The 101,776-nt window shown below is 44.0% G+C and overlaps 1 protein-coding gene across 6 annotated transcripts; it reads right to left on the bottom strand.

The window, feature by feature from the left end:
- Window positions 1-36,174: 36,174 nt before the first annotated feature.
- On the bottom strand, window positions 36,175-100,592 carry eya1 (EYA transcriptional coactivator and phosphatase 1). 6 transcript variants are annotated; one of them, XM_063874002.1, is made up of 20 exons: window positions 100,484-100,592; window positions 95,769-95,838; window positions 77,109-77,364; window positions 70,102-70,229; window positions 69,278-69,343; window positions 68,144-68,221; window positions 65,973-66,039; window positions 65,520-65,665; window positions 64,700-64,822; window positions 59,926-60,008; window positions 59,391-59,577; window positions 58,647-58,789; window positions 57,505-57,588; window positions 52,783-52,872; window positions 41,790-41,848; window positions 41,545-41,705; window positions 41,091-41,205; window positions 40,789-40,910; window positions 39,742-39,842; window positions 36,175-37,765 (listed from the first exon to the last, which is right to left on the bottom strand). In XM_063874002.1, the coding sequence occupies exons 4-20, from the start codon at window positions 70,223-70,225 to the stop codon at window positions 37,685-37,687; spliced, it is 1,830 nt and encodes a 609-aa protein (XP_063730072.1). In that variant the 5' UTR covers window positions 70,226-70,229; window positions 77,109-77,364; window positions 95,769-95,838; window positions 100,484-100,592; the 3' UTR covers window positions 36,175-37,684. The 6 variants fall into 6 exon arrangements, with proteins under 6 accessions (XP_063730072.1, XP_063730073.1, XP_063730075.1 ...); XM_063874003.1 differs by having other exon boundaries at window positions 58,647-58,786; XM_063874005.1 differs by lacking the exon at window positions 69,278-69,343.
- Between the last annotated feature and the right edge of the window lie 1,184 nt (window positions 100,593-101,776).

Below are 101,776 nucleotides of genomic sequence, written 5' to 3'. Positions count from 1 at the left end.
CCACACACACACACACTGGTCCTCAGAGTTAACCATTACTGGTGCTCAGCTCTTTCAGTGCCACAGGGGCCCCCCGTCTGGCAGAGGGCCAGCGCCCCTCTGAGGACGGATGCTGGGACCCTGTCTGCCCACTGGACGGCTTTGTGTGGAGCCGGCTGACAGTGAGTAGAGGGCAACAGCTGAAGGGGGGTGATGGTGGGGTGGGGGGGGGGGGCAGACTGAGTCCAGAAATCCCCCAAAAGTGGAAACAGTACGACACAATGTAGACGTGTCGAGCAGAGGTCAAACGTTTGGTTTAAAGTGGATCAAATCTGAGAAAAACCGCCAGTTTAAATGAAAGTCATGCAGTAAAATGTTCAATACTTAAATGCATGTTTTATTATTTTACTCAGGCCTCTTTATATAATGCAGAGAAGACATGATAAATCCCAATCTTAAACTGTAGATTTAGTGAAGTGGAAGTTCAGAAATGGAAATACTTAAGTGAAAGGTCTTAGTACAAATGTTATATTCATTCTAATCTTTACTGCATTGCAGCTAAAATATAGCTAATAATGGACTTTCTTTCACACCAAGGTGGCCTTTAATGCATGTATTAATACCAAGAGATTATTCATCTTGCAATTGTCTATTAATGCTGGACATCATTTATTAAATGAATCATAAATCTCATTACCAGCAGCTAGTACTTTAGTACAGATGATAACATCCTGTTCCTTATTCTTGATTAACAGTCTAATGATCAGATAAGGTTAATTTAAATGCATCTACAAATATGATTGTACAATTTTATCAAAGAAAATATACATTTCTGGATGATTTCAAACATTCCTTTACTTTTTCCCTAAAATCCTACTTTTTAAATGCTTTTTATTACGTCTGTTATTATACATTAACCTACTAGTGTTTCTGTCTCTAATGCTGTGTCTGGTCTGTTTATTCTCTTCCAATATGGTAATACATCTTTAAACACACTTCAAATCTTAATCATTTTCCTGAGTTTAGGGGAAAGTTCTGGAAAATGATTCAGATTTGAAGTGTGTTTAAAGGTGTACTGTATTACCAGATAAATATTTTCAAAATAAGAGCATCATTTTAAATGTATTTAACAACATTTTGTCACACACACCTTTCCCTTTGTGTCCTCTCTCCCTCTCTCCCCCTCTCTCTCATTCTCTCCCTCTCTACAGTACAGGGTTCTTCCCCCCCGGCCCCTCCCATGTCCCACAGCCCATTATAGCCTCTCATCCCTCCCCCTCCCTCCGTCACATACCCCTGCCTTGTCACCCCCCTGCTCTGATGGATGGTCGGTGTCAGTGGTTCAGCTGTGGAGTTCAAACCTTTGGGCTGCATGGACCCCCCCTCCCCCCCACCTCCACCTCCACCTCTTTACAGCTCCTTCTCCTCGCTGTCAGATGAAAACAATGTCGCTCAGCTGAGAAAACTCATAACTCCCCCCCCCCTCCACCATCCCCTCCCTCACTGTTAACACTTTCATTCCCCGCTGCAGGCCCTCGAACAGAGTGGGGGCCAAATAAATCACCTGGGGGGGATCGAGGGGGCTCACCTCATGTCCAATGGGCAGCTTCAGGTCACTCACTGTCAGAGCACGCTGAGATATCTCTCCATAATGACGCCGTCTGTGAATGTGTGACACACACACACACACACACACACACACACACACACACACACACACACACACACACACACACACACACACACACACACACACACAGTGTTTCAGCTAAGTACAAAATCTATAAGTACTTCTACTTTTATTCAAAGGTATGTGTACTTCTACTCTTACTCAAATATCTATGTACTTCTTCTTGTACTCAAGATCTGAGTACTTCTACTCTTACTCAAAGGTATGTGTACTTCTACTCTTACTCAAAGGTCTGTGTACTTCTACTTTTACTCAAATATCTATGTACTTTTTCTTGCACTCAAAGATCTGAGTACTTCTACTTTTACTCAAAGACCTATATACTTCTACTTTTAGTCTAGATCTGAGTACTCGTGTGTGCAGCTCCGTCCTCTGACGCTGCATCTGGAGAGCCTCACCTCCCAGACCTGAATCTACTCTGACACACACTGTGCTCTTATGCTAATCACACATGTGTAGGAACCACCGAAGGGGGGGGGGGGGGGGGGCGAATTCCAGTAGTTTTGAAACATGGCAATTATCAGCATTAGCCTGAGACCCCGACCCAACCCGCCAAAGTGAGCGGAAATGGCAGCAATCAGACCCGATTTCCCTCGGAGTCGCTGGATGTGCTGGACACACACACACACACACACACACACACACACACACACACACACACACACACACACACACACACACACACACACACACACACACACACACACACACACATCCCAGAGTCACGAGCAGGGCCGGCAGCAATGCTGACAAAATTGCTGTTGGATTGACTAACAATTAAGATATCAGAAGAGATCAGGGCGGCTCAGTGACAGCTGCTCCAATTGTTTGCACCTGCTCCTCTGCTGCGCTGCACATGTCTGGCTCGGATTAGCCCGACTCGTGCTGGCCACATTTCACCTTTCCACAAGTGATTTACTCCAGAACCATCCTCACCAGCTTGTTGAACACACCCTGTGGCTGCTCTCCCATTAGGAGGAGGGGGGGGGCAGCATGGCATCGTTATCATTGTCAGAGAGAGCTGCAGGCACGGTCACATGACTGCACATCACGGCCGCTAACATAAAGGCGGCTAATGTTGGGCTATAAAGGAACTACAGCACGGTCACATGATTTCACGTCACCACCGCTAAGCTAAAGGCGGCTAATGTTGGGCTATAGAGGAACTACAGCACAGTCACATGACTCCACGTCACCACCGCTAAGCTAAAGGCGGCTAATGTTGGGCTATAGAGGAACTACAGCACAGTCACATGACTCCACGTCACCACCCCTCAGCTAAAGGCGGCTAATGTTGGGCTATAGAGGAACTACAGTGCGGTCACATGACTCCACGTCACTACCCCTCAGCTAAAGGCGGCTAATGTTGGGCTATAAAGGAACTACAGCGCGGTCACATGACTCCACGTCACCACCGCTAAGCTAAAGGCAGCTAATGTTGGGCTATAGAGGAACTACAGCACGGTCACATGACTCCACGTCACCACCGCTAAGCTAAAGGCGGCTAATGTTGGGCTATAAAGGAACTACAGCACGGTCACATGACTCCACGTCACCACCGCAAAGCTAAAGGCGGCTAATGTTGGGCTATAGAGGAACTACAGCACGGTCACATGACTTCAAGTCTCCACCGCTAAGCTAAAGGCGGCTAATGTTGGGCTATGAAGAACTACAGCACGGTCACATGACTTCAAGTCCCCCCCCTCGTGTAATTTATGCACACTCGGTGAAATCCCAGGAGTGTTTCTTTACATTGCATCAGAGTCCTTCGAGCACACTTTGCAGAGGATCTTGATAAGCCCGTGAAAACTGAACTGAAGCCGTAGCGTGATAAAGAAAGGCTTTGTGTGGAGCTGCCTGTCTCACTGGGTCAGAGACAGACAGACAGATGGACTGATGGTTGAAGGTAAAACTATGCTGATCCGGTTTATCTCTCTGGACCTGTTCTGTTGTTCCCTGCAGGAGAACAGAGCCTTCCAACATAATGTCAGATCAGTTATCATGCCCCGAAATAAACAAAAACTCCTATTTAAACATCATACAGACTCGACTAATTAGCAGATACACATATATTAGTGACTTAATTTGACCCTAAACTCAATAATAACTACATACTGTATGTGCGTGTGTGTGTGTGTGTGTGTGTGTGTGTGTGTGTGTGTGTGTGTGTGTGTGTGTGTGTGTGTGTGTGTCTGTGTGTGTGTGTGTGTGTGTGTGTGTGTGTGTGTGTGTGTGTGTGTGTGTGTGTGTGTGTGTGTGTGTGTGTGTGTGTGTGTGTGTGTGTGTCTGTGTGTGTGTGTGTGTGTGTGTGTGTGTAGCAACGTTATTGTTTATAGAGCTGCAGACAAGCCAATTACAAAAGTATGTCCCTAAAAAAAAGAAAAGAAACAAGAACAGGAAGGAAGGATGTTGAGGTGGCACAAACACACACACACACACACACACACAGGAGGATCCGAGGCCAGCTGTACCCAGTGCCAACCCCTTTGGAACCAGGCCCGCTGGACCCTCTGGATCGAGTTTGCTGTGTGTGTGTGTGTGTGTGTGTGTGTGTGTGTGTGTGTGTGTGTGTGTGTGTGTGTGTGTGTGTGTGTGTGTGTGTGTGTGTTCGGGGGGGTCCCGATGTGTAACTCTAGCCCGGCCCCTGACACAGTACAGGTATGTCCCCTGTGGCCCAGATTACCAGGGGACTGTGTAAACAGCCCTGCTAATCTGAGGAAGTATCCTGTTGGCATATCTGCGGAGCCGGCCTCAGCGACAGGTTTGGATTTTCATTCAGAGAGTCCCACAGCGCCGGGAAATCCAACTGATGGCATTTATTTAATTCTGATTAGCATCACTTCTTGCTCCTTCACGATACGGGAAACAATGTTGGACAAATATCATTTTTCCTAGAAGTATTTAATTGAATATCGGAATTAGAAATGCTAAATTGATCCCCAGGTGTTTAATTGGTTTACGTTATAGTTGCTCTCAATCTATATAACCATAATATCAAACGCTGTCCTCCAATAAGGAAATTCAGAGCCAATGTGCAACATTTTTTTGTCAATAAATTGCCTTAAGGGACAGATATGTACCTTTAAAGAAGAATCATGCAGAAACTTTTGTTTACAGGAGATATACTGAGAAGTTTATTGAAAATAATGCAAAAAAGTTATCAAATTTCTCAGAGTTGATCTTTCCCAGTCAGGAACTAGTTTACAATTATTTAGTTCTTGCATGAGTGCAGTTTTATGTAGTTCTGGCATCTATCTGTTAAACAATTTCTCTCCAAAATGCAATGGCTTCTTCCTTTACACTTCCAACAAGTTTTATAAAATTCGAGCCAGGATATTTTCTGTAATCCTGCTGACAAACGGAGCTCAAACACATCACCTCCATGGCAGAAGTTAATCTGGATATCATAGATGTTAATTGATGCAACCAATCCCCAATGTGTCCTTGACTGTAGACTCTAATGTAATGAGGGAAGGCAGACAGCCCTTCAAACGACCTTACTTTAAAAATCACCTCCCCTCCCTTTTGTCCCGCAGAGTTCGGGTCCCTGCATCTTTAAGAGGCTTTAATCTGCTAACAGCTTGGGCCCCGGCCACTCGGCCATTTCTTTGGCCGTCTTTCCATTGTGCTTTATGTCATCTCCAGGCAGACACTGTTTAGATATTAATGGCTGCGTGATGAGATGGCCTCCTTACAAGGCGGCCGTCCTGGATAATTCATTGTGTGAGTGACGGACAGGGTGAGGTTCAGGTTCAGGTCTAGCTGCTGCTCCGAGGATGCCAAACTCCCTTTAAGGAAACAACAATGTCTATAATCTCTGATAGAAACAAAGGAGGAACATCTCATCCATTCAGCCTATAGAGGAGAGACTAACCAGCCATGGATTGACAGAAGTAACTGGAAAATCCTGCGGTACATAAATCACACATTAAATAATAATTCTACAGAAAACATCTCCGGGCGGCTTCTCTTTCCAACTAATCCCCGAGCCAAATGAGAGAAGTAATGAGCATGCTTTTCTGACATGAGAGTGTTTATAGCAGCGCAGCTCTAGCATGTAAAGAGAGACGCATGGAAGCACTTCTCTTCCCTGAAATAAAGTAATTAAGGATCTCTCGTTCATTTCTGTCTCTAAACTCCCGCTCCGAGCCAAAGAGCAAAGCTTTCCACGCGTCGGTCGATCATCGCCGCAGCTTGACATCCTGACCCGGACGTTTCATTTATTGATCTTCTTTTTATTCCGATGTGAGGACCCCTTTGCTCTTTTAAATTAATCCAGGTTAATTTGGCCGGGCCCCCAATCCCACCCAGCATGAATGGCCCCTCTGTTGGGCCCCGGCCACCCAGTTTTATGGGAATCTGCACTGAATTAGAAAATCTGTCAATGCACGGCGCGGATATGCCGTGTCACTCCACCTGTAAAAGAACTGCTCTTTGTCCATTATCTCCCGGGCTTACCTGAGGAGAGTTAACCTCCAGGTCAATAACATCTCCACGGTGTTTCATGACTGGCTGGGCCCGGGCCGGGGGTCTGAGGGGAGCCATTGTTAACACGCAGCCTGCAGACCCACACTTCCTGGCTCTGCCCGTCAAATACCTCTGGGAAACAGATCTGTAAAGAGCCGTAAAGATGTGATCACTTTCACAGAGACAGCCACTGTACCCCCGGTCTGCACACTGCCTAACAGAGGAGTTTTACTCCAGTACACACCTGAAGTACTTCTCTTATCCTACCTCCTTATACTTCTACTCCACTACTATCCAGAGGGACATATTGTAGTTTGACAGCTTTATTAGTGACAAAGACCTTTGAAATGTGATGTTTTTAGAAATGAATCTACTTAATACTTGATACACATTTGAGGTGCTTTGACTACAATTTGTCTCTTCTTTTCACACCAATTTTTACTTCAAGTCTTCTACAATTCAGAGGGAAATATTCTACCTTTTCCTGCACAACAAGCTTCTTTCAGTAACACAGATCCCTTTAAAAAGGAGGTTTTGTTATAAATTAAACAACCCAACAGTTTATACTTAAATTATAAGAACAGCCTGACTGATACGTGTATTATTCCATTGACAAGAGAATTAATTGGCAACCAATTAAGACATTTTCATGCTAAAATGACAAAATGTGTCTCAGCTTTTAGGATTGGTTCAAGCTCTGGATAGTTCTTCCACCACCAAACACACTCTGCTTATTTCTTTAAATAAAGTGCCAACATCAGGGTATTTCTCTCTTGCCATGCTGCAGAACTTTTACCTTAAAACTCTTTTAAATGAAGTCCTATAATAACCTATAATATATAACCTTTACCCTGCATCCCGGGCCGCTCTGCACTCTGAACCGGGCCGTGGAGCTCTTGGCTGATCCTCTCTTTTCCCCTCTTTATGATCCATGCTCCTCTCCAGCTCTGCCTTTGTAGTTAAGCGTGCTGGTATTCAAATCTAAGCATCCCAGATTGGACTATAATTTGCCTGTGCATATCTATTGCTCACCCCCACCCCCGCTAATCATCCACATGGTAGAAATAATTGTAAGATTGTTGGAAAGTTTTCGGTGCCAGGCAAATAAATAACAAGTATTTTGTCGCAGCATTACTTCTGAGGAACACGATGTTATGTTTAGGGTTGCCAGGGATGGATTTAAGGAATAAACGGCCTTGTAGAATAATTAAAAACAACATATGTAAGGCTCTATTATGACAGTGTAAACAACCAGAGGAGATTTTCTGCAGCATTAATTTGATTATTTCCATTTCTGCGTCTGCGGAGACCTTATACAAACTCGTGCATAAACAGCTCGATGTTTGGAAACGCTCCTCTGTTTGGACGCAGCCATTTGAATAGGATTTGACCTGCATGTAAAGTGTGTGCAGGGAGTTTACACTGAGAGCAGCAGCAGGTGCAGCGTCCAGGTGTGTCCACGGGGACAAAGACACAGGTCCTCTGTTTGTGCTGTTTGTCTTACAGCTGCAGACCTGGGTCCCTTTATTCTTCTTGAGTCTAACTTGTTAAATTAAATGTCATTTACCTCGCAGAGATTTTCCCGTGCTAGTACACGAGGAACAAAGGATTTGCCTAATTTGAGTGGATATGTTCCCGTCAGTGGAGCATTTGTCAACAAAAGCCAACAAAGCGAGACGGACAGCTCGGCGCTATGCAAGCTGACAGCAAATTAAACAGCGCTAGACTGATTACTGCTCGCTGTCCAACAGGGATTTGATTTACCAAACAAAAGCAGAGACAAATGTCTTGCAGTGAGCATGGGAACAAGTCTCCTTTCCATGTTAAACACAAGCCTGCGTGCCACGGCTGTGCAGCTCATCAGGTATTGATCTGGGCTGCAGGGCCCTCTCTGCCGCCGCTGCTTTTCTTGGACAAGTATTTTGTCATTGCATTCACTAACAGCCCCAAGGGGGGGTGTGGATGCAGAGGAACGTGTCGGGCCAAGCACATCACCTGTTCCTCAAACCAAAATAGGACACGACTTGAGATTCAATTTTAGCAGCCAGCGGGGCAAACCAAAGCAGCGGCAGGGGCGTCTGCTGGTGAGTGAGGAGCACAGACTCTTTACCTGCCTCTTACTGCTGTCGGTCATCAACCAGGGACACTATTAATAACCCGGGGTATTTGGTTGCCTTATTTGAGATGATCCACAAAACTGCTGTTTCTGTTGTATTCCCTTTGAGTCCGAGAGGTTTGTGCTTTCATATCTGAGATCATCTAACCAGGGAAATTAGACCAGAGCTCAGAGGACAAACTAAGTCGAGCAAATCCTTTAAGAAAGTGAAAAAAATCTCCTATTTCCTGCAAAATCTGCACCATAACGTGAGATTAAAAGTCAAATAATCAGACCGGGCAGCAATCAAAATCACAAATCTTCCTCAGAGGAAGAGACGGATCCTTTGCTTTGATTCCAGCAGCTGCGTCTTACTTTTCTCTGCCTTTAATTTGCGTCTTGTCTCGCAGCCATATTAAAATACAATAAACCACAAAACAAATATTTGTTTTTTCCTTTCTGCCTGGAAGTAGAGCGCTTTGAAATCCAAACCCGCCGCCTCGTAGCTCACATTGGTGCTGTGAAATCTAAAGTGACAAAGCATTTTTCTCCCTCGCTCCGAGCTAAAGAGCAGGCTTTTTTTAACCTGCTAAGAGCCGCACATGTTTCACTTCTTCATCATTTGGAAAAAGTATACCTGCCCTTTTTCTGCTATTGTATATTTAATCCTTTGTGAAGGCTTGTGGTTATTTGCGGTTGTAATTAGGCTGTTTCCATTAAGGAATATTACTGCTAAATGGATCCATTACTCCAGACCTTACTCCGTCATTGGAAAATGCCCGACCACCGCAGTGATTGGACGGAGGCCCAGGCTGGATCTGCAAACAGAAAGGACTCACACCTGAGAGAGACAGAGGAGAACTGGAGTTCAGTTTTGATCATTTTCTGCAGATATATAGGTCCAATTCAAAGTAAAAACCCTCACCGTCCTGCAGCTCTACCTCCGTTAAGAAGCTATTAATGATCCAATTGATTTGTACAAACTCTCCTCTGGTTTTTGCACCGGGCTCTTCTCCAAGTTTGTGCATATCTCTGCAGAGAGGCACCCTGTTTGGATGCTTGAACCATCTCAAGGAGGCACAAAGTGGTCTCCAGTTTGGAAGTTTTGGAAGCATTAATGTTGCTCTCTTGCTTTAATCTGTGTGGAGTAGTTTGTCAGTGCTTTATCTGCAGCTGTATTCCCAACATCTCCTATGAAATATGTAATATAACCTCGATAAACAATGCATTCAATGTTAAAAAGAGATGCAACCACCAAGGAAACCATTTGTGTTGAGGCAACAAACTTCTTGGTCAGTTTTCTTCTGCTCTTTGGTGATTGTGCCAATTAAAAAGATCCATGAACCTCACTTCCATCCCCACCAGAGAAGCATTCAGCTGTACAATAAGTGGATCCTTACACAAGACACATTGTCCTTTAAAGGTGTGTGCTGAAACTCCGTCCCTCCCTGAATCACTGACAGAGCCTGCAGCGCTTCAGTCACTGATACCCCCGCCACACTGACACCAACATGTCACCTGGACTTTGTTTCTCTGCGTGCCTCCACCTCCCCACCCTTGATCCCTGGGGGGATTCCCAGCCTTAGCTCCTTCCACTCCTCCCTTGCGCATTGAGAGACTAAACAATGCATCCAAAGCCTCAGGGCTACTTTCACACCTCCGAGCTTTGTTGGCAAAGAAACACACGGCTGATCGATTGCATGAATTATTTTAGGAACTTTGTAATAAGTGCATGGGGGCCACAGAGCTGTCCCACAAAGACAGGGCCTCGCTGTTGTTGTGTGACATTATGGTGGCAGCCATAGCGTGACAGCTCTGTGACAGCAGCTCCTCCAGGTCCGTAATCACAAACAGGTCCTCCATGCGGCTCGCGTTAGAGTCCTGCAGTCGGCATTCAGTGCACGGAAACACAATTATAAATATCATTCCACAGGGTTTAAAAAATGAAGTATGACTGTCCGTTTAAACCAGAACAAGCTTGTTTTTATAGCTATGGTGGGGGCGGTTTTGAAATCAATTTCCTTAAAACAACACACAACTGTGTCCCAGTCTAAATACAATCCTTCCTTTTATTCTCTGGTGGATTTAATAAATGCTCCACAGTTTATTTCTTATTTGTCCAGGACTGGTTTTGGCGCTGGTTCTCCGCTGCATTCTGCCCGGTAACTGAAGCACGTCGTGGATCTGGTTCTTCATTGTTATTAAGTGCCTCCAATCCTTCCCCTGGTCTTAACCGTGATGACAATGCTCTCCAAATCCCAATCATTTAGAGTCCTGTAAACAGACCAGCGCTTTCATGTGCGCACAAACTACACAGTGGATACCCTCTAATAGCGCATATCAATGGCTATTAGGACCGGGGGGGAAAAAAGAAGAGGGGGTCCGATTATCCCTGAGTCTCTAACAGGCCAAATAAACAGAACCATGTGAGTGATTCGGCCCAGATGGACACGCGAGTCCAGGGGAGTTAGGAGTCGTCCAAAAACCATCAGTGGGGGGAGTCAGTGTACCTGCCTTACCTCAGCATCCCCTTGTCATTAAAGGCTTAGGGTCCCAAATGGGTTTTCCAGTCGCTGCTCCGGTACACACGCCCCCATGGAGGCCGTCCAGTGAAACCAAGGACAGTATTACATCACTTTTGTCTGAAAGTTTTTACAAAAACAGTCTTCTATCTCGTCTGATTTTGGTGCATCATGTCAGGTAGATGGTTGTGGTTTGTGTGTCCAGTTATGACCTAAATGTGCACCATATGCCATGAAGAGGACATTATCTGCAGTATCTGAAAGGGGAACCTAAGGAAACTTCTCATGATGCATTAAAACAGCAGCTCAGGTTGGGACCCGCTACACATATTAACACACCAAACCCGAGGGAGTATATAAACACACTTATTCATACCAACATTTAATTTACACTACCTCAACCTATACATTTCTGGCCAAAAAATAACCAAAAGCTTTAAAAAACTTAAAGGCAAATACCTAAACTAAACTGAGACACAGAGCTGCAAAAACTGGACTAACAGAACCTCCATACTCAAATAAAATGCTGCGGTTTGTGGCAGCAGAAAGCCAGCTCCTTCTTCTGCAGACCTCCTTTTATACTCTCGATTAGAGGAGATCAGGAACACCTGAGCAGAGGTGGAGCCAGGAGCAGATCATGTGCACCTGAGCAGAGACAACAAAATGGGGGAGGGGTAAAGTAGTTTTGCAGATATTTGGGAGTAAAGCCAATAAAAATGAGACAAATAAACAAAGAAGTGTCCACTAAATGTCAGGGAAATCCATCCAAAGTGTCAAAATCAAGTAAAAAAACCTACATCATCAAGTCATTAGGATTCATCCAATAACAATAGTCTTTGGATTATACAGGGTAACAGAAATGACATTTTTCATGTATACTTCTCAACTTTTCAGATGCAAATTTGACTAAAAGCTAGTTCCATTCACCCCTGTTGCACTGCATATGAGGCAGAAATGGCACAAATCATTTACAGAAAGGACACATCTGCAGGATATGCATTTTAAATTTGAGTAAACAGTCTTGTTTATAGTTCAGAATCCTGGCACTCTTCCCATCAGGGCTTCGTCTGGCTCATTTGAGTGTGTAAATAAGGCAGAGCCAATGGAAATGAGCTGCAGTGTGTCAACTATAAAGGCGGTTTGGATCAACTGTCAGCCTCTCTCCTCAGATTGATGTTTTTATTTCTGCGTCTGCTTGGAAACATCTCTCTGAGAGACAGTAGGGAGCATCTGTCTACCTGTCAGCTGCGGTGACCTGCTGACACCGGCGTCTGTTACTCGATATCTCCGAGAGAAAACGTAGTGACCCGGTGTCGCTGCCCGGCCTCCAGAGAGAGAGAGAGCGGAGGAACGGTCCCGCTTCAGAGGCATGAGCTGCATGTCTAAATGCAGCAGACCCTGTTTGTGCCTGTCTTTTATCAGTCCCCATTAGAGGGGACAGGGTGTGAGCGCTCGCCAGTGCTTGCATCTCTTTGTGTGTCACATTAATCTCCATGAGTGAGCACTAGCAGGTGTTAACCTATGTCACTCCTATTCGCCATGGCAACAGAGTCGTGGCACCTGTGTAAGGTTTTGACCCTCACACACACACACACACACACACACACACACACACACACACACACACACACACACACACACACACACACACACACACACAGTATATGCATTACAACATAAAGATGCAAAAAAGTTCAAAAGTAGTCGAAACTTTGAGAAGATTTCATATGTTTTGCAACATGAGGTTGAAGCCAAGCGCTAGTTAGCTTAGCATAAAGAGCCCTAGCAAGGCTCTGTCCGAAGTTTAAAGTAATAAATGAAACGTAGAGATAGAGGTAAAGGACTAAAGATTATTGATATTTCAACTGGACACTCAAAAGAAACATAAACACTTTTTATACAAATAGTCGACATTTTGGCAGATGCACTAATTTCCCTTGTTCTCGAGCTAGCAGCGTGTTAGCTTAGCATAAAGACTCTAAACTGCTACCCAGGCTCCGTCTTAAGGTTACAAAACCACCCATCTGTGGCTACTTTAATTGCATTACATATTTTAAAGGTGGAGTAGGCGTTACCACAGAAAGATTCTTGGTGTTTGAATGCAAAACTAGTGAGCATGTGGCTGATTTGACACCCCTCTCGATCCAAAAGTGTAGTTTTTAAGTAAGTATTGGAAAAGATTATGGATTGGGTTGAAATAGGTGCAACATACCTCAAAAGTAGGCTACCATTATTTTGCACTCACAGTCTTTATAATACATCCACAGACTCACTGAGCAGCTAATGGACAGCTAGCAGAGGATATATTGCATCAGAATCACTGAAAGCCCAGAGTAAAGGTGCAGAAGTCAAACGTCTCAGTCGTCTTCTCTTATAATAAGCTCGAGCAGCATCACTTTCTCCATGGACTCATCCCGGGAAGGCTCTTAAGCACCAGATGAGACTATCTTCGGGGATCAGCTGCAGAATATCTTCCTACGGTGTAATCATCTCGACCGAGGTCAGGTCCTGATGGTTTTCTGGAGAGCTCTCTTAATGCAGCCCTAAGTCCTCTGGCTCTGTGCTCGTCTGGCAGACAGGCGTAAGCGATGGCTTGTGGAGAGGAAATGCTCGGGGAGGATTTTTGGGCAGGAATGCGGCGCGCCGAGCTCCCAGAAGGCCGAGCTGCAGGGGCCCCTGGTGCGGCTGCCACACGCCGTGATGGCCAGGGGTCAACGCCGCCGAGCCCTTCACCTGAGAGCTCTCTACGCATGGGGCTCACATGTCAGAGGGATTTTTAAAGGAGTGAAATGACCTGGAAGTACCCAAAGAAAGCCATGATAGGAGCTGATTGAATCCTCTATAGGAAAGGAGCTTCAATGCTTCCTTTGCTCCCTCCTTTAGGAAAGTTACCAAAGGGAAGGAGATAAATCTGTCCCACAATTCCTCATCAGCATCAGACATCTCAGTGCACTCTCTTTTCCGAAGTCCTGATCAACTCTACCTCACATCTTCCCTTAACCACATTAGGAAAAGTCCCAGGCCCGGATTGGTCTGACTTTCTGACTGCAACCCGAGTGAGATCAGTCAGATCAGAGATAGAGGAAGAAGGATCAGGAATGCGATGCGGACTGACGGCAGCGTGTTGTTTTCCCGCAGATGGAGGTGACGGTGGAGCCGAGCGTGGGCAGCTAATGCCGGGTGGCAGCTCTCCGAGGCCGGGCCCCCGGGGGCCTCAGCAGCCTGGCCCCGCTGTCATCCTCCTAATGATTTCTTTATTTTGCAGGAAGAGCTTGTCGCCAGGGGAAACGCGCCACTTCCGGCTCGGGGGGAAACCCGACGCTGGGCCGGGCCGACGCCGGGTACCCGGGCGTCTGCAGCCACGTCACCAGGGACCGGCGCTGCCTTTCATCCCCCCAGCCTCCTCCACCATCCACACACTCATCAGGATCAGCCGCCCCTCGTCCTCGGGGGTTTCGCTTTACCTCTCAGCAGTAACAGTTTTCTTTTGACTTGGGAATGATTATTTTGAATGATTATTTCGCTGATATCTGCCGGAGATCTGACCTCAGGTCTCGGGTAACATCTATTTATTCTTTAGCCAGTATAGCCGTCTGTGTTTTACTTTACATTGACTTTATATTACACCTAGTATTATTTAGAATTGTTTAAAGTTTTACAGTTGTCGTAATATTTTTTAACGTATTATTATGTGTTTACTTTTGATTCATTTATTCATTTTTGACATATTCATGCATGCTGTATTTCACAGATCCCCCTGAATCACTCATCAATGGATCTGCTGTTAAATATAACAATTATTATGACTGTTGGTGTGTTTTTAACGTCTCTCTTTGGCTTTTTTCCCCAATTCCGTGTTGTTTTTGCGCCAAATAACACTTTTTAAATTGAATTTACGGTACATTTCTGTATTTTGCAACCTTTTATTAACCATGACTAAATAGTTTTCCGCTCTCTTTCGAAATGGATGATGCGATTCCTATCAATGACTCTTTTATTCTGACCACACTTGAACCTTGCGATAGATTTGGTATCTGAGATGTATTATTGATCCTGGGGTCAGAGGTTACACTCTCTGCATGCTGGAGCTCCTCGCAGATCCCCAGAGCCACAAACCTTGAGAGGGCCTTGAAGGAAAGAAAAGAAACCCCCCACCCCCCTTCGTCCAGCATAATCAGGCCCAGCCTCTCAATCATGAAACCCAAGTTGAGCGCGACTTACAGCGGTGCTTCTCTGCAGGCCCCCGCTGCTGATTGTTCCAGAAACAACAGATGGAAACTGTGAGGGTAAACATGTAAATACTGCAGGAGTCATGGCTGAGGAGCAGGGGTCCCGCCGCCATCACAGGCGAGCTATTACAGCACGAGACGGAGCAGAGCCGGCACAAAACAACCACTTTGTGTCAGAAGTCGTAGCTGTCAGGATCACACACACAGGAGCACGAACACACGTGTGTGTGTGTGTGTGTTTGTGTGTGTGTGTGTGTGTGTGTGTGTGTGTAGGGTTAAAAGCTGAATCTCTTTCTGGTGGATTTAATCTGACGAGCAAACAAAGAGGCCGATGACTTTATTTCCAATTGAGGAATATCAGATGAAGTACTTCAGACAAACATAAACCAGTTGTTGTCAGAGAGACTTAGAATAATGTAGATTTGTTGGGGTGTGTGTGTGTGTGTGTGTGTGTGTGTGTGTGTGCTATAAAATAGAAGAGCTTGCTTTTAAAAATGTGCGTTTGTTCTCATTTTTATAGATATAGATTTCTGGCATAACTGTAGTTCACGCTGTAGACATCTTTATGATTAGAGAATAAAAAGAGCTTGCTAGCAAACATGCATGACTGTGTGTGTGTGTGTGTGTGTGTGTGTGTGTGTGTGTGTGTGTGTGTTGCTCTCATTTGAATAGCTCTTAATTGTGGTCTATGGAGGGGCACCTGAGAGTCAGGCAGCGCAGTGTAAACATTTTGGGAGACTGATTGGTATCCAGACCGCAGGACCGTTACCTGTCAAGTCCCGGCAGCTCTCACAAACCTGATGTGTGTGTGTGTGTGTGTGTGTGTGTGTGTGTGTGTGTGTGTGTGTGTGTGTGTGTGTGTGTGTGTGTGCATGCATGCATGATTATATGATTGAAGCAGAGGTCTGCTGGAGACACTACAAAAAGCTCTGGTTAGAATCAGAGCTGCTGCAGCGCTGCACCCTGACAACGCCATGTTGTAATCCACATTCTCAGAGAGCTGATTTCTGACAACGCAAAGAAATGAATCAGCTGAGAAAGTGAGCTCTGATGAGCCAGGAAATGTTTTTCTTAAAGACTGCATGATGGACAAATGAAGACATTTGAAGCTGTAAACATATCCTGCACAGACATGTTGGTGAAGCTCTTCTAAATAAAATGGATAATCTGTAAATCTAATCTTTTACACAACACATCTAACGGAACTTTTTGAGTGCAATTGTTAAGTTTGGACTTTTTTCTGCATACAACAAAACAATATACACGTTTTGCATGTTATTATAAGATGCATAAAAAACTGAATCTAGAAATGCATCAGTATCAGCATCCAGCTCTCCTTAAAACACATAACATCTTACTTTCTGAGGAACTATGAAGCCAACGGTAGAAATCTGCTGTATTTTATTGAAGTATTAAAGACTGAAAACCTTTATTGACAATTACAAAGCAATGAAGGTCTATTTTAAAGTGGGATCATTGTTATTCCTGCAGGTCTTCAGCTGTGACTTTCTGTTTGCATTGTGTTGTCTGTCTGCTCCAGTAAACCCAGTGATTGACAACTCTGTGCCCGGAGACTCTGCTGGGGGGGGGGGGTCCACACTGCAGGGGGTGGGCATTGATATCCGTTGTATAATTTTCTATTGGCAGGTGTGTGATGGCTGTGATTAAATCTGGAGCTTCAGCCTCTGCCATCAGCGTTATTGTGCCGGGATTCCCAGAGTCCCCGCTCCGAGGATCCTCTGTCACATTCTGTCAGGCCAGCTTTGGGCGTTGCCAGCTGGCCCCCGGGGCACCGCGTAACTCACAGGGGCCCCCGCATCCACACACAGACATACACCCCCCCCCACACACACACACACAGGGTCCCCCGCATCCACACACACTCACAATTAGATTAGATTCAACTTTATTGCATAGCACAACGAAATGTTTTTGCATGTGTCCCTCAAACCCTGCAGATCAGCTGGGTGCAGCCTCAATGGTAGGAGGGGGGATCACACTGCGTTTACAATGTAATTTGCATGTGTGTGTGTGTGTGTGTGTGTGTGGGGGGGGGGGGGTGGTGTTAGTGATTAGGGCACTCTGTGCAGGTCTGAGGTCAGCCGTGCTCAAACAGAGACGCTTCCTCCGGGTGTGTGAGGAGTGTTTGTCTAGCGGACGCTCTCATTGGCCCAGGCTGTGGACACTTTGCCTCATAATTACCCAGGATTCAGTCTGAGTTTGGATCATCTCTGAAGTCATAATTACGCCCCCCCCCGCCCTCCAAATGCTGACAAGTGATTGTGAGCTAACCCGAACTCAAGGGCAAATGTCCAGCCACTTACAGAGACATGGAATAATAATTTTAAATCAGGATAGAAAAATAACGTTCAGGGCGGTTCTGTGCTCTCTGAGTGACTGTTTACATGCTATTATCTGCTAAGTGTGGCCCTTTAAAAATCAACATGGTTTACATGACAGGAATTATTTTCTTTGCATATGATCAGGAGCTTAATGCCTGAACTGCAGGGGGAAAAGACCCTGGAAAAACAAGGTGTGTGTCAGCTAGAAAAGCATGTTTGACCACCTTGTGTGATTTATATTTAGCTTTTTAAAAACTGTTTCAGCATCAATTATTTCTGATTTACTCAAAAAGTCATGCATGAACAGAAAGCCCATGGGAAATGATATATTATTAAATACACACATGCAGATAAACAGACGCTTCGATGCATGTTTAAAAATGCACCCAAAATATATTTCTAAAGTATTAAATAATAATGTAAATATATATTTTAACTTTTGCTTCAAAAAGCTCATAAATATAGAAATAAGATCATGAAGTTTATTTGTTTTGGTCCTTAAAATAAGTAAACATGTCTTTTATTAACTATGTATTCTTTATTTGTTTTAATTTGCATATATTGTCAAAACAGCGGCAAAGAAAGTAAAACATGCGCTGATTTCTTCACTTTTCCATGTTTGTTGTGCTAAATAACTGCATGTCTAAATAAAGATATTTACTTTAATTGCTTTCTATCAACTTGCAGCCCCTCCCCTTTCTAATCATGTTTAAATATCCCATGACTATGCACAGTATAGATGTTATACAGCATGTCTCACATCAGAAGATTACGTTTCCACGGGGCTCAGCTTTCCGTCGTGTCGTCTGGTGACGGCGGCTTCAGAATGAGCCCGAGCCGCATCAGGTGCGTACAGTATCTCTCCTGCTGTGAACGTGTCAATGTTATGAAGCGCTGTCATCCGATCTAACAGTGGACAAGCTGTGACCCCCCCTCACACACACACACACACACACACACACACACACACACACACACACACACACAACATTTTCTCGGCTATTGTTTTAACAAAATGGTTTACCCATGTGCAATTTGTCCCACGCTGTATTTGTGAGTGGAGCTGTATCTGATTTCATTTCACGTAATTCTGTGGCTCGCTAAGGCGTTGCAGCTCTGTTGACAGGAGCGTTTTGCTTCATATTTTGCAGACTCTGTGCCAGCGTTATGATTTTGTCAGCTCCAGATCAGGGCCAGGAGGTGAAAGGTCGTGCTCCGTCTGACTTCAGAAAGCCGATTGGACAGCCCAGGATAAATAAGCAAACAGGGCACAGGGTTACAATGCTGCAATCAAGTGAACATTTGCTACGAAGTATTAATTGAAATAAAAAGAGTTTGGGCATCCAAAGACGGGCTTTATGTCTCCCTCTCCTTAACTATCCGTAGATTTTACCAAGCTGTCACTCTGGTAAAGACTGGCTCATAGGGACATGTTATACGTCCAAAAACATCATCTATACCCCTTAATACTGGCCTGAAATCTGTGTGTCCACACGCTTCAAAAATGGCGAAGGTTTTCAGTTCCATATTGATTTTGCTATAAAAGATGATTCTAAAGAAAAATACTTTGAACACTTCAATCAAAATGCATGAACGGAAATCACACACTTTTGTTAACAACTCGGGACATTTTGGGGTTTCTAAGAGGGGTGTTTTGGACTTTAAAATGACCTCTCTAACTAACAGTAGATATTACCAAGCTGTCCCTCCGATAACGATTGGCACAATGAGATTGAGCTCAACAGCAAACCAAACTTCTGTTTTAGCTAAATAAAACTGGATACCAAATGCATTTTTAGGATCGCAGGGTCATTGGTTAATTTATTAAATGTATTCTGCTTGATTGCATGCAAAAGTAACCCCATAATTCTGGTGTTGAATCTGTATTTGTGTGTGTGTCTACGCCCTACTCGTCAGCATGCTTTTTTGTTTTCATTTCTGCGAGCAAAAAGCAACAAATGCCAAACCTCACAGAGCGTCTGCCTTCAACGCTGCAGACGTGGAGAAGTAGAAACTCGTCATAACTATTACCACTTGTTTTTTATTCCGTCTGCCTCAGAGTATCTGCCGCTGATGTCGCCGATTTTCTTTACTGTTTATCTTTAGTATCTATATCTGTTTACCTTGGGTGTGGGGGGATTCCTCCGGGAGCTTGAAATGATTTCTGCAGATGACCTCATCGAGTCTACGCACTTGACAACTGGGGAATTCATACAGAACATTTCCCCCCCTTTTTTTTTTTGCATGCAAGTGGATGTAAATGATATATTTTCTCACATAGCTGGAGAGTCTGGGAGTCGGAGAGGGCTGCTGGCAGCGGATCATCACAGACGGTAAGGCTGTCAGGTTCAAGGGTTTCTGCCACAGGAGGAAACCGAGGCTGTGATGCTGTCCTCACCCAGAGTCTCTCAATGGGTCTGCATGCAATCGATTGTATATCTTATGAAAGTTAATCCTCCTTGATCATGCATCCTCCTACAAATGTCCAGCAACTCAAGTGCATTCCTACTTGTGTCATGCCTTTGGAAAGCCCAACCCTAACCCGTCTCCAAAGAAAAGGGTACCATTTGTCCCAAAAAATTAAAATAATTATTGTTAATAATTATCAACATGCCCTTCTGTTGCAAAAAGAGTGTGTGTTTTTGTGTAAATCAACAGGCTTTTGTACCTTTGGCAACTCTCAACTTGTCCAAATTCAATGCTTTATAAGATATCTTACACAAAGTTATCCCTCATTGAACGCCTGTTTTACTACACCCAGCAAAACGTGTCAATTTCTGCTTGTCACATGTCAGGGAAAGTGATCATTTGTCACAGAAAAGACCTTTATTTAAGGTGAAATTAGGGTACGGCAAACCAGAGCAGATCCTCCTGACACAAACCAGGATCCAACAAGACTGACCAGTAAGCAGGACTTAAATACAAGCAGGACTACTCACACAGATAAGACCCAGCTGGATAGTATCAGGGCGGGGCAACCAATCACTAAAAGGCGGGAAAACACACAGACAGGAAGTTAAGAGAGGCATAACATAAGGAGTGGCTTTTTCAAAAATAAAACAGGAAACAGAAAATGTAAAAACTTGATTCTAACACTTGTTTTTTTTAAAGTAGAGCTTGTATTTTTTGAGCAACAGGCTCTAGTGTTTAATCACTTGGTTAGGTCGAGGAAAAGCAGGTTTGTCGGGTAAAAAAAACATGTAGAAGCAGTATTGAGTTCAGACTTCATCACCTTTACAAATGAGTGAATTTCTCGGCCTTACTTCCCCCAGATAAAGCTACCGACAGCCTCTCCAATCAGACTCCTGCTGAATGTGTGAGGTGAGGCCTCTCCACTAAGCCTGGCTCGTCCCAGCAGCTGCAGCCACATTAAAGGTGAGTGTTGTTATTCTGCCTGCAGTCCTGCTAGACTCATCAGTTATCCTCCATGGCCTCCAGGATGTCTGCCATCCCTCGCTCCCTCCTGTTTGTTTTGAGACAAATCTGAGCGTGGGCGTACGGAGTGGGTGCGTCTGTCTGACACAAAAGTAAAAACACATCTTTCATGTCTAAATAAATCTGACAAAGCAATGCTTTATGAGCTGCCACCTGAAGGCAGGCCGAGAAAGCCGCGGTGAGCAAAGTGGCCGTAACGTTTAATCCAATTGGCTTCCTAACCGTCTTAGCAGATGCTGGGCTGCAATATGAAAGTTCTTCACCCACTCTGTGTCTGTTATATCCCCGTGTCCTGTTATTCTTTATGGCTTCCATAGGCACTAAAGAGGAGAGAAGTTATTTTCTTTTCATTACTTCTCTCTCCTGGGGGACTCGGAGACTTGTTCCAGCTCTTCCCCTTCAGTGCAGAAATTCTTTTCAATTAAAGGCCTATCCTAGCAGATGGTGGAGACATCAGGCCCGTCAATGTGCCGCCCCTGCAGCCCGATGGACAGCCATTTCATTTACCAGGCAGTAAATCTCAAGCCACCCAATGCCCCGCTGCACAGCCCCTCGATCACCCGCGTATTGTCTTTGCCACAGATCAATTAAAAGGATGAGGGCTAAAAAAAGGGCTCCATTTGTGGAGTGGACGTCCTCTAAGAACAGAGAGCACTGGAAGCGTGAATAATTTATCCCGAAACCCTATCACGGTGTTTGTATCAGTTTCCATCATAAAGCTCGGGGAGTGGGGGGAGGGGGGGATACATCAGGAGGGGTGACAGGCTCTGCAGGGAGGGTACAGCACAGGGTCTGCCCGGCAACTCATACACATAAATCCACTTACTGTCGCCGGCTGACAGGGAATGGCACGATGAGAGTGAGGCAGAAAGACTTTGGTGATATCTCCGTGTGTTGGAGGGCCATCATTTATCCCTGTAGTCTATGCAGTTTTAAGAAGCATGTGAAATTTTGTGGCAGAAAGACTTAAAAAAACTCTTTTACAAGGCTTTTTTTTAGCTCTACACTGCAAAAAATAAAGGATATTTGTCTAATTTCTAGTCAAAACAAAAAATGATACTTGATATAAGACATAATAACTTAAGACGTAACTTTCAGTGAGATATAGTGTCTTGTTTTTAGACAATTCAACCTAAATATCTTAATTAGTTGAAGGATTTCCACTTTTATATAACTTGAAATGCGCTAAGAATTAAGATTTTTTTAGAGTAAAACACTATGTTTGAGCATTTCTGCTCAAATATAGTTCAAAATGAGCTAATTTCAAAATCTGATTCATCTAAATATTGCATCTTATATCAAGAAATCTTACAGAGTACATTTTCAGTCCAGTTTAAAAGCCTTTGGTGATATATTTATGTGCTATAGCGCCATAAACCCCCTTAAAGTGTAAAAAGAATCATAAAAAAGCATGTAAATCATCAAACTTTAGGGTTTCTCCTGCAGGTTTATGAAGCATGTCTAGAATGGCCAGGTGATGCAGATGTTTTCCTGTAATATCTCCTACAGCTGCTGCACAAACACACAATGGAATCACATTGGCTTTCTCCCCTGACTTAATCTAGTCTGTGTTTATTACAATGGCCGTCTAAATAGACACTCAGTTTGGGGAACTGGGATGAACTCCCCTGCAGAGCTCCATGTAAGGGCTCCGTTCCCTTTGTCTTTCCACCGACACGTCGAAGGGATCAGTTTGCATTTGGGAGAGAATCAGCTCTGAAGCAACGTCTGATTCCATAACACCAGACACTGATTGCTTATCAAAGGAAATCGCCCGGCATGTTGAGTTTTGCATGTGTCCTTCTGCAGCGCTTTAGGAAATATGAGCGTCTGATGAGAAGCAGAAATACTTCGGTTGAAAGCATGCAAGCAAACACCCTTTCTTTGCATCACCTGCAGAACAAGAAGGATTAAAATGAGAGGAAAGTCCCTGAAGGAGAGGGGGATCTAAAATGTAAATGCATTCAGTTTCCTGTGGCCTGCACAGATGGTTTTATGGTAATCCCGTGAAGTTACTTGTGTAAATACTGTCTCTTTGTTCTTAAACATTAATGCAGATATGATATTCGATAGCTGAGCAATAGGCCGGCTGTGTTACGTGTTTATTTACATTTCTGCTTCTAATAAAAGCACCTAAAGATTGTAATACACCCTAGAAACACCTGGGAAAAAAACGATTTCAGAGTGTTTTGGTAAGGGACATCATGGCCGATTTGCTTCCCTGATAAAAACCCTGATCCTTGTCCATGAGAGCAGAGTCTGAGCTCACCTCACCTCCCACTGTTCCCAGCTCTAAGAAGGGAAGAGGATCTTGGGACCGACCAGCTGCTACTGCTAGCAGCCCGACCGCGACCTGCCGTCTGAAGCTCGCGCCAGACCTCGCCTGTGCCAGAGGAAAGTGCCATTTTCTGCAAGAGCGAGTCAAAGTCTGGCTTCCTGCGGAGAGCTCGGCTGCCTTTACCCAGTCCTCGGTCAGCGGCAGCGCTGGGATGTTGGAGGAAATCCCACCGAGCTGGAGCGAGACTCAGTCAAAACAAAGGCTCCTGTCAGGGCCCGCGCCCACAATCCTTTTCACACATTGTTCTACCTGGGAAAGGTGTTTGCAGCCACTTTTCTTATTACATGCATGGCTGCAGGGGGGGGGGAAGTATTCTACATGATGTGCTTTACATCTAAAGAGAGAATTCCAGTTTATTACAGTAGTTTTGGATGATGGATAACACACACTTGAGAGTGTGCTGTAATCTCGTGTGGGACTACAGCCAGGAAATGAGTAGCTTAGCATAGCACAGCATGAAGCTTGGAAGCAGGGGGACAAAGCTAACCCAGCCCTATCCAACATTTTGTACTGGAATTGGAAGGAAACACGCATTTTTCTATTGCAGATTCTCTCAAAAGATGGTTATAATTGTGATGCATTTGCAAGGAAACTTGTCTTTTGTCTTTAGATGTGAGAGAGTGCAGATTCTAAAAGTCTTTGAGTGCTACGCTATGCAGCATATTGTTCCTTTATCCTGTGCACAGAAGTTGTGGTTTTATTGAGAGTTGGACTCTGTGCTGGAACCTTTTCTAGGCCGGGTTCAGGGGCTTTCTTGCTATCACCCTGAAGATGAAGGGAAGAGACTCCAGGAAGTCATCGGACCGGGAAATAGTTTGGACAGAGACGGCTATCTGTGTCCTTTCGCTTCCAGTCTTTAAGCTGAAAAATGCACAATGATCTCCTGACTGCAGCTTCAAAATCAACAGGAAAACATGAGAGAGTTAATGATCTCCTCGCCTAGAAAGAAAGTAGATATATCCCAAACTAAACTGAGCTCCTTGTCATTGTTCTGAATGAAATCTGAAGGGTTCTCCAGTGTTTGTCCACCCTGTAACACATGACAATAGTTTCAGTATTTTCCTCTCGGAGACAGCGCTCTGAGGGCCAAGTGTCATTTTACCCAGCATCCATAAATAGACGGTGCGCGGCGTATCCCCCGTGGAGGTGAGCGCATATCGTGTTAGCGGGGGCTGAGGAGGTGCTAACCTGCTGCTGGCGTCCTCCGCACCAAACAATACTTGTTACACAGAAACACAGACACCGGATCAGTGTTGTGAGGAAAGTGAACTGATGTTATGTGGAGGAAAACACGGGAAAGTGTAACGCAAGCTGACGCTCGTTGTTGTCGAGGTTCCCCCGGCGGAGGTACATGCCGAGGGGAGGTGTTTAGATATAAAGCTGATAGGATATTCTGCATGTTTCATTTCCATCTCTACTGGAGAGTTACCAAGACACACAGTGAGGCTACATTTCAGAGAGGTGTGAAAAACACGACGCACCCTGTAAATTAGGCACCATTTGAGTCCTGGTCACAGATGTGCAGTAAAGCGTGTTGTTATTGGCCATGATGTTACTCCATAGTGACAGTTACCCTTAAAGTTACTAAAGGAGGTTTTAACTGGGGTTAGAAATGTAATAATGATCTCTATAAATAAGTCCTTTTGAATGCAGGGAATCAGACCCAAAATCAACAAACTAAATTACAGCATGCAGATCGGAACATTTTTACATGCAAAGTTTTGCAAATGCTAAGCTAGTATTAACTTGATTCTGCCTGTGCTTTCAGCCGTCATGCTGCAGAAGCATTTGGCTAATCATACGTTTTGCAATCAGCAAACTGGATCAGAGCTTCTACAGCTAGATGAACATTATATTTGAGTTATTCAACAAGCCAGTACCAGTGGTCGTACGAGGCAGCAAAACCTCTCGGTTTATTGACTTAAGTAAGAGTTTGTTTTACTTAGATCTCAGCTTTTTAATTTTAAGAGAAAGAACGTGTCATTTGTTCCGCCACATGTAACGCAGTCTAACTTTAAAGCTGGAGGTTTGTTTTAAGAAATTACGGGGTGAATGTCTCCCTGATTCTATCTTTAGGATTTTATTTAAGTGTTGCCAAGATTCAATCTGTAACAAATTATCTGATCATGTCTGTTTTTGCAGGTTTAATCATCCCTAACCCTTAAACACAGAGCTTGTGGTTAGCACAAGTAACACAGTGTAGAAGTGACACGCATTAGAGAGTGTCAGTTACACAAACCTCAACGCCGCTATCACGCCACGGCTCTGACACCGTCCCCGCCCTGATATTTACCTGAGCTAATGTTCACTAACTTTAAAAATAATACCCCGGGGCGTCGAACAAGCTGCCTGAGAAACCACCAACGAGTCTGCTTCCTTCCCCGAGTGAAAGTCGGCGAGGCACGCCAGCGAACATGGAGACGTGATAACTAATATCGCCTTGGCTCGCCCGCCGCGCCCCGCAGCCACAGGCCTTTTGTTGTCGTGCTCTTTTGAAGCCTGGGAAAAATATCAAAGTGTTGGAGGCTGACAGAACAATTAGAGGCTGGCTCGGTGACAGGAGAGCCTCAGACAACAGCAGAGAGACACATTCTGGCTCTCCCAGTCTCTCTGATATTACTGTCCTGCAGCATGACAGCTCGACATCTGAAGCAGCGAGGCCTGGCACCGCTGCAGGAGGACAAGCAGGACAGACACAGGGAGGAATGTGCGTGAGTCTGAAGCAGCGTTAGGAGCTGGACGAGGCATCAGAGGGGATGCCAAACACCTCCATTAATCTCATTTCCAAACAGCAATGAGCCTGTCATGCTCTACCTGACAGACAGGGCGGCGGAGGAGGAGGAGGAAGAGGTGCACAGGAAGAGACCGAGAACAGGAGATCGGCTGCTCTGCACCGCTCCCCCTGTTCCCAGCCAACCCAGGAAATGAAGAAATCGGATCACATCAAAATATGCAAGCCCTATCATCCTGAGCACACCTTTCCACAGGCTGCAGGCGAGCCGGCGCAGGCTTTAGGAGATTAACCTCCAGCCAGATGAAACAATCCTACGGAGCTTATTAAGAAATGTGTTTTAACGATGAGCAGAAAATGTAAACTGAAAGTCCGTCGGCTAGACTTCGCCAAGCAACACAAAACGTCTCTAAGAAGAGATTAGGAAGTGGTTATTAAATAACCAAACTGAAGAAGAACAAACATACATCTCCTTATTGAATGGTCATAAAGTCTGCAGGTTTCATCATTAGGAAGGCTGGGTATCAATACTGTATCTTCAAAATAATCCAGTACCAAGTAGCAGAACTTCTCCAGCAAACAACACCTACATTTTCAAATTCTTGGTTCCCAGATCTAGAAAAATAATGAGCCAACACCTACAGGACTCCACCAGGAGACCAGTGTTTATGTCCCGCGTGTCCTATGTTTGCAGCAGTTTATTTTTGGATGAACATGGATCTTTTGCCCGAACCTGACCCATCGTTCTTCAACATTATGTGTGTGGTATCGTGCATTTCTGCAACCAAGCGTTATTATTCAACTTATAAAGGGTTTTGCAGAAACGTACAATAAGTCTTGCAAGATACACACGTCTTCACAGATATAATAAATACCTTTATCAACATCAGACGATAGCTGATGGTTTCAAAAACAATATTTTGGTTCATGCATTTCCACAGGTTTTTTCTCCGTACACACTGTTCACCTGCATGCAACCAAAGCATGCTCCAACACTACAAGGACTTAAACCAGAACACTTCCAAAACTACCAAAACTCCGGCGCAGTGTTTCCTCACAAACGCATTAAATTCACAGTAATCCACAGGTAATAATAGTCCCCAGAAATGCTAATTCACTCCTGTTTCAATCAAACTTTATTTAAATCAAGCAAGTCATGACTTCACAATGCAACTACAAGTGATGAACATAAGAAAACATAGTGATAAAACATGCTTAAAAAACTAATCCTCAACAATCCTAACATCACATTACTCTCAGTGTAAAAATTGTGATCTCTTATTCTAGGGTTTATATCTCCAGTAGGAACAAGTGGGTTTGACCATTGACTGTAAAAATAATGGACAAACCCTCAGTGACGTCACCCATAGGTTTCTGAAGAGCTCAAATGAAGCTCAAATGGGCGCCATCTTGTCAGCGCCATCTTGTCAGTGCCTGACTCCGCCTGCTCCCGGATAATCCATAAATGGTTAAAGGGTTGGGTTGTGAGTGAAACTGGGGCGGGGCGAATGAAGCCTGGCTGCTGGAACATGCCCACCTACCTCGAGGTTACCAAGCTAGCTAGAAGTTAGGCTACCGGTATATGCTAACCTGAACTGTAACTCGCAGCACTCACCAGACGTTGACATTTTCCTCCGGCTTAATACGTTTCTTGGGGTAAGTTAACCTGACACTATACAACAACACTTGAAACATGTATTTATTTATATGTTATGATATGTTAAAGTTAATCTACCCTACAGCATAAGGAGGTGACCTAAGGCACTCTTAAAATCGATACCTGCTAATGGTGCTAACATATATAATACACTTCAATAACACATTTCACTCACCGAAAAAAACGAACCACAGAATCCTTGGATGGTCTGTTAGCACAATTAACTGCATAGCAAGACATGTTATCCCTCAGAATTTCGTATTAAAATACTCAGAAAAGCCTAACACGACCGATAGGTCAAGTTCAACGATTTAGAGAGCTAAGTGGATGAGGTGACAGCTATCCCATGCGGCTAACCTTAATATAACAACCCCAGCTGTCACTCAAATCGGCCACGCCCCTAATTATGCAGAACTTTATGGCTTAATATCTTTTGAACTGGATTTTTTAATAAAAATTCACCCCCCTCACAGTTGTCATGAACGCGGAAACTAGCTATACAGAGAAAACCGTTTTTTGAACCAGGCTGTAAACATGTTTATTTCTGCTCCAAAGTTAGACATTTTAACATGGGGTTCTATGGGGATTTGCTCTGTTTTGCAGCCAGGCCACGCGGCCATTCGAGGAACTGCAGGTTTTTGGCACTTCCTTATGGGCTTCATTTTGGAGACTCGGAAGAGAGTGACAGATAGTTGCATGATCATATAACCCGAGCGTTGGTTTTGCAGCAGGGGGGAGTGGGGGGGGGGGCACTTCCTCCTGTGGGGGAGATCACTGCTGGCTGAGCTCCACCCTGCCTGCAGCTAGCTAAACATTATCTATGGCTCCATAAATTCCCTTTCATTTGATTTTGTTTCTCCAGGTTCAGAGTTCCTCCGGTTCCGTGACAGCAGCAAACACACACACACACACACACACACACACACACACACACACACACACACACACACACACACACACACACACACACACACACACACACACACACCCAGGACTGGGTGTGTGTGATGCTCTGTGATGGAAAGTACATTAAAGCAGTGTAAAAATACGTGTGACGCTGTAGATCATCCGTGTTATAATCAGGGGAGCAGAGCAGGCCCCTGATTCATTTACTGCTCGTTAACACACACACACACACACACACACACACACACACACACACACACACACACACACACACACACACACACACACAAACTGGCTGAACATTATCAGTGTGTGTGTGTCACATGCAGAACATCTTTGGTGTGTTATAAACCGCCTCTCTGTGACAGGGATGATCCTGAATCCTGAATGACTCTCTTTTTATGGCAGGTTTGAGGATGTTTACGAGGCACACACTCAAACAGTAAAAACACACACGGGTATCAGCTGGGCTTCATTTGGGGAGCTCATAAAGAGTCGACAGAGAGGATGGGGGGGTGATGTAATTTGCTCTCAGCTGTGATTTAGCAGCGTGCTGAAGACATGACAGAGACTAATTGCTTTCATTAATCACGTTTTGCCGGGCCCATTTGGAGGTAAACTAATTGAAATCCTCTTACCTGTCAGGGCGCCAACCATTGTGGAGTCACGCAGGGAGGAGGGGGGCAGGAAATGAAGCTTTAACTACAAATAAACCGCGTCTTTGTCTAGACAAATCTCTTTTCAAGCCGTAATGCTCTCTGAAAATGTGTTAATGTCATGTGAAGTCTTTCTGCACGGCCGGGAGAAGCCAAGTGTGGCTTGGGAAGAAAGGCTCTTTCCCCCAGAAAAATACCCAATCTAATTATTCCCCCGGCCCAGCTGCCGGTGGTGTCCAGAGAGGCTTTAGAGGCCTTAATACCTCCGTGTGACAGGGGCCATTACCGAGGGAGGTGGGGTGAAAGAGAGAGACATTAGCACAGACAGATAGAGGTGAGAGGATCCTGACTGATTCCTGCAGGGCAAAGACGAGAGCCAGGTAAATATACTTTGCATCAGGATGGAAGTGGATTTTTCAGGTGAAAGGACGGCAGCGTTCACCTGTATTCAGCTGCCTAACGGACCTTAAGATGGGAGGGATCGACTCTTTATAACACAGAGTTTTGGTTCATCCATCGCCCTGTCTCAGGAGTCAAGTTGATTTTAAACTGAATGAGTTATTATTTTACATGTTTTACTCACGTTGGGTGAGAGATGTTGTATTTCTCACTTTAGTAGGATTTATATTGTTGTATTTCAAGGCTAGTGTTGGTTTTATGGAGTCAGAATATCTGTTGTTTCTGCTAAAGAATTGGAAAGTATAATTTGATTGGCACTGAAGTTGATTCAAAAGTAAATCAAGATGGTTTCTTGACATAAATCCCATAATGTCGTGTCTTCTTTACCTTCATTTCTGGCTTTTGTCTCAGAGAATTTCAGATTTTTTTGCATAAATATGACTTTATAATCTCAGAATATTTGAGTCTTTGTCTCTGGGTTTTTAAACACACAATGACCCTACTTTGCTTGAATTTCCATTAAAAGTTGATCGTCCTTTCCTTTCAGAACATCCAAAGCTAACTAATCATGTGACCCGAATAATCCACTCATACCTGTCCACCTCGCTGCCAATGAGACTTAAAGAAAAGGTCACACCTGCACGCCACGCACGCACACACACACACACACACACACACACACACACACACACACCTTTTGGCAGTGGTATTCAGGAGCAGCATAGAGGACAAATGCAGGAGTGATTGCCGTGTGAAAGGCCCTCCTCCTGCTCCGAGTGCGGCTCCGGTTACGAGGTCACAGACAATTAGAGAGAGAGGATCAGAATCTGTTGTCATGGTGCTACACACACACACACACACACACACACACACACACACACACACACATACACACACACACACACACACACACACACACACACACACACACACACACACACACACACACACACACACACACACACACACACATCCATACAGTACATGAACCATTGTCATTTATAACTCCTCACATGTGTTTTGATCACACCTTCTCTTCCTCCTCAGACAGACACCGCCTCCGGCGTGGAGAACAGACGTTTCTCCACGAGGTGAAAATGTAATCTGAGGTTCAGGAATGACTTTATTTGCCAGAAAAATATAATCTAGATCTGCAGGGAGCTTCCTGAACACCTCTTGTCACTGTGCTGCAGCAGGAGGAGGAGGAGGAGGAGGAGGAGGGCCTGCAGGGACACGGCCGACTCCAGATCTTATCGCTGCTACCATCCCGTGTTCGGTTACATCCATTTTTTAATTTGGCATGCTGGGAGACAAGTCAACATTCACAATGAAGCCTTTATGATCCGTGTCGACTCGGTTCCAAGGATGAGTATTCCTCTTCATCGCTCCACGTAAAACAACACACAACTCCTGCAGCTTCCATTAGTCCGGATGTTACAGGACGGAGGAAAAAGGAGCTATTTTTCAAAGTCTGTCACGTAAAATTGTATTTAAAATCCATCGCTTCAGCTTTGTGGTGATTTAAAAGACTGTAGCTTGTGATTATGGACACAAAATATAAGTTAGTATAAGAAAGTAGGTTTTAGTGTGAGCAGCTGTGGATGTTGACCCCAACTCAGTACACCCAGTCAGAGAGGGATGGTTTAATCTCTCTTTGGTCAATGTTATAGATCAACAATTTACCAGATTAGCATCATCAAAAACCTCTATTTCATTCCCTTCAGGCTATAATTGCTCAAAACTCCAGGAGAGGCTTTCTTCTGAACATAAATGGCAAGTATTCTACAAAAAAGTTCTTAATTTTGGACTTTTTCTGGACTTCCGTAGATCAGTTTTGACCGTCTATCTATAATTAGCTAGTTAGCAAAGCATGGTAACCTTTGCATGCACATGTGAGTAAATCCCTGACACCTTTGTTGTGTTTTTGATGCAAAAGGCAGAGCAGAGGTAGATAAGACCCTCCAAACTCAATAGTTGTGCAGAGCCTGCTGCAGCTTCATGCATTCTGACATATCATGTGGAGAAATCCTATTCCTGACAGACCCGCTGTGCAGAGGAACAGATGCTACACCGTGATTAGACAATGGCTAACCTTTACATTGCAGCAGTAATAGGCCTAGCAGCTTTTTGTCAGGAATAATATCCCTCTGGTAGAAATGCTCATGCACTAACGGAATCAATTAACATGGTCAACTCTGTCAGAGGTTCAGAGGAGAATCATGAATTATGGATTGTGGTTTAGACTCCTGTTTGATTCGACCTGCAGGCTTCCAGATTATGCAGAGGGTCTCCTCCTTTCTGAGGACTTACTGTACAACACAGAGCAGGGTGGAGTATGATCAATGGCGTACAAGAGAGGGCATAGCAGGGGGTTGGGGTTGGGGAGGGGGGGGGGGGGGAAGGGGTGAGGTGTGTGTGGGGGGGGGAAGCCTTGGTTTCCTGTTGCCCAGATCCCCAGCTCCTGTCTGTGAGCAGGTACACAAAGCCTCCCTTGAAGGTTTGTGGAGCGGCGGCAGGATGAAACGCAGCCTCTGATGGTTAACAGACCCCCCCCATTTGTTTACACTCTTCGACCCTTTTTAGCATTTTCTGGCCGGGCCGGATCCTTGGCACGGCTCCACGCTGCTGATTGCCATATTCCCAGAGCAGAAATGTCACTTAGCACTTTGCTCAAGCTTCATCCGCCAGTGAAAGCCTCTGTAATCCCCCAGAAGAGCGCAGTCACCCCGGATATCCAACATCTCCGCAGTCCCCGTGGCTCCTGGCCCCTGAGCTGTATCCCCTGCTCAGACAGAGAGACCATTAGCATTCATACTGGGCCGGGGCGGAGGGTCAAGCTCAATACAATATTAAACTCCTTTCCTCCTCAGACTGCATCCTGTTCCTTCATTACATCTTACACTGTATATGTGGCTTCTTACGGTATTCAGGACATAAAGCAGCAGCGTGACTAAGAGTAAAACAACACAGAGCCTCCCGATGAACGGGGTTCACCTCTCCTCCATTTCTACTTACAGAAAAAATAACATCAGCGTGACTTATCGAGCAAAAACACGCCACGGTTTTATTAACCGGCCGACGCAGAGTTTATTAAACTGACTGAGAGGGAGAGCCTGGCCCGGGTCTGAACGCCAGCCCAATTAACAGCCACACACACACACACACACACACACACACACACACACACACACACACACACACACAGTTTGTGAGCATGCATAAACACACTGTGTATGCTGTCACACACACACACACACACACACACACACACACACACAGCACACAGGGAGGTCTGCAGCTAAATAAACCCTCGGGGAGCTGGTAGCTCATAGCTCAGAGTTAGCTCAGAAGTCAAGCACGTGCACATTTAAAGACCAACACACACACACACACACTTGAAGGGTGGCCTGAGCTGCCCATATACATTTCTGCCACTCACCTTCAAGTGGAGTGGTGCGGTGGGCCCAGTAAATATGAGCGAATGTGTGTGTGTGTGTGTGTGTGTGTTTGACTGCAGATGCAGGTTTAGCTCTGGTGCAGTTGGGCAGCGGGCGATCGTAGCCCCTGGCAACGCAACACTACGACCTCACGGTGGTTACGAGCCGTGCTCTGAGGTGATGTGAAAGTGTGTTCAGTAAACTTCAGCAGCTGTTGTACAAATAGTCTTTATTTGCAGGAGGGAGTCACTGCTTAGCTTCCAAATAAAACTGCTTGGAAATAAGATAAGATACTTCAGAATCAGAGGAGAAAAAAGGCTAAAACTGCTGATTAATTTTGCTGCCGTGCCACATTTCCTCCTCTTGTTGGGCCCTAAATGTGTGTCTCTCTGCAGGTCCATTAAGACCCAACCTTTTTTAGACTAATCAGACTCAACATGTGTGTGTAGCTTTGTCTTGGTGGTCTTTGTGGAACACCCCCTCCATCAGCAGCTGTCCCTGTCACATCCCGGTAACTGAGAGACAAACACAAAGTGGCTGGATTAGCACCAGCGAGCACGGCAGCATGACAACAGGTCTGTCACCGAGGCTGGCTTTCAGAGAGAGGAGGAAGCATTTTTAGATCTGAGAGAAGGTGTATCTCAGACTGCCTGGAGATAAGAAACACAGACTGAAACAGGCTGAAAGTTTTAGTTAGATTGGGCAGAAACTCGGCTAATGAGGCAGGATTTGTGCCCCTCTGAAATGGGCCATTACACATGATAAGAACTTTTACTTTTGGTACTTCAGTTTGAGGCTGAGATTTCTGCACCAGTAAGATCTTGAATGCATGACTCTTACTTGCAACTTTTACATTTTTAAGATGAAGTAAAAGCAATTCTTCCGTCTGTTTTTTTCTCAGTCTGAGGACATCTGCTCACTGCAGACCCAAATTCCCCCAACTCCAGCCACACTGTTCACAGAACTCAGGACTATTAATAGGCTTCCTGCTCATAAAAGAGATGTGGCAGATCAGGTTATTTGGGGGGAGTTTGATATGCATGTAATACAATATTAGTTCAATTGTGATGCACCGTCAGAGGCCCCCTCCGAGGAAATCTGCATGAAATCACTGTCTGGGCGAGGCCGTAAATCACCCATGGCGTTGTTTATTATTGCAGTACAGTTTTATGGAGGGCGGGCACTTTGGTGGGACGTCCCGGAGAGGAATGCCCAACAGAGGACCTGCGAGGTAAAGCCCCCCCCCCCGTTTACCTCTTTATTTTATTTCCACGAGGGGGTTGGAGGGAGTTCAGAGAGGAGCAGGCCTCTGGAGGACTACACAGTGACTGTACGGCCTGATTAAAGTTCAGGAACACCTTCATCATGACATGTTCTCTGGAACTGAATCCCGAGAACCTCTTCATCAAAGAGCTGCAGTAAAACTGAGTCCGCTACCTCAGAGAGGCCCGGTTCTGCTTTCTGGGGTTTCCTTTTTCTGTAGGTTCTTGTGCAGGGAAATGGTCTGCAAAGCACCAAACACTTGCGCTCCTATTGGCTAGCACTTCCAACACATTGTACGTGACAGGCTAAGGGGAGGGAGATCTCGAACCGGTTGACTAATCACAACAGAGCAGACTGGGTTCTGGTTTGAGACAGAGGGTGAAAGGAGGGCAGTATGAGAAAAATATAGAGCTTTTTGAACATTAGAGCATGGAGACATGTCACAAGTCAGAGTAAAGATCTCCAGTAAGAATGAGGACAAGGTCTTAGTAACAAAACAGAGAAAATAATACACAAAGGTGGTGCTCTCTGTGGCTTAAACGTTGGGAACAATCAAGGGAACAAAGTTTTTTACAACTGTTATTATGCAGATTTAAAACTGGATGATGAATCCCAAAGAAAAGCAAAGTCCTGCTGGAGGATTGTCAGCCAAACAGACACAAGCCAGCTCTTCTTTTGTGTTCCCTCCTGTGGCCACCCACACCCACTCTTTCGTTCTTTAATGTCTGGTTGTGTCTGAGAGTGTCTGCCAGGTCTGTGAGCATCAGGAAAACTTATCAGAGAGAACAGAGCTCCATTCTGCTGCCGAGAGGAGAGTCAGGACCTCAGACGCTGCTCGCTCCTTCAGCTGTTCGGAAGTGGAAAAGCACATTAGGGCTCATTGTGCCGGCACATTCCCGCCGCGGTAGCTGCTCGGCGAGCTCCGTCCAGCCTGGCAGACACACACACACACACACACACACACACACACACACACACACACACACACACACACACACACACACACACACACACACACACACACACACACACACACACACACACACACACACACACACACACACACACACACACACACACACACACACACACACACACACACTCCATCTGAGAACATAATTTATCTGGATATTAAACGGGGGCCGTGCGGCTCCAAATAAAATTCCACGCATGTTTAATTCTCCAACGTGGTTTCGGAGGCTGAACAGTTTCTTCCCCGTCCGGGATACGGTTACGACCGCCTTGTGAAATCAGAAATAATAACTCGGCTCTCTTCGGCCTGGAGTGGTTTGATATGTTGATTACACACGGAGGAGAAGGACGATTAGAAACGTCAGGAGCCTCAAACGTGTGACGCATGTTCGAGGCTCCCAAGAAAAACCAGCACGAAAAATAACCTGAGAAGAATGCATCAAAAGCATATAAGCTGGATATTTCAAAATAAAGTCTGTATTGTTCACACCAAAGCTTGTTTTAAAGGTGTTGTATTTTTATCTGGGGTGGTTGTGCTGTTTTGTCTAGACTCGGAGCAGCTCCAGTTTCTCTTTGCTTCCTGCTGGGATTAGTGGCTGGGGCCTGTGACATCAGTGGGGGATAGTAAAGTTATTCCACTATTAATAACACACTATGGGAAAGGCTTGAGTAAAAATATGGCCTACAAAGGGAACGTGTTTTAATGTCAAATTGCATTTCCTCTACGGGACATATCCTGTGATACTTTCAGCGTTAGACGTTCATTTTGAGGGCAGAATATTGACCCTTTAAGTACCCCAATTATGCAAAGGTAGCAACTCCAGTATCAAAGACTTATTTGTATAGTCAACTCAGCTGAAATGTGATTAGAGGCAGTTCATAGGCTGTGGATGGAGTCAGGAGGCTGGTGCATGAAGATGAGCCTGAATGTGATGTTTGTAGGAACCAAAGATACACATATCTGCAGCTCTGAAAAGTGAGTTATTCCAAGACATTTCCCCTTTAAATGAAGTATTACATAGTAGATTTAAACAAAACAAACCAGAGGGCTTCCTGTAACAGTTCACAAATCAGTTTTATTAATTTAAACACAATCAAATAATAATGTCAAAAACATCTGTACACATATTTTGCAGACACAACAATCTTTTGCGTTTCACAACGACGCCCATGAAGAGTTTCCAGTTTGCATTATGATTGCAACATAATAAAAAAAAGCGTGCGGTATGAATCTAAAAAACTGTTCCTCTAGTTTACCTACCATTACCTTGATCTAGCAGCAATATGTAGATGTGTGGAGAAGACAGGGGGGTGAGGGGGGTCCAGAGTGAAATGTAAAGGCCAACAGTGATCATGTGCAAAGGAGGAAAGGTCAGAAACACAGCGAGTGTGTTCCCCTTTAAGAAATTCACAGTCGACAGCACATGTCCTGTTTGTTCACACGCCTCCCAGGGTTAGTGGATTTTCTCTCGACACCACAGAAGAAGAAGAAGAAGAAGAAGAAGAAAGAAGAAGAAGAAGAAGAAGAAGAAGAAGAAGAAGCATCGTGAGGGACACAGAATGTAAAATAAAAACACTGCATCATACAAAATGACGCTCGCTGTACAAGAGTTGTTATAGCGCTTGTATAAAATATAATAAAACCTATTCAAGCCTGCTTTTTCAAATCTCAAATGTGTTGTTGAGTGGCTCCCAGGAGGCAGGACATTTACCATGAACGGGGGGGGGGGGGCTGCAAGCTGCTGAAATGACTTTGCTGAAATGACTAAATGAAATGTCTCGACAGCCATGCGTTTGGTCGTGACAGAACGGTTCATCACAAATACACATCTTTTACGGAGCAACATGTGAACACATCAACACTCGCAGGCTCCGCCTCCTCCCCCGGATGCCTTTTTATTTTAATATTTTTTAAACGTCAATGAAAAAGCATCGCCACCTTTCATACCTAAATGAATATAGGAAGGAATAGTCCAGTGATTACAAACTTACACACACAAAGAGAGTTCCTCTATACACGATTGTCTCAGCATTGTAAATAAAGTTTTCTTAAATTATTAGAAAACCCCCTTTTAGATTTTCCTTCCTCGCTGTGGGTACTTTGCAAAAAGTCTTTCGAGGTACCTTCCCTCACAAAGTGTCCCCCCATAAATAACCAGCTCGGGACTCGTCGAGGAGAGACAGAACGAGATGGCGGCGAGGAGCCGGAAGACGGAGGGACGGGGGGGGGGGACGCCTCCAGCAGTAGTCTTTGCTGTACTTTAGTGTGGAGGCCGTCAGTAGCCCTCCTCACAGGTGTGAACCCTGACAGAGTCCCGGCACAAACAGGGGGCCGTAAAACACTGGGACAGCTTCAGAGAGCGACCCGTTCACAGTAACCGGGGCGAGCAGCTGCAGCGCTGTAAATCCACCTCGCCTCCAGAGGAACAACGAAAAAAACACAAGAGTTCAGGGTTAAGACAAAGTGTGACCACGTGTCAGCACATCCACCATCACCTCGTCTCCTCTCCAGATGTACGGGGGGGGGGCTGCAAGGATGGTGGTGGTGGAGAGAGGGTCCGCAGTGCTACAAGTACTCCAGGTCCAGAGCGTGGTGCAGGGCCATGAGGTCTGAGTGGCTGGAGATCCTCCAGAAGGGCATGTTGTGCTGGGGAGGGAGGGGGAGAGGACTGGATTAAAACACTGGAAATGGTTTAGGTTCAGAGACAATGATACTGGGTCCATGTGCTTCCAGTCCTGGGACTTCATGTTCTGTGCTTCCTTACATAGTTGGTACTCGAGTACAGAAGGTCAAATAAGTTGGTAAATGCCATCCAAATTCTGAGACGTGGTTTGGTAATTATTCTAAAATCAACTTAATTTTGGAGGTTATTAGCTTTTAATTGGCAACAGAGTTTTGTTATGTTGAGAACACAATTTATTTGGAGACCAGGCCCTACTGTAGCCCGTCTTAGCACGCGCAAAACATGAAGTCAGTAAGTCAGTTTCTCCAGAGAGAGCAATCAGATGGAGTGTGTGCAGGAAATGCTGTTTTCCAACTTAAACTCAGTGTGTTCAGTCTCCTCATGACATGCCAACTTAATTATTTGCAGACAAACAAATCAAAACCTTCCACAGCTCCTCTCTGCACCTCTTACACTCTGCTCCCTCCCCCCTTTATGCTCGTTCTCTGGGTCAATCGGCTCATCTGCTTCACCTGGACATCAACCTGACCCTGCTCACTGTGGGGTTTGTAGTCTTTGACTGGACGCCATGATGGTCTGTAGTCCTTGTTACACACACACACACACACACACACACACACACACACACACACACGCTCCTTTCCTCACATGTGTAGCTCTGCAGCCACATGGTACAGCTACAGAACTGTTTTCTTATAAACTGTATTTTGTTTGAAAAAAAGTTTAATTTTATTTGTTTTTTTGTCTTTTCTCTTTTACTTTAGCCATACCTCTACTTTGTATTTTCTCCTAAATAAATGCTTGAAAAAAGCCAATACATTGTGAGAAATTCCCTTTTGTTGCACCTATCAGTGTCCCCCCCCCCCCCCCCCCCCAGGCTCCTTTCCTGTGTGTTTGGGACGGTGCGAAAGAGCTGTTGTTGCCGGGCAGAGGACGGGGGGAAACCTGAGTCTCGGAGCATGAAAGGAGCTTGTCAGGTAGAGTCTCAGCTCCTCAGTGTGTTCAGCCCATTACCCCCCAGCCCTCCCCCTGTCCTCCCCCCTTATCAAAGGTATGGCCTCCCAGGCATATGTTCTGCTCAGGAGCGCCTGCACTGACCCCTGAAGAGCTCTCTGCTTTTTGTTTTGTAAATTGTCTTTGCTTTTAAGTTTAAGAGCTGCAGATGCTATCTGTGCCGGGTGACGGTAACAACTGAAGGCACGATTGTTTCAGCGCTTTCTTTTTTCTGTCAGAGGAATGAGGGTTGAGAGAAGTCTGAGCTTTTGTAGTTGCTCACACTGTCAGGGCTGACGTGAGGCTCCTGACGGCTGAAATCGTGCTGTTATTCCACGTCCTCTGTGATGTTGACACAGGAACCTTTTACCGCATGGCGTGTCGTGGGACTCGCTGCTCTCAGACGCCTTATCCTCCCATCACTGTCACACTCCAACAACTGCACGCTGAAAGAAAAATATTTGCATCCCCCCCCCCCCCCAATCATCCTGATTCCCAGGGTGTGTTGGGCTCTCAGAGCTTTGCACCGATCCGGGGAAGAGGTAGCGTCCTAATCGCTCCTCATCTGCTCGGTGTTTACGGAGAAACAATGAGGAGCTGGAGGCGTTACAAACCCTGTGGCTGTCTGATTAATCTACGAATGAATGTTTGGTTTGCGTCCAAACTTTGTGGAAACAAAACGAGAACACCGTCAGATCGCTCGGTGCATTTGATCCGTCTGCTGACAGGCCACAGGAACTCTTCTGATTCCATCCACAATGATTTACGCCTCCTTTATTCACGATGAGGGCACACACAGCAGGAATATATAATTATACCAGCCCCCCCTCGCTCTGTGAACCTGAGAGGATCAGAGGTTTCTCTCTTATGTTTTGTACTCTGAACTCCTGACCTTAAGAGGAGTAATCAACATGTATTTTTGTGTGTTTCTGCTTTATTCCCCTACCTTTTTCGAGCCTTGCTCCTCTTCCACACCATCTCCGACGACAATGTAAACAACTTTCCTCCCGAACCGCTGGATGACTCTCTCGAAGCAGCTCTCCTTCCCTGTTGGGAGGGGGGGAGCGGGATGTAAGTGGATGCAAACACATCGAGTGGATTCAAAGGCACAAGGGTGACAAGAGCCCCCTTTAAAAACACCACACATACAGAAGAGTGCAGAGTAAACACTCCAAGGAGCCGGGATGAGATCAGAGAGCAGATAGAGGGTCTGAGAGGCATTAACTCTGTTGTCCTGCTCCTCAAACTCTGGGACAAATGGACCTAAATCAGCTGGAATCAGTGGTGCATGCTGCAGGGTCTGCAGAGGAGGACCATCTGCACCCCCCAAAGAAACCATTTGCAAATCTGTTATCCACCCTTCCAACAGGAGACCCTTCTGACATGCCTAATAGTGAAATGAAAGTCCAAAAAGGATGAAATGTGTACTATTAAAACACTATCGGCAAATAACAGGACTTGAGTCGGGTTGGAAAGGTTTAAAAAGTATGTTTTTTTGACAAATAAAGCCTCAAACATGTCCTATCATTGAGGCTTTTCTACGTCTTTTTCTCCACTAATCCAAAGCTATACAGAGTGGGAAATTATGAACAAAAGAGAAACTGGGGGTGAATTATTCCTCAAACTCTACAAGGAGCTCCTCTCTCCTCTGGGGGTGAAGCTCGATGTTTATTTTGCATTTGAAACAGTGAAGAAGGGGAGGACGGGAGGAAGAGGGGGGAGATTTTGAGCAGAAGAAGAGGGGGGTCTTGTTGCTGTGGAATGACATAAATGTGCAGAAGTGGTTTCATATGCAGAGGCTGAACAGGAGAGGCCTGGGGAGGCCCCGCTGCAGGAAAATAATCCCAGGCTGATTAGGCCGATTCCTTCAGAGAGGAACATCAACCGTCTCCGGTGACGGTGTCTCCCGAGCCGTCCACGCCTCCGTCCCAGCACAGAGGTGTGTCTCTGCTCGTTACACTCACAGGCACTCAGGGATTCATCAAATCGTTACCTATTTTGGTTGCACTATAAATATTCTCGATGGGGAAGACGATCCCCAGGCCGTAGAGCAGGACCTTGGCGAGCGCCGGGATGAGCTGCGTGGTGGTGACCAGGATGTTCACACAGTTTGACCTGCAGGGAGACAGCTTTATGAATCACAGTGCGGGAGGACAGAGTCTCAAAATAAGAAATCAGAGCTCCGGCATTTCCTCCAACAGCTCGGGAATATAGAGCTGAAATTATTTACACCACATGTGAGTTTATAGACGTGCGGTGTGGGACTGGGTACAATTTTCCTCCGTGGAGTCCTACCTTGAGTGGATTAATGTTAGTGCTTTCAGTGCCAGTGTTAACCAGGAGTCCGTCAAGGCTTCAATTTCTGCTCGCAATTGCAACCAGGCTTCCCTTTTGGCCGGGCCCAGCAGACCTGAAACGCAGGGGAACATTGTTTGGGTTGGACCGGCACTCCAAATACTGCTGAAATTTACAAAATTCACCCTGACCAAGTGTTGCGGCATGTGTGCTTTTAGAACACACACATAACACACACACACACACACACACACACACACACACACACACACACACACACACACACACACACACACACACACACACACACACACACACACACACACACACACACACACACACACACACACACACACACACACACACACACACACACACACACACACACACACACACACACACACACACACACACACACACTTTCTCCTCCACAGGTCTGCTTGTTGGGGATTACCTCCGACATTATTTTTGTAGGTGGTGTAGATTTCTTTTACTCTTCTGTAGCGGAAGGCCAGTTTTCTCATCCAGTCCACGCCCCCCCGCACGCCCGTGGCCAGACATAGATTGGCGCTGGTGGCTGCTGCATGGAAACCATCAGCGCCAAAGTTATACGTACTGGGAGGATGAGAAAGGAAGGGATCAGCACAGAACACACAGGGCTCGGTTTATTCAGAATATATTAAGATCAAAGTGCTGTACCTCAGATCCTGGCCGTTATCGTCGGAGGACACGTCGTCGATATGTACCTGGTCACACTCCTGTAACACACACAATTAAAGCTTTAGAGTAACGTAGGATGCACACACCTTTAAAGAGGGGTTTCTTTATCAGAAAAGGACACTCCCAACACTTAACAGGCTAATTTCCCCTGGAATTCAGATATTTATTCAGGAATATGTGCATGTTTCTGGACAGCTCAGCCTCAAAAGCTAAATAATAACAACAAAAAAAGACCAAGTTTGTTGGCCTTGTGACATAAGCTGGCAAAAGTGGTGTTACCCACTGGTAAATCCTGCAAAAGCAGGTTGACGTTAAAAAAGCTCACGTTAGCTCAGTTTGTTTCTCTCATAACTCCAGATCCAAACGTCTCAGCTTAAAACTGAATAACAAGTCAGTTTAGGACAGCTTCTGGTAGCTTATGTATGCTAAAATGAGACACAACGCCATTACTGGAGACCAGAGGAAGCTTTTCCTTCATAAAGCGACTCTTTTTAGGACATTTTAAAGTGGAAATGTTGTCGTTTTATACCGTCAATCCTCTCCGCCTTACTTTCTCTGTGTGCAACACACACTGAGCTCATCTTCCTCATCAGAGAGCTGCCACTAGAGGGGTCTAAAGATATGCACACCACAGACACAACCAATTAAGTCTCAATCCAGAGACTCTAAACACTCCCCGGGTTGGCATGTGAGCAGCTATGTATGCACACACTGATATATATACATACAGTAGAGGGATGCATGAAGAGCCTTGGCATTAATGGTGTGTGTGTGTGTGTGTGTGTGTGTGTGTGTGTGTGTGTGTGTGTGTGTGTGTGTGTGTGTGTGTGTGTGTGTGAGTGTGTGTGCATCTCTAAACATGCGTTCCCCTGTGGGGGTGCAGCGTCTTAGAAAGGTGGAGGCGTCGTGCGGCTCCGCACTGATTCCTCCGGTACACAGTAACACAATCCAGACGTTCTGGTAAATGTAACCTACGAGAAGAATTGAACCTGATGCTAACCGCCAATGAAATTATGACCTCTGATTGCTGCTGCGCCACACACCAACACGGCCCCGGGGCCATCCAGCCAGCCAGAGTGCAGCAGAAAGCAGACGAAAAATCTGTTATTAGTTTTCCATTTATAGGGGAGCGAGTGCCTCCCCCCCCCTCTTCTTCCTCCCCTCTCACAGCGTCCTGCCTTGGCATTCAGATCAACACATCTCACTCTGAGCTGCTCTACCTTGTAGAATAAATGTGGCGTCCTGATCTGGAGTTTAAAAGGGCAGATGAAGCTCCTTCTCACCTGCTTAAAGTTACGTGTGAAATAATAATTTCTCCTGGAAATTGGAGCTTTAGGACCAGAATTCCTCCCCATTTTTTAAGCTTTTTAATTAAGTTTCATCCGGCTGTTAAGACAGGAAAACCCAGAGAGGACTTCCTTGTTTTCAGTCAGCCAAACGCTGACGTTATTGCATTCCTCTGTAATGCCGGAGCAGGGTAAGGGTAAGGGCTTTGGACTGTAAACCTTTTTTATTTTACTGGTTCCCCTCGGAACAAATTTTTCATCTCCCTGGATTTGTGGGAGGGGAGGAGAGGGAGGGAGGGAGGGAGGGGAGAGGAGCAACGTGAGGAGAAACTCGAACCAGCTGTTCTTTAACAGAATTAAAATCTTGACCCCGGACCCTCGCTCTAATGCAGCCATTCTCTCGCCAAGCCTCTCCCAGCAAGCCCTGAGATCCAAAGAGGAAAAGACTTTGACCCCCCGACCCCTCTCCCCTCCTCTCCGGCACCCCCGATAAAAAGGAGGGGGAAGGAGTCCAACGTGACCTCACATGGAGCCCCTCAATAATCTGCTTCCAGACACTCACCAGCCGAGCCTTAATAGACGAAGAAAGCAGCAATTTGTCCCGGCTGGAAGACAAATTTAAGGATCATTTATGTCTGCAAATGATCCTCCGATGCAACCCCAGCCCGCGGTATCGCTGCGTCTGAACCTTTAAGAGTGGAGGAACAAAAACTGCACCAAGCCTCTCCTTTATCCACTAATTGGTATCATTGGCTAATTGCACACTGTCCCCTTGTTGGATGACAATAGATCCCCCCCCCCTGTAATGTGTTTCTCAGTCTGACAGCATTGCTAAGTTATGATCCAGAACTCCAACATGACCCGAAACCACATAAATATGTCTCCATAATTACCCCTCACTGCCGCTATTGTAATTGCCGCCTGATTAGGAATGATTTTTCACCGACTTTTTCCAAATCCACAGAGCTAATAAACACACGGGACCTCAGCCAGTGAGTTCATAAATCCAAACAGCGCAGAAAAACACTCTTCAATGGCCTCGTTTCTGCGTGTTTACATAGTTCTCTAATTATCAGGAGTCATAACGCTTAATTAACAGCTGAGACCTCCATGTCTGTCTGTGGGGGGGGTTCTCCCACAGTTACTGCCCCCAGCTGCTTCCTGGTGGAGGAGCAGACTACCAGTACAGGCAGCCTCACACACACTCATTAGGAGGCACTTCTGAAGGCCTCGTAAACACCACCGAGTCACGGACGGTGCAGGTTCAACTCAGTTAAGCACCGTCGTGGATTCGGGAGGGGGGGGCTTTTCAACGGCACGGGTTTTAAAATGTAAAATAAATAGAACCGATCTGAATCATGCATTTAAGAAGGAGCCAAGAACACATGTATCAGTCAGAGAGCAGCTTAAAAAATGTGTGTTTTTTGCTGAAACGTAGAGAAACAAATACTGGGAGCATTAATTCATTTATTTAGGGATATCTGTACCACAAATGACTCCGCTCAAGATGGAGTAACCTTTCAGGGGAAAGGCCGGTGCCGCTGAGCATTGCAGGGACAAGAACATTAAGAGTTATGTGTGTCTGACAAAAGACCCCTGAACCAATCACAAGATCCACTGGTGATGCATTGGAATATGCAACTTCTTTTAAATATGCAACAAGATCATATGCACCCTGCAAAAACTGCTCCTCATGGCTCTGATCCTGGAAATAATAAGAGACGTCTTCTGCCTCACAGAGTTAGAAACTTGTGCACAATGAAACATACGAGTCGTCCGCCGTATTGTGAATGCAGAATCGACTGCAACACCTCATCATGCATTTAGAAATGTTTTAAACCTGAGAAACTGAGCATGCATTGGCATAACGGCAACATGCATCAGCGGCCAAATGTACATGTATATCTCTGCCCTATATTCTTCTTTTGCTGTTCAGTTTTATGGCTGTTTGCATCAATAACAGTTGCATTACTAGCTTCTGTTGGACTGTCCCAGAGCCCATTTATTATATGTGCATGCTGTGTGCAAAGGTGCAGGACAGAAGCGTTCCTGAATAAAGTGCATGTGTGAAATCAGATGCTACTGCATTGTGTTCTTGTGATGCAGTAGATCATTCCCAATCACTTCACTGTCACTGAATCATTTTACAGATCACAAGAGAGAAAGCCTTTGTTTAGTCAGTGAAACACCAACCACAGAGGGTCAGGGCCTGGAGATGGTGGCAGTTTGAGACTTTCTGAGAACCTTTTGAACATGTCTTTTCCATCGAATCCCCCCGATCTCCCCTCACCAAGCAAACAGTGGTCTGTCTAAAACCTACAATCACTGCTAACTGGCTCCAGATGCTCCTACTGTACTCAGGAGTGAAGACCCTCCACCAGAAGCCGTCGCAATTACTCCTTATGCAAACACTGCTAAATTCATCAGCCGCATTCCCGGCTTTTATCATCCCAGCAGCCTTTATCTGCGCAGGAGGAAAAAATGCTCAACAATTGAAGACAGGATGCCTCCATCTCGACATCATTCACTCTCCCTTCCTCTCCCCGGCTGCCTGTCTGTCCGCCGGTCTGCTGAGAGGTCCTCGCTGCAGAGGAAGCTATCAGAGCCCTCTTTGTTCCCAGGGCATCTGTCATTAAGCAATCAGCGCTGAGTCTTCCTGCAGAGAGCGCCGAGTGCTGACTGCTATCAGGCCGAGGAGGAGGGAGGAGATGCATGCTACCAAAACACACAGAGGACCGTCTTTCTGAACTCTTCTTTATATCCCATGAAGCTCAGGGTCACTGCTGTAGTATGTAGGATAAGAGCATTGGGGCATCATGAGTCTTTGTGTAGTTCTTTAGTCTCTTTGCTGGTGTTTTACAAGTTTTTGTAGCTGCTTTGTGTCTATCTATAGTTGTTTTGCATCATTGTGAGTGTCTTTGTGGCTGTTTTGCATGTCTTTGCAGTCTTGTTGTGTCTCTTTGCAGCTGAGCCATTATGAGGTGTGTCTCTTTGCAGGTCATTTGAGTGTCTTTGAGGTGGTTTTGCTTCTCCTAATAGTCGTTGTAAGTGTCTTTGTGTCTTTGTAATCATTCAGTGTTTCTGTGCAGTTATTTTGACTCACTTCCTTGTTTGAACATGTCTTTCTGAGTGATATATTGCAGGTGAAGGCCATAGGGGCCCTAACACTTTAGGCCACTGGGCCCTTTTATTGCTGTGGTTGCTTTTTGTTTTCAAAACGTTGTGTCTTTGCATGTTTTTGTAGTTGCTTTGTGTCTCTTGTGGTGCTTTTGCCTCTTTTTATAGTCTTTATGAGTCACTTGCTGCACTTGTTTACCTCCTTTAGTTGTCTTTTTATGTCTCTTTGTTCGTTGTTGTTTCCCTGCAGTCTTTTAGAGTCTCTTCCTGGTTTGTAGCATATCTTTGAGTGACATATTGCAGGTTAAGGCCAGAGGGGCCCTGACTCTATGGGCCCCGTCAGTTCTCCATTGATGGATACAAGCTGCCCCCCCTCCCTCTCTCTCAGGTGAGCTGCCGGGGTGGGGGTGGGTGGTCAGACCTCAGTGTGAGCGATAACAGCCGTCATCACAGCATTCCTCCTGACCTACAGGCTAATGCCATGTGAAAAAGACTCATCCATGGTTCGCAGGTTCTCAATACCGCCACTCCACCGGCAGCGGCTGTCATCCCCCCCCCGCGGTCCGTGACCCCCAGCAACTTCCTCCTCCGTTCCCACCACAGGCAGAGGAGGAGGAGGAGGGGGCTGTGATTACCTGGGGGTCAAACACAGGATGTGGGTAACAAAGGGAGAGTTCTTCGAAAACCCACTTCATTCCTATCCACAGTCTGTGCCTGAACAGACACGGAATTCAAACACAGCGACAAACAAAGCACAGGTACAGAGAGCGGGGGGGGGGGGGGGCGTTCACACGATCGGGAGGGGTTCCCTGTGCTCAGAGGGAAGTGCGGTCTGATGGAGACAGAGACACCCCACAGATAGGCAGAGACACAGTTATGCATGATTGATGAGCTGCAAGTCCAAACCACACCTCAAGGAGAGCTAAATGGAATATCAAATCTCCGTCCTTCAGCTTTTTCCTTCGTAACAAACGTCTGCACACAGCAACACTTCAATCCTCAGAGTGGACTTCAGCTCAGACAAATCTGCGTAAACGTTTCCCCATCTCTTCCCTGTCTAAACTCAACAAATCTACCCCTAAAAATCATCCTTTCTCATGGTATATTTGGTGCATGCAGCAGCTGTGCTAGCATGCAGTAGCGGGCGGGGGTGTTGGCTTTGGAAACCTCCACTTTCTCTCTGTAGTCGCTCCAAAACACACGAGTGGGATGTGAGGGAGTCATGTCGCTCGGCAGGACAGGAGTGCTGCATCAGAGGCCAGATGCATGATGGAACACACATCTGAGAAAATATACTGAGCCCTCACTGCAATAATAATAGAATATACAGCATTTATTCTCCTGTACTTTACTTTCTTTAGCTTATATGCATTGATGTGTGTAATTCCTGCAACTTTCTTGCACATTTCTAGTATTTACTTCATTTACTCATTTTCTGTGACGTATATTCTGTGTAAAGGTGCCCTTGCTGCCTGAACTGAACTATTGTGCACATAAAAAACACAATAAGGAGCTGAAATCCCGTGTTTTATAGATATTCTCTGGTGCAAATCAGGGTGGGTTTAAGTGTTATGATAGCGTTATTGTAATATAAAATCAGTTTGGTGCCACAGAGCCTCAGTGTTAATTCCTGAGCGATCCCCTGCATGACTCACAGTTAGCACTATGTTCCTCCTGACCGGGAATACAACCTTAAATATATACTATCAAGGAAAACACCGTAAAGCCCCCCCCCCCCCCGGTCCAGCACAGGATCCGACTCTCTGCAGAGGGACGTAAAACCAACAGCACTAAGAGGCTCCTGAGGGCCGTTTCAGCCACGAGGAAAAAGGTAACCATGCGTTTCACAGCATCTCTCATTAACAGGCGGCCCCCGGTGAGAGTGACAGGGGAGGGTGAGGGGCTGTAAAAGGCTATGTGTATGTGTGTGTGTGTGTGTGTGTGTGTGTATGTGTGTGTGCAACATGTTTAGAGTGCATGTGTGTGTGAGGCATCAGAGGACTAATTTAAAATGTCCCCCCCTCTCGCTCGCTGTGAGTGGTTTGCCCCCGTGCCCTTTATCCTGCAGACAGGGAGGGTTGTTTTCTCACCTAGGCGAGGGGCCGACTGCAGCCCCCGCACCCCACTGAGAGGGGAGCACAGGGGGCCCGGTCCGAGAGAGAGGCCCCCGGTTCCCACATACCGCTGGGCGTTAGGGCCACAGCGCCGCAGCGTCAGTAAACTCTCACCCCGAGCCGTCAGGGGATCCTCGGTGGGCTTCATTATACACACTGCTGCAGACCATCAATTAACTCACATGCACCACCAGGGCAGGGAGGGGGTTAAAATGGGAAGGAAAGTTACGATAACGAAGCAACTCATGATCGTTTTATTACCGGTTCTTTTCTAGAGTCATTAATGGTCAATAAAATGTCAGAAAATAGTGAAAAATGTCAAACAAGTTCCTGTTTGGTCAAAAAAATACAACTCTCCATATTTAAGAGGCTGCAAAAACAACACTTTCTGACATTTCTGCATGAAATCAACTCATCAATTAGCCAAATAGTTGCTGCTGAGTTTTATGTAGATCAATTAATTAATAAAGTCCACAAATAAATGCATCTATAATTCAAAATATATGACAGGATATAATTTAATATGATATCAGAGAAAAGCAGCTAATTGAAATATTTGAGGCAGAAAAACAAATGAAAATGATTTTTTAAAACGATCAATTAGTTGACAAATGGTTGGAGCTCTAATAAATAATATGTAATAATAACGACAAATGAACATTATGTAATTGACTTTTAGGAATGTATTATTCACTTTAATTAACGAACACAAAATATAAATAATACAGTTATAAGAAAGTCATTATTGATTTTGTATAATTGTTTTTAAATATGTTTGTCTATAAAGCTTTTAAAATACAACTTATTTTAAAGGCTAATTAATAGTGTGTGTGTGTGTGTGTGTGTGTGTGTGTGTGTGTGTGTTGGGGCCCCTTCACTTCTATCTACCGGTGGACGCTAAAGAAGCGAGCGCTGATCCGGAGAGGTTAGAGAGGAAGAGGGAGACGTCAGGGAGAAACTGATCCCTGTTGACCCCTCCGGCATGCCCTCTTTCTCTTTATGACTTTCCTCTGAATCGTCACTCAGCAGCTCTATCAACGGCGTCCAGCCTCCATTCACACACACACACACACACACACACACACACACACACACACACACACACACACACACACACACACACACACACACACACACACACACACACACACACACACACACACACACACACACACACACACACACACACACACAGTCCAATATTATGCTTCATAGAGTGAAGAAACTCTGAAATGAGTCAGCACTTTTACACTTCCTGTTCCCTCGTCTCGAAGAAATTGCCTTTTTTTTAATGTTTTTTTTTTATGTACGAGGCCTAAAATAAGGTCTATGGTTAACACAAACTTAAGATATTTTAACATTTTGTTCTATGACTTTAAATTAAATACAGTAAATATCCCACTTACTAATTTTGAAGCGTGTCTAAAGTACGTTAGCCACCTTTAGCTTAGCAGTAGGGTTGACACAATGTGACTTTTGTTAGTGTCCTAATTTAATAAACAACCAAATAATGAAATTGCTGTTTATTGGTGAATATAATCCTGCTGAAGGAAATGTGTAAACTGTGTGAAAAAATGTGGATTTAGGAACTGTTCTTCCTGCATGAATCCAAAATCCACCCAAAAATCCCATTGGCTTTTTTGCCAGACTTTGACTTTAATGGGAAATTTCTAATGTCATATTTCCTACATCTTATACATTTCTAAGATAGTTGGAGGATCAATTTGAGACGTCTTAGTACCCTAATTTTAGTTCCTTATTTTTAGTTTATTAATTATTAAATTCCCTTTAAGACTTTCTAGGATGTGTGGGAACCTTCGAGTACATGGAAGATAATCTGATCCTGCTCGTATAGGGAAGTTGTAAAGAGTCCATATTTAACGGGCAGGACAACAGTGTGAACACTCCGATTGGACACACACACACACACACACACACACACACACACACACACACACACACACACACACACACACACACACACACACACACACACACACACACACACACACACACACACACACACACACACACACACACACACACACACACACACACACACACACACACACACACACAGGCCACTAACTCTGCACCTGTGTTTCTGCAGCCTCTGGGGTCTCCCTTTATGGCTTAGACTAAATTAGAAGGACCATATGCATTTCTGCACATGCTTAAATACATAACTGCTGCTGGCTGCGGTATTTATAGTGGGACTGCATTTAGCCCTATCTGAGATGCAGGACTGTAAATCAGCGGGGAGGAAACACAACTGGTTAGAACTGGCACTTAACACTCGGCCCGGCCCGGCTCAGTTTAAGAGCAGGAGATCAATATGTCCGTGGAGAATGTCCTCCTGTGTGACGGCTAACGACGATCGCCGCAGCGTCTCTGCATCGGACGCTGCGGAGCACACGCTGCCGCAGTCATAACACTCAGACATCTAAAAGCTTTAAAGTGTCAAAACAAAATCTAATAATTTCCACGCTGAGATAGAGCAGAGCTAGACTTTGCAATAATTTTATAAGCAGTCCTGCCAATGTGGTTTCATCACACATGAAAAGAAATCAAAACACGGGACAGATGTGGAGCAGAAACCACATTTAAGCGTTGTCACAAACTGCCATTCTCCAGACGATTGGGGCACATCTATTAAAGAAAGTGCAGCTACATGGGGCCGGGCATCAGGGAATATTTAGGCAGCCAATTGCAGCCAATTAACTTTGATCGCGATGCCTGCGTGTGGACTCAGTCACTCCTCGTCCGTCTGGGAGAACATTTCCCTCCTCCTCCTCCTCCTCTTCCTCCTCTTCTTCTACAGATTTTTCCCTCCTCTGTCTTTGCTCCATGTAGCGCAGCCGAAACACGGCGCTGAGTAACGAGACTTGGCAGAGAGGACGCCGATCTCTTCACACTTAAGTATCAAACAAAACATTTCCTCTCTGTGAGGTCAGCGGGACGGAGGAGCTGGGATCAGATTCAGAGAGGAGGAGGAGGGATGAAATCACAGCAGACAGAGACGTGTTGAGAGACATGGCTTTGTTTAGGGCTAAACGTGATGAGTGCTAACAGTTAGCTGTGATTAAACATGATATTTATATAATATTATTGGTGTTAAGATAATGTAAATGATCCTGCAACCTTCTCCATTTAAATAGTTAAGTATACAGGTAGTGTTATTGTTCTTTTTGTGCATGAACACATGAACAAAGTCAGACATTTTCACCAGATATGATGAAAAAAGCTCCTGTTTTTGATCCGTTTTCTTCCCCTGCTAACAAATAGTTGGGCCTTCCTCTCTGGATGTTTGATGAGTTATCTGTGAATATCAAGTCACAAACTTGTAACCAGCTCTTCGTGTAGATGCTTCTTGGATGGTGTTTTCTTTTGTATGATGCACAAAGAGTTGTAGCATGGCGTATTTTAGTTATTGTTTCCTTTTTTGACGTGACTTTTTCACATGCTTTCATTGCAGCAGCGATATATATATTCAGCCGTAGTGACGAGTGAAAGGACATTAGGATGAATCACTTAATCGCTTAATTGGGATGAGCACTGATTAGCTTGTCTGCACGTACAGTCTATAAGACCCCTGACCCTCTGCTCTCTCCCCCCTCCTCACACTTCTCCACCTCCCCTCCCTTTATTCCTGTGCCCCAGGGTGCAGATTTTACACCGGCCGTCCATGAATCAGAGGGCAGAGGAGTCGGACAGCGACACCCGGCACACAGCGTGACACACAGACAGACGGACTGACCACGGAAACACTAGAGCCAGACAAATTGAGGGGGGGGGGGGCGCTGGTGACCCCAGGTTGATGGAGGCTCATGTAGAAAAATCACGGAGTCCCTCCGGCATGTTCTGGAGTCTTGTTGGCTACGCTACATGTCCCTAGGTGAGGTTAACTAGAGAGGTCGTTCGTTCTGACCCGTTTACTCTGGCTCTCTGTAACCTTCAGAAGTCAGATTGGATCCTCCTGATCGCATTCAAAGCCCTCTATATATTGAGACCCAGCAAGCACTAGCAAATAGTTCCTACAGATAAAATCAGCTTCACAATAAGCACTTTTCTAGGAATCAATCCCTTTAATTGCTTAAGGATTAGGGATAATTTAGTCCATATCTTATAACATAAACACTGGATTGTTTGATAGATTGATGAAGATTGATTGGGACTGGTGAGTGGCTATGATTGCAGAGGATGCATGACACTTATTAGCAAAGAAATCTCGTTGTAGATCAGTCGTGGTTGAGATTTATTTTGTGTATCATGCAGCTAAAAATGTGTTGCATGAAATATTCCAGTCGTTTACGGTACTTACGGTGTTTGGATGCCGTGCGCTTCTCTGCATCTTTATCTTTAACTATGAACCCTTTGGAGCTGCCACTAAGCTGAACAGAAGGCGTCTGTGCAGAACAGCAGGGGGTTTAACAAAGGAGAGTAAAGCAAACGCACCTCAAGGTCGTTGAAGAAGAGGTGTGTGTCGGCCAGGTTGAAGATCATCTCCTCCATCCTCAGGCCTAATGACACAGACGTGGGCGGATCCTGGAAAAGATAAAAAAACAATTAAAAAGTGAGGTTCTCTTTTTCCATGTGCAGGGGTTAATGTGAACCGGTAAATAACGCTGGTCCCAGTAAGTCACTCAATTAACACAGAATCCCTTTAAATTCCTCAGCGGGCTGCTCCCATAAAACCCGGACATGAAAGTCTCAGCCAGTGTTTACGACTGTGCGAGAGCGACCAGAATAACCATCAGAAATGCCACAGACAGAACGAACGCAGTAAAAGCATGTCTCCTCTCAGGAGGAGGGGGTCCGAGGAAGAGTTGGGGGTCACAGCCTCGTCGTAAATAGCCCATTCTCCACATACTTGTGCTGATGCATCATCTGATTTACTCCCTGAAGAAGCAGCCGCTCTGACGGGTGTTTATTAATATTTAAAATAAATGCAAAGTCATTTTTCCTTAAATCCTGATCTGTAATGTGAGCCCTGTGTCACGATGAGAGAAGTGTACCGTCTGTAAGGTGAAACCAAGAGAGGGGTGAATAATTAACGAGCCTGGGACAATGTGTGCAGTTTGAACAGATAATGAAAAAAAGTGCATCGTCACATCGAGATGTAGACCTGGAGTAATCAGGTAGAAAACCAATCATCTCAGAAGACGGAAAAAAGCCACTTTTTCCTGCTTTTATTGTGAAAATCACTATCAGTAATTACTGCTTCTAATCAGCAGAGGATGAACAGGACAATAGCAGGAGGATTGTGTGCAGCTGGCTGAGTCTGCAGCAGGGATTGCAGCTGCAGAGCACCTGAAGACACACCTGAGCTCTCTGCTGATCACCTGTCACACAACACAATGCTAACACCAAACCACACAAGAAGAGCTCAGTCTGCTCTTCTGCAGGCTTTCCCCTTCCTCTGAACCTCCATGTTACTGTCACTCAATCAGACTTCATCCAAAGGGTGCAGAAACCAGTCCTAAAACCTGGAAAACACTCAGCATTTTAGCACTTCCTGTCCCTGGGGATGGAGGTCAATGGTTTTGTGAATGTGTTTAAGGTCCATGCGTTAGCCGCCTTTAGCTTAGCGCTGGTGACGTGTAAGAATCATTTTAAAAAGATCCTGTTTTCTGCAATAATCCATAATCCAATGGAATAATCCAATTGGTGTTAAGTGGAGGGAGGCCTTCAGGGTCCGTCTACAAAGACACGTGATCCCACCAGCTCTCTGAGGGCCGGTTTGGTGGGAAAAGTCGTGAGTGAATCCTTTTCCAATCAAATCTAAACAATCAGTCAGTGAGAGAGTTAAGAATACAAGCAGGCCAGAAGGCCAAAGTGCTGCTGCTGTCACTGCAGCTCCACCTGTCCCGAGACGTCAGTGCCATCCACAGGGGCGCCAAGTCTCCCCCCCCCCCCCTCACCCCCCTCTGAGACCCTTACCAATAACAACCCCCCGTCCATCCCCACCCACTTTAAGCTCCGGCTCTGGGCAGCCCAATAGCAGCACAGCTGGCCCCAGCCATCAGCTTTATGGGGCTGAGCTGCCTTGATGCCAATTAAAAGAGCTGATAAGAGTGTGTGTGTGTGTGTGTGTGTGTGTGTGAGTAGGAGAGAGTGGGGGGAGGTCACAGAGAGGGGGAGAAAGTGTGGATGTGTGCTCACTCAGATACACGACTATTTATAGTGAGCGAAGAGAAGCCAGGAGGGAAATCTGTGGGGAACTTTTTGTTTGTGACACTCAGATGACGGGACAGAAAATGTGACACCAGAACAGAATTTGGGGACAACTCATGCTCTGTGTTGGAGTCTTTTAAGGAATCAGTGTCGACTGCTAATATATTAAAGGATCTTACACTCATTAGTTTTGGGCTGAAATTCTGAACTTACTGTCATTTTCTTACAATGTTATTATATATTTTAGAGAGAATTTCGATGCTTTCCTATCAATAATCCCGCAAACTGTGTGATTTTTTGTGGAATAAATATCATTTTCACAAGTGTAAATGGAGTGGCAGTACTTCCTCTTTTAATGTGTTCATGCACAACTACTTTAAACCACTGTAACTTATATTAAAAATGAGTAAAAAGGCAGAAAACACCAGGTCATATCTGTGTGCCCCTCGTCTGATTATATCTGTTGTTTCATTTTGAAATGTCTTTAATCTCTCCTGACTTTCACTCTGTTCTTAACTGTGTGTCTGGTTGTGTTGAGTCATTGTATTCTCTGTATTTGGGGGTGTTTTCTCCTTGTGTTAAACCAGAAAACTGACCTACAGGAGGAGGGAAGAGGCGGCTTGTTGTGGTGGACGCTGGTCTGCAGTTTACAGATGTGTGTGTCTGATAGTCTTTGAGGTAGCGTGCTCTGTGGTCTCTGTGCACGCCTCCCGTTTTATAAAGCTGCTTTAAAGTTAAAGAGTCAGCAGGTTTCAGCATGAAGAAACAACCATTGAAATGAGGAGGAGGAGGAAAAGAGAAAGTGACTCTCGCGGCTGTCACATCCCATATGAGTTTTGATGGGATGGAGTCAGGAGTGTTTCCTGTTTCAGAGGAGCACACTGGAGACCCTGTGTGTGTGTGTGTGTGTGTGTGTGTGTGTGTGTGTGTGTGTGTGTGTGTGTGTGTGTGTGTGTGGGGGGGGGGGGGGTAGGACAGTCCCTGAGCTCCCTAAGCCTCGGCTCTTTCTTTACCCAGCATGCCGGGCTGCTGTGAGTAAAGTAAATAAACAGTGGAGGGTCGCGGGGCAGCCCTCTTTCACCCCAAAAACAAAACAGTGCCCCCATCAAACACCCCCTCACTGCAGAACAAAGAGGGAGAGCGCGGCCCGCGGACGCTAAGCTCTCCCACATACGAGCAGCAATATGTCATCCGTGACTTCAAACCCGGACACCTCTGCAGCCCAAACAACCGGGGATCAGAAAGGTCGCTCCGCCACCAAACAGAAAGATAAACAATGTTCAAAACGCAGCCGTGTGGAGCGAACTGGCTTTGGATTCTGCTTTCATATGCATGCATTATATCTAGAGTGTATTTATAAAGCACACATTATCAGCTCTAGTGCTAAAAAGACTGCAAGACAGCGCTTTACGAAGCGTAAAAATGTGTTGTGGGGAAGAAAGGACTCAGATACTCTACTAAAAGTACAATTGCAGAAGGATTATCAGCTAAACTATTAGAAAACCATTATATAAAAGGACTTATTGTGCAGAACGGCTCTTATAAAAGTGTTGTAAACTTTAGGATATTATATTATTCAGCTTTTATTGTTAGAAAGTACATCAAAATATTGGTTTTTATGTTGTAGTTCACCTTTAAGTGCTGTTTTTTGGTGCATTAGTGACTCTTTGCCATTGTCTAAACAGTAAAACATCATGTAAAATAATCAGAGATGCTTTTCTTCTGCTTTGTTTAGCCTCAAAGAGTTTTAATTGTTTCATAAATCACAATAAAGCTTGGTACTGTCTGGTTAAAACTACTTCATAAGAGAATTTACACACTGAGTAAATTGGTATTCAAATGTATATGAAATAAAGTAGACGTAGCAGAAAATCTACATTTTGGAGTGAAGTAGAAGCACCTCACAGTTCTACTGAAGTGAAGCAGTGAAAATGTTAAGTAGAAACAAGAACAGAACGGGAAGATAAGAGACTATATATATAACCTTTGACCTCCAGCAAACCATGAGAATAAGATTCGGCCTTTTTCCCAAATAGTTTGTTTTCAAAGTTTAAATTTAGAAAAAGCAATTCACGTGGAACAACAAATACCCGAGGCTGGAAAAGCAAACGCTCAGACTGGAACTCAGCCTCCCTGTATCATAATTTATGTTTACATGATATATTGTTATTTGCATCCTGATTAAGGGCCGGTTTTAAAAGGGAACCTGCACTCTGAGTTCTGGCTGGATCTCATCGGGGGGGCGGGCTCGGTCTCTGGGGAGAACTGCGCCTGAAACGGCCGGATTGAGAAGCACTTAATTAAACTAACAATGTGGCGTTTCTGGAGGAGAAAGGAACACTTAAGACGTGTCAATAGACATCCAGAGTGCAACTGTTGTGAGCCCCCCCTCCCCCCGGCAGCCATGCATATCTGCAACAGCTGCAGGCAGAGCGGCGAATACCTCGGGCCTCGTCGGACCATTAAAAAAAGAAACAATTATCTGGACATTGAGTTCTGCTCGCTGCGGAGAAATCCACCCTCTGTGTTACTGCTTTAAACCACAGCTTTTTATTAGAGACACTTTTTAACGGGCTTCATTTATTTACTTCATAGCTTTTTACTCTCTTATGCTTTATTACTCTTATTTAGTTATTATTATTATCTTATTTGGGTTTTAATTAAACAAATGTAATTGTATTTTATTGTTTTATTTATTTTTATTATCTTATTTGGGTTTTGTTTTTATTTGTTATTACATTTTATTAATTTATTTTATAGGTTTTTTATTTTTTGTCCTATTTATTTAATTTGTCTTCCTTTATTTTTCTTTCATTATTTATTTTACTGTGCTTTATTTTTTATTATCAGACCTTCTACCTGCTGTGTCTCTTAAACTGTTACATCATGTTGCTCTGCCACATGTGTGCTAAAGGTCTTAACGTCTGTATGAAAACTGCTTTCCCAACAAAGCTTTATGATTTTAATATCTATGTCTCCAGCTGAGATGCAGACGTCACTCACCCGTCCATATCTGTTGGCGTAGGAACCAGTCAGCAAGGAATGGAAAACGATGATGGTCTCGTCCAGGTCCCAGATGAACACCCGCTGCAGAGGAACAGAGGGGGAATCAATGGTGCACTCTGCAAGGTGATCCTCAGCTCAATATGGGGGGGGGTTTGTGCCACAGGGACCCGGATCCATTTGCTCGGGATGGTCTCCGCAACACTGCCCCCCCACCCTCTGCCCTTTACATTAGAAAGATCGATAGTGACAAACTAATTAACGAGATATGTTAACACGGTAGGAAGAGAGAGCCGTGATGCACGCTCCGTTTGAATTCATATCGCGTTAATGAAAACCCTCTCATTCTGACATGCAGCTTCAAGTGTGCAGACAAAGCACCCAGATCTTTCAGGAGCGCGGAGCAATAACACAGTTACAACCAAGCTTAAAGAACCAACACATTTAAAGTATAAAGTGGAAGAAAATTGAAAGACTTAAGTGGAGTGAAGTACCTCAAAAGTTTATAGACAGTATTTAAATTTTGTATTGAGATAAAAGTAGTAACAACAGCAAAGAACATATGATATTATTCAACTACAAATATCGATGCATTAATGTTCTCTTCACTTTTATGCTGCAGCTGATAAAACATAAACTTGATATACTGTTGGGTAGCTTGTGCATTTCACCATGGGATCAGTATATCGACCTATAATGCATGAAAAATGAGTTTATCCTGTTATAAATCATATTTTGAATGTTTAAAGTAAAAAGTACTATATTAACCTCTGAGATGTGCAGTAGATGTTAAAAGAGGCAAAAGATGAAGTAAAAATACCTCCAACTTTAGTCATAGTACTTGGTAACTGTGTACCACTGCTCATGGTGCATTCAATGCCGTTGTAATTCGCAGTATTAACCATGATCCACTTCTTTATGGCTCCGTTCATGTCACGCCTTATTGTTTATTCACGGGAACTTTATATATGTGTTTGGTGAAGTCATATCTTCCACCGTGCATCAATAATGCATTCAGTCAAGAATTAATGCGCATGCAGTGTCGGAGCTGGTGTGCAGTAAGTGGATTAGTGTGTGTGTGTGTGTGTGTGGGCCTCAGACAGGGCGAGGCTGTCTGTCGCCGAGCCGCACGCTCACCCTACCTCAAGGTCGGAGTCGGGCGGCGGGGAGGGGTTGTTGTTCCTTCTCCCCCGACCACGTGACTTTCCATCCGAGGCCCGGCGCAATCGATCCGAATCTGAATCTTTAATGGGGGTAGATGGACTGTGGATGGTACTGTACTCTACTGAGAGGAGGAGAGGGAGGAGAGAATAAATAGAGAGGAGATGCTGCTCTGCTTTTAGCCAAGAAGAGGAGAAAGAGGGACCATTTGTCTTCATGCAGGACAGACAGACGGCATCCTGGGACATTTCTTAGACATTATGCATGCCTACAGGTATCATAAATCACACACTAAAAGCTCCTCGCTGATTTGATCAACAGGAAGTAATGGAGTGCACGTCAGGTGGAAATAGGGAAGATGTCAGTCATGTAAACTGAAGGAGTGTGCAAGGAATCAGCCGGATGTCTTTGGTGTTGATGGATGACAATTTGAAAGCAAGTGACTCTCTGGGTGAAGCATTTCTAACTAATATGGTGCAATTTTTAGCCTTTAGCTCATGTTATTGGTCAGTTTCTGCAACTTAGCCTTCAACTTCTGTTTCATTTTAAGTAAAAAACTAAATTAAAAGAGGCGTGTTCATCAATTAGCCGCAGACAGACATGGGTAACATGTCAAACCTCTTGCTGTTAACAGACTGTTCGATAGACCATTGCATTATGAATATCGTGCATTTGTGTGAGCAGATTGTTTGCCTTCCTCCAGATATATTGTGTTATATCCTCACCTGCAGGGTTCTCTGGGACGGGCTGGCTGGTGATGCCGCTGGGGGGCTCCTGCAGGGTGTAGGTGGTGGTGGTGGAGGGCGTGCTGGGGCTGGTGTTGTTACTCGTCATGTAGGGCGAGGTGTACGGAGAGCTGTTGTAATACTGAGCGTACTGACCCTGACCGAAGGCCGGGTAGCTGGCGTAGTCCTGAGGAGAGACGAAGGAGAGCATGCTTAATGTGGGTGGAGAGACTCAGATAGGAACGTGTTTGCAGAAGGGGTTTCTGTGCAGAGTAATGTGAGATTTGCCCCGCTGCAGAGCTGCTACTTTACAGAGCAGCTTCCAAAACATAAACGCAAACACATGCAGTCCATCTGTTCCTCCGTGGCATCGGGAGGGTAATCCTGCGCACAGAGCTCCTGACATCCCGACTGATTTATGTTTGAATGTGTCATGGATGAAATGTAACATATTGAGTATGCATGTTTCAGAAAGGCTTCCAGCTCTGCACGAGGACAAACTGATTCCAGATCAGAGGAGGGAGGACGGAGCTACCTGCTGCGTGCTGTTGAAGCCGCTCGAGTTTGTCAGGGAGTTGTTTCCCGGGTACAAGCCTGACGTTGTTGTGAAGGTGCCACCTTAAGAGAAGAATAACACTTATGAGTTATATATGTGCAGCTGCACAAAATGCTGATTTTCTTTCATTCAAATGATATAAAAGTGAAGACATTTGGGTTTTGGATTGAGAAAACAAGACATTAAAGGTTTAAAAAGTGTGGTTATTGACATTTTTCACTATTGTCTAATGTTTTAAAGACCCAACAGTTTCATTGCATGAACAGAAAAAGAACCTCTAAATATTTGTTGTTATTTAAAGTAAATTTTCATGTAAAAAATGGGTTTTATTTTCAGGATAAAGCATTATTTGACAAAAGAATCATCAATTTGACAGTCGATTTAAAATCAGAAAAGTGTCAAAAGCCTCTCCAATATGAAGCATTCCCCCATTTTTATCATTTTATGCAAAAGATGTGTTGGTTTTGGACCACAATACAGACATACCTTGTACTTTAAGAAACTGTGGTGGACATTTTTCACTTTTCCCTAACATTTTAAAGACCAGCAGATAAACTGATAATGCAAATACTCTATTTTTGCATTGACCATCATTTATCCATCAGACCTGCAGAGACAGGACTGAAATGGCACATTGTGAGCAGGAAAACAAAGGACTTTCTTTCGTGAAACGTCTCTCGGAGGTGATGAACGGAGGCAGCCTGAGGGAGAGCCTTATCTCTGTCCTGCTTATCACTGATTGGATCAGAGCTGATGAATGACAGAGGTGAGGGGGGGAGGCAGAAGCCGGCACAATGTGAGAGACTGTTGTGTGTGTGCTACCGAAGGAAACGACGGATGCACTGGGATGGAGTGTGTGTGTGTGTGTGTGTGTGTGTGTGTGTCTGTGTGCGAGGTATGGAGGAGGAGGGTGGAGGTCGCAGTCACTGAATATGTATGCTCCGCTCGTCACATCTCTGAGCACAGGGGCTCCTGGGTAATTAAATCATTCAAAAGGGGCTGATAGCATCTAATGGCTTAACAATATACATGACATGAGTTATGATGTGGGGGGGCGGCGGTGGACCCCCGGGGCCATGACATCCACCTGTAGCTTCATGTCAGGCAGGAGGAATAAATCAATCACAGACTGCTGAGGGTTTAATTAAATACATTTGTTTTGCTTAAAACTATTTGAATATCTGATATATTTATATTTCACTAAAAGGTTTTTATTTTACATATTAAATCTTAAATGTACCAAAAAATCAAAGTAAATTATCTTACCGACAAAAAGAGTAGAAATTATTTCTCGATATTTAAGTCCAAATAAACTGCCATTCATTTTTAATGCAGATATGCAGACGACTCCTTTTATTTATAGTATTTGTCATTTTTGATGCAATTTTTACATGGTTGTGTGCGTTTATGTTGTTGCATGCCCCTTTGCCCCTTTGCCCCTTTGCCCTTTCCCATTATGTGTAAAATAAAGTGTTTTAAATATTGACTCTTGGACTGAAGAATAATATTTATAATTCAACTTCAACACCAAATAAAACTGAAATCGTCCTTCCTGCAGCCTTTTATTCATTAATAATAGGCGTTTAATCACAAAGTGCTCAGAGATTGATCTGTGAGCAGAGAGCGCTTGATTCGATGTGATAGAAGAAGCTCTCTAAATGCAAAGTATAAACAATGCATCCACTCGAGAGAAGGCCAAAACTGTGGATTTCTGCAGCCTGTGCATCGTTCTGCACGCTAATGACATTTTATATACTCAAATATACAAAAATAAACAAGTAACAGCTTTGGGAAGATGTAGATGTTGTAATAGAGGTTTTAAAAGACTTCCAAAACTGTTTACTTGTGTCCATGCTGAGACAAATCACTTCTCCCTTCCCTCCCGTAGCCGGAGATAAATGTAGTGTTTCTAAACGGAGGCGTAATTACACCTTTGTTCCCGGGGAGCAACAGACGGAGCTCCTTTCATCCTCCGGTCACTGGCCCCCATCAGGAGGGCCCTCCCACACCGTGACAAACGTGGAGCAGCTTTAAGAGCACGGGGGGAAGTGGAGGAGGCATGAAGGGTGGAGGAAAGCATGAAAAACAGAAGACGTAGAGGCCAATATCACCAGCGTCCGCTCAGTGTTTGTGCAGGGGGAAAACTAGAGGAACCTCAGTGTTTCACTCAGTGTTTGTGCAGGTTCACACACACAGGTTTAAGGGAAGCTATTACAGGAGCACCTTATCTGTCTGGGCCTACAGACAGGAAGTGTACCTGCAGGATTCTTGCTTTTGAGTTTGATTAAATGCACTTTCTGTAAGTCGCTTTGGAAAAAAGCGTCAGCTAAATGAGACGTCATTTTGTCCCTCTTTTTGCTCTTTTGCATCGGTAATTTCCAAACTGGGCAGAGATTTAGCCATGAAGTGAAAGTGTGACCGGACAATAAGAAGGAGAGGAGGCTCAGTTCAAACAGAGGAGAACAGGGAGCCACATGAAAGCAGACCCCCCCCCCCCCCCACTACCAGCAGTGAAGGAGCTGCTGGTAATACTGCTGGTTATAGCAAAAGGGGAAGAGAGAAAAGGGGGTTTGCTGGTTCTCCGGGGGCCATGTTTTCTCTCCCTCCCCCTGTCCTGCTCCAGTTAGTTCACTCAGACACCCCCCGTCCCACCCCCCCTCCACTGCCTTCTGGCTCCACAATTGGAAGTCCATTTGCTCTGCTTGATCAGTCCCCCCCCCCGCTATGGGCTATGTCTATCATCAGTGCACAATATTTGTAGCAGAAGTTTGTACGCCCCACTGGGGAATAGGCTATCAGGTCCAGATGGGGCTCTGCTCTAAAGGCTGGAGCTCCGTCAGCCTGCTCCGTCAGCCTGCTCCGTCCTCAGCTCTGCACATCTGAGGCGGCAGGAGCTTCACTTAACTTAAGTGCAATTTAAAGGGACTTTTCTGCAACTTTTAATTAACTGATTAAAAAAACGTTACTGAACGTTTTTTTAATCAGTTAATTAAGTTTTACACTTAAGTACAATTTTAAATACTTTTTATGCTTCTTTATATATCTACTACACTGACATCAAAAGGCAGATATTGTAGACTGAGATAAATAAGTTAAAAAAGGCTCCTCGTTTACAAGCTTTTGCGTGAAAGTGAAGAACAAATAAATCATTTAAATCTCATAATATAGTTTATATTATTCCGAAACGGGCCATTCTGCATAATGAGTACTTACTTACATTACTTAAAATGATATTCATGCAAAAACATCTGCACTTTAGCTTAAGTGTAGTAAATAGTGCATGCAGGTCTTCTGCTTGCCCCAGAGTAAACTGTTTTATTACTATTTCAGGCTAAGATCAGAGTCCTTCCTTAAAACTAATGTGCATGAAAATGCCACCCTGCATCTCGATCTGGTGGCACGACTTCAGCCCCCACACGGCGCTCCACGTCCCGGGACATGAAAGCTGGGAGTGAAAACACGGCTGTAATGGTGCTGGGCTGACAGCTGGACACAGGCTGCAACAGAGACCCTCTCCGAACACAGACAGGAGATCAATAGGACGGACTGCTGATGCTCGGAGCCCCGGTTAGAGACTCAGAGTGCTCAATCTGTCATTCCACAGGCCTGTCCATGGCTGACGCTGCAGCCACAGACAGACGGAGGGACTGGGGGCGTAATACTCAGAGACGAATGGGCATATAATACTGTCATCGTGAGTTTAAACATTCTGCCATGCATGCTCCCTCTCTCCGGCTGCAGGGAGCATGCTCTACACTCTGTTTGCCTAAGAGGCGTGGAAAAGAGGTTTCTCAGCACCACATCTGCTGCTGAGCGGCAGGTATTTACTGGGAGATGCTCTGGAGGCTTTCAGAAGTCACACTTTACCACAGGAGAAACAGAGAAGAGTAGAAGCACTGCGCTGCATTTAGAGCCAAGGTAAAACTCATCTGAATCGCTCTCAAGGCCATAAATCACGGCGCTCTCATCTCTTAAACAAATACTAATACGATCACAGGGAGAGGAAAACAAAGCCGGGACGAGGGGAGGACAGGCCTGCTGCCGTCTGAGTGCTGGACATTTTTCCCTCTGTGTTGATTCTTTTAAGAGGGGAGGGGAGGGATTCCATGTTTTTGGGGTGAGTGAGAGGGCTGTGCATGCTATTAAATCAGGGACAGAGAGCTTTTACTCTAATGTTTCAGACACAAGAGGACAATAAACCTTCTTTGGATGGGACAAGCAGAGGAGAAACAAGGCAGGAACATGGAAATGAGGAAAAGTAAGGAAGAAGACGAGGGAAAGGGAAGGGGAACAAATCAGAAATGAGGCAGCAAAAAGATTCCCACCTTGTTTGCTAATCAATATTTCATTTTCAGTTCTGTACACCTCTCATAACGTGAGCATTTTCAGCTATTTTTGCTGCAAACATGTTGTCCCAGTTTCTCAGTCCCAGGTTTTTCTTCAAATGTCCAAAGATTTTCACGTTATGTTTATTAACACTGACAAAAGCAAGAAATCTGCGGTAATAAGGAACCAGAAGCAATGCATTAATACAGTCTATAAAAGTGAAAAATGTCCAGACTCTCAAAGTCGTTAAATGACCAGAGATATTGACTTCATATGATTTAAAACTGAGAAAAGCTGGAAATCCCCATGTTTGAGAGCATTTTCTGACCCTTTCAGGTCTTGATTATGGCTTATTGTGCTGCATTTTGACACCAAAAAACCGTCCAAAGTGAAAATGCAGAGACAGAAATAAGCAGTGTGTCCTCACCCTGCATCTGGTAGCTGTAGGGGGCCTGTCCAGTCTGCGGCGTGGTGAACCCGGAGCTGTAGCTGAGGAAGCCCGTCTGTCCCGGGGACTGGGACTGGGTCAGACCCCCCTCTGTCTTTATGCCTGCCCACAATGGACCTAAACCAGTTAGTGACAGCAGATCGGTTTGATGCACAACACTTCAGTCTGTCTGTTAGCTTAGCTTATCACACCGCTACCTGCTAAACCAAACAGCGTGGTAGGACTGTGCGTGTTTGGTATATGTAGTATTATATCATTTAGAACAGGTCATCCCTGAGAAGATGCAGCAGTAATAAAACCTTCTCCGTGTGTGTGTGTGTGTGTGTGTGTGTGTGTGTGTGTGTGTGTGTGTGTGTGTGTGTGTGTGTGTGTGTGTGTGTGTGTGTGTGTGTGTGTGTGTGTGTGTGTGTGTGTGTGTGTGGGGGGGGGGAACCGGCCTCTGCTTACATTCAATCAGTCACGATGCAGTTCCTATGCAGCGGACTCCACTCAAATAAACACGGTGAATTCCTGCACATATTAGACAGTCTTTCTGGGTCGAAACACTGGAAAGACTTTGGACAAATAAAGCCCGCAGAGAGCCGTGTACTCGGGGTTTTCTGTGCCAGGGGAAAGCTGTTTTTGTTTGCAGATTTTTATCGCTAATCTCAGCGAAGTGCTTGACGAGCAGATTATGTTTTACGGGGAGAATATGCAGGCACTAAACAACACCTCAGCCCCCCCGCAGGACTGACTGCAGGCATTGTGGGAACGAGGCCTGACCTTCAAAAACATTTAGACGTAGAGAAAGAAATCTCACCATAAGCCGGGATGCCATAAGGCTGTCCGGGCTGGGGGTAGCTAGCATACGCTGCGGCCTGCTGCATTCCTGTGGTGTACTGCGTCTGCCCGTACGCAGCCATATTTTGGGATGAAGGAGTAGGAAGAATATGCGGATATGTTCTGCTATTTGAGAAAAAGAAACACAAACACGTTATACTCTGGAAACCAGAACTGTGCGAGCTGACACATTCCCCCTGATGGTGCTACTTCATTTCCAGTACAGATAGCATCGCACGGCTCACAGTCAAAGAACAATAAATGGCACAGATAATAATTACAACAGGTTTTCAGAGAAGCTGCAGACATCCAGACAAACAAAGCCGGTTAGAAACCAGCCCCCCCCTCCCCAGGACAGCAGAAGGATCTAATTAAAGATCCAAATGAAGTCGGACGCTGCTTGTTTTCTTAGAGAAAGTAAAAGAAGCCTTACTTGGAGGGGTAGATCTGCGGAGAGAACTGGTGAGTTTGTCTTGGGCTGAAGCCACTGGTTCCAATAGCTGAGGAGGGAGGAAGCGGGAGAGAGAGCGGCACATATTTAAACGTTAAGAAATGAGGTAAATATTATCCGTCGCCAGCAGAACTCCTGGATCCCAGGGACACAGCAATCACGCCGCAGCGCTTTATTTATTGAGCTAACCCCGTCTTAAGGGTGGAGAACCGGAGAGCAATAACGAAGTCAAATAATCAGGTAGAAACATCAGGGTTATGTGTGTGTGTGTGTGTGTGTGTGTGTGCGCATGCGTGCATGTGTGTGTCTATGATGACAGCTGCTGTAAACACAAACAGGACGCTCACCGCCACAGGAAGTGACATCACTGATTGGAGTTAACGAGTGCTACTGCATAATCTGTCCCTCGTTAAGGCTTAGCCACTCATATCTCACAGAGGTGAATTGGTTTTTGAATCTGCAGCATTATTCCTACATGTCTTACAATCTGAAGAGTGCTTTTATTCCAATTATTCATGAAGTTAAATTGTTCAATTAGTTCCTAACGACTAAATATCATTGTAATTCATTAGTAAATATTAGCTGACCCAATTTGGCAGTTGAACTTTTAATAAATAAAGTAAAATGAATTGATAAAATGTTTAACCATGCGTCCTGATTTAACACACACTCACACTCACACACTCACACAGCAAACAACATGCAAATGAATGACTACTTTAAATTCAGAACTCAAATAGCTTTCAGAAGAATTGACTTATCGTTCTATAATGATTGTCCTTGATGTTATTCCTTATATATTGAAAATGCTGGTACTGTACATTTAAAAAAACCTCAAAAATGTGGATTTATTTCCAGTTTCAAAAGCAGCTTTGGAGAAAAATAAACCTGACACCTCATTATTATTTAAATGGTGTCGTTATTTTTATGAGAAAGAAGGTTAATGCAAATACAGCAGATTAATGATCATTTTATTACTACTAATTATCTGCTGCATTTCACTTATCGGACATGTAGAATAAGGGATTGAACTGTATGCTGTCACCCCTCTCACACACACACACACACACACACACACACACACACACACACACACACACACACACACACACACACACACACATACACACACACACACACACACACACACACACACACACACACACACACACACACACACACACACACACACACACACACACACACACACACACACACACACATTCCCACATCAGCAGCACCTGCCACTGGACACAACCTGGGTTTCCCCCTCTGAGGATAGCATTACTTTATGTTTCATTAAAATTGTCACAGAGAAAAGTGATTTATGCTTCAAGTGTCGAGTATCAGGTACTTAGTTAAACAGTTCGGGGAAAACAGTGAGACTATACGCAGGATCTAAGCAGGCAGAGTGTGTGTGTGTGTGTGTGTGTGTGTGTGTGTGGAATAAAAGAGTCACACACACACACACAGGAAAATAGAAATTATCACATTAGGGATATTTCTATTACAATCCCTACAAAGCTTATTATATTCTGAGGGGTTTATTTAGACAGGGTGTGTGTGTGTGTGTGTGTGTGTGTGTGTGTGTGTGTGTGGGGGTGTGAAACCAGGGCTCTGACAGGGCGATAGGGTAACAGCCCGTGGAGAGTGAGACGCCGTGTCACTCCAGCAGACGGACAGGTTCAGAGCACTAAGGGTCATAACTCAGTCTGCACTGGCATGGGAACCAGCAGCGGTAACACACACACACACACACACACACACACACACACACACACACACAGAGACACACACACACACACACACACACACGCTAACAAAAGTGAGCTCCTTTTTCACACACACTACATTGGTGGGTTGGGACCCGGCTTATAAATCTCCAACTGTTATGTTCATATCAAATCATTTGTTTCACAGGTGAGTGAGTGAGTGTGTGAGTGAGTGAGTGAGTGAGTGAGTGAGTGAGTGAGTGAGTGAGTGAGTGAGTGAGTGAGTGAGTGAGTGAGTGAGTGAGTGAGTGTGTGTGTGTGTGTGAGTGAGTGAGTGAGTGAGTGAGTGAGTGAGTGAGTGAGTGAGTGAGTGAGTGAGTGAGTGTATGTGTGTGTGTGTGTGTGTGTATGTATGTGTGTGTATGTGTGTGTGTGTCTCACCTGATCCTGAGAAGCTGTCTAGAGAGGTGTCTGCTACTGAGGTGGCTATTTCGCTGCTGCTCATTGGCTCGGCTTTAACTGCAAACAAAAGAAGACACTTTTAAAAAAATGCACCAAAAAAAAAATGGTTAAAGATAAATTTGGATTTTCACATTCACAACCAAACATTGCTCTAAATAACAACAACATCAAATAAAAAATGCACAATGAGGAGGGGGGCTTCAGACAGCATTCAAGATTGATAATGGCAGAAAATAAAACGCGTTACGTCTCCTTTAATTACATAATTCTCTATTTCTATTCTTTTTGATGAGATCTGACTAAAATGCATTTAAACATTTACAAAATGCAAGTATTTTACAAATGAACTATAAATAAATATAAATGCATGTTCTCTTTTTTATGATCCAATAAACAATCCTATCCAACACCACTGTTATTTTATTCCTGTATTTTAAACTGCTCTTGTTAATTTTTGCTTGTTTTATATGTATTCTCTTATCTTAAGCATTAAATAAACGTGCATAAATCTTGAGTTAATTTGTACTAAGTATTGAGTAATTATCACATTATTAATTAATGATAAATGAGTGGTTTATCAGCTCTTAAGAAGTGTGTTAGAGGCTCTGATACAGCGCTCTTGAGGGACGTTAGACTACAATTGAGATGTCAGTACGGTATATAAAATCTTTTAGGAGCGAGCGCTGTGTGACCTCGGATCCTTCACACAGCGCTGAAACGGCAGAGACAATTTCACAGCTTTCTGACAGCGCAGGAATCTCTGAAATCAATCCACAGGAGGAGGACTCTTTCTGTTTTGGGCTAAAATAAATTGACAATGTGTGCATTCGGAGGAATCTGCCATGGAGGAAGCTATTCTTCACGACAACACACCGAGGACTGAACAAGGTGCATGCATAAAGAAGCACACACTCAGAGCACACAGCAGGAGAACAGAAAACTCCACCAACAACCGACTCAAATCCAGTCCGTGTCGAGTCATGCTTTGAACAGAATACCACAGCGAGTGAAAGGCACAATACATGAGGCAACGGTGAGATGTTTCAGAGTGTTTTTAAATTTCCAGTCGTTGCTCTCAGTATTGTGCTTTCACCGCGAGCAGAGGAGACCAACCTGCAGCGGACTGTGAGTTAGACCCTAACAACCAGTCTGCAGTGGTAAGCATTGTGATGTTATCACCTGGGAAAGACAGAATTACAGAGGGACACATGACAGTCTGCAGAGCGGTAGGTAACCCCCCCCCCAGATCACGTGCCGGGGGTTCGTGTGTATGTGACTGCTTCACTAAACAAAGGCTCAGATTTGTGCACAGGTGAATAACTATGTAGAGAGCTGATGCAAAACTCTCTCATTTCCCTGCCGAGGGTTTTGAATAATTACATGGGTGCTTAAATAAACAGCTAATAGACGCTGGAAAACAAATACTGGCTGCTCTGGATTGGAAGAACACATGAAGTGCATGCTCTGCATTGACTAACTGGCTGTTTAATATTACAATACTGCAGGAAAATATGGTTATATATTGATTAATTGTAAAAGATCAGAAATTATTGGAAATATCCAAGAGAGTCCCTCAAAATGTCTTCAAAAGAGTTGTTTACCAGTCTAGCACATACCATTTTTCACTTCAACATGAAATAACACAAAGCAAAGCAAACAATATTAAAATTTCAGACAATTTTGCATGAAAAATGTACTTTAAGAACCAGAAATCTGAATCAGAAATACTTTAAAAGTGGGTTTCCTTTACAGAATAAAAGACAACTCATATTAAACTAAATATAATGGTGATGCACTCTTGCATAAGCTCTATTGCTGCAAATGCATGAACACTACCCAACATTAGGATAAACCACTGCTCTCCCCAAACTCAGGCCTTATTTAACTTTTAAATCCAGCAGAAGACGTGGAGGTGTGTAAACGTGGGGCTCACATACCTTCAGTGCCATTGGGTGTCATGGAATTGATATTGATGTGGGAGTTGTCGAGGTTGGGACCATTAGGAGATTCACTGCTTCCACTTACTCTGCTGTGAGGACTGGCTAGATCCTGCATTTCCATAGACCTGGCGAGACACACACACACACACACACACACACACACACACACACACAACACACACACACACACACACACACACACACACACACACACACACACACACACACACACAACAAATCAAATTACACATTTCACTCTGGTTTCAGGGAAGACACGCAGCGCTGATGCTCAGTGTGCAGATTCAGTGGAACAGATTTAGATTTAAAAACAGAAACTATTTTTAAAGAATTGCTCTGTTAAAAATATTCCAAACAAAACAATACATCAAATATATATATAATTGAATGCAGTTTTAATGAAGATACCTTGCTTTTTATACTTTTAATTTAATATTAAGTAATGACATTTTTATGGGATGCCAATAACCAAGACTAACACAGACAATCACACAAACACCTCAGGAAACAAAAAGTGATCAAAAAAGAGAGTTAAATAATCCAGTTAAACTGCATTTAAAATCCACAATCGACCCCCTTATTTGTTTTTAAATAAGGACTTTTTTTATGGGATGCCAATAATAAAGACTAAATATAGAAAAACACAAAAACTAAAAGCGATGTAAGAAAACAATAAAAGTGTTGCAAAAGAGCGACAAAAATTCACACTAAAATCACAACTCACCACAATTTTGATGATGAAATAAAACCCTTACACATTTTTAATATTTTAAATTAGAACTATTTTATGTGAAGCCAAGGCCAGATATACATCCGAAACAATTACATAGATATAGTATTAGAGATGAACTGCATTTAAAATCCATTGCAAAAAGAAAACAGAGTCCTTGATATAAATTAAAAAAGGACTATTCTATGTGATGCAACGCTCCATAAACAAATGGAAATAAGAGAAAAGCACGAGGCAGAATGTGACACACACTCTCACAGAAACACCCAGAGGAAGCTATGAAATGAGCAGTAAACATTTTGACAAGGCAGAGACACATTTCCCTCATTACAGCATCTCACTGCGCGCGTTTACGGTGGATTTCCTGCACGTATCTCTAAGCACACAGCGCCCTGAGAGAGTTGGCTCTGTGTGGCAGCAGACTGCTAACAGATGTCTGCTGGTTTCGGGCGATGGTAAAAGTGCTGCTGATTGTCAGAGCCCATGCCTCAGTGATGGGCAGATGCGGAGCTCATGAGGCATGTGTTTGCTCTGGCAGGCTCCTTAATTGTTTCTGTGTTTATACAGAACGACCGAGCCACTGAAAACATTATTCTATCTGTGTGCTCGGAGGATCTGATCGAGTGTAGACAAAAGGAGGAGGCACGAGTGACTGGGAAAGCACGGCCACAGAGCCCATTTGTCTCCGCCACCGCTCCCATTGTGCCTTAATGAAATTAGGACGAGATGTTTGGTACATTACGCTGCCATTTACAATTATATCCCAGAGCTCCGGGTATCTGAGCTATCGACAGACATCGGCCTTCTGCACGAGGCCGCAGAGCTGAGGAAACTCTGAGTGCTATCAGATGGCTCCAAGAGAAGCAGAATTGTGCCTTAAAAAGATTAAATGATGATATGCATTTAAGCCTTTTTAAGATGCTGTTGTGATATTGTGATACTCTGCAGGATAGCTTGGCTAATTCTACAGCTTGTGGTTCAAGAGGAATTTAATTATGTGGAAAATTGTATATTTTTAAGCACTTTTTTACAAGAGAAACAGTTTTTTCTAATTAAAAAAAGCAAAGGCTGCATGAAAGCTGCTTTTTCCTGCACTCAGCGGTATATAAAGGTGCTTTTTACTTCAAAATATCACAAACAAACCAGACGATAAACCCCACAGACGTACAAATTAAATCAAATTAAAGATCAGCTCTATTTCTGCCTTTCACACACTGTTTTTAATCTCCTTTAAAAAGTCTTCACTATCTCTGATCAGACCCCACAGAGTGCTGACACAGTTTCTATTATAATATGCATTTAAAGATGACGTTATAATGTTAAGAAATTGCAGTAAAGTTTGCAAATGACTTGTGGTTCAAGACAATTTAATAACCAAAGGAAAAAGCACTCAAAAAATCAGTAATTATAGGTAAAGAAAAGGCACAAAAGGCCCAGATATTAATTAATTCCTCCTGTTCTAATATCACACGACACACTCACAGCTGAGTCCCGTCTCCTCCCGCTCTGCACAAACTTCTCTCCCCATTTTAAGAAGTCTCCACTATCTGCGATCAGACAGCTCCGAGGGAGGCTGACAGTTGTTGAGCAGCAGGAAATAATCTGTGATGCTTCTGGCAGCGGATCAACTCTGCTCTTACCTGCGCCTGGAAGTCTCCGAGTCCCAAAAAACCACACTCCCTTCCTCTGTCCTGCCTCCACCTGCCCTCCCCCAAAAACAAAGTCCCTCCTTGTTACTGCGGCCCGGTGTCACAGCGCACAGCCATGCATGACACAAAAAGGCTTGTCTGAGAAAACATTATTGTTGTTCTGCGGCAGAGGAGAGGAACAGAGGTGCACATTGTGTCTCCCTGAGAGCCGCGCTGGTGCTTCCTCCTGCAGGTCCTCCCTCCTCCCTGAGCGAGGGGAGCCCAATGACGGAAAGGTGATTCATCATTGGTCTACGACAGCTGCAAACTGGATTAGCCCTCCCCCAATCAACATGCAAAGCGGCTTAGCCAAGGTAAGCAGGAAGGGGGTTTGTGTGTGTGTGTGTGTGTGTGTGTGTGTGTGTGTGTGTGTGTGTGTGTGTGTGTGTGTGTGTGTGTGTGTGTGTGTGTGTGTGTGTGTGTGTGTGTGTGTGTGTGTGTGTGTTGGGGGGGGTGCTGAAGAAGGAAGATGGGACTTGTTGAGCAAAGACAAGTCGAGCGTGACACCCCCAGCATCTTCAGCAGATCTTTCATCTGCAACTGACACTATCTGAAATTTATCAGCACCCCCCCCCTCGGGATACTGACAGGTCCTAATGAGCGCCAGGGCTGCTTCCCGCGGGCCTGGGGGCCACAACACACACACAGCTTCACCAAAGAACAATACACTCACACACACATTCAATATAAATCTCCTCTCTGTCTCTTTTTTTATTTTGCAGCACGTATAACTCATGTCTGCACACACACACACTTCAGAGGCCCCACATCAGTCGCGCACACACACACACTTACACACACACACACACAAGCAGGGCACTTTAGAGGCCCCCAGATCAGTGGTGCATCTCAGACAATGAAGGAGCCTGGAAAGGAGAACACGCAGAGCATATGGAGCCACATATGTTTCCTATGACGCTGCGAACGCCTCTATTACTCTCTCTGGCTGACAGTTACACTTTGCTGTCCACTCCCAACATCAAGCAGGGCCGTATACATGCACCGCTATAACCCTATATTACAGCTGACTCCACCACCGCGGGGACACGGGGGCCACAGAAGGTCAAAGGTATTACGCTGGTCAGGAGGAAGGCAGATAAAGTCCTTATTTTACTAAAAATCCTCGCATGATTTTTTAATGGCCGACTGTTTACATGAGCCGGGGTAACCTGAGCCGCACGGGCTTCACACCACGGCTTCATGAATACCATTCCAGCTTTCTCTCCCACTGCTCACAGCCATCTTAGCAGAAATAAACCATTATATATAAGCGAGTGCCTCCTCCTGGCATCTCCCCACACCAAAACACGCCGGGAGGACGGGAGAGAGGAGGAAGTCCACGGAGGTAGAAGCCATGAAGAGGAAAGAGAAACACATTCTGCCACAGCACATTAGCAGCGATCACAGGGAGTGTGTTGTGGTGGCGAGATGTGGTGTGTGTGTGTGTGTGGTTTCTCTGCAGGCCAGCGAAGCCATTAGCATGCTGGTGTCTGAGCAGCAGGTGAAAGCAGCCAGGTGAAGAGACGGGGGGGTGGGGGGGGGTTTGAAGCCTTTGTTCTGCGCCGCTAAATATTTATTGTTAAAAACACTGCATTGAGCATGTTTGATGTGCGTCTTTAACTCGACCTGAACGGCCGGCTCTTTGAAGCTAACGGAACAAAGCGTGAGGAGATGAAGCGCTGGGAGTGTCATCAGAGGAGAAGAAGAAGAACACGCTTCACCTCACGGCTGTTTGCTGTTTCGCTTTGCTTGTTTCCAGACCTGCGTCTCCGAAGGTAAACAGCCTGCTTTTAGCATACATCATGTCAGCAGGCAGGCGGCGTCACCCGGGACAAATCGCTGCTCCACCTCCCGAACATGCTCGGCTATATTCAGCAAAGAGTTACCACGTCTCCCGCACAGTATCAGGACTCTCAGGTGGTGAACATGACTGAAATGTGATGTTGAATCTATAGTTTATTAATCATGAAATCTGTTGATGCATGCACAGGTTAAGTATTTTCAACCTAACATATGCCCCCCCCGTGCGTCCTGACATTAACTCCCAGCCCTTTGAATCCTACAGCCTCTGCAGTACAAAGCTTTAATCAAAATGTAACTCTAAAACAACTAATCCCCACTTAAGCTGGTCAGCTGAATCCACATGGTGGCCCAGGAAAAATAAATCCGCTCTCAAAGAATGTAGATGCAGACAACAATTGGACACAGATGTGAAGGGTGGGGGGGTGGGGGTGGGGGGGGGGAGAATTAGCCGCCGTTTACAAAATGCTACACTTCACTGCTGTCTCCGAACGTGGCCAGAGAAATGACGGCTGCCAGCCAACGCAATATTACTCCGCAGAGGCAAAGTATTTAAGATAAGGCATATTGCATATTTAAATTGAATGGGTTTTCATTATTTAGTGGCGCATTACGATTCAGTGAGACTCCGCTTACAGTTATTATTTTATTAGTTTCTATCATTTCTTATCCTTTTAACTCCTCTTTGTTTTCTGTAAATTGTTTTAATTTGAATTGATTTGTCTTGTGTTCTTTAAAACATCTATAATAATTTCATGACGCACTGCTCTGTACCTTTTTCATTTTTTGAATCTATTTTTCTTTCAATGCAATAAATTAATGAAAGCACACGCACCTAATTTAAAATCACAATAATTAAAAGCATAATTATTCACATATGTACAATTTGTCTCTCTTGTTTGCTTCAGTCTGACACGGTGCACGAGCAATTCACTCAACAGCGACGTTAAATCTGTTAATACCGTGCTCTTCAACCTCCCAAATTATTTCCAGAAGGCCGGCTCTCCTGCGAGGGGCCATCAAACAAGATTTAAGGTGCACGTTTTATCATGGGCTGCCTACTAGGGGGGCTTCACAGGGAAAAAGGGGTACATCTGAAGCATTAGTTCACTAAAATGTGGCTCTTTTTGTCTCAGTGATCAGGATGTAGTTACATTTCAGTTTCAGAAGCTGAAAAGTCTCCAGACACTGTGAGCTCGGAGGCTTCCTCTCTATCTGTCACAACGTACACACTTTACAACAGTCACACGAGCGGGTATTAGTGAGTGAAATCTGTAAAGCTCATTTCCTGTGCTTTCAGCAACACACTGCACATGCAAACAGGGGTGTGTGTGAGCAGGACAACAGCCCGCAGTATTTAGTAAACAGCCCCCTGCCCACTAATCACACAGCACGGATACTTAGGAGTTTCCTCCGGATCAATCAGCCCTCTGTGTCTCTCTGCTGTCTGAGAGAGGAGGGCTCGGCCGGCGGACACTTCTCCACGGAGAGAAGCATCAGGCCTCGGGCAAACAATGGCACCACACACACACACACACACACACACACACACACACACACACACTCACACACAGCGTAAAGCAAATACAGCGAGCAAACAGCCCCAAATCAGCCGCCTCATTATCTGCTAATTGGATAAATAACGTTATTGTGTGAGTAAATGGCTGCTGCAGCACGCACACACACACACACACACACACACACACACACACACACACACACACACACACACACACACACACACACACACACACACACACACACACACACACACACACACACACACACACACACCTTTCTAAACAGCAGGAATTACAGGACGGAAAAATTAATTTAAAGGGAGATGAAACGGGACGATTCCCTGACTCGTGATCACACGGGGAAACCAGAACACGCTCTAATTAGAGGCTTCAGCGCCGCAGTGACTCGGAGACGCAGCGCGGCCGGAGACGAGGCCTGGTCTTGGGTCACACACCGGAGCCTCTCGGGTCTCCGGCAGCATTCCTGCCTCAGCAGATGGCATCGGACGTCAAGCGCTCAGAGAGCCCGTGGTGTTTGTTCAGTCACAGGGAAACTCTTGCCTGTTTTCATGCGAGCCGAGCCGAGGAAGCAGAGGATCACTACGTATTTAAATCCAGCAGAGTGGGGATGCATTTTCAACTGGAAATGACTAGTTTCAGCTCATTAAATAGACTTGTTTTGCACGTTAGAGAGGAGTTTATAATTATAAAAGGAGATGTTTGAGTCAGAATTGTTTAAGAGTGGATTTATAATTAGAGACAGCTTGCAGATTTCTAAAGGTGTATGTCAATAAATGAATTTAGCAATTATCAAACATATTAAAATATACCACAAATTGTTCTTTAATTCACAATATATTACATTTTTTATTGACTTATTATCAGGGTGTAAGTTGCATTTGCTTTTACTTTAATTAACAAAACCTGAAGAGCAATAAACACTTTTTATCATCGTCTTAATTCAATTACAGCAGGTTAAAGTCTTCCTCTTTGGTTGATATTATTACCATTATTAGGTTTTTCAAATACATTCCTCAATATCTTTAAGGTAAAATAGGTCCTTTTTTCTAACGTAACAACTAATGAAAGGTGCAACTGCTCTGTTGATATGAAGCTTTAATAAAGAGCATATTTTAAATGAAATACGGATGTAAATAAAGCAGATAATACACACACACACACACACACACACACACACACACACACACACACACTGAAATACACCTTAGCGTGTAAATGAATACTCACTGCACTGCTGGTTGAATCCCTGTGTGTTTATCCCTTCTTATATCTTCTTCTTTTAAAAAAATAACTCAAACGTTCTCCGGAGAGACGGGGGAGACCCGGCAGGAGCTCTCTCTCTTCAGGGTGAGGGTCCGCAGCACAACAGAGTGTGTAAACTACTTCTTCTTTCTCATTTTAGGAAACCCATGAGCGCTATCTCAGGAGACCCGGTCCCGGTGAGAAACAGAGTCGTCCGATTACTGCTTCAGGCTGCGAGCGTCTGAGGGAGAGCGAGAAAAGGGAGAGAGTGAGAGGGAGGTGGGAGGGAGGGAATGAAAGGAGGGAGGCTGCTGCTGCTGTTTAGAAAAAGCAGAAAGTTACTCGGCCTCTCACAGGAAGACTTTGGGTCTGGAGGAGGCTCGGGGGAGTCGTGCCTCACACCGGCTCCCCATATGTCACACACACACACACACACACACACACACACACACACACACACACACACACACACACACACACACACACACACACACACACACACACACACACACACACACACACACACACACACACACACACACACACACACACACACACTCTTTTTGTTTTGCTTTTTTTTGTAAAGTAAAAGTAGAAGTACTCAGATCTTGTACTTGAATAAAAGTAGAAGTACACAGATCTTGTACTTGAATAAAAGTAGAAGTACACAGATCTTGTACTCAGTAAAAGTAGAAGTACTCAGATCTTTTACTCAGTAAAAGTAGAAGTACACAGATCTTCTACTCAGTAAAAGTAGAAGTACTCAGATCTTGTACTCAGTAAAAGTAGAAGTACACAGATCTTCTACTCAGTAAAAGTAGAAGTACTCAGATCTTGTACTCAATAAAAGCAGAAGTGCTCAGATCTTGTACTCAGTAAAAGTAGAAGTACTCAGATCTTGTACTTTGGTAAAAGTAGAAGTGCTCAGATCTTGTACTCAGTAGAAGGACCAGAGTGTAGGAATACTCTGTTACTTTGTATACTGCAGGGTAGCTGCTGAATTTACTCCAGCTGAACTAAAGTCTGATTTCAGGGCTGATTATATTTCCCATCATTAATCCTAATCTGCCCGGCAACTAAAGGTGATAAAACATGTAGTGGAGTAAAACTACTCAGTTACTTCCCACATTTCTCTGCTGTTTCCTGACACTATCTGAGGTGATGTGCAGCCTGTTGCTAGTGGAAGTCCTTCCTCACGGCCCCCCGCTGGGTCTGTGTGCGCGGTACTGACGGCCTTCTGTCTGCTGCAGGTTATCACCGCAGCACAAGGCCGCGCTGCTCCTGATGAGCGCAGGCTGCAGATCTCCCCGAGCTGCTGATGAGGCTGGCGGGGGTTTTGTTTTTCTGCGTAACGGATGGCGGGGAGGGTCAATGGAGCGTTTAACATTTGTTTAATTTCCATGCAATAAAACTGCGGGGTGAAAGGCAGACTGTAATACTGAGAAATGATTACCAGAGGAAGAGGAAATCATACATTTAGCACGGTAAGGAGGTGGCGACAGAGGAAGAACACCCACTGCTGGGGGAGTAGCTGGGTTACCGGTTAGCTAAGTCAAATTTATCATTTTATCATATGGCATGCTGCTTTAATTTCTCTTAAAATGATCAATTAGTCATGTCCTGTGTGTTCATGGTACACTGTGTCTGTACATCTGTTTATAGTCCACATATATTTCAGTATTTCAGTTTACTCTAAATTATTTATTTTTACAGTTTTTCCGTCTTATTTTAAAAATATGCAATCAAAGTAAATGACATGTTTTATTATATTTATTCCTTTATGATTATTTAATTACTATTTATTTATAGAGCCAAATGTCACAAAACACGTGTCAAAGTGGGCCTTATAGATCAAAAAACATTACAATATAAAAAGATACAACAGGATTACAAGAATATAATTAAAACACAAGATGAAGTAAACAATGAATAAAATACTGTAATTCTTTGCACTATTTTATGTAATGCTTTGGTGGAGCAGTTTTAGGCTTTTATTTCCCAAAACTAAGATTTTTAGAGCAGGTCACCCCCCTGTACAGTCGTCAACAAGCAGCCGTCAGAAACAGATTGAAGCCGCAGATTTAAATACATATATTATAAATGCTCTGAAGGTGCTTCAGGTGAATCCTCAGGCTCACGTTTCCACATCTTAGCGTGGAATATATTGCCCAGGTTCCCGCAGACTCCAAGGACTAATGGAAGCGTGGGGACTCTCAGGTAACTATTTCTAATAGCGGAGGGTTACACGCGCCAATCGAGTTACACTGCGTTCTCTCTGCTGCTCTCCATTTCAATAAGCAGCTGCACGAAATTAGTTTGAGATGTAATTTTGCAACTGAGTTATTTTCAAATTGCACGGTATAATTATCCAGAGTTGTTTACGTCTCACGACTGAACTCAGATTCTCCGGGTCGGCCTCTCGCTGAGCCGTACGAATGTTTTAAATCAAACTCAATCAGGATTTACTGACGCTGTTTTCACGAGTATTAAATAAAGGCTGTTTAATGTGGATAAGCTTCAAGCATAATGCATTCACACATGGCATAAAGCTCTTTTGTTTACCTACTGTAAATATGATGACCACAAATAAGACTTGTTTCCATTGTGGATGATTTTCTGGTTAATCAGGTTATTCGGTCAAGAAAAAGTCCAGAAATGAAGAAACACATCTATGTTTTGACCACAACTCAAAGATAATCAGCTTTGTGAGGTAAGCGGGGAACACAAACTGTAAATATTCACATTTAAGGATCGAAAAGCTGATAATTTTGACCTTTATTTCATGAAATATGACTCAAACTGATCGAGATGGTTGCTCTGTTAATTTATAATAAAAAACAATATGAAATATTACAGTTCAATAAACACTGAGGTATAATCGACTTACTAAAATCTCATTATATGGATGATTTTTGTCCCCATTAAAACATAAATATAGCCTCCTTTTATTTTCCTGGATGCATCAAAAATATCAGGAGCAAAATCAATAGAAAATATTCCCATTTAAGAAGCTACAATCTGAGCATTTTGACCCGAATTGACCCAAAAAGTTGCCAATTAACTTAATTAATGCCAACTATCCCATGACTCCTTGCAGCTTTATTGAAAAATACAGAATATTCTAGTTTAAGAGACATATTCAACATATTAAACCCTCCTTAGATGCATGATTTCCACAGTATAATGATCTTTCTGTAACTCTGAAACGTATATATAGCTTAGTGGCTCCTTCTGCCAAATGGGAGCTTAACAAAGATGCTCCGATACGACGGGGCTGACATCAGCGCTGACACGTCACTGGCCAAAACCGATATCAAGAGTGAAATGTGAGAGGCGCGCTAAGATTAAATGTGAAGCCGTTCTTTATTAAGGATTATCTCGATGGGACTCCGTGGTGATGCCGGCCTGCAGTTCACACACATGGAAATAGACATGTGTGTGAGATAAAGAGGTCTCACTGTCTGTAATCAAGGAAAGGTTCCCCATGTCTCGGGGAAATATCCTGACAGAAAGAACGCAAGCAGCCTGAGCAGGAAAGGTGTGACAGCGGATCCGATGCTAACACCCTGGTGCAATATTTTCATATGCATATGCTGCAAATTTGTTTGGCCAGAGCTCCTACAGTGTTTATATAGTGTCACACATGGGAGGGGATCACGTTCCCTTTCTGACACAAGTCTCCGAAGACTTCCCCCCACGAAGGGAAATGTGAACTTGGGATAACTTTGGGTAAAATAACAGGTTTTTATATATTTATTCAGGCATTACTGGGTGAAGTGGTCACCTACTGATTGAGAGGAAAATGGACTTTAACTGCACCCTCTGCAGCCCCCGACACAAGTGGGACGTTAAGTTGGATATTCCCGAGTTATCCAACGTGCATAGTTTGCTGTTGAGAATAACCGAGCGGCACAGAGTGACATATGCTCGGAAAAGCAGAGGGAAACTCAGGCTCATGTCCTACTCCTTTGCTCCCAGTGTTTGCATGCAACTCAGCTATAGCAACACGGATCATTCTGAGGCCGTGTAACCGTGAGTTTGAGACGTCTCTCTGCATGCACTATTCAAAACAATATAACATGAACTCATCCACGCAGCAGGCTCTCATTAAACTAGAAAGGAAAACTTTGGTGATGACAAGCGGCCGCCACAAGAAAGATCTCACGGCGCAGACAGATAATTTTGAAATGCCTGAAGGTAAATTAGTAGCGAGTCGATGCTTTCAAGTGGTGAATGAAAGTTCCCAGTGAAGCAGGATTCCTTACAAACAAACACCGGGAGCAGAAATCACCTCGACACGAAAACACATCGCAGGTTCTCTCCACACGACCGGAGGAACAAAGGAAATGGTTAACCTCAGCGCACGTAACCAACTCAAATTAGACATCTTTGAGATAAGCAAAGCAGCCCTTTATACTGAGCAGTGTGTGATGACTCAGCGGACACTTCTCCCCGTGCACACCACCAGAGACGGGCCGTACTTTATGACTATGAGGCACACCTGGAGAAAGTCTATGAGGACCCCGAGCCTCCTCACACAGACACTTTATGGCTCTCAAAAGGCCCCAAAAAAAGCCAAACAAGCACCCGTCAGAGACCTATTACTCAGAGTGAGACATCACTGCGGCTGGGAGGATCAGCGAGGGCATTACGCTCAGAATATATAGCCTCTTAAAAGATATGGGGAATAATACCAGTAAATCCAGGTTAATAAACTGCATCAATACAGTTAGTTTAATGTGTGATGAGATTAATGTCTTGAAGTGAAGTCGTCAATATGAGATTCAAACGATGCACACGTTGGATTTTTGTAAATTACTGGTACTGGACTCAATCTGGAATACATTTCCAGGCGAGAAGCTAGAAGCGGGTGCAGAATACCCAGTTTAATATCAGTTCTGACGCCTCGTTCTAATACTTTTCCACAAGCTTTGCACTTTTTCTGCAGCCCTAAATGATGCAACTGTTGATTGCAAGACTTTGTGGAGGAACTATTAGGTTTTAAAAACAGATTTGAGCTGTCGTTTGATCGGCATCATTGTGTGGTTTTACTGGATTTGCACCAGAGATGATTATCAGTACGAGTGTGGGAAGGAAAAGTCTTGGTTTCTGCAGCTTTTGTCATGCCTTTGTAGTTTTTAATCCCCATTTTTAAACAAAAACAACAAGGCTTTAATGCTGAAACGCTCACATATTCTGCAGAGAACACACATTAGATCTCATGCCTTCACCCTCCATGCCCTGGATGCTGTGTTGGATGACGCTCCAGTTTAATATGATACTATAAATGTTTGCGAGATACAATGCAAACTAAAAATGGCAAAGATAAATACAGGGATGGATCCTACAGCTGCTCGCTCCTCTCAAAGCTGCCCTGCAATTTGCAAACAAACTGAGAAATATTTAGATCTGGCTTGCAGTTGTTGCGGAGCTGCAAATGTGAAGCTTCCTCTGCAAACACAACTGTGAGCAGATATCAGGGATTGCTCTAAATAAAGAGGAGGTATGGCAGTCAGATATAAATCTCAGCTGCACCCCCAAATACCAATATGTGTGCTGATATATGTCCAGCACCCCTCGAATGGCAGCATTTGTCGGGGCTGCCCCAACTGTCTGGGTCAGCTCCTGAATGCGCCACTCCCCGACCCCCCCCCCCCCCACCCACAGCTGCCCGCCCTGTTGGGCCCCGGTCAGCAGAGAGAGCTGCATGGGGGCCCTCATCAGGAGTCTATATTTGTGGATTTGGTGATGAAAATCTAAAGTTTCAGGCTCCTGTGTCAATGAAACACACTTAATACACAAGTAAAATACTTAAAATAGTGGCATAAATATCATAAATGAACAACCAGGGGCTGGAAGCTGGTAAAGGGTCAGAAGATAGTGAAACATTTCCATTATAGATTCAAATTTGATGGTGGAAAATGGTATTATCACTCTGGAGGGGATAGCATCAATATCAGTGATTTAAGAAAGGTGTCTGGCATCAGAGTAGCGAAGAGAAAAGCAGAGCCTCATTTGAAAGAAATGCTGTATATTTTAATTATAGTATTGGAATACAAGCACAAAATCCCAAGTGATGAAAGTCTTATTTGTGAGTCCAAAACCAATAGATGTTACCTTAAATATGATAAAAACCTAGAAAATAATCAAATCTCCAAATTGAAGGAGCTTAAAACGGCAGTTAATATTTGCCTATTCTTATTCTAAAAGCTTTATTTGATTTGGTGTATGCACAAAAGCTTCTGCAGGCTCCTCCAGCAACGCAGCATGCTGAACAGAGAAGTTAAAGACATACTAAAGCTGGTAAAGAGTCCTAAAATAGTTCATCCTATATTCATAAAGTCCATGATGATGTCTTTTAAAGTCTTATTTGTAATTCTAAAACCCAAATCTACATATTTTAGAAGCTGAAAACTGCATGAAAAATTGTTCAAATGGGAACTAATGTTCAGCACAACAGCAACTCCCCACGGGCTGGAGCAGAAAATGCAGAGGTTACACACTCTGCAATGCAACCCCTCAGGCTGAGTCCTTGTTCCTGCCCCCCCCCCCCCCCAAACCCCCTGAGTCACTCACCAAACCCCCCACCGGTGCAGCCCCTGTGACATTTGTGAAGCCAGGAGTCCACATAACAAAAACACATTAGGCAAATGTCTGGGGTCAGACGTCTGTTTGAATTGGCCGGATGAAAGCCACTGAGAGGGGGAGGAGGGTAGGGTGGGGGGGCTTCAGACTGCAGCTACAGCCGGGGATCTGGCTCTCTCTCTCAGATCCACGTTCAGGTTCTGGTACTGCCAGAGGACGAGGCGATTCAAGCTCCGGTTAGAACCAATCAGACGGCAGCAGCAACTACGAGGGAGGATAAAGGCTGAAATATTTCGCTTATTTTCTACGTTTTGATCCTTTATATTTGCGGGGGAACTTGTGATTTTTAATAGACCACATGTGGTCCCATCTGTAATGCAAATTAACTGTCAGTTTCTAAACAAAACAGAAGTTAAAATCTACCTTTTTATGACTTTAAAGCACATTACGTTGCAGAGTATTGGGATAATATCATGAGCAATCTTGTTATTATTGATCTGTAAGGGGACGATATTAGGAGCTGGCGGTCATGGTTATTTAAAAAGCAGTCTGGCTCAATATCATGGTAGAAAAGAGGAAAGTAGTGCCTAATTTAAAATAAGAAATACAGAAATGTTCGATATACTAGAAGAAAAGCTCATTAAATAATATGTATTCTGGAGGAATTATGCTCAACAACTCCAAACCCAAATAGGAAGTTTATCAATAAAAGAAAGCTGTGACTGTAACAGATTGAAGTTGTTCCAGTAGGCTTTAGTGCCATTTTAGGAGTTCAAAGCACACTATATCTCAGGAATTGCACATTTGTCCCTCAGAAGCTCATGCATGAGAACACAGCAGGGTGTCTCAGTGATGAATGGACATTCCCATTAGTCCCCAGTAATGTTGAACTCCTGCACACACTCAACAGCTGGGCCGATCCTCCTGCAGGGGCACTGGAGATCAGGTGATAGGCACCAAATGTCCCTCATTTTACAGAACAGCAGGAAACATGCTGAGCGGGTCGATTCCTCTGAGGACAGCATAAGCAGCTGGGCCAAGCGTGACGAGGAGGTCCGAAATAACCAATGAGAGGGTTGGGGCTATGCAGGGAGAGTGCTGACGTATCTGCCTTACCCTAAAGTACCTCATTGAGGTTTCTGTGCATGCTCCGGAGACAGCCTTCCAGATACTGTTTTCCCTCTGCACCATCAATGACCAGGAGCAGGAAGAGCCGTCTACTTTACAGAGGAGAGACCAAGAGTAGTGCATCATCCAGGAGAGGAGAAATGCACACTCCTTTTGTACAAAACAAAGCAATATCTCATCCAAATAAACCTGCTTACAAGTGAGCATCTAATTATTGACAGTTGTCTATCACAGTAACCCACATGCTGCTTCTGTGCCAGACTGTGTTTATGATCAACCTATCTGCTGTATTGCTTTTTGTCAATTAAACGTCAGAAAATGGTGAATAGAGAAATGTCCAATATCCATGTTTTTTAATCCCAAGACCTTAAGATATGTTCTTAAATGTGATGGAAAACTGAGAAAGAACTGGGAAATCTCTTATGATGCCACATTTTAGAGTCTAAAATCAGTATTTTTACATTAAAACTAACCTTAAAAATAATTTAAATGATCCAAATAGTGTCCCATTATGTTTTTGTCGATCGACTATCGGTCCAATCGTTTCAGCTCTAGATAACACAACTTATTCATAGTACAAATGAACTTAAATGGCCCCAACAAGTCCTCCATGCAGAAGCCCCTTTGTGTCCGTCAAAGAATAAAGTCAGAAACTGTTGAATGAAGTCCTTTGCATTCATTATTCCACCGGCTGTTGTCTGGCCTCTTCACATCTTCTGCTCGGACTAGTGTATTTAAAGGGTTTTAGGAACAACATGAAATGTTTGCATGGATATAAAGGCACCTGAGCAACTGCTGCTGTAACACAAACATGAATTAAGTACTTTTGCATTTGATTTGGGACAGTGGAGGAAATGACCGTTTTTCAACTCTCATATTATTAATGAAAAATATATTGAAGTGAGGATGGATCCCAAACACACATTTTAAAATGTAACTCGAAGCATAACGTTTGTAGGACAGGACTTCATTACTCAGAATTATATTGTTTACATTAACTAAATATAGCGATTTTAATGATGTGTTTTTGATCAAATCTAGACTAATTGTGCAGCCCTAAATTACACTATATGTGACAAAGGGAACAAAAGCTATGACAGATTTTGAAATGGGATTGAAGTTCGATGCGGCTGCCAAACGCCTGAAGGGACATCCCTGTGTCTCTTCTTGAACTCTGTCAGAGACAGCTTTGATACGTCTGTGTGACTCACAGATTATTTTCCTGATTAACCTCCAGCTGAAGGAGCACGGACGTGATGAACCGCCACAGCATGATGATGAACGCGTGAATCACCGATACCAGCATGCTGAGAGGCATCCGGGGCATCGCCTCTGACTTTAAAATAAACACCAGGTTTTGTTTTAAGGGTTGCACTGAAGGGGAAAGCTAGTGGGAGACATGTGAGGAGAGTGTGAAGCGTTCTTCCTCTCCACTCTGTGACTCAATCGCTGAAGCCCCAGGTGTTTTCTGTTCTCAAAACAGCTCAGTACACGACTCTCAGAGGCAGACAAACACTCCTCTGAAGAAACGGTTGCTTCCTGCAGCTCCACAGACCTATAAATAGCTCAGCAGCCTGCCATGGAAACAAACAAGCGCCGCGGATCGGTTACAGGAGTAGCAACTTTTTATAGGTCACAAAAACTTCCAGTTGCCAGGGAAACAACGTGGAAGAATAGCTGGCCTTCGGGACGCAGAACAGGTAAGACTGGTCCGGGCGATTAGAGGGCCCAGTCTGCTTCAATGGGACTCAGGGTCGGGGTAATTGAGGCTGCTGCACCTGGACCGAGGCACCTTGAGCGGCGCACAATGGAGGGCGAGGACAATGGTTGAACCAAAGCCACCGTCTGAATTCTTATTTCCATTTTGACTTGGGAAGGATCGGCCGTTCTGCAGCCAAGCTGGAGTGGAATGCACTTGTTGGTAAAAGGTCAAAAAGGCTGGAAATGAGATGGGGACTTCAGGATGAAATACACAAAAATACAGGGGAGACAGAGCTGGGACAGAGCTGGGTTAGTGGCACAAACAGCAGGAATTTTAAGAGTGTTTTTAAAGATTTTTAAGGGTTTCTTTGACCCATACTTCTTTTGTCCTCCTTACCAAAGAGAACCCTTATTACACTTCAACATTTCCTAACGCTTCAGACCTTTTATGCTACATAAATGGAAAGCAGAGTCTGTTTTATGTCACCTATTTGCAAATAAAAGCCATGTATGTTCATCTCATGCTTCTCATAATTATTTGTGCACATTAAAAGCTTTAATACTTATTTTTTTGGGTAGCAAGTCGCATCTTACTTTCTCTGAATTGTTTCTCCACATGCCTCATCATTCATCTAATTTATCCAAAGTGACTGCATTAAAATATGAAGGTACAACCTTAAAAGCCGTTAAGGCTTTTGACTGTCAGAGCAGCCGTGAAGTGCATGATGACGATGCAATTTACAAAATGACAAGCTGGCTGAAACCCTGCCCTAAAGAAGCCCCGGACTCTGAATTATTAATCGCCTATTGATAAGCGCCTGATAAACTCGGCTCACAGTCACAATGACATTCCTGCCCGGGGCCACTTGTCTGTTTCCGTCAGTCGAAACAAAAGTTTGCAAGATGTGAAATTTCCTCGTTTGAATCACAAAAGGTAATTGTTTTCGGGTAACGTATCGGCTTACACCGCGCTCTCTCTCTCTCTCTCTCTCTCTCGCCCGGGAACTCAGAGTAGCCTCGTTGCATGCCAGATAATTACAGCTTCACACTGTGTGACAGTCCACAATCTCCCCTGCTCTGTTGGCCCGCCACCAGACCCTCTCATGTGCCTCCACGAGGGGAATCAACATGATGGAGGTATACAGACATCGGCTCAGGATTAAACTTTGATTACTTCTCTGCCTTTAGGTATTAATATAGAATCCATCAAGCTGGAAGAAACAGAGCAAACATTAGGTTATATTTCGGGGGAATGGCAGTCCTGTGGCATGCTGTTTGATCACAAGGTGGACAAGATTTCTACAGAAACTAGAGCATGAGAACCAATACTCCAGAACGTTTCCCAGGCTTCACTACATTTTGAGCAAAAAATCCAAGGTGCAAAGAGCAGAAGAGCTTATTAACGACCTTGCTAATTAACACTGCTAACAGCTAGCGACACAGAGGTAGCATTATTACTGTAAGTTCTTCGGATGCATTCAAGCAGTAAAAAATGAGTAGTGTGCACAGTAAATGATGCTCCTTTTCAACAAAGTAGACACATTAGAAAACCTAAGCATGACTGAATTAGGTATTTGTTTACCACAGAAATAAAGGCCTGAAACCAACATGATCAATAGAATATTTCACGTGATTTTGCAACAAATCCATGATGAAATTAGCAGGAAGACTAACAGCGCTAACAGTGCTAACAGCTAACGGCACAGAGGTTGCATGGAGTTAAATTGGGATGCATTCAAGCTCTATCCAGTAAAAATGACAATTGGACAAAGGTTAATTACAATATAATTGTACTGTTTCTGCATGAAACTGGAGGCCGATCATCTTGAGGATTATCGTCATTGCATTTCAATGTGACATTGTATTGAAACTGCTATACTCGTATGATGTTTAAGTATCCTTTATACATATTTTTCTGGATATTCGATATAGATTCATGTATATATATATTATAAAATGTTTGTTTTTACATGTTATTTTATTATGTACTGCCTTGTTTAGGTGCTGTATCTCATTACTATCCCAAATTTGGATCCAAATAGTAATGATTACGATATTAAATTAGAAATTATTTGCAAAAACTGGTATGAGAATTGTCTAATTTCACAGGTTTTCGTACAGCATTTCTACCACCCTGACGTCCCTCTCAGTGAATGCATAATACCGCATGATTAGTGTTGATGCTACTTTAGTGATATAATGCACGTTATCGAGTTACAGAGCAGCTCTTCTGCCTGACCTCTGGTCCTCGTCTGCAGCCCCGCCGCCTCGGCCAGCTGCAGAGCACTTAATAAATTGCACCTTTAACAAAAGCCAAAGGTGATGAATTGAAAAATGTTTAGCCCTGCTATGCATTATTAACGCAGCCTCTCCCTCAAATCGGCCGCCGATGAATAATTAAAATTAATCTCATTATGGGGAGTTTTCATTATGGGATAATTTAATTAAATGAAAGCCTAAGGACCTCTAAGGGCCTGCAGCCGCGAGGGCCCCTGTGCCCTCTAACGGGGCAACAGAGAGCGCTGGTAATGCACAGGATCCCATATATTATTTAATGGATCCCACTCAGTAAGGACGGATCAATGATCACTCGTCATCCTCATCAAAGTGTTGAAAGCATTCCTGAGCTGCAGGAACCAAAAAATACATCTGCACCCGAGCAGCGAGCAATGTCACGAGGATCAGCTGTGGATATTCTGCACATGGAAACGCAACACCATGGAGGATGCACGTTAGTGAGGGGAAAGCACGCAGGGTGCAGGAGGAACGTGCAAGGGTACAAGGTGTACATCTGATACCAAACAATAAATGATATCAGAGTCAAATGGGAGCCATTAAAGACCGTCTCAGTGAATAAGAGGAGGGGTTTGTCTCCATGCAGGAGCACTTAAGCACTGTAATTATCACACTGCAGTGAGGACACACACTCTGCAATATCTTCACCTCACGTGGGTCAAAATCCTGCAGGCAAACGCTCTATGATGACATATTTAGAGGGTTAACATCCCCTTTAAAAGCTGCTTTATGTTGAGCCCTCTCTTCACACAGACTTTATTGTTATTGCCAGGCTTCTACAAATGAAATGCATGCGATTATTCAGCTTTAAACACACTGTGGGAAACGAGTGATGATGAAGAACACATGTGAGGGACTGGCATTAGGACGTCTCAGTATGTGTGTGCACGTCAGGAAGGAGGAAATCTTTAACATAAACATTAGCATTTTGTGAAAACAACTGGGTAATTAGTTTAGGGCGTAATAAGCTGGGGAAGGCACACAATGAAAGAAAGCATTCTGGCTTTAAAATGAATAAAAATTGATTGTGTCCCAATAAAAAAGGAATTGGCGGAGTGTTAACTGGATTCCACACAAACGTCTGTAGCAGGCCCCGGCCGCTCCGCTGCGTGCTAATGCAATAGAGAACACTTAGCAATAAATGCTCCTCTCTGATGAGCTCACAGAGGCTCTCCAAGATGGCCTGATGAAATTGTAAAAATTAGATTTGAGCGAGCTGCTAATGACTCCTAAAACAAAGGAAAATCTCCAAATAGAATTAGCCTGCCCTCTCCTCCTCTAAATACATCATATGTAAATTACTGTCATTGGGAGAAAGATGCCTGCCTGGAAGGTAGAACCTTCATTAGAGATCTCCCAAGGTTTGGGACTCGACCGAGAGCTCCTCCAGGACATTTAGAAAGTTTCCAGTATTTAAAGGTACTGCTCACATCAGGGACTTTATGTCAGTCAAACTGGTGCTTTTTAGTCCAGAATAACACAAGTATGATTCAAAATGCCATTCTGTCAATGCATGCATGTGTTTGATTTGAAATGCAATAGCGAGTAGTGTGTAAGAGCAAGGTAATTGAACATTTCATCCAAAAAAAATTACATATTAGGTCACAAAAACACATATATAGTTACCAATTTTATCAGAGACTGACTAACTAATCGATTTTTGGATTGAATTGACAGATCTGTAGCAGAATCATGTAAAAGCACAACTTTAAATCTGGTTTTGACTAGAGATGTGCTCAAATAGCCTTAGAAATAAGATGTTTACCATGAAACAAGCTATAATTGAAATCAAAACAAGACATTTAAAGACTACTTTTAGATATTCTGACATGGTAAAGAGCAGATGATTAATAGATAATGACTATAATCAACAGCTTCAGCTTTAAACAATGCACTTCAGTCACTCTAACTCAAGACAAACACCACCACAATGTGAGCTTAAGGGGACACAGCTCCTGCCAGCAGGTATTTGCTCTCCTGCAGAAGCCTCCACTTATCCAGTGAGTGGCCTTCACTGCTCTTTGTGCAGGTTAGAGAGAGCAGACACGTACGACAGCTCTGCAGGAATCACGCAGCAATTAGAGCGGCTCAGAGGTGTGCGCAGCAACTGCTTCCTAATGCAAACACACAGCTGCAGCGGCTCCGGGACGCTGGCTGCTCCTCAGGTAATTCACTGATCGCTCCATTGTTCCACGCTCATCCCCGCTCAATCACCCGGCTTTGCCCAGAGATTTAACCAGCTTTAAGAAAACCTCCGACAAATATGAGCACAGACCTCACAGGCTCTCCCTAAATAAAGACACCCTGAATGTCAAGAAGTAGAAGCAGTTTAAATATGTTTCCTAAATCATTATTACACCAATGTGTTGAATACTCGATTCTGATTGGTCAATTACAGCATTTTACAGTCCATTGTTTATGACAGATCAATGCTTTTTATGCAGTCTTATTAGATTTGAGAGTTTTCATTTTCTATCTTGTGTTTTACTAGGAATGTTTCAGGAAATTGCAATTCTACCTTTAATTTTGATTATTACACACAGCAAGATGAATATTATTATTTGGCAAAAGCAATTACAAATGTTTTAGATGAATGATTAATTACTTTAGTCCTTACTTTTAACTTTATTAAGTACGTAGCCTTGTAATAAGCAAACATGAACCCTGCTGGGCAGTATTCTTTGGATTCAGACTGCACACATGTCCCCTGCAGTCTGTGTGTGTGTGTGTGTGTGTGTGTGTGTGTGTGTGTGTGTGTGTGTGTGTGTGTGTGTGTGTGTGTGTGTGTGTGTGTGTGTGTGTGTGTGTGTGTGTGTGTGTGTGTGTGTGTGTCAGATGGACCAGCAGTCAGTGTGCAGCTGTGGGGTATTTCCAGTGTCCATGAGCACCTTCCTATTAATGGGCTTCAAGAAACTCATGACAAACAGTGAGTGCACGTTAACTCTCACATGCAATCACTTCTTATTAAACCAAAGCAGGCAGATATTATATATCGTACCTCCTCTTTTCTTACTAAACTATGGATATAAAGGCAGTAAACAACGAGTGGATTCTTCATTTGTGCAGATAAATCCATGTTTTTCAGGTGGATTAAACAGTTTCCTCTTCTTTAACGCCTTTTTCTTTCTTTCTTTTTTAATGACGCCAGTAAAAAAAGGCAAGCGTGAACACGTTAATTTCTACACCAATCCCAAACTAACACCCTTGTTTGACGCTTAAAACATATCCAAAAATACCAGTATTTTATTTAGAAATAAAGCTATATCCATTTTCTAATAAAGGGTTTTTACAGCTTAAGGACAGATGGATGAACAACCTTTTAAATCCTAGTCAGAATTAAATCTCAGGGCAATTATTTGCAAATATTTTCCGCTGTCCGGATTTGCGTGACGTAAACTGTACGGGATATTTAGTCCATTATTTTTTAATAACTATATTTTTGCAAGAGATTATTCATAGAAATGTATTTCCCATGTTTGAGCATTTTAAAGGCTTTAATTTAAGACAAATACAAACCAATTAAAGACTCAAATACTAGATGAAATGAGTGCAATCAATTGTAAATGCAGCAGGTGCCTCATCCCTGCATTGATGGCCCTGATGTTCCTGAAGGAGCGCAGCGGCGGATTACAGTAATTGAAAGTCCATACTGCGACAGGAATAACCGTTCTCACACAGGGCCAGACCCTCTGGTGCCGTTTGCTGTCTGTTGGCGAGAACTAAATATATTTTCTGCATTCTGAGCGGCATTCCTGTCCGACGCAGACGTGCCAGGAGTTAACAGAGGAGGAGAGAAAATAGCTCCCTCCGCCTGCAGACATGTCCAAGATGGGCGTCTGTTTGTTTGCATGGAAGTAAATCAGAATGCACGTCACTATCTATCCACTTTCATCAGCCTGCGTGAGTCAGATGCACAAATGGACGGAGTAAAAGCACTTCTGGCGGGGAGTAATGTCTAAGGGTTTTAACACGGAGCCAGAATTATGTCACCCGCAGCACCTGTTCTCCTCCAAAACGTCACCGGCCTTAAGTAGCTCCGGCACGGATCCAAAATGTGAACTTCTGAACTGCAGAACTTTCTCATTTGGGCAGGAGGAGGAGGAGGAGGAGGAGGAGGGGTGGAGTAATAATGGTGTAATTCAGTGGTGGTTTAGAGGAAGGTTTACATAAAGGAGGATCTGCTCTGTGCCTGTCAATCGAACGGACTTCCTGTCACCTCCAGACTAATGAGAGACTAAACAGCAGCGGAGGAGAACTCTGTCCCAGTAGCACACTGGGAAACAACCAAGAGGGCTGAGAGCTAACAGAAGCTTTACTTCTGTCTGATTTGTGCAAATAAAATCTAATATTCTAATATTTTCTAGAGAACAATCAAGAGTGATTCAAAGTCATCCACTTCCATTTGGAGGAACCCTATTTCCTTTTTTTGTGGACTAATCAATGAAGGATAATGAGAATTTTTGCACCACCCTCCACAGATTCTGCCTCACATCATCGATCAGAATCTGTCTCAGTTTGGATCCGGGTCACAGATATAAGATGGATATAAATCAGGAATACTCCTCCCTCTGTTGAGGGACAAAGCAGCTTTTAATTTAATCTTTATTTCTTTTGGACGGAGGTCTGAAATAGCAGAGCGCTGTGACCACACACACACAGCTGCTGCTGACATCACCGCGCTGTGAGCCAATTAGCCGCTCCGCCTATTAACAGGAAGTGCCATGAATGAATGGAACACGTAAAAATAGACGGAGCTTAAAATCCACAGCCAAGGGGTTTAATTAAGGATTAATACAAGATTATAAATAACAATTAGTGTTTAATGTGTTAAATATTGATCAGAATCATTATTTTCATGATGTATGAACTTCTTCTGTCTTCAAGGTTTTTCTATTAATCGATTGATGAAACGTCATCAAATGTCTTGCTTTTTTGTGGCTGTTTTTAATAGATTCAATGGGGATAATTGTATTATACTTTATTATCATACTGATTGTTTCCTGTTCTTTGGTACATGACATGTTTTTAAGTGTTCACTGTAACTCAGGCCACAGTGAACACTGTTAGTTTTTAAATCAGGAATATCTTCTTTTTTGGTTTAACGAGGCTTTTTACATTTTAGAGCTTATACCCATTTATTTTTGGGTATACAAAATTACTTCTGGTAAAATCTTACAGAAAAAATTATAATAATGGCTAAAGGTTGATCAATTGAGGAGGTTTCATTCATTTATTTACTTGGTTTTGTTTTGGGGATTATCTCTGTGTTGTGACTCTCTGTTTGCTTCATTTCTTCCACTTTTTTAGTATTTAAGATATTTTAAACTGCATTCCCTGCACAACACACTCCCCCAGTTAATGAAACAGGCCTTGCAGTGGTGCATCACGGGAAGCGGAGCACCATGCTGTGTTGGCCTGGATGGTTTTAGCTCTCTTTCAGGCCTACGTGCTGACAGGGGGGATAACAGAGGGAAGAGGGCCTCCGGGGGTCCTGCCACTCATCTGACCCGATAATCCAGCGACTCAGAGTCAGTCTGCACGCCGTAAACCAACACACACCAGGAAGTAACGATTCAATCCACACAAAAATATCTCTGAAATTTGAAATGCTATATTCTGTATTTTCTGAGGTAATAAGAAACAGATAAATAATTGCTAAATGTTGTAGAAAACTCATTATTTAGGAAGTTTTTCTGCAGAAATGGCCTCTCAAATATGGCGATTTGAGAGGCTTTTATATTGTTTTAAGGTAAATATCTTTGGGTGGCAAAACAAAGCGTTTAAACTATGCTCTGTTATTTTATGGATACCTGGTTCAAAACACTGATTAAGTGTACACTCTTTAAAGTCATGTTTCATAAACCTTTCACAAATCTAACATTTAAGCTTGCCTAAATATGGAAATGTCATGCTTTTCTCTGCAGTACATATTAAAGTGAATGTCTTTGGTTGTTCAGGTTACAAAACAAGACGTTGCCTTGGTCTTTGAGAATATTTGGAGTATTTAACGATGAATAATGACCTTTAATTGCAGCTCTATGATAAACCTTCTGTATGCCTGTGTGCGCTGCAGTAAAGAGGAGCAGCCCGGTCCTACTGCAGCATGTGTGAAGGTGTCGATAACGTGTGAAACAGCCTGTTTTTCTGCTGCCTTGACTCTGATGACATAATGCTGCAGAACCCAGGTGCTGGGGGCCAGGTCCCCCCCCTCACACTCTCACTTTAATACACCTATTGAAGAACAGCAGCCCTTCACGCCGGGTTCAGCAGGAAGAGGCAGTAAAAAGGAACGGGCGAGCGCTACAGTATTTCATAATTAATAGGTAGCAGTGAGAGGGGGAGGGGGTGCACGCTGACGTAGAAAGATCAACAACGAGTAAAGTGATCGTTCATCCTGCAGGGGATCACCCGGTGCCGTTTGTTATTCCTTCCACGAGAAACAAAACCAAACCCGGAGTGAAATATGCATGCAGCGTTTTATCATCTCTGATTGCTTTAGTTGGAGCTGCTCCTCTCATTTGTAACTGCGGTGGTCCCGGCCTCGGAGCGGGTCGCCACCTGCGAGCGGTACTGTAAATTACTGGCTGGGCCTAATTGCCCATGTCCGCTGGACTGCTATAAACCTTGAGCGCTGTGCTAACTCTGGTGTCAGGCGCTCCATCAGGAGCTCCAGATTTATCCGCCTGCACTAACGCTGAGAAACACCATCTTTTTGCATCTAAAATGAACCCGCTATTCTTAAATGAAACAATAATACGACCATATAAGGCACTTCCTCTCACTGTGGGAGGTGCACGATGCATTAAAGGCCCAGATGTTGCTCGCACTGACCCTACCTGGGGGGCTACGGTGCCATTATGCCAATCAAACAGAGTAACACTTGATCAGTCGCAGGCCCGAAGCCGGCTGCAGAAGCTCAATTATTCAGTCACTTACCTCACACAGACACACACACGAACACACACTCAGCAGCTTTAGGGTCAGCGCCACTCCCTCCTGCATGGACCTGACGGGGGAAGGACAACAGAGAGAAATTAGGAACATTTTCAACCGAAATCAATGCATTTTTAACTTCTAACACTTCAGAAAGAGGAAAAAGAGACTGGTTGATTAATTAAATCTGTAAAATACGTATTTCTGACCATTAAGATGAACTATTTCGTACAGCATGCATGAGATTTAGCAAAGAAAACATTCATCTATGGCTGAAATGAACAATTATTATAATTATCTACAATTTCTTAGGATATTTGAAGAACAATTTGTTGTATGAAATGTCAGAAAAATAGAAAAAGTCCAAATATGTCTTTGAATGGTTATTTTGTCAGTCCCAAAAATATTCACTCTATGATATACATTACAGAAATGCAATATATTTAAATATTTAAGAAGCTGCAAAGCAGATTATATGACATTTTCATGAACGTTTTATCAGTTTTTACTTATTCATTAGTCAACTTGTTGTTGCATCTCAAATAACAGGGGACTGGTTGGTGAATGAATCAGTAAATATGTATTTCTGGAGAGGAAGTAAGAAAGTCACCATGCAATGATTTAATCTTATATATTTTCCATTCAATTCCTTGCATTAAGTGCCTGTATATAGTATCTGTAATTCAACTCCTTTCGTCAGCAAGCAGAGGGAATGTGTGTGTGTGTGTGTGTGTGTGTGTGTGTGTGTGTGTGTGTGTGTGTGTGTGTGTCTGTGTGTGTGTGTGTGTGTGTGAGGAGTATAATGGCCGACTGAGTCATAGGTTATAAAAAGCTGTCATTAGGGATTTCTGTCCTCAGAAGCTCATCACACAGCGCCGTGAATTATTTATTACTCTGGAAACTCAAGCGGCCGTTACTCAGAGCGCCCGGTTCCCGCTCCCTCCCCAGGCCTGTTTAATAAAAACCTAATTAAAGAGCCCATTTTATTAATCTCACTAATGTGGTGATTTTTTATTGGATATAAGTAATGACACCGCAGCGGAGCGTGCGGCTAATGAGGGCGTCCATACAATCACAGTGTTTGTGTGATCACGAGGAGCACGTGTTTTCTTTGCCCTCAGTCCAAATGACCCCCTCATTAGAGCATTAATAACGGACTTATTCTAATACATGGCGTAATATTTTAGAGATAGGTTAAAGAGTCAAGCTTAGTATCCGATCAAAACTGTGCCTTAAGGGTGAACTAAGAACAGGAAACGTGAGTTAAAGTACGGAGGGTAGAGTTTGAAATATTAATGCTTCACAGAAATGTGTCACTTGTTCCATTATGTGGTGAACAGTTTTAAAGATATGCCAAAAAAGTATTAAAGGAATGCTCTTCCTCAAAAAACTTTCAAATGCTTTCCTAAAAAAAACCATTTCTGCATCAATTTCCCTCAGATTTGACCTTGAATTCTTTGTTTGTATCCCATTTCAACAAAGAATAATAAACCTTTCAAAATGCTTAGTGAACGTAAGTTAATTGGGGATCAAAACTATATTAAATTGCACAAGAAAGGACTGAAAAGTCTTTTAAATAGTCGATTTTCCTATAAAGGTGCATGTGTTTTGAAAGTAGTGAGCATGCAACATCTGCACAGGTTGTGTGAGGGTTTGTAAATGTGTGTTTCAGATAGTTGTTGCAGAAGTAAAGGTATTACTGGGTGAGTAATTGATGTAAAACCTTTCATTTTTAGGTGAATTATTACCTAGAGAAGACCTTTTAGCGTGCATTATGTTATGAGACGCTAATATGCCCTTAAGAAAACTACAGATCTCCTTAAATCAGTTCCACTTAAATGTTTCCTCTCTCTTTTGATAGCAGAGTCGATGCAGATCAGCTCGGGCGTTTCTCCTCACGTTGTTTTGTTCTCAGTCTATGAAAATGGTTAAAAATCCCGAGGGTCAGTGAAAGCAATCCCTGCTCTCCGGCCGCCTGCTCTAAGTCAGCCAAAACATTCCAGACATCAAACGCAGCGCTGCCCACCGAGGGGCGTTCAGTGTCCCCACCTCCACGGCCCAGGAGGACGGGGTTATTTGGATAAATTAATTTCTGGAGTCTGTCTGAGTTGCAAAAACAACCTCCTGCCTGACAGCAAATTAGTCTTAACTGAAAAACCCAGAAAATGCATAAGGGTAAAGAAAACAGACGGCACAAACTAGCTCTTCTGTTTACCGACTGCTCGGCTTCGTCTCTGCATGTCTACGGAAAGTTCGATAAGAGCGTAAAATATGTCGTAAAGCTATCTTCTGCAGGCTGTAAAACACACATGCTGTGTACAGAACAGTGTAAAAGTTTAACAACTGTCAGTGGTATTGAAAGATGTAGAATTGAGATGTCTCGAAGACTTTATAAGAGCACAGACGGTGAACACGGGGGGGGGGAGGAAAACGGTTATGGGGGGAAATTATGCAAACAGATGAAGACAATCCAGAATTAATGGTCCGAAACATTTTCACAGATCTGTCCAAGGACACCATCGGGGAGGCGGCTGGCCCCAGTAATTGGAGGAGCATGTAACATCAAAAGTGAGGAGAACAGACCGGAGAAGTTCCCTCTGAAGTCCAGTCTTAAAGAAAACGTGAAGCACATGTACAGTACACCGGGAATCTGGTACATGTGTGAATACAGCGTGTTCTGCTCATTGCTGCAGACATGATACATCGCAGTGTTCCCGCTGTGCTACCACACTTTAGAACATTTCCAAATCGTCCAGGCTGCAGCTGTTGCCTCTCAGGTCACACACTGAACACACAAAATGCAGGAAAACAAAACAAGATGTTCCACAGGGTCGATGGAAGACGGGCCGTAAAATATATATCATTCAGAGGATGTGAGATCACCCCGTGAAAAAGAAAAGGCTTCAAATGTAACGTCTCAATGGATGGGTTTTGACTGAGTTCATAAAATACCTGATGTTTCTGCAGGAAGGCAAACCAAGGACGGGACTGAGGCCTCATCAGATCATGACTAAATCTCAATAGTGTTGGTCTTACTAGTATGACAAGAATTATAATCAATCAATTAGGTAATCAACAGAAAATGGAATATAAACAATAGTTTTTCCAGCAAAAGTAAGTATAAAACTTCCCCATACAAGGATCCTGCAGACTGACAAACAAAACGAGCCGGAAACGTAACTTCCTTGGCAGTATTTGCATTTCCTAGAAAGCTGTCCGATTACCATCATCAGGACTCTATGAACCTGACACCTCCGGATTATTTGAGATAAGACTAACAAGATGGAGACAGCAAACATGGTGTGTGTACCCTACTGCAGTGTGCTGCCACTGTGAACACACACGGTCTATGCAGGAGAGAGCCAACCCTCAGCTCTGACCTCAGCCTGACACTAAACCAGGTGCATAAACACGGCCGCTTCATAAACTGACATTCAGACATCGGAGGACTTCTGATATTTGACAGCTCGGTTCTCTGAGACAAAGGAAAACATCCAATCAGAGACCCTCCATCCCAGCTGATCCAGTGAGAGAGCCCCGGTCTGCAGCAGAGACTGTAATCATGATGGCATTACTTTGACATAACCTACACTTCTGTCCCGATGATGTGCTCGGGCTATAGATCATGAAAATGAGCTCAAGTCGGAGGAAAATGAAGACAAACTGTATCGCGCTGGGATGGGAAAAGCAGAGAGGGGAACACAATCTTTCCAAGGTCCTCCGGTCTGAGGGAAGAAGTCCATGCATGCTTGAGTCAATCCAACATACACTAACTGAGGAGAAAATGTCCATTTTTAACCTGCGATCCATCACTGTCAAGCACGGTGCGCAGCGAGAGAGGAAATAATTAGACAGAAAAATGACTGCAGAGAAAACCCCAGGAACAACTGCTGTTAACTTAAGGCAAATTATATTTTGATAAATGTTCTGTATGCAACTTGAACTACATGCATCTGCAAGGAAAACATGTTAGACTTACACAATGTGCGTTTTAGGGAACATGACAGACAAAATATGTATACAAATGGGCATAAGAGTATTGCTAATCAAACTTTTGTGTATGAAAGGTCAGAAAACAGTCCATCCTAGTGTCAGAATATCTTGTTTTACCAGTCCAAAACTCAAAGATAGTCACTTTAATCTGATTTAAAACAGAAAAGCAGTCAATCTCACGTTGAGACAGCATTATCTATCGTGTTTGCATGAAAAGTTACTTTTTAACCACGTAAATGATCAAAGCAGAAGGGAGACTACTAATTGTTGCAGCTGTAAAGACATAATAGTCTAATAACTGCATTTAAATACGTTTTTTCAGTCGATTCAGATCTATTCATAAAGCTGCACCATGCAAGTGAACTCATATGTCTACTGCCTGGTAAACAGCATCTAAATGATGGAATATAAAACAGTGTTCGATACTTATTTCAGGGTAATGCAACAAAAAGCCACCAAATGCTCTACAGGAAAGGTAAACACTTCAAACACAAGGCCTTAATTAGCACTGCTGTAATTTGGACTGATCCCTGTGCAACAGCTGACACTAATTAGCTCATTAGGATGCTAATATTAAAGCTAATGCTGCCTGTCTGTCACAGCTGCTGTCCACGCCCCTGTTGGACATGTCTCAATACACGCTGTCAGTTTACCAAACAAGACAAACAAACAAGACAAACAAACACAAAAGTAAACAAAACAAAACACAAGTGCGTCACATGTACCTTTCTCCCGGATCAGCTTCCTGTCACCACGCGCAACAAGTCTCCGCGCGTATCTCCGAGGAGTGAAATCTTCAGTGACACAGCAGCGGAGGGTTACACTGACATGACAACATAGATCATCGTCCGTCAGTGCGCGCTTGGAGAGCAGCAGGAAGACACTCTACTGCACACTGTGAGTGACGTGTTAGTTACATGTTAAAACATATCATAACACATTCAAACTCGACTTGTATGTTGCGTTTGGTGAACACTGCATTTGTTTTACATGTCCTTTTTCATTCTAAAGCGTTAATTACGTGCCCCTTTTATTCACTTTAACTCCTCTTAACAACACGTGCTACGATCCTCACATACAGTACACTACACTCTCCTTGTGTCTCTGGGTGTAAACTAGAGCGCCACCTGTAGGTACCTTTGTTACCATCAAGGTTTAATGGTTTTCTGTTGGAACATTATCAGTGACTTAACACAGCATGTATTCCTCAGACTCGCCTCATCTTTGCTTCTTTGTTGAGAAATACTTTACATTTTCTAGGCCTCTAAGAAGGATTTAAAATCAAACATTCTGCAGGAAATTGTAATGTTTGATTGTCAGACATGCAACCTGCAGTATGACGAGAGGAAACAGGTAGATATGGCTTTAATTTAAGGCTTCACGTGCAAAAGAAAAGCTTTATTATTGACAAATTAGCTGATAAAATAGGGATTTATTGCACAACTTGATATACTTCCACAGTGCAAGAAGTAGAGGGTTGAAATATATTTTATTTAAGAGTTTCTGTAGTGTTAACCTCTTTGAATTGTCAAACTGCAGCACACAACAGGCTATATCAGGAACATGTACTTGATTTTAAGACTGCAGTTGACTGAATGCAATGTGCATGCTTGTGCGAGAGGCCTCCATGCAGTAAAGCAATTGTCCTTCTACTCCTTTGATAATATCAACTCATTGGACGGCATGATTGGATGGACAGCCGCTAACAGCCTTCAGCGATACATCACGAGACAGTCCTGATGATTTGTTGCATCAATTGACTGTCCGTGTAATCTGATTTGGGTTTGGAAATGCACTCATCCGAAGGTTCCCGTGCTGGCCTTCATTTCAGCGCGCAGCCCACACACCTTCAGATAAACGGCTCCGAGTGGATGAAAGTGCCACATATCCTTGAGAGCATTTTTTAATTTCTTGGTGCTCCATCTGTTGAAATGATAAAGTGCAGCCATAATGGAGTGCAACAAGATTAAATTAATCAGGTTTGTCCATTACACCGCCGCAGGCTCCTCACAGATGAT

This window comes from Eleginops maclovinus, chromosome 21 (assembly GCF_036324505.1).
Source record: "Eleginops maclovinus isolate JMC-PN-2008 ecotype Puerto Natales chromosome 21, JC_Emac_rtc_rv5, whole genome shotgun sequence".
NCBI lineage: Eukaryota > Metazoa > Chordata > Actinopteri > Perciformes > Eleginopidae > Eleginops > Eleginops maclovinus.
Note: the sequence above shows the minus strand (reverse complement) of the source record. Positions and strands in the feature narration are given on the sequence as shown.

What these genes read in the sequence shown, in the direction of transcription:
- eya1 (XM_063874001.1), bottom strand. Translation starts at nt 70,225, where the DNA reads ATGGAAATGCAGGATCTAGCCAGTCCTCACAGCAGAGTAAGTGGAAGC. An exon ending in AGACAGCTTCTCAGGATCAG is followed by an intron (nt 66,040 to 68,143) that starts GTGAGACACACA and finishes CTCCCTCCTCAG; the next exon opens with CTATTGGAACCAGTGGCTTC. An exon ending in CGCCCGACTCCGACCTTGAG is followed by an intron (nt 57,589 to 58,646) that starts GTAGGGTGAGCG and finishes GTTCCTCTGCAG; the next exon opens with CGGGTGTTCATCTGGGACCT.